Genomic DNA, 144179 nt, shown 5'->3' with positions numbered 1-144179 from the left:
CTGGAGGCCATTATCCTATGTGAACTCACTCAGGAACAGAAAATCAAATACCACATGTTCTAATTTATAAATGTATAAACTTGTATAAGCAGTTTGTACACATGGACATGATCATGGAATAATAGACACTGGGGACTCCAAAAGGGGAAAGGGTGGAAAGAGGGCAAGAGTTGAAAAATTATCTGTTGGATACAATATTTCCCATTTGGATAATTGATACACTAAAAGCCGAATCCCCACCATTAAACAATATACCCATGTAACAAACATACACATGTACCACCTGAATCTAAAAATAAAATAAAAATTTTAAAAATGACTTTCAAAAGCCACACCACTGAACTGGATCATCAAAAGAACTGCTACATATAAGTTAATTAAGTACAAGCAACGTAGTCTTTTTTGGTATCCCTATGTGTAGGTCAGAGCCTGGCATTGTTATGGTTAGGGGCCCTACCAGAACTGAACCCCAGATCTGTCTCATTACTTCTGCATCTGTGATGCCACTACCCGTTGTTCAAGAGGGCTTAACTACTAACATTCTCTTTGTTCTTTGGTGATTGACTTGTTCTCTGTGAGCTTTTGATTTCTCACGTATAAAATGGAACTAATATGTACTCCATTTCCTTAAAGTTTAGGATAATATATAATGATTTTAGGATCAAGAAAGTGAATTCTTACAGAAAACCTGGGACAATGAGTGTTAATTCAATTTATTTGTTAAAAAGCTTACATCTACAAGAAACATTTATTTAGCAGTGTTCTATCTTGAAGCAAACAGTCAACTTGATGGATTTGAAAAATGGAAGAATGGTTGCCTTTTCAAATCACAGAAGCATTTATAATCATAAACCCTTGCCTTTGAGTAAGCATAGTTGAATTGAAATTAGTGTAGTTCCTCCCTACAGAAATACTGTTTGTGAATGGCAATGGACCAGGATTTAAATAGGTTAGATTTATTATATGAATTAAACACAAATGATGAGTTTAGCTCTTTTCTTTTCTTTTTTTTTTTTTTTTTGAGACAGAGTCTCTCTCTGTTGCCAGTTGCCAGGCAGGAGTGCAGTGGCGTGATCTCAGCTCACTGCAACCTCTGCCTCCTGGGTTCAAGCGATTCTCTTGCCTCAGCTTCCTGAGTAGCTGGGATTACAGGCGTGCACCACCACACCCAGCTAATTTTTGTATTTTTAGTAGAGACAGGGTTTCACCATGTTGGCCAGGCTGGTCTCAAACTCCTGACCTAAAGCCTCCCGAAGTGCTGGGATTACAGGATTAACCCACTGCACCCGGCCAGGTCTTTTCTTACATGATTATGGTATAGTGGAAAAATGTGGGTTTTGAATTGGCTTGAGTCCCTACTCCATGATTTATAAGCTACATGATCTTGCTCAATGCACTTAACCTCCCTGAGCTTCAGTTTCTTTATATATAAAAGCACTTAGGGCTGGGCACAGTGGCTCACACTTGTAATCCCAGCACTTTGGGAGGCTGAGGCGGGCGGATCACAAGGTCAGGAGATGGAGACCATTCTGGCCAACATCGTAAAACCCCATCTCTACTAAAAGTACAAAAATTAGCTGGGTGTGGTGGCGCATGCCTGTAATCCCAGCTACTCGGGAGGCTGAGGCATGAGAATCACTTGAACCCAGGAGGTAGAGGTTGCACTGAGTCAAGATGGCGCCACTGCACTTGAGCCTGGCAACAGAGCAAGACTCCGTCTCAAAAAAAAAAAAGCACATAGGTGGATCTGTAAAGCTCCTGATGCATAAAAGATACTCAACAAATGATAGGTACAATTATTGTTGTTGATTGCATCTATATTTATCAGTATTTTTAGTCTGGTATGGTGCATAGGCAGAACAAATATTAGCACATCTGAAGGAGAAAGAATACAGCTCTATAATGTAAGTTCTTCCTTTTGGAAAGCTTTGAACCTCGTATAGTCACCAACCTTCTTCCTTCCTCAGACTCTGACTTTTGGTCTGTAGATCCCTGACTGCTGCATCTTTTCTGTATAATAGTCCCTTTTTACTGTCCTCAACTTCCAACTAATAAACGTCACTGGATCCTTCCAAACAAAAGCAAGATAAAGTGCCTGTCTCCTGCTATTTCTTTATTTTTTTTTGCCATGAGAAACCATTTTATTTTTAAAAACATATTAACTTAATTGTTATTTATAATAAAGCATACATCACTCCCAACTTATTACAGATTTTTATTTTTAATTTTTTAATATATTTTATTATTTTAAGTTTTGGAGTATATGTGCAGATGTGCAGGTTTGTTACTTCGTACATTGCAGCACTATTCACATAAGCAAAGACATGGAATCAACCTAAATGTCCATCAGTGATAGACTGGATAAAGAAAATGTGGTGCATATACACCATGGAGTATTATGCAGCCATAACAAGGAACAAGATCCTGTCCTTTTTAGAAATATGTATGGAGCTGGAGGCCATTATCCTTACCAAACTAATGCAGAAACAGAAAACTAAATACCATATGTTCCCACTTATACGTGGGAGCTAAATGATGAGAACAAATGGACACATGGTGGAGAACAACAGACACTGGGGTCTGTTGGAGGACAGTGGGTGATAGGAGGAGAGGATCAGAAAGGACAGCTAACAGATGCTGAGCTTAATACTTGGGTGATGGGAAGATCTGTGCAGCAAACCACCATGGCTCACATTTACCTATATCTCCTGCTATTTTTGAGAGAGAAACTGGTGTGCTGCATAGCCCTTGATAGTAGGAATATTGCTGAGTTGACCTTCACTATTGTTATTTCAAGACCTGCACTATCAGGATTTCTCAAGGAAAGGAATGCTTAAATAGTCTATAGGTAGCATCAATTGACATGAAGTCAGATTCCATTTATTCTAAATAGGTATAGGAGAATTGGCTTCTTTCCTCTTTATTGCTTTGATAGTAAATTTAATAACTGGCTAAAAGCAGAAAAAAAAGAGTAAGACTCTTTAAATTGGCCATCGGTTAGAAACGAAACAGATCTGGGCAAGTCATTTTACTGTGTAAAATAGATTATGTTATGTCACATTCACTGATGATAGATCTAGGTACTTCACATACTAAATAATAACATCTTACAGTATATAACAATTACAAAATTAGACTTGGCTTGCTTTTGAATGGTAAAAATTCCTTTTCGGAATATAAGTATTGTGACAAAATCTGTGGGTGTAGTGAGCCCTTGGGTATCAGTGAGTCTGAACTATCAAGCAAATAAAAGACACACAGCCTATATTTTCCCATGGAGTGAATAGTGCCAAACATAAATATTGTAGCATTGAATGTAAAACACCCTATGCAAAAATATAGACTTTGTTTGTTTGATTCCTCTAATGCTTTAAAAAAGCTTACATCAAGGGTACTATAAGTACTATATTTAAGAAACTAATTCAATTTAAGGGGATCTACATTGCCTATAAATTTTTCTATTCAATTACTGCCTATTTTCAATTCAAGGCAATGCATTGTTCTATGCCAGCAAACCTTGTTAGGTACTTAATAACAGCAATAATATATAAAATGTGACTAAAGTGCTTGTTGAAAAATTGTCATTACTAGTAATTACTGGCTTCTTCCCATCATAGTTCAGACAATTAGTTCAAGGACTATTATTAATTTTTAAGCTAATTTTATGGAATACCTACTATGTGTATGGTGTTTAGGAGCTTTCCATGTATACTTCCTTCATTCATTTTGCCAGTCCTGCCAGGTCGGTTTTTTAGGAAGTAACACTTATCCTCTGTCTTTCCATTTCCATAGAAGGGGATTTTCACGTTCTCTCCCAGTTTTGGGAATTTTGAATGGAACATTTCTGACTTTATTCTCTCTACCTTATATTTGCTCCTCCATAAGGGAGGAAGGAGGGATAATGTGACTGGTGAGCCTTGTAGCCAGTAGGTCACCTCCCACACATCCCATGCACTGTTGCCTCTTGGCAGTGGGAGAGAAGGCCCTCTTGACTCTCCTGAGCTGCTTGTGTCTTAGATAAGTTGAGTATATTGCAGCACTATTCACAATAGCAAAGACTTGGAACCAACCCAAATGTCCAACAATGATAGACTGGATTAAGAAAATGTGGCACATATACACCATGGAATACCTTGCAGCCATAAAAAATGATGAGTTCATGCCCTTTGTAGGGACATGGATGAAGCTGGAAACCATCATTCTCAGCAAACTATCGCAAGGACAAAAAACCAAACACCGCATGTTCTCACTCATAGGTGGGAATTGAACAATGAGAACACTTGGACACAGGAAGGGGAACATCACACACCAGGGCCTGTTGTGGGGTGAGGGGAAGGGGGAGGGATAGCATTAGGAGATACACCTAATGTAAATGACGAGTTAATGGGTGCAGCACACCAACATGGCACATGTATACGAGGCTCCCACCAGTCACATTACCCTTCCTTCCTCCCTTGTGGAGGAGCAAATATAAAGTAGAGTACCCTAGAACTTAAAGTGTAATAATAATAAAAAAAAGATAAGTGAGAGAAATGGAGCACTTGTTCAGTACCCTCTGCCCTTGCAGTAACAGATCCAGGATAAATTCAACCACCCACTGTACACTTTTGAGTTCTCTGGTGTCTTCTCCTTTGGGCAGTGGTTGGTGAGCATCGCTGCCAGTCACTGTGAGACAGACAGATTCTCTAAGCAGCAGACACAGAGTAAGTACTCTGAGGTGGTTTTACAGCCCCTGCTCATCCCCACAGCTAGCTGATGAGGTCTAGACTGGGGAGAGGGATGAGGCAGGAGGCAGCCATGTTGACTGCATTTATCAGCTACATCCTCCATTCCATCTTTACCAGGGAACGTTAGACTTTGAGAGTAACAGACATCCCTAAATAGGATGACGCTGACTTTCACTTATCCCCCTGTTCTACTCCTGGGTGTTGAAGGAGACAAGTAATATGTAATTGGGACCCCAAAGTATAACAGGAATGTCTATCTTTATTTTTACTAAAAGGTGAGATGCAGAGAGGTGAATTAGTTGCCCCAACTGATCATATAAATCAGGTATGAGAACCGTGGTCATCAAAAGGTGTTGTGCAAATTATCCATGCGTCTACAAAGAAAATATTAGAAGGTATATTTATATGTATGCTTATATTAAAAATAATGAAGATAATAGACCTTACAAATATTTAATATGGGACTAAAAGTGACACCTGTATTAGGTTTGCATATCAGGCAGTCATTTACCACATACAATATACAGAGTTTCTCCCTAAGGCTGAGTGGTTTAAAGCTTCACCCTCACTCTCTCATTAGCTTTCAAGGTACTATAATGTTTTGAATTGAGTGGATTGAACTGCATTATCTGGCTATCAGCAAATTAATATTTTCAAAAAACAGATAAGTGGCTTATAAAGATTCCTATACAGAAATTAAAAATTGAAGATAACGTAGATAACATAAACACAAGTGTACAACAACAACAGCAAAATGACAGAGCTGAAACTTCAAAGTTGTTGTCAGCCAAATTCAAAGGGAAAATAATGATAATCTGATCAGATCCCAAAAGAAGTTTACCCCAAATTTAGAAAATATTATTTAGTATTTGATATACAAATTTCCATTCACTATATTTAATTAATGAAGCTCATTCCATCTTGAGATATTAATTAATGATAGCATAAAGTAATAATTACCAAGACACTTAAAATCTAGACACCCAAACCATAAAGCAAGCCTCTTTTTTTTCCTTCATATTTAAAGTTATTTGAAATGTATCCCAGCGTTAATAGAAAATTCCATTAAAGGTGACAACATTTAGATGCTTTCTTGAGAATTGATTAATGTAACACTATAATAATCTATGTAATTTATGCACACATATAATTCTTCTAATTACTTTTTTTATTATCATGAGGTGAATTTAAAAATGTTTAGAGACCCCTGGACTAGGTGGTGATTAGTGCAAGCCTAAAGGGAGATTTCAGGTAGCATAATGGGAAATGAAGAGCTGGATAGCATATTTTGGGAATGTAAAAGCAACCTAAATCTGAAAGGATATCTATTTCAGATACTAGGCTAAACCAGATGATTGAAGCAACAGACTCAAAATAACTATAGCACATTTTAAAAAGATAAATTTCCAGTACTACTCTTAGATAATAAAAATCTCGACTCTCCAACTCTAGGATGGGTAGGTAGCAGTGTTAAGAAAAGAAGCAGTTCAGAGGTTTATCAAGGCAGAGTGTGATGGATCTGCCATTAAAAAGCAATGTCATCTCTGGCAGTATGAACAAAAGTACTTCTTTATCTAGAATATGGACGAATCCACTCACACCTAGGCCATGGTTTGAGGTCCGAGTATCTTTTTAAAATAGACTGCAAATAAATAGAAGAACAACCAAAGAACAGGAAGACAAGGGGATTCAGTCTAAGAAATTGAGGATGTTAACTTTACAAATCTTCAGAGATATCATCAACCTACTAATATTTACAGAATGACTGTGAAAGGAGAATTCAAATCCTGCATGCCTCTAAGGCAGTGTCGTGTGGCTTCTTGGATTCACTCAACTACTCAACTTCATGTCCCCTTGAAGATGCCATTCAGCTGCACAGCACAAGCCAAGCTACATGAGCTGGCTGGAGTCTGGGTTGAAGCCTGGGGCCTGAATGGCCCTTATACCCCACAGGTTGGGCCTACACATGAGAATTCACCCCCTCCACTTTAGGATTCAAATAGGCAACTTGGAATTTGGCTCCCTGAGTGACCATTGAGAGACAGCTACTGCAACCTGAAGATAGAGAGGGGTTAGTGGTTGCCTGGGTGACCAATAGCAAAAGAAGGTATGAGGAAGCATGACAGATAAATTCCCCTTCCTTTGTACCTTGTATGAACAGTCACATTTTTGGGGGAGACGCTGTGGAGCATTCTTCTGTGTTTCCTGGTTCATTGGGAAGTGGCAGTCAGCACATTGTATTTATGCCCACTCCATTTCCCCTTTCACCACCTCCATCCTGGGCTTGTAATCACCTATATGGAGTATCTCCACTTTCACTCTTTCCCCAGGCTTTGCTTTCTAGAGGACCTAGGTAAAAACAACTAGTTCCCAGATGTTACTAAATTATGCAATAATGTAACAATAAAGAAATATTCAGTAGTCAAGTATTTTTGGAAAACTTTGTATTAAATATCATTTAATAGATTTACTTATGCAATTTTTAAATGAAGTAAATACTCTGCAGTGCTTTTTATATTTCTTAGAAATCTTTTCCCAGGGAGCATGTGTAATGTTAGAATAGTACAGAATGAATTTTTGCAATGCTGTTCTAATAGACAGAATGAGGAGCTATTTTCAGCTCATCTTGAAGAACGATTGTCCTATTGTCAGAATCGTTCAAAGATAAGATAAAGGAGCTCCAAGATGTTTTTCACTCCCTGTTCCCGAGTTTACATATATCCTGGGAATACCCACATGGCATGGACTTGATAAAGAGGATTCAAGTCATCAGACGAGTTCTAAGTGTAGTATTTAAAGTCTCCTGTTTTGCTTTACTATTTAATATTTTTGCTTTAAAGACTGAACTGTCTTTGCCATTGTTTATAGCAGATACATGGACACTCCATTTGAAATATTCTGCTTAGGTATTTCTTTGAGAATTGTTCCCATTCTCCACCCTGCACTTGTCCACTTCAGCATATGACACAGCAATTGTGCAAAAAAAAGGTAAAACAGTTTGTGATACATAATTGCTGACAAATGGTAGTTTTTGTTATCATAATTTTTAAAAATAAGAAACTTTTACAAGATTTGATAAATTGTCTAAAATAGTCAATTTAGAGAACATCAGCTAAATTAACTTCAAGCATTTGACTCTTGATGACCTGTGCCTTGTACTTCATACTCAGAAATATTTAGTTATTTATAAATAATGCTGTGATCATAGCATGCTGTCTCATACTTTTCTCCTTTGTAGAAACTGTCTCTTCTATCTGTAATTGTCTCCTCCTGCCAGCATGCCTGGAAAGTAATTATTTATCTTTTAAGTATCAATGCAAAAATATACTCCTTCTCTAACTTCCCCAGATGGAGTTAACAACCTTCTCTTAAGCTCCTGCAATGTTTTATATCAGGAAGGAGCTTGGAGAAAACACTCCATATGGTTCAAATAAAGAAACTACTTACAAAAGCACAAACCAAGGTTGTTGATACTTCCAGAGACTAAAAATGTTAATAAGCCATCACAAACCCTAGGGATGAAGGAGCAAGAGGAGAAAGGAGTGTTTCTAGGGCCAGTGAGAGCCGGAGCTGTGGAGGAAGAGAATTTCTGTCCTGGTGGAACTCAGCCACTGCCAGAGGCAAACACCTGAGTGAGGTAAGAGATCAGCAACTCCCTGCTCCTTTTCTAGAAAGTTCTAAATAAATTTTCTTCCTTCTAAATAAAGGAATTACATTATCTAAATTTCAATAATCTAGATACATTAATTTGAAGTGTCAACTGTGCTTCAAGCTATTTATTTTTTCTTGTGGGAGTAAAATGCACTTTTCTAGCTTTCTGAAAAATTGAAGTGCTGATTGGATGTACATAAAATGACACTAATTCTGGAAAGCCCTTTAATTTGCATATAATTAAATGTGGATATAAATACAGCTAGCCAACAGCCCATATGCTGCTACTTTGGACACACTTAGCCCTGCTCCACAAGGAGCTGTACCTCTGCAGCTGCTGTACACTGCTGCCTCAATAAAGTTGCTTTCTTTCACCACTATCTCACCCTTGAATTCTTTTCTGGGTGCAGTCAAGAACCCTCCTGGGCTAAGCCCCATTTTCAGGGTTTACCTGTCCTTCATCATGAGCAGCCTCTCTTTGGCAGAAACTATCGGAAGTTCAGGTGGCAAGGGAGTCTGAGAGATAGTGTCCTCAGCAGTGCCTGCCTGTGTGGTAAAAAGACAGAAAGGAGTCTAGGAAGAAGGGGAGATGAATGGAGAATAATGCTCACATTGGCATTTTTATTGAACCTATCACATGAAATTTACTTTGTTTACATGCCTATCTTCCCTCTCCTTGAACAAAGAGATATGTGTCTTTATCTCCATGTCCTTAGCACATAATAGCATGGCAAAACATATAAGTTGGAGGGAAGAGAGGGGAAAAAAAGAAAGGAAGGAGGGAGTGATTTGAGTTATATATTAAGCATGTCTGATATAAAGTATGAGTGGGATGCCAGTGAGATATTCTAAGAGGCAGTAGGAATGGATGGTCTAGAGCTGAAGTGAGAGGCTCTAAGGAGTGACTTAGGAATAAAGCATTGCATCATTTGCAGGATGTACTCCCGATGAACGGCGTCCTTTTGGCTTTGGATTGTGCTGAATTTGAGTTTTGTATATTAGATCTAAACTTCATTTTATAATAATTTTTCCACAACATAGTTATGCCATTATTTTGGAGGGGTCATAACTCTACCATACCTCCAATAAGTTAGCAGTATTTTTACAATTTTTTTAAAACTGGGGTCACCTGATACTTTATATACTAATCTTGATATCTCCATATTCTGATTTAGACATTTTAAGCCATTCACTCTCTGTTTATTATTAAATTATCTCACTCCTCTGGCAGCCAGATACTATTTTAAAAGATTTCACATTGTTTACCAGAAACCTAATATGAAGAAAAAGTTTCTTATAAAATCTGCATGGTAGTGCTAAACTGTTGAGTGTTTCTGAAAGAATTTCAGTGTTCAGAGCAAATGCTGAAAGTTTATATTAGTGTTTTTTAAAAAACAGCTTCACAGCACTTAGAAAATATCCTTAAGATATATGAGAAGGAGATGGTGCAGGGAGGATAGTCTAAAACATTTACTTCTTTTGTACTTTGCTTCAAGTATTTTTTACAATATTGATATTATGATTATGAGAAATTTTTAAGGTAATCAAATTTGTGCTTTTTTGGTAGGTAAAACACTCTACATTGTTTCAAGGTCATTCTTATTCAAGAATCTTCAGTTGTTAGCTATTTCTTGTTGTTTAAGTCATCTGCTCTTACACTAACTTTCCTCATCCTTCTTATTCAGATCCTGCCCTACTAATCCAGCTTTACTTTCCACTACTCCTTAATTAGCTATCCTTAGTTCCTATCATTATTATTTTCTTATCCCAATCCCTGAATGTCTTTTATATGTTATTCAGTTTAACAAATAGTTATCACCTGTATAGTAAGGGCAGATGAGAGGTATCAATATAAATATGAACAAAAGGGCCCTGTCATGTACAAGTACGTAGACTTATTGGAAGAAAGAGACATGACAAATAAGTACCACACAGCTCTGTGAGTGCTAAAGGTGTGCTATTTACAAAATGCTATGAAAGTAACAGAAAGAGATAGGATTGACATCTGTCTGAAAGAGTTGTGAGAAAATAATTTAAAAAAACCTTCATTTAATCTGAGTCATGAATAATTAAGTAAGTGCTTGCCAAAAGGATTACTGGGGAATTGAACAAAAGTGTAAAATGTTAAAACAATTAATAATCATAAAGAGTTTTATTAAGCCTAAGTTTCCACATATATTGAAACTCACTCTACAGTTCTTTCTCAGGGAAACTTCCAATAACATAAAAGCACTTTAGTACCAAGCCATTTATTCCCAATACCAGACACCCAGTGACTTAACTTCTTTTAAACCTTCACATCCTAGCTACAGAATCAGATTCCACAAGCCCTTCCTCAAGTAAGTAGTGGCTTTCCAGAGGGAGGTAGTGTGGTTTTATGTAGATCCAACAAGCACTTCCATTTTTCAGAAAGCTAGAAAAGTGCATTTTACCTCCACAAGAAAAAATAAATATCTTGAGGCACAAATCAAGCAACTGACACCTAAAATTAATGTACCTAGATTATTATAATTTAGATAATTTAATTTCTTTTCCTGGAAAGAAGAAAATTTTATTTAAATATTATTATTGTTTAGATAATGAATGTGTTCAGATTAGTCAGATTTATGCTTCTGACCATGATGGGGTAATAACAAAAATCAGATTAGCCATACTGACTCAAACTACCAAAAAAAACCAAAATATATGAAGCAATGGTTTTAAGACATTTGCTATCAGGCAACAAAGAATAGCATTTCCTAGGTTATGCAAAACAGTGAACTGAACCCTAGACTGCATCAGCTTATTGCCTTGAGAGAACTTCTAGGCCTCAGCACAAGGAAAGGAAACCCAGATGAAGACCCACAGGCTCCCTGAGTTGAGGAGACAGAACTGAGATTCCAGGGAGACCAAGGCCGCTAGGATTTTCAGGACAGAGTGCCAAAGAAAAGATGGCTTCACAGAGAGAAATCCAGAGATTTTCAAAGAGATCCCCCCTCCTAGTATTCAGCTGAGTTATGACTGCTTCATCTGTGGAAGGAAACTACCCATAACTGGCAATAGAACCACTTGAGAGTATTATTGAGAACAGTGCAGAGAAATCACACAGGATAGGAAATAGTGCTTATTCCTAGCAGCCAGAGTAGAAAAAACTAATAACTTGCAGGTCATTTAGTTGATGGTTTTGTGTTAGCAGACTAGACTAAAAGTTATGATAGTCCCACTTAACGAATCTTAAAAGCAAGTCCCAAAATAATCATACTATTTCTGAGTAGCTTCACATGTCCCAGAATAAAACTTAAGAATATTTATGCAATTACAAAATTATCTAGCACAGTATTCAATCAAAAATTACTAGGCACGCAAAGAAGCAGGAAAAATCAATCAAAATTGACCCACACTTGACAGATCATTAGAGTTAGCAGAAAAAGACATTAAAACTTACACCAGTACTCTGTGTTTTCAAAAAGCTAGAGATAAGACTGATCATGTTAAGTAGAGACATGAAAGATATAAAGGAGATTCAAAGCCTTCTTCTAGATATCAAAATGATAATGTGTGAAATTCAAAAATACACTGGATGAGATTAGCAGTAGATTAGATATTAATGAGAAAAATATTAGTGAATTTGAAGACATAGCAATAAAAACTATTCAAAACACAGCACACACACACGAAAAAAAAACCCTAAGGTACATGATCATAGCACTAGGAAACTTTGGGACAACTTCAAGTGGCCTAATAATAAATATATTGTTTATTATGAAGTTCCTAAGGGGAGCATCCAAAAAAGGAGTTCAAGAAATGATGACTAAAAATCTCCAAAATTGGTAAAAATTATAACCCACAAACCTAAGAAGCTCCACAAACCCCATACATGAAAAACAAGGAAAATTAGACCATAGCATGTCGAAGTCAAAGTGCTTAAAACCATTAATGAAGATGATCTTAAAGAAATCTTAGAAGGATTCAGAGAAAAAAGAAACAATGCAAGTAAGAAGACATTTGAGCAACATCTTTAACTTATTAGAAAACACAAAAACTAAAAAACCTGTCAACCTAGAATTCTTTACCCAGTGAAAATGTCTTGCAAAATGAAGGAGAAATAAAGAATTTCAGACATACAAATGCTGCAGGACTGCATCAGCAACAAACTCGTACCGTGAGAAATGCTCAAGGAAGTCATTCAGGCAGAAGGAAAATGATATCCAAAGAAAATAAGAATCTGCACAAAGGAATGAAGGGCACAAGAAATGTTTAATACATTGGGTTAATTTATAGAATAGTATTCTTATTATTTAAGTTTGTTTTTAAAAATTGACAAAACAAAAATAAAAACAGTGTAGTATAAGCATTACAATACATGTAGAAATAAAATATATAACGACAATAGTACAAAGGAAGGAAGAAATGGAAATATACTATTATAAAGCTCTTGGGCTATTTGTGGAGTATTAATAGCATTACTTGAAGATAGATTGATAAGGTAAAGAACTATACCTATAAGCCCTAACCCCAATGAAACCACTAAAATAATGAAGCAGAGTTATAGCTAATAATCCCCAAAATAAGATATAATGGAATCATAAAAAATACTCAATATAAAATTTAATGTAACATTAAAGACAATATTTTTATTACATCATATGAAAGCAAAAAGATTTCACCAAGGAAAATGAATATAACGTATATCATTTCCTTCTGGTGTCCTAATCTAAGAATGGCATATGGCTCAGAGAATAAAATAGAAAATATTTTCTTACACCAGGACTTCTTTGACACTTTCTGCCACAGTGCACATGAAGAATGCCTTTGATAAGTGTGATGTGTCGTCTTTGAGGAAGAAATGATTATGGGGCACATTGCTGAAATGTCCTGTGTTTCTTTGTCAGACATGAAAGAATTAAAAAATATATGTGAGAGTGACAATATTGACCTTCAATCTTTATTTACACTAAGAATCATGTATTCATAAATTTCAGTTATTTCTTACTAGGAATGAAATAAGTCATGATACATTTCACAACTTATCTAGAACCCAGGCTGTCTAGAGTTCATAAGCGCTGACTGCAACCTATTTTCCAACCTCAAACCCAACTCTAGCAAGGAAACTCTTGTCGCTTAATGGTTGTTTCTCTTCTTAACCCCATCTTCAGTAAATCATTTGCTTCACTTCTTATTCCCTAAATTGTTGTGTCTATTATTAAAAAATTTTTAAATTTTGACAGTCTATAGCATAATTCAAGTTAGGAAACATTGCTATAGATGCTGTTTTTTTTTCAAATATGAATATCTTAACTGTCTTTTTGATGGGAACTGGATGGCAGCCAACACAAGACAGGGTTTACTAATGAGACTAAAGTGCAGGCAGTTAGTGTTCTTGACTGAGAAGAGTTCTACATTTCAGGTTTTAGATACTCTGGTGCCAAAGGAAAACTGACTTTCAATGAAAGGGTGTAAATATTCAGTTACTCCATAAACGTATTGAATGACTACCTGTGCCAGGCACTGAGCTGTACACTGGAGAGACTGTGGTGAGCTAGACAAATAGCAAGCACTGGTGGAGGTCCAATCCCGGGGGCAGCGGGAGGCAGCAGTGAGTAAACATGTATGTGATAGAAGGCTAGGATGCAGGTAGCTCTGGAAGTGATTGGGGAAGGCGGATACTTACAGTCCTGTAAGTTATGTCTAGAGTTCAAGGAATGGTAGCCAAAATCTCCAAATTTGATAAAAAATTATAAACCCACAGATATGAGAAGCTCAACAAACCCTAAACATAAAGAATGAAGAAAATTAGACCATCGCTCATCAAAGTCAAATTTCTTAAAACCACTAATGAAGACAGACTTTAAGAAATCTTAAGAGGAGTCAGAAAAAAAAAAGATAAGGGTTGGATGAATTACTATTATAAGCAAAATTGTGTATTTTTAAATTGCTACTATGGTTTCTTCTTGTTTTTCTGACTGTATTCCTCTAATATTTTATAATTTCACTTTTGTTCCTAATTTCAGGTTAGAAATGAAGAATTTATCATTTTAAGTGTTGGTATTTGAAACATCTTTTCTGTGAAGGTAGATTTTTTGACCCAAAATAAAAAAAGAAAAATAAATAAGCTGTGTTTGTATGTGCTTGCATATGTGTGTGCAGGCACATGTGTGTTTGTGTGTATGTGTGTGTGTGTGTTTAGGTAAAGATGCCTCAGTCCAGAACTTCATCTTAGTCCTACAAGAGATGCAACTGTTTCTTAACGTCTGTAATCTCAGTAGATTTAAGATGCTGCTTACTCTTATGGGCGATGACGGCCCAAGTTGTGGTTCTTTAACATGATTTACTGTTTTTTGGAAAATGCTCTGTTACAATTGGATGCTCGGGGAAGACCACTGATTTTCTGCAGCTCAGTACTTCATGTTTAAGCTCAGAAAGACTGGCTGGGAGCCTAGCTGACAGGTGGTGCTCCCCATGTTACCACGGCAGCCGTACCCTGAGCCTTGCCTGTGACCTGGCAGGTGGAGCCTGCTGATGAATTTGGGATCTTTTTAGCAACAGATCTCACCTTTTCAGCTGTATGGTCAGCCTCACAGCCTTCAGGTGTGACTCTAAAGTGTTGTGTTAGAAGCCATTTCTAAAGGTACCCATGGAAAGCAAACCAGTTCTAAGAAACACTACACACGATCTAATAAATGCACAGCCGTCACTTCATTTGTACTTCATAACTCTGGACTGTTATACCCCTGAACGAGATGTCACCTTTCCTGGAGTGGAGTAATGTAAAAAGAGTGTCTGTGACAGCTGACAGGTAAGGTGTGTCCTTTTGCTATGCAAGCAATCTTTCTGATCTTGGGCCAGTGGCTCTCACCTGTCAGCGATAGCTGACAGCGTGTGGCTCACTGCCAAGAGCAGGAGCCCTGTGACTTTAACATGGCAGATGGGCGTCATGTATAGTAGCTGACAAGTGAGATGGGCAACCCAGGGAACGTTTTCCTGCATTTTCCAAGGGCAGGGTTCATATAAAAGGTCTGTGGCTCTACTCAGCTAGCTCAGTGGCTAGACCATCTTCTGTAGCCACCCCCCACCCGGAAAAGAGAAGAGTAAAAATCTCAGATAATAATTAGAATTTGGGGTTTATTATGTAGCAGATATTTGTACATATTTTCTTTGTCCTCAGGCCAACTCTCCAAGTAATGGTTGCTATTTTGAGGATGAGGAACTGAGGGTCAGTTGGATGAGCATCTCAGGGCTACATGGGAACTAGAGGAGCTGGGATTAGATATAGATCTGCTCAAATCCCAAAACTGGGCTATTTTCAAAGTTCCATTGCTGCCTTCCTAGCAATTTCTTGTTTTTATAACTCAGTCAATCATTTCAACTTCACATTTGCAGTGAAAAAGAGGAACTAATTGTATTAGTCCTTTTTCACACTGCTATAAAGAGCTACCTGAGACTGGGCAATTTATGAAGAAAAGAGGTTCAATCGACTCACAGTACCACAGGCTGTACAGGAGGCATGGCTGGGGAGGACTCAGGAAACTTACATTCGTGGCAGAGGGTGAAGGGGAAGCAGGCACTGTCTTTGTGTGGTGGCAGGAGAGAGAGAGAGTGAAGGGGGAGGTGCTACACACTTAAACAATCAGATCTCATGAGTACTCACTATCGTGAGAACAGCAAGGGGGAAATCCACCCCTATGATCCAATCACCTTCCACCAGATCCCTCCCACAATTGGGAATTAAATTTGACATGAGATTTGGGTGGGAACACAGAGCCACCATATCACTAATAGTGATGGGAAGAAAATATAAATTTAAAAATATAATAATAAGTTGGAAATAATACTATATGTTCCTTTCTGTTGTGTACAGTAATTGCCTTATTATAAATTTAAATAGTACATTTTTTCTAAGCTTGACATATCCTCAACAACTTGTAGAACTTTTTCAAGAACCAGATCTAAACATGAACAGGTATAAGTTTAGGAACCCACTTAGAAGCATGATATACAATTCATATGTAATATGAATGTAACTAGACAAAAGAAAACTGGAATACACCATTTTTTAAACACTGCAGTGTTTGTCACACTTTAGGGGCTGACAGATTTTATCTTAAGAATAAGACCACTCTTCTGTTGAGGAAAATATTTTACTGGAAATTTTGAACATACCAGGATAGGGACAAGAATTCTGTGTGGAATGGGGAAGTTAAGGAAAAGTATAGCTAAACTCTGATAATTTTTTAAGTAGCCTTCTCCAGAGTGGAGAAGGGACAGGTGGAGGGACCTGGGAACAGGAGAAAAAGGTCTAAGGAATGGAGACTGGACCAGAGAGTAGTCAACAGGAAACCATGTCTGTTACCGTAGCTCAGGAAAGAGGAATGATCTTCACATGGCTTGGTTGAGTTTCTGTACTTTGGAAGCCACAATACTGACTACTGATTTTTAACCTTATCTTCTCTGTAACATAATTTTGAGAAAATGCAAAATTGCAGTAGCAAAAATAGGGAGTTTTCTGTATATATTGCTTCCTCTTAACCCAGTCCTATGATGGGTACCTGTTTCAGTCAATACTCTTTACACAACATCTCTGTGTTAACAGTGCCTTAGGCTCAGAAAATGAAGAAAGGGATGGGTGCACATGCCTAGAGAAGGCCAGCAAAAGGAGGGGCAGCACAGCCCATACACTGAGACTAGCATGGTGCTGGCAGCATTGTGCAAAAAAACAGTTGTTTCTATGGCCCAAGATTCCTAGAAAGAAATAAACAGTAACAACAAAAAGAATAGGGATCTTTTTGTGAATTTCAGGAAGAAACTTGTGGCCAAAGTCACAGAACTCCAGTGTGAAGCTGAGAATGTTGGGCATGAGCCCCAGTTCCATAGGGAAATGAGATATTCTGCCACTGCATCTTCTCTCCTATGTGCAAATTATTCCCTTGAAAATCTCATCCTGTATCATGGCTTTAAATACTATGTGCTGATGATATTGAAAAAGCTAATTCCCAGCTCCACCTTCTCTCCCAACTACCTAGCATCTCCACTTGGATATCTAATAGACATCTCAAACTTAATGGTTCTTTACTAGCTTTTTTTTTTTTTTTAACTAATTTACTAATCCTTCCCTAACTTGTCTCTTCCTTAAAGTTCCCCATCTGTCAATGGCATTACCATTCATCCTCAAACAGCCCCAAAATTCCCATTACCATCTTTGACTGCTTTCTAATATGGATCCTACTTCTAAAATATATTTCAAATCTGACTACTGCTCTAACACTTCACTGATCACACTTTAGCCTAAGCCACTGTCCTAACTCTGAACTATCACAATAGCCTCCTGATAGGAATCTCTGCTCTCATTCTTGCCCTCTTCCCTGGCCTACCTCCCCTGTGCCTCCCAGTGTGTTTCTACACAGCAGCTAGTGAGCCTTTTACAACATAAGGCAGAGCAGACCTTTTTGCTCATTACCCTTCAATAACCTTCTGAGGAGGTGTGCTTGTATCTCATCTCAAGCATCTTTGTATCTCAGTAGAGAGCACAGTGCTTGGCACAGAGTGAGTGTTTAATAATATCTGTTTGTTCACCAACTAGATGCGTATAATATTTTTCTATTTGTATAAGAAGGCGGTAGGAATTGGGGAGGTGTGTACTACTGAAGAAGGTGCTATGTACTCTTCAGCAGCTTTCTTTTCAAGGCTAATTTCACAGCAAACATGGGATTATGTTTTAACAGTTTCTGAGAAATGATAGCAAATGGCAGAAAATCTGTACATTAGCAACATAGACAACTTCATGGCTCAGAAAATGAGAAAATGCAAAATTGTGATAGCATAAATAGGGGGTTTTCTGTATATATAGCTTCCTCTTAGCCCAATCTTTTGTTTTGAATATTCATTGGGGTATGTTAGAATAGTGAACAATATTTTATGCGTTTGGCAAAGAGATAAAGAGCTGAATAGCTTATGTTTTTGCTACCAAGAAAGCCCAAAAAATGGTCCCAAAGTGGGTTTTCAGCATAACACCAGTCAAAGGTGATTAAAAGTAAATTTGTTTTACTGCCTCTATTGGTTCAGGCTCCTTCTCTATTTGCTGAATCCTCCTATTTTGTACTCTTCAATGGCTATCAGCCTCATTTTTACAAAGGTTTGTCCCTTTATATATGTCCCTTAATATCTTCTAACAACCACATTTCTCTCTTTGATATCCTTAATTTTAGAACTATTTTCTCCAGGAAAGGTCTGTACTGAGAGTCCTAATTATTTCAGAATATTGTGGAAAAGGCTCACATTGCTTTATTATTTTACAGATTCATAATCAGTGTATCTGTGATCTGTTTTCACACCTCCTTCTGAATTAAGACTTGAAGAATTTTCTTGATATTGTTACTCTAGTGGAATTTATCTTCCATACTAGAAAAAAAATCATAGCAATAATTATGTGTATCCATCAGCTATTTTTTTTTCTAGAAAGAAATTCTCACTATGTTGTCCAGGCTGCTCTCAAACTCCTGAGCATAAGTGATCCTCCCACCTCGGCCTCCCAAAGAGCAGAGATTACAGGCATGGGCCACCATACTGGGACAGTGTTGAAGCATTTTAAAAAGTACTTTGCTGATGGTAACAGCCTTCGTGAAAACAATGAAACAGTATCTGGCACATAGTAAGCACTTAACAAACTTCCTTTGAATGAACAAATCAGTGACTGTGGGAGTGAATGAGTGATCGAGTGTGTGACTTAGTAGCATTTAGACTTGACATGCTAATTCACAGACAGATGTGAAATTTGAATGCAATTTGAATATGATGTTCTAAGTAGCCAATAATTTTAGTGTTATAATATATTTCAGGATGGTTTATGATGCAGGCCATAATCCTGTCACAAAGCATATGAACATCACCTAATATAGTGTTTGAAACCTTGCCAGGAAAAATTATCAATAAGAACTAATTTTTATCCTAATTAAAAGCTAACTTTGTTTCATAACCATCTTGTCTTAATTGCCTTTAAAGAATTGTTTAACAGATTTAATCATTTATCTAAAAATATTATCCTATATATCTGAGACAAATAAAATTCAGGAGAGTACTGTTTTAAATTTGCCAAAAAAATAAAAAATAAATTAAGAAAGCCTCACAGTTAATTGGATAGCTAAAAGTCATGGTTAACTTATGGATAACTTGGTTTGCCTAGAATTTTTCTGTTTTCTCTTTTTCCTCTCAGTCCTCTCTTCTGGCTTTTTAAACTTCTACTCTCCTTGCAAAAGACTTCCACATTTGTTTATTCACCTTTTTCTATATTTCATTTGTCACTCATTTCCTCTAATAGTTGGTTGTTTCCTCCCTCAGTCAGCAGCTCAGTCTTGCTATTCTGCCATTTTTGCACTTTTTTACTCTAATCATGATGGAATAAGGCTGTGCCCTAAAAGGCATATTTCAGGATGTGTCTCCCAGTGCTAGATTTTATTATGGTTCCTGATTTGGGTTTACCACTCATTTCTGTATCTATCCCCAGGACTATCTATGTTATTGGCAAGACCTAGTACAAACTGAAAATGCAAAGCCCCTTGTTAAATTTTTTTTTTACAAATTTGAAGATGACGACAGCAGAGCATTAAACCAAGCATGGAACCCCTTTAAGCCTAAGATCCTGTGTGACTGTACAAGTCACACACCGATGAAGCTGGCCCTGAACACAACCTTCATCAGGTGACTTTGCAGTTCTTTCCTTTGAGTGTGAAGTATACATCCCCATCCTACTGCTGTTGGACTTGACCATGTGATTTGCATTGGCCACTGGTATGTGGACAGAAGTGACAAGTGCCAGGTCTGTCTAAGCCCCAAAAGACATCGGGTATCTGCTTGTCCCTTTGTTTTTTTGTTATGGCAACATGGAGGCCATATCTCAATTAACCCATGGGGCCATGGGAGAGTCAACCTGTAACATAAAGTTAAGGCCAGCATCAGGTAGCCCCAGCCAACCTTCAGACATGAGAAAAAATGAATGATTGGTGTTTTGAGCTAAAATATTTTGGAGTATTTGTCCTACAACAAAAGCCAAGTGATACACGAAAGGAAAACAGAGTTCACCTAGAAACCCTATCATACAAAATAAGAAAATTGTTCTCATTTGTTGATCCTCAGTTCTTCCTTTCTAACACCTGTCCTCTCTGACTCAGCTTAGGTTGTGGCCTGGTTAATTGTCATATGAAAACCCTAATTGTGACTTTTCTCCACCGACCCAAGAGCTTCAACCACACACTCTAAACTTCACACAATGCCTGCTTCTCCAGCTCCACCCCTTGTTCTGACACAGCTTAGCTCCCCCTCCTACTAGAGATGCCATATCCCCCCACCCCCCAAAAAAGCACCATAGCTCAAGACACCAGTTCACATCAGTCCCTGCTTATGTCCCCTTTGGCACCATTTGATAACTGAAATAAAATTTAAAGTCTTTATACTGCCTACATCTTTGTCCTCACCTCCCTCCATTTCTCTGTCGTTCCCTGTGCTCCACCCACACAAGCCTTCCTGCAAAAATGCCATGTTTATTCCCATCTCAGAACCTTCGATCGTTCTGATAACAGACTCTCTAGCCCATTTTCACGTTCTCTCTGAATGCTGCCTCCACCAGTCTACTCCCATGATTGTCCCGCTGTATTCTGAGAGATGTCATGTCTAAAGGATGTTGAAAATCAAAGGGACGGAAAACACAATGCATAACAACAAAAAATAGCAGTAGCGAAGAAAAGGGACCAGCGACCGCATCTGGGGCTGTTACATGCTCTGGTTTTTGAATAGAGGAAGTAGATAGGGCAAGAATTCCTTCCTACACTCCCACAGATAAGAAAACCTTAAGATGCCTTGCCATTGATTTCCACCTTTTTCATGAGGTCAAGTATGAGATGACTATTATGAGGTAGTCTGAAATCCTGCTGCCTCATATTTATATTTGATGAAATATTCTTTTTAAAAAAATATTGAGGTATGATTGCTAAACAAAAAGCTGTACATATTTAATGTATACAACATGAAGAGTTTGGAGGTAAGGATACATCTGTGAAATCATCAACAACCTCTGCCGTAAACCTATCTATCACCTCCAAAAATTTCCTCTCACCCTTTTTATTTATTATTATTATTCTTGTGTACTAAGAATACAACATAAGCTCTACTCTCTTAGCAAATGTTTATGTATACAATGCAATATTGTTAATTATAGGCACTTTACCATACAGTAGATTTCTAAGACTTTTTTACCTTGTATCACCAAGCTTTTTACCTTCTGACTAGTACCTCCCTGTTTTCCCCTCCCCGCAACTCCTGGCAACCACCATTCCACTCTCTGCTTCTATGAGTTTGACTATCTTAGATTTATTACACAGGTAGTATTGGTCTCAGACCAAACTGAGGGTCGGGCTGCTATTTCTTGTGGCCCAGTAACAAGATGCAGATGAACTGGAGATGAAGAGAGTTTTTATTTCTGCAACTGGTTACAGGGAGAAGGCCTCGAAATTATTGCCAGACCAACTCAAAATTACAAAGTTTTCCAGAGCTTATATGCCTTCTAAGCTATATGTCTGCATGTAAGTGTACATTCATCTAAAGACATAAGTGATTAACTTTTTAAAAATCTATAACTAATTTCTGAGTCCTGAAGACCTTCCTCTGGAGCTTCAGTAAATTTACTTAATCTAAATGGGCCCAGGTGCTGGGGTGGTTACCCTTATCTTGTCTCCTGCTAAATCATGGAGGTTTGAGGAGTTTCTTCAGACCCCCAGTAAAACTTGTTTAATCCTAAATGGGTCCTGTTAAGAATTCCTTTGTTAATTTGTCATGCTTTAAGGCCCTGGAAAGGCCTAGGCAAAACTCTCAGTGGGCTTTTGTTACATTCCAACCTTTGTATGGGGGCACTAGCTTTTTTAGCTTTTGATATTTAACTTAACCACTCAGTCAGTACTGAAACAGTTGTTACGGAGGCCTGCATTAGTGAGACCTGTCCTTCTGTGTTTGGCTTATTTTGTTTATCATGATGTCCTCCAGGCTCATCCATGCTTCCCTGAATGGCATGATTTCCTTTTACTTTTAAGGCTGAATAAAATTCTATTGTATGTATATAACACATTGCCTTTACTCATTAATATGCTGATGGCCATTTAGGTTGCTTCCTGTCTTAGCTATTGTAAATAATGTTGCAATAAACATTGGAGAACAGTTATCTCTGAGATACTGATTTCAATTATTTTGGATATATACCCAGAAAAGTGGGATTTCTGGATCATAGGGTACTATTTTTAATTTTTCAAGAACCCTCCATATTGTTTTCCGTTATGGCCATACCAATTTGCATTCCAACCAACAGTGTTAGAAGAGTTCTCTTTTCTCCACCTTCTCACCAAAATTAATTTTTTGATTTTTTGATAAAGCCATCCTAGCAGGGGTAAAATGACATCTCATCGTAGTTTTGATCTGCATTTCTCTAATGATTAGTGATGTTGAACATCTTTTCATATAACTTGTGGCCATTTGTATGTCTTCTTTGGAGAAATGTCTATTCAAATTTCTTTGACCAGGTTTTAATCAGGTTATTTGGTGTTTGCTAATGAGTTGTGGGAAAATATTTTCTTGATTCTGGCCAAAGCCTTTCCACATGTCTTAATTTGGGATAATAGTGCTAATTATTTAAAAAATTATATCTTTATAGTATTTTGAAGAGAATTTGAGAGAGAATATATTATAAGTTATTAAGTCAGCACCTTTTAAAACTGAAATTTGAACACGTTCTTTGGTTTTCCATTGATTTATCTTTTTGTATTTGATCTCATGTTTCCATTTTTTAATTCACAAGTCATCCTTCATAAAGGTGCATTTATTATAAAAATTTGTATTAAAATTTTTCTATTCTGAACCAAGGAAAATGATGATAAATTTTAATTGTTTTAAAAAGAACAGCCAATATTATCATTCCTTGTTGTAATTATAAAAAAGAAGTAGGGATCTGTGAAGGATAAATAAATGTTATACTAAACAGTTATCACAAGAGACTTAGAGAAGACTTATTTATGTACAAACTTATGAGTCACAACTTAGGTCAACAGAAATAATAATTAGGACTATGAATTTGAAACTATGATAAGAAATTCACAAAAGCTTTGTCAATCATAGGAAAGGATCATAAAAGACAAAGAAGGTGGGCAGAGTGAAAGAGGAATGGGTCCTATCAATTGATGTCCAGGGATGCAAAGAAAAATTCCAAGACTGTGCAATATAGCTAATAGGGTAGAACTGAGCAATCTATTCATAATGCGATGTATGGGAGAAGAATGATGCTTTCCAATGGAAGTGAGAGTTGAAGCATGCAGAAGTTAGGCAGCTTCATGTCTGGAGAGGACTAGAGCCATGGGAATACTCTTACTAGAAAATGGAGAACAAACCAGAAAACAAAGGAGTAGAAAAGAACATCATGACTAGAAAGTATCTCATTTCCTACTTTAGTCTGAGGTATAGCTGAGAAGGAATGCTACTTTTAAGCATAAATCTGCAATATGTTCTTTGCTGTGATTTGCATTGTATTCACTCAAATAGTACATTACATGAAACCTCCTAATAAAATATATTAACATTTAGTACAAAAATTATGGGATAAGTTGATCATATATTCATTTATAATTCTTATACATATTTTGTTTAAATCGGTAAAGTACATCACATGTAGAAAATTTGGAAAGAAAAAAGAAAGGGGAGAATAGAAATAAGATGCCACTTGCGATTCCATCAACCTAAGTTCTTATGTACAGTTCTTGTTTATGTAACCTGGAATTTTGATCTTATCATTGGTGAATGTTATTATAAATTATATCTCTTCTGTAGCAAGAGTTTTTGTTCATGAATTTGCCTTATGTTTCATAGTCATATTTATTCAAAAATTATTTAGATATAATAGTATATTTCAAAAGTTTTAATCTTCTTTAAAAATTAAATCATCCTCATTTTTGAATTCTGTATTTTAATATATCCCTTGGTTGGGTGAGTAACATATTTGAGTAATTTTTTTCAGTAAAGCTTTTTGATTAGTAAACTTTGTGAACTATTTATTTCTTTGAGATTGTATCCCATGACAACTTGGCTAGGTATAAAATTTTTTAGTTACATCTTTTGCCTTTAAGTACTCTAAAGAAGTTGTTCAATTATCTCCTGAGGTTAACCTCAGGAGAATGTCTTGGAGAAGTTTGAGATCCACATGATTTTTCCTCTTCTACTTGTGAGCTGTTGTTTCCTTCCTGAATGCTTTCGGGATTCTTTATTCTTAAAATTTATTTCTTAGCAAGCTATAGCTTAATATTACATTAATTAGTATAAGATTAGATGCTATAATATATAATTGAATATAATATGAGATTAATCTTATATTAACATGGATACATCAACATTGTATACACATGTCAACCTAGTTATTCTTGGTTTTATTTTAAATCTTTCCTTTATAAGGCTCAGTTACCATTAATATAACACTATGGATAATTTTTCTTTCTCAGGAAAATTAGTTTGATATATAATTTCCTCTGTCATCAGAAAATAAGAGACTCAAATTAATTATGTTTTCTGATATTTAAGCTTTTGATTCAGTAGAACTTTGTTTAACACCAATGGGGTAGCAGCTACCATGCTAGATGAAGAAAATAGAGGGAGAATAAAATATGTCCTTGACCTAATTAAATTTATAAATATTCTTGTGAGTTTTAATAATAACGACAGAAGCTGGTCCAAGAATGTGAAAAAGAACATAGATTTATCCTTGAAGAAATCAAGTCGAGTTTGCTTTCGTGTGCTGCTTATGTGAAAAGCCCATGAACAGTCCTGTTGTGTGATTAACAATAACAAAATATAGACGTAAATTTATGTATAGAAGTGTATAAATATATCCATATAATTAGATGCTTTACAAGAATAGATTCCATGTTTATTGTGTGATACATGCTGTACTAAACTCTTTTTTCGATCATCTGGCTTAATCCTCACAGTAACCCCACAGTTTATGTTCAAGTCTCTTTTACAGGTGAGGAAATGGAACTGAGTTGAATCCCAAGGTCAAACAGTGCTCAACACAAAATAGACACTCAATCAAAATTTACCGAATGAGAGAATTAACTGGGACTTAAAGCTAGTGCAGTGTAAATAGAGTCTTTGTCTTAACCACTATACTAAAAAAAAACTTATCAAAGTTAAATCAGCAAAAACAACACAAATAAAAACAAAGCAATTCTGTTTAACACTCAAAGATAAGGAGACTTGAATTAAACAAGTCATGAATTATGATTTTATTATCAAGATAAGTTTTCTGCTTTTTTTCCTTTTAAGTGAAACTTTAGGCATTTTAGCACATAAAATGTTGATAAAACGACTCAGATATGAGACCCCCAAATATGAATTCCTTTATGATTTTGATATCCAATGACTAATAAATAGAATTCATAAAGGCTAAATGACAGTTTCAAATCACAATTAGGTGAGAAAATTTGCATTTAAATAGAAAAGCAATTTGTGCTTTAAAAAAATTATATTGTGGAAGATTATCTGGTGTTTAGACTGATAAATTTCTCTTTACTTATACATGGGAGATAATGACAGCAGAAAAAACTAATCATCTAAGTAGTCTTTACATACAATAAGCCAGACACTATGGTAGGTGACAGCTTTCAATACAAAAAAAAGTTTCTCAAAAAGTTAATTTATATGAAGTTATTTAATATTTCTTTCAGTTATACAATGTTAAATATGTGCATTTGTCTTTAAATATTTTTTCTGCTAATAACTATAATGCAATTATTGTGTAAAGTTAAAAATACAGAATATAGAAGAAGAATATTAATGGCACCCATTATCCCATTAAGTCTAGATAACAACTGTTGACATTTTTATGATACCTGCATTTGTTAAACACCTAGCACACAGTGGAGAAAGCTGGCATGAAGTCATTAGTAATGTAGTTGGACAATTTGATTACTTCACTGACCACTTTCAACAAAGAAAAAAAAGTATTTGAAGTTTAATTTATATTATTTGTTTTAATCAGTTGTTTTTTGAATATTCTCTGTAACTTGAAATATAAGAAGTAGTATTACAGAATATAACTTAAAATGATTCTACAACGTATAGAGAGTAAAAAAAAAATTTTAAAAACATAAGGAAAAGCTAAGCCAATAAAACAATTGTAACATAAAGAATTGGTATTATTTTTAACTGTTGAATAACAGTGAATAAAAAGAATATGCTACACATTTAGGCCAATACAGAGATTCCCACACTTCTAAATTCAGACAAATGACATGAGCCCCTAAGGAGTTTCAGGGTAAACAACAAAGATCTAATTGTTGGCTTTAAAAACTGGTTACACAGTTTACCTAGCTTAATATTCTTGAACAACAAAAGAGGGATTTTTAGGCAGTGATGGGGGTTATGGCTTGGTTGATGATCCATGGCTTGAAGCATGGGAAAGACACCAAGTTAGGAAAGCATTGCATTTATGGCAGGAATAGATTACTAAGTAGATAATTAATGGTGGCAAAGAGGAGATTTTCTCTTTCTCCTTGGGCTTATTCTCACATTGAGGATGTAGCTTATAGCCTGGAGGAAGGCTTTCTGCTTTAAAGACCATTCTTTCTGAAACTTTTTGTCTTTCCCTGGTTCATTGAGCTAGTCTCTAAAGTTCAAGGGGGATCAAAACAGAAGTCTTCTCCAAGGCATTAAACCGACATTAAAGGGACAACGCCAATCTAAAGAGTTTCCACAGGGTCTTCTTCAAAGATTTAATCTACAAAGAAATTTTATTTTCTTCCCACATAAGACATTTAGTTAATGACTTCAAGATTCTTCATTTATATCTTTTTTCCCTTTTAGTAAGTGCTGAAAACCAATCAAATTTGAACCCATAAATTAATATTAACAGTGTAAATAACACTGAAGACTAAAAAGAAAGTTTAAGCATAGGAGATGGTTTGTGATACATTTCTGTCTTCATTCCCTCACATAGTTTATAAACAGAATATTCAATTGGAATTTTTTAGATTCATTAATAAATACTATATAAACATATATAATAAGAGCCTATATAATGCTTTTCAACTTAAGGAACAAATGCATTACAGACACAAACAAACATGTAAATTTTATTCTTAGATTATTAATAATAACATTACATTATTTTAGTAAGTCCTTTTGGTGCACAGGCATTTAAAAACTAACAGATATATGATTTATCAAAACATTTTCTCCACTCATGTCTTGTAATAAATATATAAAGCCAGATAAAGAATAGGTATATTTCAATAACAATAAAGTGTTTATTGATTAATATTATCAATTTAAACAATAAAGTGTTTATTGATTAATATTATCAATTTAGTCAATAAAGTACTCTTGTAATAGTATATTAATGATTATCTTGCTGTGTTCTTATGGCTACACCTATTATATGAATAAAAACAACCTTCATGTTATTTGAGCAATAATGTCTTGTATTTGGAATCATTATATAAATAATTACAGAAGAATAACTTTTTAAATTTCCCATTTTTACTGCATGTGTGTGTATGTTCACTCACATGCACATAGATCATGTGTCTTCATTTAAAAGCCATGGCTTCTATAAAATTTAATTACATCTCCCTGCAGCTTTAAATTGTGAGTGGCTTTAAATCAAGTCTGTCTTCAAAACAGGGGCAGCTTCTATTAAATTTAATTATGTTTCCCTGCATATTGCACAGTGGAGGTGTAGCTGCTAAATGAGGGCATCTTCTATTAAAATGGCATAGGAAAGATGTACAGCAAAGGGAATGGCCCTCATGACTCTTTGAAATGGATAAAAATGCTGTTGCCTTGCCATAGTCAAAATGCTCTGGGACCAGCTTTAGTAATGTAAGACAAAGCCAAGAAGATTGAATTTTTCCTGCTATTTTCACATATGATATGTACATTTTTGGAAATATTCCATTTATGTTAATTTTTCAATACATTAAATATGAATTCAAATGATTGAAATGTAGGAAGTCTTTTGCATTATATTTGAATTTCAGTACCATATGCGTCACTAATTTCCAGCCATACAAAAGGGATTAAAGAGGCAAAGCAGCTTGAAATTATGCCTTCTTTTGTTAAAAAACAAACAAACAAAAAAATAATCCTAGGCATGGTTTTTTGTAATCCCCAAGGATGAAAATTTTTTTTCTTTTTAAAATAAAAAATGTATTATGATTTTCTATCTCTTAATAGTTACTTGACTACCAAAGGCTAATTGATATGATGACATGAATTTGATTATATTTGCGTTAAATATTAAAAGTTGCTTTAAAAAAAAAAAACTATGGTAAGGGGAACTAATGAGCGGATCACCTGTCCAATAAGATTAATGTAGAGTATCTGTATTGTTAAGCACGTTTTGATGATTGATAAATCCTGGTAGTATACATTGCCTAAACATATATTCTCTATAGATGCAGACTAGGTAAAATGGATAATTTGTTCTATATTTGTTTTAGAATATTTAATAACATATTATGATATAATTTATTATTACTTTTACTATTATTGCTTTTGCAACAGTGTCAAGAGATTGATTATCTCAATATTCGTCTCCCTGAAGCACATGGAATTTTAAAACATGTTATCATTTGGGGGGTATAATACTTAGAGAAATAGGCCTAATTAAAATAAACGTTACAGAAGTTTATGTGCCCCAAACTTCACTCAGTGGAATGGTCTCTTCTTTCTTTGCTTTTTCTTTTATAAGCTGGAGTCCTTTCCTAGAATGAAAGCAAAAATAACCTTTCACTCTTGAGCAAGGTAAGATCCTGGCCCAATATTTTCTAACTTGTCTAAAATTAAAATTAACTCACACAACTGGCATTTCTTTTGACATGCAGACCTCTGTAGTATGATGTTCTAGTCTTGAGAATTACCATGCATTATAGCAGACATGTTTACATATGAAATAAGTGAACTTGTGATCATAGAGGGGATACTCTTGCAACTTGCCTGTTTTATGAGCTGTATACAAATGTCTTAGGGACAAACACTAAAGGATCTTCTGTAGGATCTTATTATTTGCTAATAGTTGCTTGATTACATAAGACTAATTTTTATGAAGGCATATATTGGATCATGTTTGTATTAAATACTCAAAATTGTCATTTCAAAAAAAGTAGTGGTCAAGAGAACTAAATGAATGATCACCTGTAAAATGAAATTGATAGAGTACCTATGTTGCTAAGCATTTATTGATGATCGATACTATAAACACTACAGGTTTGTCACCAATACATTTTAACCTCAAATTAAAAGCACTTTGCCTTTTTACCTTAAAGTTGTACATGTAGTCCTTTAGTTTTGCTTAAAATAATGATTTCATAAATCTTGCCAGGTGTTGAAGGTATGCCAACACAACCATATAGAGGGGAAAATTGAATGGATCATTTTCGAATTCAGTGGAAACTTCTAAAAGTAGCAAAAGTCGGTCTTCTAGGGTCAAAGTTTTATTATAGCCCATCTCCATTGGCTGAAAGTAAGAATGAAATTTTCAACTTTAGAGATTTTATTATCTACTTTAGCTTGTTACAAATTCTCAAAAAATTTACATTTAATCTGTTGATTTTGTATTAATCAGAATGCATGTGTATCAGGGCCCTTCACATGCCATTATATTTTCTGTTACATTTATGAACACATCACAACTTAATAGGCATAGCTTGCAAAAATGATTCGTAGATTATTTGTTTAAATTATGGTCATTGGGCTGATTGGCTGGCTGTTCTAGAATAAATGTGCCCAGATTAATTACAAACAGAGATGTTCATTAGTAAATTGGGGGCATGAGGGTAGAAGAAGTAAAACCAGCTGAGTGCACGGAGCTTAGCTGAGTACTAATGTACTCAGGTACCAACATCTGTTACCTACTCATCAATCTTGAACGAGTATCTTTTTCCACTAAGCAGCAGTAGAGAAGTCTCCATTTTTATGGCATGTAAGAATGTGCTATATACGTAGTGCTATATGTATATATGCATTAAATTGCAAAGCTTTCTGCGTTCCATTTCCACTATTTCTAAATACTGTGTAAAATAAAATGATTAAAATGTCACTGGATCCACATGCATTCCATTTCTGCAATAAGCATTTCTTTCTACAAAAGAGAAATGCTGTTTAATTTCAATGTGATTGTGAATTTTGTAAAATGAGGATGTAATGGCATTTTACTTAAACTTATAGCATCTTCTGCTCATATTGTGTTTCAGAATAGTTCCTTCATAATTAAAGTGTCAAAAAACACATTTGTAACAAGAATGATGAAATTCATTCTGAATAATCCGTCAGCAAATAATAACCTGCAGTTTCTGCTCTCAAGCAGAATCATTTAATACCTTGCAATCATTTGGTTCCTCCCTCTGTTTTCTTTTATTTTGTTGTTGTTACTCTTAGAAAATAACTTCCTATAATAGCTTAAAACTATTTTTTGGGTTTAATGGAAGTTTTTCTTTAGCTGGAATGTTATATGGTTAGCAAATGTTTCAGTAAATATGTAAACTGCTCTTCCCAGAATCCCCACTGGATGCTTCCCAATCTAGAGCATTTCCAAAACAATAAACAAGGCAAGCAAAGAATGCTTCAAAATAATCAAACTTCTCATTTCTACCCACCCCCCCCCAAACATTGTCCATTCACTTTTCTACTTTATTGATGAAAACATAAATCATATTGGGTGAAGTATTCCCTATTATGTTGAAATAAAGTCAGGTTGGCATTTAAGTGCTATATAGCATATTATGTTCTGAAATATTGAAGGAGCAGATCGGATTATTCCATTGGAATTTTTTCCTCCTAATATTATGTTTTTATTGTTGCCTTTTGAAAATGACATTGATTTTATGTTTACTCTTTAAAAATTTTAAGTTAGAAAATGTATATTTACATATATATATATATATATATATATATATGCATGCCTGCCAGGGATTGTAATAAAATGCAACTATGAGTAAGCAAGAAATGTCCATCTAAATAACTTAGCCTGTATCAAGAGAATTGGTATTCTGTTGACTTAATATGTCCATACTGCATGTGCTTGAAACTTGGCTTTTGGAGAATTTTTGGATCAGGCATTCTTTGTCAAGATGATAAACATATTTATATAGCACATCCATAGTGTGTTTTTGAATATATTTTCTTTGCATTTAGGTTAGTACAGTATTCAGATGGTAAAAAGCAAGGAACCATAAATTGTTTTATAATCTATCTTAAGATTTTACCCCAATACAGGTCAAGCATAATTGTAAGAGGGAAAAAGAAAATCTTTTTAAATAATTTATTCTTTTCAAAATGCTTGTACCATCTACTGCAGCTGCAAAACCATAATGCTTTCATTAAGGATCACATCTGGGCTGAATTAAAACAGGAGCCTTTCCCAACCCTGGAGTGTTTGTCAGGTTGAAAGTTTTTCTCATAGCTCCTGAAGCTTTTCCAAAAATCGAGGGCTAAGACAGAGAACAGACCTTGTCACGAGCTGGTACCGGGTTTTAAGCACATTCCTGCTATGTTATTCACCGTCTGGCTCTAATTTGGAGGTACATCTCCCTTGTGTTCACTTTATTAAGCTACATATGACTAGCTCTTTTGTTTAATATGGAAATAAAGAAAACAGGGTTTGTCAGAGAATACTGCTGTAGACTGAGGCTCTTATTTTTCCACACATTTCCTTTTTTTCTCCCGATATGTTTGTTCTTTAAAGCAATTTTCATAATAATTTTTTTAAAAAATAAATAATATAGGCAATTCATAATGGACCTTGTTTTCTCCTCCGTTTTTTGGAACGGATGGGGGAAACTACACAGATACTAATTCATCACATTTTTTCATGTCTATTATCAATTTTGTCTTAGAACTACAAAGAAAAAAATGTCCATTAGTGTTGTTCATGGATACATGATATGAAAATAAAAGTATATGAATTTTGGAGAAATTACTTCAACGATGTATTGTAAAGTTGAATAGAATGTCAGTGAAATTTTGAAATATTATGTCATTAAATAAAGAATAGAGATATTTTTACAAAGCTTTCAAAAAATTCTAAGATCTGTTAGGACAAAATAACCCACCAATCAAAGAGAAAGGGAGCTTTAAAAAATGTATTCAGAATATTTTCTGATGACTTGCAAATGTTAAAAGTCCAGATTATTAAGGTATAAAATCATTCATCAACTTGTGCAATGCACACAGCTTTATTAAAATCCCACTCTGTTCCAATCTTGGGGCAAAAGGAAAACACAAATTCCATGAAGCTAAAAATATCATAGGGGATACAGAGAGGTGAACAAATAATTATAATGCTTTGTGATATGTAGAAGCAGAGGTAAGTGCACAATGATAGCAATGATTAACTCTGCCTGAGGAGGTCACCTTTGAGCTGGTCTTTGAAGGATGAATAGAAGTTCACCACACCTAAAATGTATACAGATTTTTAGCAAAAATCTTTAACTGGAATTACCAATGGATATCCTTTTGAGATTAAGAATGCATCTCACCATTGCATTAGTTTAATTTCCACTCCTATTATTGATCCCCAAACTAAGATTATTCTAACAGATCATTTTCCTAAGTGCCTTAATAGTATTAGAAATTAATTATAAGGTTGTTTTGTTTTTCCTCCCTGTATGAAAGTAGAGCTTACTTTCATCAGATACAACAGGAAAAAAACAAATTAGAGTAAAATTTACCCAGATGATACGTGAGAATGACAATTTAATTAATCTGTCTAAACCTTAACTTTCTTATTTAAAATGATGGGAATAATATCTATCTCATGGAGTGATGAAGGTAAAATGAAGTGATTTATTTCGTGTAGTTTTTTCCTTATAATAGGATGAATAAGCATTGGTTGAAACTAGTTCTCGTTTCTAGTTTACTAATGCAGTATTTCAGACTATAATGTAATGTATATATGATAAACATTAATGTTCACAATTGAACAAATGAGTACAAATTGATAATTAGCATGACATAAAATAGATTAATGGAAGAACACAATAAATGATAAAGCCTTCTCTAATTTAACTGCAGACATGTTTAGAGTTAATTTCTTGATGGACAACAAGATATGTTCATTTCCATGATTTATTCTTCTCAGTGGAAAACTGTATAAGCTTCCTGAAGTGCAAGAGTTGCATCTTCTATTGTTTTCATAGACACCTAGTAAATACTCCATCGAAGCCTAGTAGCTAGTAAAATACTCCATCAAAGCCTTTGTGTTCAATAGGTGTTTGTTAAGTTACTGCCTCTTGTTCTCAAACTCAGACTTAGGATTTCCCAGAGAGCTTTAGCACACATTTTTCTTGTAGGAAAGATGGAAACCAGAACTTCTAAGTTGAGTCAAGTCACCTGTGTCTATACGTAAAAGCATCATGGTTTGTAAAATGTTAAACAAACAAAAGTTTCAAATGTAAAGCAAAAAAATGCTCTAGCACCACTGAGTAATACCTAGGAAATGATATGATCAACCTCCTAGTTACATGAAATATATACATTTAAGAGAATATAGGTTGGAAGCCAGGTTTTATTCTTTCTCATTCACTGTTCTTTCATTGTACTTCTTTATTAGACTGTGAAGGTAAAAGGACCTGTTTTACTTAACAAAGCCAACTAGCTGTTTTTATGGAAATTCTTTTTCAGTTTATAACTCGTGTAAATGTCAATGTCAAAGTAACAACTGCGCCACTGGGATAAAAGACTCCTGGTCAGATGAAGTTCTCTTTCCATTAAGATTTACCCTTCATGTTTTCCATTAAGTATTGTCAACTCAGCTTCTTTCTTCATTGAAAGTAGCCAGCTGATGGATGCTTATGTACAGTACAGTGCAGGAGAGGAAAATATTTCTATTTCCATGTGCTTTTGAAATCATTTTATGAAAAATTAAATTTGACAGTATTTCTAGGCAACATTGTTTTATACATGAATTGTGAAATATCTCATTTATTAATCATATTTTTATGGTACATATATGTGTGCATATATACTCACAAAAACAATTTAATCTTTTCAATGATTCCATTTGTTTGTAGAGGCAAATATTATACTCTATTCAGCTTTACCTTGTGTAAAATGCTTGATTTATAAGACTGGATAAATTTCATAGCCTTGCAAACCCAGGCTTAAAAAACACACTTTAAAGGTGGGATTGGAAACTAAAAAAATAAATCCATAATTTAGAACAATTTATTCGCATGTATGCTTCAAATTTTGTTCCAGCCTATGAATAAAATACTTAGAATAAAATACTGAAAAAGAATGATTAAAAGTTACTTTCTGGAGAGTTAATTTGCCTTTGGTGTAATAGCAATGGGCCTGCAGTTCTATCAACTTCAGTCCTAATAATGAAGTTGAGAACATGACACTTAGAAATGGAATTTATCTGTAATTGAAATTACAAGAAAGGTTTATTTCATTTCTTAGTCAAGAATTACATTTTTCCTTTTAACAAGGAAAATCTTAAATACAATCTCTGATTATGCTTGATCAGCTTTTGGACTCAAAATGTATCTAATGATGTTTAAAATGATTTTCCATTGGGAGATTGGAAATATCATCAGGAACTATACATTTGAAAATTAAGTAAAATTATATCACATATGATTTTTTGGAAATATGTTTAATCCTATGGTATATTCATGAGTATTAAATACATCTGTAAAATCATTTAAATACATTTAAATAACAAAAGTAAAGGGGCATATTTTTTGTAACTGCAGGAGTTTAGAAAAATAGTTACCAAGAAAATGTTTTCTTCCTTCTTCAAATTTTCCTAGGATAAGTTAGTTACATACTTAGGATAGAATAAAGTATATTTTACTCTAAAAAGAGAATAATTAAAGAAATTAACCTACCAAATCAAGGAAAGCAGGAAAGCCAAGAAAGGGATTGTTGTAGAAATCTTGCCAAGAGAAGGTGGTAGCTGGATAAACAAGGAGGGACTTAAGAGGTATCTTAAAGTAAATAAACTTTGTGATGTGTTAGATTTGAGGACTTAAAGAGTCGATACAACAACAAAGCTGTCAGCATTGGACACCTGGGAAACCCTGATGATTATGGAAGAAGACCCTCCCTGGGTGCATGGTAGGTGCCCCTGACTGTGAGTTCTCCCTTTCCCTACCCTCCATCCTTGGTCAGTTGCCAAAGAGAGCTGATTTAAACACCTATATATTTCCCAAATCTGTCCCTGTTTACCTTTACAATCGCCACCTGAAATGGCCTTTGAACTAGTCTTCCCTATTCTACAGATTCAAGTTTAAGAACCACAGCACTGCGGGAGATATTCCAATTTAGAAAATCTAGACATGTCACGTCATTTCAGTTGCTCCCCAGGGTCATCAGGACAAAATCAATTTCTTTTCCCTGACCAAAACAAACAAACAAACAAAGAACCCTTCAGAGTCTCTACCTACTTTCTTGGTTCTTTAATTTCTTGCACTTCCCCAGATACCTAAGGTGATTTCGTAGCTTCTTCCCTGTCCATGTGCTACTTAGCTCTTAACACCCCTTCCTCAGCCTTCTCCTGGTTAAGCGCTATTTATCTTTACAGCGTGATTAGAATATTCAAGCATCATCATTCCCCCCACGCCACGCAGACCCTGAGCCTTTCTCCCAGCTGGTCTAGGCACCCTCCTCTGTGCTTCTTTATCTTTAGTCACTGATACTGCATTCAACATAGATCAGGATTCTTTGTGTTTTCAAGATAATGAACTCCTCAAAAGCAGGGACTGTATATTTTGCATTCTGTAAACGCATGCTGATGTCAAACTCAAGACTTGACCAACAGTGAGTGTTCAAAATATTTATTATTAAAAGTATTTAATGAGCTAACTAAGGAATGAGTGACTTGCTGATTAATTACAATGCATTTAAGTCAGGGACAATGTGTTTATACGTATTTTCTTATTAGGGTTCATAGGCAGTGCTGAGCACATAAATGTTCAGTACTATGAAGAGAAGGTGTTTTGGAGACACAAGTTAGATCTACATGGCATTTTCAGCTTGAAAGTTTTATTCTGTGTAAGGAAAATAAAATGATGTCAACTTCTGCTGTGACCAGCCCTTTGATTCATTATGTTGTTCTGAGAAGGCCACGTCATTGTTCAACGCTTTATATTTCCATCTTGAGAAAGTATACTAATAATTCCAGGTTTATTATTTCCTTAAAATAGTGTAATTAACAAATTATGTAGTCTAGTTTTCTGAAAAGTCAAGTATCTTTATATATTTTTATATAAAATACATATTTATATAGAACAATATAGCTAAGTAATAGTATTAATTTCCTGTCATGCTCTTATTATTGCAGAATTTCCATCACTCTTGTTTGTCTTCCAGTGTTTCCTATCCCAGTAAAGGGCATCACCATGCACCAAGTTGCCCCCAACAAACATGATGTTTATTCCCCCTTCTTCATCATGTATTATATTCATTCACGGAGTCTCATCTACCCTATACCCTAAACCGTGCCCACTGCCAACTCCCTAGCCCAGGCCATCATGTGTTCTTAACTGAACCATTGCGATAGACTTCTGATTCCGAAGCATCCGGTCACACTCTTTTCAAAAATACTGTTTCCACTGTAGTCAGAATGACTTTCCAGTAGTCACAGTTTGTATTACTTTATTTAAACCCATTCAATGGGGTCAATGGCTTCTAATTTCTAAATGGATAAATACCTAACTTTTAAAATCTAACCCTCATCTCTGACATCTCCTCACTTTGTACTCTATACTCTTACTAGATAAAACTTTTTTTTCCTTGAAATTTCCACCCTCTCTGGAGGGTAGATTTGGGCAGATGCTGTTTCTTTATTCTGACACACTCTTCCTCTGTCTTTTCACTGGACTGACATGCACTCATCCTGTGGTTAGGAATTAAAACTTTTTTTCTTCTGGGAGGCTTTCTGGTTGCTGCACCTTTAGCCACTCAATCTCAGAGAACCTTGTATGTCTCATTAACACTTAGTATACTTCATTGTAAGTACACTTCATTGTAATTGCTTCTTTTATATCTCTCTTTCTGGATAGATTATAAGGTCCATGAGGACAATACTCTTTTCCCAATGCCTAGCAAAATGCCTGACACATGAAATGTACTCAATAAACATTAGTTTATTGAATAAACAAATGCTTAATCAATATGGTGAACTGATTCCACATACACACAATGTTCTTTCTCTGCATTTAGAAAGACAATATAAGTTAGTTTTTTTAGATAATATTATTCACTTAAGCCGGGCATGGTGGCTCACATCTGTAATCACAGTACTTTGGGACGCCAAGGTGGGAGGATCGCTTGAGGCCAGGAGTTCAAGACCAGCGTGGGCGACATAGTAAGATGCTGTCTCTGCAAAAATTAAAAAATCAGCTGAAGCAGTGGCACACAGCTATAGTCCCACCTCGGGAGGCTGAGGTGGAAGGATCACTTGAGCTCAGGAGTCTGAGGCTGCAGTGAGCTTGATCAAAGCCACCACACTGTGGCGTGGAAGACAGAATGAGCTAGATGCCATCTCTGAAAAAAGAAAGAATATATATTTTCTTGAATTAGAAAGATAAAGATACTTTTATTAAATATCCAGTAAAATCTTTGGTTTCTTGCTGGGAATAAAATACAAAATAATGAAGTAATCAACAATCCTTGAATCCCTGTTGCTTAAGATTATAAGTAATAAAAATGACATTTAAAAATTAAAAATAAAGTTAAAAATATGATTTTACTTAAAAGTGACCCAGCCTTTATACAGCGTAGACCCATTATGTATAAAAGCAATTAACCCCGTAGCTTTGAGTAGCCTACACCTTTTTTTAAAAAAACTAGCTTTTAAATCTAAATGTGGTGACCTTGTTTTCTTTTTTCAGATTGAATTTTGCTTAACGTGAACTCAAATGCCAAATTATGTTGTGGTGCTCAAACATTCTCCAGTAGTTTCCTTAAAATCCATTCTCACTAGTTTCTATCTTGTTGCAACCTCTTTGACTGGAGTGACTGCAAATTACAGTTTGAGAATGACTGGCCTCCTTCTCTCTGCTAATATTGTTAGAATGAAGCAACAATGGCACCTATCAGGATAACCAAATTAGAACAGTTCACGTAAGGCAGACCAGCATACAAATGTACTTATGTAACAAATGTATCCCTCAACAGGAAAATGACAGCCATTCAGATAAAATGCTTTTATTATTTGCCTTCAACAAGTATCTATGACTATGGCATGACTGTTGTTGAATCATTTCAATAATCTTGTTATAGGGCTGGTAATAAAAGAAAAAGCACTTCAGTTGAGAGAAATGACCTGCCTCACGACATCTTCAGAGGAACCGGATGACAGTGATATGTAGATTTCTTTTCTGTTCAAACAAACAAGAGCATTGCCAGACCTTTTCTAACCTAGTTTATTTCCTTAAAGCACTGACAAGGAAGACAGGAGGCTACTCCTGCAATTTCACCACTGCCAGTAGGTGTAGCAGTTGGTGTAGCTTGACATGGGAAGTAGAAGACGGAAGCATCTCTGGAAAAAGCTTTATAGTTACCAAAAAATGTAATGACTTCGGCAAAGTCTTCTGTGTCTATCTTCTCCATATAAACGAGCACTGATGAATAACGACGCTTGAAAACATAAAAGGATTTTGACCTTATTAAATTCAGCAAGGACAGATATCTCACTGTTTATGTTTATACTTTGCCGTTTGAAGCCTAGTGTATAAGTATTTTACCCTATAGTCATAGCTGAACGATGGGTGTTTCTTTAACATTCATATCTATACATATACAACTAAGAAGTTTCAAGAAAATTAGCCAGTCCTAACAGGTACAAATTGTATCATTTCCCTCTACTCTCCACTAAGGCCATTATTTCTCAGATAATTTTGATATCCAAAAAATGAGAGAAACATCTTATGTCATTTTTGTCTAACCTTCCTCCATCCCCAGTAATATCACACTGTTCTAATCAATACATAAAATATTGTCATGTTGAAAAATTTGAAGTTGAGGACCAGTAGACATGAAACCAGCCTATCAGATAAAAATCCAGAGCAACAAACAAAAAAGGAGGAATCAGTGATTTTAAGGTTGCATAACTAGGTGTTTGTTTCTTCATTCTTTAAAACATAATGGCAACCAACTCAAAATACACCTCAGATTGAACATTTCCCATTGAATTTGTTCTTGAATATTTATGCTTTATAGCACGATCTAGTCTCCTCATTGTACACAAGAAGTAAGTTAATAGTTGGCAAGTTGTGATTGCATTCTCCCAAGGCTCTTCTCTGAATCTGTGTCTGGCTGGAAGGTTAATTAACTGAATGAAATGTCCTTTCCCAAGGCCGAGTTTATAGGTGGGTGAGCATAGCTTGTCTATAATGGGAAAACACTTAAGCCATATTGCTGTAGGAAGGCAGAATAAGTCCAACTAAGAAGTCAGGGGTCAGCCCTAAGGTTCTGTATCATATCTCAAATATTTCTCACTTTCTATATTATCATAATGCATTGTTATTTTATAATGCATATTTTATTTTTGCCTAGTAGAGCTATGACTCATAAGACAATGATTTCTCCCAGTATGAGATTTTGAGGCATCTGATCAAGATAAGCCTCACTTAAGAGACTAGATTCTAATAGTGACACACTCGAATTCAGAAAACTGGGGTTTGATTTCAAATTTTGCTGTTCACTGCCTGTATAATCCTAGGGAGGTCACCACAGGCTCTCTGGGCTTCAATATTTTTTCAATGGTAAGATGAAGACAACAGAAATTTTTATGAGGATTAAATGCTATCATTAAGTACACTGTATAGTGTTACACAAATGGTAATTGCTATTATTATTATTACCAAAGTTATTGTGAGAGTGTTAATTCTAATTACATTGACACTGCTTACTGTAAACCAATTCCCCTTGATGGGATTTGTGATTTAAGAAACAAAGGAAGAAAATTAAGGTTTACTGGGCACAACCTTGTTCTACAGGCTGTGGCAGTTGCTTTAGTTCTCATGCATTTTTCACAACACACTCCTCCAACCCCAGGTAAATTTTTTTGGGGGGTCCTTTATTTACAGGGAAAGAAACCCAGACCTGGAGTATTCAATTTCTTTCCTAGTCACAGATATGCTAATTGTAGAGCCAGGCATGGGCCTCAAAATTTAAGCTATTTTAATTATCTCCTCCTAAATAATAGCCATTCAAATAGTTGGTGAAAAGTAACATGAATTAAAGTGAGATTAAATAGAATAGGCACGTAAACAGTCTTTATTGGAATATTTATATTTCCACCAAAAATGCATTGGAGTCTTGACAAATGAATAGTGGAGAACTGATGGTAGACTCATATTATAAGATGGTGTTCTAAAATATACTATGAGGCATTATTGGTTAGCTTATATTTCAGCTACTTTTTAGCATTAAGTAGAATGTTTTCTCTCAACTATGAACATATATATATGTGTCTGTGTGAGTATATATGTATATCTAGAGTTATACATACATACATATGTTTGTGTATATATGTATATAATACATATATGTGTGTGTATATATACATATCTATGTGTATACATATACACACATATTTACAGGGAAAGAAACCCAAACCTGGATTATTTGTATAGATAACTCTCTCTCTTTACACATATATTGTATACATAATGTGTATATAATACATATATATGCACACTATATATGTATATGTATAAAACACTGCATTTATATATCAATAAAATATCCAATGCATCGACACAATGGAAAGTTATTATTTATACATTCTATTTGTTAGGTGTTAATTACTGACAGGTGTTTATTAAAATGGAATTATATTGAAATAAAGGTAAGAGATATTTAACATTTATTTTAGTTATTTCCTAAAACTTGAAGTGACTTCGTGATGAAGCTACATGTATAAGGAGCAAATCATCTTATTTTATTTGAAACATGCTGGGTGGATGATTTGTGCAGGAACTGGAGCTTTGTGAATATTGCAAGATTCATGGCAAGTTTCTTAAAAGGTGCTGTGGTCTTTCAGTTGAACAGGAAGAAGATCCATCAAATTTATATCCTGACCTCATCTGTCTTTCTCTAAGGTCATGACTTTTTTATTTATTTATTTTTTTAGACAGAGTCTTGCTCTGTCGCCCAGGCTGGAGTGCAGTGGTGCCATCTCAGGTTACTGTAAGCTCCGCCTCCCAGGATCACGCCATTCTCCTGCCTCAGCCTCCGGAGTAGCTGGGACTACAGGCGCCCGCCACCACGCCCGGCTAGTTTTTGTATTTTTAGTAGAGACGGAATTTCACCGTGTTAGCCAGGATGGTCTCGATCTCCCGACCTCGTGATACGCCAGCCTCGGCCTCCCAAAGTGCTGGGATTACAGGCGGGAGCCACCCACTGCGCCAGGCCAGGACGTGACTTCTTGTAGGAACTCTTAACAGAAAGAGCTCTTATCCCCACAGAGTAAACGTAATTACAGCCTTAGGAATAACAATTACCTAGGCATGTCCCATGAGCTGGGGATCAAAATGCAAAAGAGATTCCTGAAGTGGCCATCATTTTATGACTTGGGATGCTGGTGGTGGCTGAGAATCCTCCTGTCTTGGGATGTGATTTTATCAGTGACATTGCCAGTTGGAGGCTGTCTTCTCCATCCTGTGCCTGTGCCTTCAGTGTGTTTCCTGACTCACTTGCCTTCCTATGACTCATGAGTAACTTGGCTTTTGGGCCGCAGTTGGCTGTGTTACTTGAATTTTCCAACCCTGGCTTTAGAGACCAGCTTCTGGAATGTAATAATGGCTTCTCAACCCTTGTCCCCTACACTCATTGCCAGTTTGCACTTGACTTCATTTCTGGACTGTCCTCTTTTGAATTAGGCATCCCAGCCTTTTAGTACAAGGAGGATAAGAGGTAGCCCTGCCTCAACCTATGTTACTGCTCAATAATTTTGCACCTGGACCCACCAGTAAAAAGCAACATATTGAAATGAAAATTATCAATGCAGTATATACTGTATATCTTTCTTCACACAAATCCAGTTAAAAATAGTAATTATTATAATTTTTAAAATTACTATCATTTATTGTGCATTTACTTAATAGATTTTAGTCATTGTGTTGAGTGCTTTACCTAAATTAACATTTAATCTCTACAATAATCCTATATATGGATATTATTATTGGAGTAAACCGTATGAAACTGCTGATATTTTACTACTTTTGACTTTAAGATTGGTGAATTTCATATGGATAATGCAAATATTAGCCCTATTTGACAGATGAGAAATCTGAGGCATGAATAAATTAACTTTCTTAGGTTACAGTTAGTAACTGGCAGAACCACAAAATGAAATGTATAACAGCTATAACCCCTTCTTGCCCCATCTGATCCGTGGTTTTGTAGCACACCAGCTTAACCATATGAATACCTCTCCCCAGTTTGAAATTACTTCTTTGATCAACTACTTGGAGCCAACAATCAGCTGTCAAACATATAATTCCTTCAATGTAAGCAACTTTTACACTGATTGGAATAATTTATGTGGGAAAAAACCATGTAGAGTGGGGCAATTTAATCAACTCAGCAATAAACAAGCCATAGTACCACATACATTGGTTCAAACTATTTCAAATATTCAGCATGTGGGCCGTAAATATAGCACTTATTCTAAAAATTAAGAAAAATAGCTATATACTTTAAACAGAGTGTAGATTAGCCAAGTTAGACTATCCCTAATGAGTGAAACGAAATAACTTTCAGCTATCTCCACATGTTTATAGCAGACTATAAAGTAATTTCCCCTTTGTTGAGAACTTTGAGCATACATTTTCTTGTCAGACTTCCTGACTGTACAGGTTGGAAGAGGAGTCTGACTGAGAATTCTGCAGGCGATGCAATTAGTGTGGGGGCACTGCAGTATCTTTACAGAACTGCCAATTAGCACTTAAAAAAATAATTTGCTCGTGGTACAAAGACAAAGTGATAGACAATACGTTTGAAAAAGCTCTCACTGTGTTTGAGACTCTTACGCTTTGGGAACAAATGGGATATTTTCAGGCTCTCAATGCTGGTCCTGCTAAGTCATATGAATTCAATCAAGTCGATAGTGTATCTTTGGATGGAACTCATCTGATACAAGGTATGGTTTTGTTTATAGATTATCATCAAAATTCTTTACATGGGCTAACTATGATTTTCCCCATTTGCATGCTATGATGGAGAGCTTATAATTACTTAAAATAATCACAGCTACCTTTTCTGGTATGCAAATGAACCATGCTTGTCCTTTTTATTACACTTTCTTCTCTGGCCACATAGTATTTTATCTCTTCTCAAGAAAGTACTGCAAAGTTGAGTCATTCATATGCCCCAAAACCTGATACTCATGATACATCTCTATATAAAAATGAGGTTATCAGTATCCTTCACTAACCTGAATCAAACAGTGACTGAAGTGAAGATCCAAAGCCAGATTATAGTGACTGGATCATTATTTGTTCTTATTTTGTTCTTTAGAAAACATTTTTGAGGTCTTCAAATAAGAGTCAGATCAGATAATCCCTCCCAGAGGCAGGAGTTCATTGTAGCTTTACCCATTGGCTAGAAAACGGTGCTAATGAGGTTAGAGTCATGGATTTGATCTCGCATGAGTGGGTGTAGCTATGTTTTGTTCTAACTCTATGCTTCTGATAGCTTTAGTAACCAAATTTGTAGACGTGTGTTGCTGGCTATAGGAGTAGCATGAGAGAGAATTCATGTTTATCAGAAAACATTGTCAGTACTAAAACAAAAGTCATTCAAAGAACACGTCTTACTGGTGGTAAACATCATCTTTGCTTCTGAAACATTCACAGCTCATAAACTTCCAGAGTGTTTTTTTTAAGTTAGGTGATAATTTAAATTTTATGAAAATCTATGAGAATGCAGTGCATTAAGACAAATGAAGAATTTTATAAAGTCTTTATTTTTGAGTCAACCATTAAATCATTCTGTTTGAAGGTATGTATTCATACTTGAGTTCGTAATCTATTCACACTAATGAATAGAAAAAGTATCTATTCATTAATTTTTACTCCATTATACATACATGTTTCATTATTGTCTGTTACTTCCTTTTTTGAAAAATAAGAAAAAAATACTAAACTCTTCCTTCTTCAATCCCAAAGAGCCTATACTTCAGATCAACTCTGTAATTTTCAATTAAAATACATTCAAGGGCACAAAATGTTTATATTTAATATTCTTTAAGTTACAAAATAATGCCATTGGAATATGAGTACTGTGTACTTGTAAGGAGCTCTGCCTGAAAGACTGATGCACGTCAAGAAGCTGATTCCAAATCTTATACCCCAAAAGTTTGACAAGGAAGGCAAATCAATATTACATCAAATGTAGCCTAATATATGTTGATTGTCAGAATACAGGTCAGCTCTGGAATATTTATTTATATTTGTAATAAATAACATCCCTTTCTTTGGATGAAATCCAAGTGCTTCTCAAATCTATTGGAGTTAATTGCATAGACAGGAAACCTAGAGATGTCAGAGATCAGATTTCTAATCAAGTGACCATTTCACCAAGCCTCCTTTAATTTTTTATAGTTTTAATTAAATTCAATGTTTACTTCAAAAATAGAGCATAAGACTTAAGGCTGTGCTCACTGTAATTTATACTAGCCAATAAAAATGCCTGTTATGGTTTTGTGCAATTTCCTTCAAACCCTACCATGAGACAGGAAATCATTTTTCTTGTTAGATATTGAACCAGGCTTTTGACTTGCATATATCCTCTCTTGGACTGATTCTGCGGGATAGATATTATTGCTCACATTACAAAGATAAGGAAGTGGGCTAGAGATCAGGCAGCCCACCAGTGCCAAACCCGAATTTGAATGTAGTTTACTGGAAGCCCCACACTCATTTCTCCTCCATGGCATTTTTCTCTGTCTTTGATAGGTCTGGCATTTCATCCACAACTAGACAGAATCTTGACACTGTCCAGTTCCTATCAACATGCTGCCCACTGGGCCTGCAGTCTGCTGTGTATTATTAATAGTACAGTCCTGACTGGGGTAGTGCAGCGGAGTGAGAATATGTAGCACCATAGTGAAAAACCTACAGTAGGAGTCAGATCTACTTGAATTTGAATCCTAGTTTTGCACTTATTATAAAGTGTGGAAAGAGATCAATGAAACCTACATGATAGGTCTATGGTACTTCAAAGCCTGGCAAACAGTGGGTTCTCAATGAATGTTTTCTCCTGTTAGTATTTCTAATTAACTAATGATAACTAATACTGATGCTCATTTGACTTCATGTTTTTTCTTCCATCTGAATTACTGCTGCAGTTCCCTACCCACTATTTTGGTCAACCTAAAAAAACTCAGTGCTTGCCTGGATCAAACTTCGTTTGCTGTATTTCCTATGCATGGAACAACCTCTGAGGCCAGGATGCTCTCCCCGAGCCTCTGCATTACTGCTCTCTGCGAGTCTGCTTTTCTGGCGGAGCTGTCCTCACCCTACCCACAGGTCTGGGCTTCTAGGCTCCTGCATACCCAGGCCTTGCCTGCCTGATTCATGAGGTTAACCAGCATATTAATGTCCTATGGCTACTGTAACAAATTCCCACAGTCTGGGTGGCTTAAAAGAACAGGAATATATTCCTTCACAGTTCTGGGAGCCAGAAGTCTGAAATCAAAGTGTCAGCAGAGCTGCCCTCTCCCCAGAGGCTCTGGAGGAGAACTGGTTCTTTTCCTCTTCCAGTTTCTGATGGCCACCTGGCATCGCTGGCCTTCCTAGGTTTGTGGCTGCATCTCTCCAATCTCTGCCTCTGTGGTCACATTACCTCCTTCTCTCTGTGTTTGTCTCAAAATTCCTTCTGCCTCTGTTTTAGAGTATATAGTGCATTGAGGGCCTACAGGCTAATGCAGAATAAATTTCTCTGATCAAGAACTTTAACTTAATCCCATATTTTATTATGATAAGGTAATAATCACAGGTTCTGGGGGTTAGGATGTTGACAAATCTTTTGGGGGACCACCATTCGGCCCACTACATCTAGCTTCAAAAAATGTTGAAAAAGAAATGCAAAAAGCTTATTATTTAGTTCATCCATCAGTTATGAAACACCTACTAACTATAATCTTACATAGCATAAGCTACAAATTCCCTCACATGCCCAAATAAGAGAATTCAAACCACACACGACAGACACGTGTGCATGGTGCATCCACAGACACATTTGTATTTCATTTCTCACAACCACATGTTGAACCTGTCAGAGATGAAGAGAAGGAAAGAGAGAGAGACAGAACAAACCTTTTGTGTGTCCCTTAGGCTGACAGTCATTTATTATAAGCCCTGGACATGTATTATCTTGGTTATCAGAATGATGCACATTGAAGAACTGTTTTGGTTTTAAAAACAGTCACAATATTAACCCATGTGGACAGCATATGTGCATGTGAAGCCCATGGATTTGTGCATAGAATACCCTTAACACATTAAATACTGTAGCCCTGATCATTCATTAAACATGTTTTCACAATCGATTGTAAATCAAAGCAAGGGCTATAAATCATAAATGTGGAAGTTGATGTTGTATCAGAAGATTCTGGCAAGTGAAAGAAACAAAAAACCAAAAACAAGGCTTATTCATTCTGCCATAAGAAGTATGTAAAGAAAAACAAAGCTTTTTTTTTTTTTTCTTCCTTTCCCAGAAGAGAGAAAAGAGAGAACTGGCAAAGAAACAACAGTGTAATAAAGAAAATTTCTGGGCCACCCAGCTGCCTAATTACTGGCAGCATCTCTGGATTTTTACAGCAGGCCTCTTGTGACATCACCCTTTGAAAAGAAATAATCTTGCATTACAACAAAAACAAACAAAAAAATACATATGCCATCACAGAAAAGCAACCCTAAACCTTCTAAGTAGAATAATTCAGCAAAGGATTTCATGTCATGAAAGACAAAGCAAAGAATAAATAATTACTTTGCAATTTCCCCCCTCTACTCTAGTGTTTTGAGAAGCCTATCCCATGTGTTAAGTTGAAACACCACTTTTTAAATTTTAAACTTATTGCAATTTAATCCAGCAAGATGAAAGCTTTGAATATCCCATTTATTTCAACATTTTATTTAGAAGGACAACAGTGGTGATATTCACATTGTTTTATGCAAAACAGAATACAAAACACAATGAAAAAAAAAAAAACAGTGGTCTTATGCAGCCTAGCACTTACGATGTTCAAGCAGAACTACTGTGGAATTATTTAGCAATTCCCCTAGGTGTTCTCGGCAATTTCTTATAACGAATTCTTTAACAATATTATTAAAACTTGAGAGGAGGTAAATGGGCCATAGCTGTGTCCCTGTGGAAGTATCTCTGAAAAGACAAAGCAACAGTATATGCTTCACAGCGACAGCTAGCGTGTATTCACATGGCTTCGTGTAAGTTGTAGAGCTTGTTTACTGGCCAGATACCCTCCCCAACAGTGCTTACACACATCTGCAATAAATGAAACAGATGTATTTGATTAAAAAAGCATCTTTTGAAAAGATTTTATTTTATTTTTAGAATTGTTGGATATTGTCTTATCTTGTCATTGGGGGGTGTAACAATCTTGGGGCTACTGACTGTAGGAAGCATTGGTGCATGCATTCATTCAATCATGCATTAGACATTCGAGTGGCCTCCCTGGGTAGATCCTGTGAAGATTCTAGAGTCGTGAAGGTAAGTATGATGTGCTTTCTATCCCTGAGGAGCTTGCAGCCCAGAGAAAAAGATAAACATAAAAGCAAATTGTTGCTACCCAATGTTAATCTTGCCATACTGGCAGTAGGTACAAGGTAATTAAGCAGCACTGAGGAGGAATGACCGCTTATTAGGAGGACGAGGAGAAAGTTTGGACCTGAGTTTGGGAAAAATCACCAAGTAAATTGTTCTAGACAGAGAAGAAAGTATATTTTCTTTGGTAACATACCATGTTTAGTAACAAACACACAGAGAAGGAAGTCTTTCATAGCGTTTTTTTTTTTTTTTTGAGACAGAGTCTCACTCTGTCGCCCAGGCTGGAGTGCAGTGGCACTAGCTCGGCTCACTGCAACCTCCACCTCCTGGGTTCAAGAAATTCTCCTACCTCAGCTTCCCGAGTAGCTGGGATTACAGGCATCTATCACCACGCCCTGTTAATTTTTGTGTTTTTGGTAGAGACGGGATTTCACCATGTTGGCCAGGCTGGTCTTGAACTCTTAACCTCAAGTGATCTGCCTGCTTCGGCCTCCCAAAGTGCTGGGATTACAGGCGTGAGCCACTGCGCCCGGCCTCTTTCATAGTCCTTTAAAGCATCAAACCTGTATTATGTGTAGATCTTTTAAAAGGTCAAGTTCCTCAATATCTAATTTTAAATGCCACATATAGCCTGATCCTGAATATACACTACTTGAGAAAGAGAGAGAAAAAAGGTGATATATGGTATATGTCTCCTAAGGATAAGAGGCAGGGCGACATAGAGTTTAAAGAAAGCAACCCTGAAAGAAGACTGCCTTGGTTTGAATTCCTACTTTGGTACTTACCAGCTGTGTGCTCTTGGGTAAATTACTTAACTTCTCTGTGCCTCAGTTTCTTTATCTATAAAATAGGGTGATAATTTTATTTTCTACCTCATTAGAGTTGTTATGAATAATGCTCTCATGGTGCATAATAGGCTTTTAATTAAGGTTGACTCTTACAATTTAAATTATTCCTAGATTTTCTATCTTGCTAATCATTCTCTGGAAATATTATGGATGATAGAAGATTCTACTGTCTCTTTCGAGATACCAGTAATATATTAGATCTAGTTGGCTTAAACAAACTAAAACAATTTTTTTTCTGAAGTAGTAACTTTAAGAAGTATTTATATTTATCAATCTGGTACAATAGTATATATTTTCTAAGGCAAAAGGGATTAAAAAGTAGGCTGATAAATATAAAAGCTCCACATACTTATCTCATTAGGGATAAAACTTTAATGAGCACTTTCGACCTATGGGGCTCAGTAAAGTTACCACCATCTTCTTTCACTAGTAAAATGAAATCTTGATGCTCTCACTCCCAGAAAGTCCTTTCATTTACTAAAATGCATGTTGTCACTCCATGTAGTTTATTGTTGGCCTTGGAAATGAAAAGCTTCACTGCATCATATATCGTAGTACAGGCTCTCGGTCAAGTCACGATGTAGGTGATAATTTCCTCAGTTCTCAGGGATCTTCACCACGCTTTCTCCTTCCCTTCCTGCTATCATAAGCTACTTCTGAATCCTTTATTTATACTAAAGCATAAAATAATTGATGCCTATTTAAACTAATACACTGTCCATGGGTCATTTGACTCTTTGATAAGTTGCCATCCCTTAGGCCAGGTGTCCACAAACTCTAGCCCTTGGATCAGATCAGGGATCCAGCCTGTTTTTGTAATTAAAGTTTGTTTGAAGCACAGACACACCATTTGTTTATATATTGTCTGTAGCTGCCTTTATGCTACAAGGGCAGAGTTGAGGAGTTGAGACAGAGACCTTATGGCCCACAAAGACTAAACTATTTCGTATCTGGTCTTTTGCTAAATCCTTTTCTGATTCCTGCCATAAATTCTAGAGTTAATCCTCAGAGGGGAACTTTCAGCAAGTTAGACATAGACTTGCCTATCTACCCTTTAACATTCTCACTCTCTTTCTCCCTCTGTGTATGTGTGTGTTTGTGTGTGTGACATACACACAACTCCAAGTACATTTATCCTACCTAGTCGGAAACTATATGTCTGGAGCTAAATTAAGAGTTGTCATGAGCCAATTGAATGTTCTTAAGAAATGGCTTATTTATTAATATATGGCATGACTACAAATATATCGCCACCATTTTAACCTTTTATTTTAGTACAAAATTGAATCTTCTTTTTTTATATTTTATACTAATGCTAAGTCCCTTGGTCTGTGGCCTCCTCTAGGGTAGGTAGTGGTCATACTGTCTTCATTTTTGATTCTAGAGCACCCAAAAGGTAACAATACAATAGATGTGTTTAGAAAATGAATGGAAAAAGGGGCTGGGCGTGGTGGCTCTCGCCTGTAATCCCAGCACTTTGGGAGGCTGAGGTGGGCAGGTCAGTAGACATCAAGAGTTTGAGACCAGCTTAGTCAATATGGTGAAACCTCATCTCTACTAAAAATACAAAAATTAGCCTGTCATGTTGGTGGGCACCTGTAATCCCAGCTACCCAGGAGGCTGAGGCAGGGGTGTCACTTGAACCCAGGAGGCGGAGGTTGCAATGAGCTGAGATCACGCCACTGCACTCCAGCCTGGCAACAGAGTGGGGGAAGGTGGGGGAAGACAAAGGAATAAATATAAATGTTTAATTTCTGTTTTTTTTTCAATCTAAAAATGGAAAAACACTAGGTATGGGTATAGGTGAAAAACAAAAGTAATTCTTATTTGCTGATGGACTATAAGCACCTTTTGATATTATCTAGTAAATCTAAAGATATGGGTTACACGTGACTCAGGAATGATACTCCTAAGTATGTACTCTAAAGGAATGTGTGTCCATGTATACCAGGAAACACATACAGAAAAGTTCATTGCATCATATTTTATAATTGCCAAAACATGGAAGGAATCCAAATGCCCATAAACAATAGAAAGGGTATGTAAATTGTGGTACCTATAAGCAGTTATAAAATGATAGGTTTCATTTTTATAATTTCTTTACTTTTATTTACTAGATAGATCTATAAAATTTTATCAGTAGTGTGATGACTATCAATCTCTGAGTGTCATATGCTTATGACCTTCAATCTATGTGGTAATTGTAGAAATCCTCTTCTAATTGTATGTATAGACTCGGTTTTCAGAGTATCTTGCAAGATCTTACTCCCGTTGAAAATTTGAGGAGTAGAATTTTACAGTTCAGTATTTTTACATTCATAGTAAATATCAAAGCCAGGATAATCTCAGTTCTGAGTGATATTGATCTCTCTAGTTAAGACAACATTTAAATGTTGCATACTTGGGTTGAACAGGCAGAAATTCTAATCATCATAGCCATGACAGTTTCTATGATATCACTATTCTTTAGTTATTTCAATTGCATCATCTCTCTAGAATCACATATGTCTTTCTGCAACAGTCCTTTCTCATGCTGCTATAAGGACATACCTGAGACTGGATAATTTATAAAGGAAAGAGGTTTAATTAACTCACAGTTCAGCATGGCTGAAGAGGCCTCAGGAAACTTACAATCATGGCAGAAGGGGAAGCAAACCTCCCTTCTTCACATGGCAGGAGCAAGGAGAAGTACAGAGCAAAAGGGGGGAAAGCCCTTCATAAAACCATCAGACCTCATGAGAACTCACTCACTGTCATGAGAACAGTATGAGGGTAACCAACCCCAAGATTAAATTACCTCCCACTGGGTCCCTCTCACAACACATGGGAATTATGGGAACTACTGTTCAAGATGAGATTTGGGTGGGGACACAGCCAAACCATATCACTTTAATACTTTAAAAATTTGATATATTAGACTTTTAAAATATATACGTAGATGGCCACTTTTAGACAAGATGGAGTAAGGAACTGGGATTACCATTCTCACTGAAACAATTAATCAGACAAAGTATTAAAAAAATAGTTTCCAAGATATTTGGATCTTAGGTTCTCAAGTGAACTCTAAGAGACAGGAAACAAACAGAGCAATGCTGTGATTGTTCAGCTGATTCTCTCAGAGAGTTTCCCAGCATTGGCTCAGCAAGGGAGAGCCCGGGGCTAGGGGGACTCTTTCAGATTCCCTGAGTCGAGGAGGTGAAACTGAGAGGTTGGCAGTAAAAGTGGCCATACTTCTTAGGGCAAAATGTAACTGAAGAGTGAGCTGCATGGAGAGAAAATTCTTGAGATCTGAATCAGGTGTCTCTTGAATATTCAACAGAGTGCTGATCAGCACATTTACATGAAGAAACTAAGACTGGGAAAAGAATCAAGTGAAATGGTTGGAGGGAAAGTACAGGAAATGCAAACAGGGCTGAAAATAGCCTGCCTCTCACAGCAAAACTGGAAAAACTAATAACTCATAGGACATTGTGTAGTCAGGAGGGTCATGCCTCAGCAGTGGGGAATACTTAGCCCTAGACTAAACACTGCTTTGATCCCACCTACCAAATCTTAAAAGCAGTGATCAAAATGTTTCCAAGTAACTTAACTACATATCAGAAACAAAACTGAAGATATTTATAGAAATACAAAAATACTCAGCACCTAACAAGGTAAAATTTACAATGTCTGGCATCCAGTAAAAAATTACAGGCATGCAAAGAAGCAGGAAAATGCAACCCATAGTGAGAAAAATCAATCAATTGAAACCAACCCAGAACTGAGCAAGAAAGAACCTTGGAACGGTTTTTATAATTGCATTCCAAATATTCAGGAAGCTAAGGAGAAGATTTAGCAGGTTAAGTAAAAACATGAATCATATATTTAGATAGATATAGACAGATAGAAACTATATTTCACTGATTGAGATTAATAACAGATTAAGCATTGTTAAAGAAAATAACAATAAAAACTACATAAATTAAACACATGGAGAGAAAACTGAAGAAAGTTCTGAAACAATTTCACACATTCTAAAATACATATAGTTCAAGTTACTGAAGGAACGTTTAGGGGAAAATACATGTGAAGAAATGATGGCAAAAACAATTCCAAATTTGATGAAAATTATAAACATATGGTTTCAAGAAGCTCAATGAGCCCCAAGCCCAAGAAATGCAAACTACAAAAGAGCACATCATAATCAAGTTGCTCAAAACCAGTAATGAAGAAAAATATCTTAAAAGCAGCCAGAGAAAAAACAGCACATTAGGTAACAGAGAGAAAAAGGTAAGAATCACAACAGATTTTTTGGGGGGGTGTCAGAAACAATGTAAGCAACAAACAGTAGAGCAACATCTTTCAAATACTGAGAAGAAATAGAACACTAGAATTCTATGCCTACTGAGAATATATTTCAAAAATGAAAGTGATGTAAAGACCTATAAAATTTGATATAGTTCATCACCAACAGATCTACACTATAAGAAATGTTAAAGATAATCTCTCAGGCAGAAGGAAAACGATACTAGATAAAAATAAGAATCCATGCAAAGTAAAGTCTTAGAAATGTTTACTATGTGGGTATACATATAAGTTACTTTATTATTTTAAAAAACTCATTAAAAGATAATTGACTATTTAAGCAAAAATAGTAACCATGTACTGCAGAGCTTACATCATATGTAGAAATAAAATGTATGACATGATAACATATGGCCAAGAGAGAAGAAATGGAAGTATACTACTGTAAAGTTCTTATGCTATGTGGGAAATGGCATAATATCACTTGAAGGCAGACTGCGTACACTATAAACCCTAAAGCAACCATTAAAATAATAAAACAGAGTTATAGCTAATCTAACAAAATAGATAATATAGAATAATGAAAGATACTCAATTGGAAAATAAGTAAAAACTTCAAAAATAGAAAAAGGAAAACAAAAAGCAAGTAGAAAACAAAATTATAGGTTTAAACCTGTCTAAATTAATTATCACGTTAATGGTTACAGTAGGCAAATTCCCAAAAAGATCCACAAGATATCTCCCCAATAATCTGTAGGACTGTGAATATGATGAGATAATAAAATCAGGAATTATATTAAATTATATGGCAAAGGGAGATTATCTGGGAGGGCTTAATCTAATGACTGAAGTCTTTAAAAGCAGGAGATTTTCTGCTGGGAATCAGAGATTTAAAGCGCGGAAAAATTGGATATGCCATGGCTGGCTTGAAGACTGAGGGGACCATGAGGTAAGGAACCTGGGCAGCCTCTAGAATTTGAAAGAAGGTCTCGGTTAACAGCCAACAAGGAAATAGGGACCTCGGTCCTACAATCATAAGTGACAGAATTCTGCCAACAACTGATGACCTGGAAGCAAACTCCTTCACAGATACTCCCAGTTAGAGCCCAGCACAACCAACATGTTGATTTTGACTTAATGGCACTAAGCAGAGAAGCCATCTGAGTGTGCATGGACTTCTCAGGTACAGATATGGGATACAGTGAATGGATATTGTTTTAAACAATGACATTTTTAGTAAATTGTTATGCAGTAATAGAAAACAAATACAAGTGTAAGGGTATCAACACCCCCCAAAAACAGAGATTGTTAAGTCAGATGAAAATGCCAGAACTACCTATATGAGGCCTACAAAACGTGCAATTTAAACCTAAAACATTTTACCTTGCAAACACTAATCAAAAGAAAACTATTGTGCCTACATTAATTTCAAACAAAGCAGATTTTAGAGTAAAGAATAGTGCCAGGAATTTTTTAAAAATTATCTCATAATAGAAAGAAATAAATTCATACAGAAAATATTATAAAGTGAAACATGCTCCTAAAATCAGAACTCCAAAATACAAAGAAGAAACCAAAAGGGAAATTTTAAAATGTTCTGAACTGAATGAAAATGAAAATACAGGATATAAAAATTCTGGGATTCCACTATAGCAGGATTTGGAGGATAATTTATATTATTAAACAAAAAAATTAATTCAATTATAGGACTAAATGTAAAAGCCAAAGCTATAAAAGTTCTAGAAGAAACATAGCAGAAAGTTTTTAGCTCTAGAGTTAAGCAAAGATTTTTTAGACATATTACCAAAGGTATAATCCATAAAAAGAAAGTGCTAGTTTGAATTTCATAAAAATTAAAACTTTCTGCTCTTTGAACAAAGCCATTAAAAGAATGAAAGGGAAAGCAATAGACTGGCACACAGTGTTTACAAATCATATACCCGACAAAGGATTTGTATCTCTAACATGTAAAGAACTCTCAAAATTCAATAATGAGCTAATAACCCAGTTTAAAAAATGGGCAAAACATTTAAACAGATAATTTGTCAAAGAAGATATATGTGTAACAAATAAGGACATAAAAATATGGCCAATGTCATTAGTCGCTCAGGAAGTGCAAATTAAAACAGAAAGGATATATCAGTTAATATCTATTGGAATGGCTAAAATGAGAAATATTGATCATATTAAGTGTTGACAAGGATGGCAATTGAAACTTTCATACCTTACTAGTGGGAACATAAAATGGAACAAATATTTTGACAACAAAATTGGCAATTTCTTAGAAAATTAAAATATGCCTTCTATACTATCCAGACACTTCATTCCTAGGTAATGAAAACATATGTCCATGTAAAGGCTTGCACATGAACGTTCATAACCACTTTCTTTTTAATAGCTCCAAATTGGAAACAACACAAATATCCATCGATAGTTGAATGTATAAAGAAACCATGATCGTACATACAATATGTTCAACTTATCAAATTTTACCTTTTAAGTATATGCAGTTTATTATATGTTAATTATATCTCAATTAAGCTGTTAAATAAACATGAAAAGGTGAAAAGGCTTACTTGAAGTAAATTTGAACTTCAATTTCAATAAACTATGAAATCAATAGACAGAACACACAGATATACTTGCTCTAGCACATTTTCTGTCAAAATGGAATCTTGCTGGTGTCATTGGGAGTAGAGTGGATTTAGGAAAGAAATTTACCTTGAGATGCGGATACATTTTCTTAAGAAACTTATCTGCATCTCAGAAATAGCTTTAGGATCAGATGATATGGTAGTTGCTATGGAAACTGCGTATTGGAGGCAGAATCACAGTGTGTAAAAGTTGTAAGTTAAAAACACCTTATAGTGTAAATCCCTGCAGTTTCTCTCACTCATCCTCCTGCTTTGGGAAGTAAAAATCACTTCTTAATGAACTTAAGAATCTTTTTAAAGTATTTTTTCAAAACATTCTTATTTGCTGACTCTATCCGTTACTAGAACTTAACATCCCTGGGTGCATAAGTTAAAGGTAACATTTTAACTGATGGGAAGTGGAGATTTTGCAATTATGAACCATTTACAAGGAACTAGTATGGAAAATTGCAGGCAACCTCTTTCAGACATGACCAACAGGTAAAAGACGATTTGATGGTAGTTCAATTTATCCTAATGAATGGGAAGGAAATGGGAAAGCAGTTAGGGCTTCCATGAGCTTTCCTGTTAGCTCCACTCAGATTTCATTATTTTCACCACATATGTTAAGAATTAGTTTTCCTCTGGATACTTCACATAAACATAGGAATGTACTTAAGATTCATATATTTAAGAAGCCAGCAAAGAACCTGCATTCTTAAACCTTATAAAATAAAGTCGTGACTTTCTGAACCACAAAAATTTCTCATTGTATTTCTGCTGTATCACACTCCAGTCCATATATTTATTGCAGACTCTAGAGTCACAGAATCTGTAGTCTTTCTGGCTAGACATCAAATGTAGCCTCAATCAGAGATATTTTTACCACTTGGTTCACTTGCTTTAATTATACCAGGTGTTTGGGATATTTTATTTTATTGAATCTACTAGATTTTCTGAAACCCACATAAAAAAAGACTATAAAATTGAACTTAAACATGAGCTCATTTCTAATTTTAACAGTTTCAAATTGTCTCTGTTTTGCTAGTTAGGTTTGTTTCATTTTTAGGGCGTAATCAAATTAGAATTGTGTTTAGAGTATTCTGTCTTCAAGTTATTGCTTGTGATTATGGCAATATGAATTAATATCTTTATCTTTCCTCTAGGGAAAATTCAGCCTTACACTTTCAGCATTTGATTCATACTGTGAAGGCAAATTTCATACTGGGAAAAGTGTGCTTCCTTTCTCAGACCACATTCCCTCTAAAGGATCATACTAAAATGTAAACAGAACTGCTTCGAACCCTCTACTAGCTTAACTATCCATTACAGGATGAAGACCAACCAACCACATCCTCCATGATCTATGCAGCTCTTACCTATTTAATTTTCATCAATAGGCAGCCCCTCACTGCATATTACCCTAAATAATCTAAAAACATATGGAATGACGTTATTTCCTCAAATCTATCCTGCTCTTTGCCCTAAGACTTTGCACAAGCCCTCTCTGAGAACATTTGACTCCTTTTTCTAAATCTAGAGAATTCCTGAGTGTTTCCTCCTTTGAAGTTTTTTCTGACTTCCTCAAGGAGAGCTCGTCACTCCCACTTACCTCTCTATCTATGCGCATACCTTTATTAAAACATTTACTATAGTGTATTGCACATATGCATCCCTTTTACCAGACTGTCAACTCTCTGAGGGCAGGGCTTTCTTACCCACCTTTGTACTCTGTCTAGCTAGGAGGGGACCCAGCCCAGGTCATCTACCATCCCTAGTCTGGCTCCCCAGGTAGACATTGTATTAGAAATATGATTGTTAGTTTTCTACTTTATGTGGTGTTTCAGTCAAGGCCACGAGAATGCTAGAATCTTCCCCTATCAGTTTCCCAAGTCATTCTATATTATGCTGAAACAGGCAGGACATAAATCAGAGAACTTTAATTGTTATACAAGCACCTGACACCTAAAAGAATTCTGGTCCAAGACTCTGTTGGAAAGCATGGCTTTTACTTAAGGTCTAAGTGAGATCTCCTACTTCCCTCTGACTCTTCAGTGAGAACGCAGTTTAAGAGAACAGAGGCTGAAAATTCAGCCTATGTTTCCCCGTCTAGTTTTATGTAATGGTTAAGAACCTTATTAGTGTAACTGGCGTCCAGTCAATCTGGTCTTTCCTTAAAGGAAATAGGAGGATCTAGGCAGGGAAGACAGAGAAACAGGCTGGAAAATTGACTCCACCTTACTCTATGCATTATGAGGTAGCTGCTGTAATTCACAATACAGTCCAGTTAGATTTTTCTGTCATCTCAGGCCACACAACTCTAAGGCCCAGCACTAGATTTCAGTTATTTTTAGTGAATTTGTTGCTGCATCAGGGTAGCAAAAACACAATACAAATAATTTTCAACTGAAAATAATAGCTAATCTTTAGCAATTCTCATGTGTCTGGCACTTGTGCACACTTTGTAAAGATTAACTCATTTAATTCTCACAATAATTGCATGAAATGAAAACAATTATAACCACAATTTGGGGACCAAGAAGTTAAGCAGCTTATCTAAAGTGACACAGGTAGTAAATGACAAAACCCAGGTAGCTTGCTCTGCAGACCTGGCCCTTGACCGCTATATACTTACTATAAGGCACATAGCTGAGCAGCTTCTCAGAACCAGCTACTGCTCCAGTTCCTGGAGATGCATGGGGAACAACTGAGACCTGGCATTTATCCTCAGAAGGCTCACAGTCTAATAAGGTGTATAGGTGGTATAATACAGTGTGATGGTAGCACCTCGGAGGTTCCCAAACACATACTTTGAGGAGCAAGTTAAGGTTTGGGGAAGAATTCAAGTTTGATAGGCAGACTAGGTAGGACAGTGTAAGTCAGGAAAGGATTATGGTCCTGTCATTAACAAAGGCCCTGGGGCAACAGAAAGCATGGCATATTCAAGGCATTAAAGTTAGAAGCAGGAATCCTTCAGCCCCCTAAGCCATTTTAACAGGTTTGGATATTATTTTGACATGTTTAGTTTGAGATGCCTGGGGGACATCCAAGTAGAGATTTGTGTCTATAATTCAGAAAAATATTTGGGCTGCAAATATTTATTTGGGAGTTATTAGTATGTAAGTGGAAATGTAAACCATAGGGTGGATGAGAATGTGTGAAAAGAAAGCATACATTAGCCTAAATAGCACCCCAAATTAAGGAATGTCAGTAGATGAGAAACTCAGAGGTTGGGAACACAAAGGAGTAATTGAGAAAAAGGAAGAGAAGATGAAGAACACGATACCCGTGAGGCCCTAGGGTCCCAGAGCATTGCAAGGAAGAGCAAATGGTCACCAGTAGCCAATGCTACAAAGGTAAGGACCAGGAAGTTTTACTGGATTTAGCAATAAGGTAGTTTAACTAGGTGAGAACCGCTAGAAAGAAATGATGGATGTGGAAGCCACTCTACAGTGGGTTGGAAGTGAATGGGGAAATGGGAAGTGAAGACTGAAAGTAGCAACAACTTTCTCAAGAGGCTTGTCTACCCATGTGGATCGAGTAGAAGGGAATAAAATGGTGTAGTCCTGTGGTCCATCATCTGAACTAAATTATAATCTTATTGAAAGGAAAGATTATGCCTTCTCTTTCTTTCACACACAATACTCAGATAGTAACGTGCATTCGTTAGATGCTAAATAAACTTGAAGATGGATTTTGTTTTGTTTCGTTTTGTTTTTGTTTTTTAAGACAGGGTCTCACTCTCTCGCCCAGGGTGGAGTGCAGTGGTGTGATTCTGCTTTCGGGGTTCAAAGGATTCTTGTGCTTCAGCCTCCTGAGTAGTTGGAATTACAGGCGCGCATGCCACCATGCCTGGCTAATTTTTTGTGTGTTTTTCAGTGGAGACTGGGTTTCGCTATGTTGCCCAGGCTTACCTCGAACTCCTGGCCTCAAGTGATCCACTCACCTTGGCCTCCCAAAGTGTTGGGATTACAGACATGAGCCACAGCACCCAGCAAAGATGGACTATTGATGGCAATAATTTGTTTTACTAAAAAGCAATATCTAACATATATGATAGCATTTTTACACTATAAACCTATTGGTTTTTTACTGTAATTTTCTATACATTCTATGTGTACATAGCCATATTGTAATTAGTATTGATGATATCCCCAAGTTAAGAAAATAAACAGAGACTTCACAAATAATAAAATATATTATAAGCAGTGTTGGTGTTAAGAATTATAATGCATTCTTTTTTTTCAATTATTAATTTATAGGTAAAGTGTAGTTCAGTTAACTGGCATATTTAGTAAAATAATATTTAATTTCCTAACCATTTCTAAGGAAGGGAATTGAACTTATATCAAGATTTTGTATTTTGAGGATTTGGCAGTGAGAAATTTTAGTCAATATAACATAGTGTATGTGTGACTTGAGAAATTACAATGGTAAGAATCCAACTCATAACATATGTCTAAACTGAATCTTAAAATTCAGAGGTTTGAATATTTATTTATAAGGTATTATTTTTATGAGAAAAGTTTGACAGATCTTTATAAATATAATGAAAATCACTTTTATCTACAATGATAGGTAGTTTTAATAGAGTTTTTATGACTTCAGATTAAGTTTTTGGTCAACTTACCCATATATTATTTTCTCCATTGATATTTCATTCCGTTGCTTTTAAAATTAAAGAGAACTAAAAAGCAAAGATATTTGTGAGTATTTTATGCAATCACTTACTAAATTAGGAAATTGCATTTCAGGCAACCCTCTGCTTATTGAAAATTATCCAATACAAACAATAGCCCTGGTTGGAAAGGCCACATATTGTGTTTTTTAGTATGATGATATGTTTATAATTACATTGAGTCAATTGCTTATGATATTTTGACTTACAGACTAATGTGAAAAGTTACAAGCTAATTACAGTTGACCCTTGAACAACACAGGTTTGAACTGCTTGGGTCCACTTACACATAGCTTTTCTTCTACCTCTGCCGTCCCTGAGACAGCAAGCCCAACCCATTCTTTTCCTCCTCCTCCTCAGTCTATTCAACATGAAGACGATGAAGATGAAGATTTTTGTATTAATCCACTTTCACTTAGAGAATAGAGAGAAAATAGTTAATGTATTTTCTCTTCTTTATGATTTTCTTAACAACATTTTCTTTTATCAAGCTTACTTTATATGGGAACACGGTATATAATAAATATAACATACAAAACGTGTTGTTTATGTTATGGGTAAGGATTTTGTTCAACAATAAGACTATTAGTAGTTAAGTTTTGGGGGAGTCAAAACTTATACTCAACTTTTCTGTTGTGTAGGCATCAGTGCCCTGACTCCCACATTGTTGAAGGGTCTACTGTATTTGTATTTCCTAACAAAATGTTTTCATTATATAGAGAGAGTGTTGATTTTCAAAGAATAAAAGTAGCATAAGCAAAAAAAAAAAAAAAAAAAAAAATTACTGGACTAGTACAGGGGTTCTAAGGGGAAATAATAAAACTATTCTAAGTACTCCCTTGCTTAAATTATTTCTCTGTTAGCCAATTTTTGTTATGTTCTATTGCGATAATAAATAGCTCAAAATCTCAGTAGCTTACAACATCAAAGACTTACTTTTTGCTTCTGTTATATGCTGTTACATGTTTTTTTTTTTTTTTTTGAGATGGGAGTCTTGCTCTGTTGCCCAGGCTGGAGGGCAGTGGTGCGATCTAGGCTCACTGCAAGCTCCGCCTCCCAGCTTCACACCATTCTCCTGCCTCAGCCTCCCGAGTAGCTGGGACTACAGGCGCCTGACACCATGCCCAGCTAATTTTTTGTATTTTTAGTAGAGACGTGGTTTCACCGTGTTAGCCAGGATGGTCTCGATCTCCTGGCTCGGCTGCCTCGGCCTCCCAAAGTGCTGGGATTATAGGCATGAGCCACCGTGCCAGGCCACTGTTACATGTATCACATGTTCTATTACATATTAAGCTCTGCTTCATATAAGTTTTTTTTTCTTTTCTTTTCTTTTTGATCACCCTACTAAAGTGGTAGCCCCTATTTTAGTTTCAAAGCAATAAAATAAGAGAAATATCTTGTATTATTTCGTTTTCGTGCTGCTAATAGAGACATACCCAAGACTGGGTAATTCATAAAGGAAAGAGGTTTAATTGACAATTGACTGACAGTTCAGCATGGCTGGGGAAGCCTCAGTAAACTTAACAATCATGGTATATAAGTGGAAGCAAACATGTCGTTTCTAACATTGTGGCAGCAAGGAGAAGTGAAGAGCAAAAGGAGGAAAAGCCCCTTATAAAACCATCAGATCACATGATAACTCACTCACTATCATGAGAACAGGATGGAGGAAGAGTCCTTCTGCTGAAAATGACTGTCTGCTATTGAAAGTTCCCCAGGCCAGGCTGAGTGACGTGGCTCACTCCTGTAATTCCAGCAGTTTGGGAGGCCAAGGCCAGAGAATCACTTGAGCTCAGAAGTTCAAGACCACCCTGGGCAACGTGCTGAGCCTCTGTCTCTACAAAATATTTAAAAAATTAGCTGGGCATTGTGGTGCACTCCTGTGGTCCCAGCTACTCAAGGAGACTGAAGTAGAAGAATCGCTTGAGTCTGGCAGGTTGAGGCTGTGGTGAGCTATGATTGTATCACTGCTCTCCAGGTTAGGTAACAGAACAAGACCCTGTCTCTAAATAAATAAACAGAGAAATAAGAAAGAAAAAAGTAAAGAAAGTGCATCAAAGATCTGGCTAGAAAACAAAGAATTATCAGAGGCCAAAGTAAAAGGTAAATTAAAGTGGGAACCTAGTATGGTGAGCAGAGTTCATGTTCTGAGGGTGCTGCTAAACCAAACCAACTTTCCCAGATTTTTAGGGTGTCATGGGGGGACAGGCAGAGGAAAGAGCCTAGTCCCACCTGGTAGAGCTCAGCATAGGGAGCACCACAAAGAGTCCGCTTTCAAGTAAGGATGACACAGCCCCCTGAAGACTGAGAAAAGAAAGTTGCCTATTTTGACATTTCCCAGTGGAGGGGAAACATTTCTGAAGAACTGGTAATCACTTCTTCATCAGGTTTGTAGGAATAGCTCACATCGATTGGGTTAACTAACAAACCTCTTATTCCTCATGCTTCAACATGGTCTGTCTGTTCTCTGGTTCTAGGGTTTGTCTTCATTACTGTACTCTCCATCTTCTGTGTCTTAAATCTCATAGTGTGTCCTCATTCTTGCTTTACTCCCTCATTTTGCTGAAGTGTATCTTTCAGTAATTTTCTAAGAACCAATCATTGAAAGTATATTTGCCAGTCTGTTTGGCAAAGACGACTGCTATTTGTTTACCGAAGTCCACTTCCTCTTCTTTCTAGGTATATGGTTATAATTCTCATCTCCCATGAAGCTAAATTATGACCAACGGAATGTACAAAGTGATATGCCACTTCCAGGTCTGGCTTGTAAAAACCTCTCACGTGTGGCCCCTCAAGTTCGTTCCCCCTCTGTGTCCTCTGTGTACTTGTTGGAGGTGGCAGGGCCTTTTTGGTCTGAGTTCCCTGAGTGACCACATGAAGAGCGACGTCTAGTAGCATGGATTGATACCATGGTCCATTAGAAGAGCAAGAAATAATCTTCAAATACACACACACACACACACACACACACACATTTGTTTACATATATATACATCATAATAGTATTCCTTTATTTTAGCATATGCTGTTATCCTACTAATGTTATATACTTTGCATGCTTGCAAATATCTTCATCTTTACATTTCAGTAATATATTATACAAAATTTTAGGTGAAAAATGTTTTTTTCTTTAGAATGTTGAAGACCTGACTACATTGTCTTCTAGGATCCAGCATTGCTGTTGAGGGATCTGATGTTATTTGATTTCTGTTCCTCCTTTGGAGACTAACTTCTTTCTTCTGGGAGCTTTTCTTGTAGAACATCTAATTCTGAAATTTCAAGGTGGTATCATTTGGGTTCATCTTTTTATTTTATTTGCTTTTTTGGGTACTTAGTGAGCTAGTCAAATTTAGGGGCTTATGTCTTTTACCTTTAAAATTGTTTATTGGGTTTTATATGTGATAATTCTCTCCCCTTTATTTTCTCTGTTCTCTCTCTAGAAATATTACTCTAAAGATATTGGAAATGTTTATTACTTTTTCTTTTATATTTTCCATATTTTTGACTTTTTGTTTTATGTTCTGTGAGGTTTCTTTGAATTTTTATTCTAAATATAATTTTCTATATCAAGATTCATATTTGGTAATTTTCTAAAGTCATTATTTTTTTCCTATTCTATTTTCCAAGCATCCTTCTCCTTCTATTATTGCCCTGGTAGATTAATACAATTTGAAACACATTTACTATTCTTTTAGCGGGGGTTTGGTAGAAGAAATAAATCCATAATCCATCTGATATATTTGGTAAGGAGATCTTTATGAACAAAGTATAAGGTAAAATACAACTAGAAACTGGGTATCACTGAAGCCTAGTGATGTTATCTTTACAACGAGGTAACCTCAGTATTTATACTGCTTAGTGCCACTCACCCAGACAGCTCCAGGGCTATGGGAAGAGCCGCAGTAAAGCTGTGGACAGTTTCTCTTTGTGTTATCTAAGACATCCGGTGTCAGGCCCTTCATGGGTGACATTAGTTATGCATAATAACCTGTATTAAGTTCAGAGAACCAAGCAGCAGTATGCCTGGCTTTTAAAACTACAGGCTGTAAAGTCATGAAGAACTTAGTTCAAATCCTGCTCTGGTATTTCCTAACAGACTTTGGTTACGTTTCTTAATTTCTCTGAGCTTCTGAATTCTTATCTGCAACATGGAGATTAATTATTGTCCCTACTTCCTAGGCCTGTTGTGAGGATTAGTTGAGATAATGTATGTGATATAGTTAGCACAGTGTCAGGTATAGGAGGTTCTGAATGAATGACAGCTATTATTATTTTAATGGTACATAATTACACATGAACACAAGCTGTAACATTCCACAAATTGGGATCACCTGGAATGAATTAAGATATGAATGTGCTCTCGAAATGAAGAAATATAATAACTATATAAAATATTACTTGCTTACAATAAGTATTTAAATTGTAGTGAAAGAATTCACCAGAAAAAAGAGGCTGGAAAGATTTACTCAAATTTATAGGTGTGCCAAGGGTCCTGGAGAGAAGCTGAAAGACCCTTTACTGATATATATAATTTATATAATGTGAAGGCTTAAACCTATTGTAAGTAAATAATAAGTTTTGATAAATCATTTTTCTTTGATTTCTTCTTATTTTAATTTCTATTAAACCTGGTTTCATTTTTTTATTCACAGAAGTAAGCAAACATTTTCCTCTAATTCAGATTCTTTAAACAAAAGTTGCAAATGAATGTAGCCTTCATCTATTGTAAAATTAAAGGTAGGTAATTCATTATATTAACACTCTTCTCCTAGTATAACAAAAATAGAAGGATGTATTGTATCATAATTACACTTTAATAACCTTTTTCTCCACTTTAATCTCACATTAAAATAAATGAAACATTTTAAAACACTTATTTAAGCACAAAAGGAGAGAAGATGTAGAATTCCGTTTATTACCCTGAATAAACTGTGTTCCCACAATTGGAGCCATGCCAGGGGTGAATATTTTTAAATGTTTTTTCTGGAAGAGGATATTTTGAAGCCTTGAGGGTTGTGTAGGCATCTAGAAGCAACAGAACTCAACTACAACAAATGAAGCCTTTATTATGTGTGTGTGTGTGTGCGTGTGTGTGTTTTTGTGTAGGAGTGTAAAGCTTGTACTTTCAATTCCTGAATAGTATTTAATTGTATGAATATAAAACATTTTGTTTATTCTTTTGTTGGTTGATAGACATTTGAATTGTTTTCACTCTTTGGGTATTATGAATAATGTGATTAATGTTGCTGTGAACGTCCATGTGTAATTCTTTGTGAGGAAATGCATTTTTATTCGCCTTGGGTAAATATATTGAAGTATAACTACTAAAATATATTGAAGTATAACTACTCGTAGAGTAGGTACAGATACAACTTACTAAAAACCTCTCAAATGTTTCCTAAAGTTCTTAAATTTTCACCCTACCAGTGATGTCTGAGAATTGCAGATCTGCCGCATCCTCCTCAATATTTGGTGTTGTCAACAATTTTCATTGTAGCCATTCTAGTGATGGGAAAGGGAATCTCTTTCTGGTTTTGGTTTGCATTTCCATCATTACTAATTGTGCTGAGAACTTTTCATGTATTAACCATTGATATATCTTCTTTTGGATGCTAATTCTTTTGTCCATTTGTAATTGATCATTTGTGGTTCGGTTAATTATGTGCAAGAGTTCTTTACTTATATGTAAAGATTATAGACATATCATTTGGGAATACTTTCTCCCAGTCTATGTTTTGCCATTTATATTTTTATGGAGTGTTTTTAAGCTAATTTTGATGAGGTAATGTTTTCCAGTTGAATTTTAATTTTGATGAGGTCCATGTATCTATTTTTATGTTAATATGTTTTTATGTTAATTTTATGTTACTACATGTCTTTTTAAAGAAATCTTTGCCAAACATAAGGTTACTAAAGTGTTTTACAATGTTTTCTTCTAGAAGTTTTATAATTTTTGCTCTCATATTTAGGACTATGATGCATTTCAAATTAATATGTGTATATGGTGTCAAATAAGGATTGAAATTCATGTTATCCAGTTATTCCAATAACATTTGTTGAAACAATTTTCCTTTCCCCATTGCATTTAACTTACATCTTTGTCAAAAATTAACTGCCTGTGTATATTTGGGTCTGTTTAATTTATTTTGTGTCTGTCTTATGTCAATATCATATTGTCTGGATACTGTAACTATAAAAGTAACTTGGAAATCAGGCATTGTGAATCATTCAAGTTTGTTCTTTTTAAATATAGTTATAGCTATTCTAGGTCTTTTGCTTTTTTATAACAATTTTAAAATTAATTTATCAATTTCTTTAAAAACATGCCTGTTGGGATTGTACTGCATCTACGGATTAATTCAGGAAGAATCGATGTGTTAACATTATTGAATCTTCTACTCTTTGAACATGGCATTATTGCATTTATATAGGCCTCCTTTAATTTCTCTCTGTTTTTTATTTTAGAGGTCTTTCATATCTTTTGTTAATTTTATTTTTAAATATTTTGTGGTTTTGATGTTATAAGTAACATTGCTTTGGAAATTTTATTATCCAATTATGCTTTTCTAATAATGTGTAGAAATAAAAGTGATTTTTAAATATTGATTTTTAATTTTGTCACATTGTGAAGTTCATAGATTAGTTCTCCTTAGTAGTTGTGTTGAGGATTCCTTAGGATACTCTCTATTGTCTGTGAATAGAAGCAATTTACTTCTTCCTTTTCATTCTTTATGCATATTAATTCTTCTTCTTGCCTTATTGCACCCTCTAGGACATCACTGGTGAAAGCAAGCCATGCCAATCCAATCCTCAAAACCCTTGAATGAACCTTTATAAAACTTAGAAAATAATCCAAAGTCCTTGCCTTAGCCCAGCAGATCTGGTCCTAGCTCCCCTTTTCTGTCTGATACCACCAGTGGTACCGTCTAGTGAGTCTGGCCTTTCAGATTCAGAAGGAGCCACACTTCCTGCTGCTGCAGGGCCTTTTCTTAGGTTTTTGTCTGTGCCACCAACTCTTGGGCTGCTTGGCACTCCCTCCTTTCTTCTGAGATGCCCAGAGCTATTTCCCTGACCACCCTATCTAAAGCAGAGAGGCTATAGTTTCTGCAGAACATGTGTCTCGATTTGTAAGTATACATTTACTTTCTTGTATAACTGGTACAATGAACCTGCAGAAAGCATCTTGTTTCCACTGTCCCTTTGATTTGCTAATTTTTTCTTGCTTCTGGACAAAAAATTTGACAGAATCCATATCTCTTAAATGATAAAAAGGACCTGTGATGATCATGTTGAGGCACAAAACACAGACTCAACTTGGTACCGTCAGCTCTCCTTACACACAGCCCTCATGCCTCTCCTTCCCCTACCTGCTGTGGCTCCTGACCCCAACAGAAATAAGGCTGATGATTGTGCTGGGAAGGGAGGAAGGATGAAAGACAAGGCAGCAGTGTAGGCTTCATTGGCTGGTACTGGGATAAGAGAACTTCATGGCTTCTGGGCCTGCAAGAGGCTTAAAGCGGACTCTTTCTTGGGCTCTTTATTTTTTTATTTTTTTATTTTTCAGGGTCTTCCTCTAGGAACATTCCCCGAAAAGTCAGGATTAGGGTGAGGAAAGTGAGGCAGGGATATGTAAGTCCAGGGTTGAGAACTGTCTTAAAGAAATAATATTTTGTTCATCGTAAATTCTTTGGCATTAATTCTGACTTTTTTTTAAATAGTGCATAAAATTTTACTATCTTGGTTACTGGATTTTTGCTTTTTGGTGCTGCTTAAATTTTGTGCCTGAGGTGAGTATTTTATTCACATCACCAATCACAAACTTGTACTTCCTGTGACATAGGAGATTCATTTTTCTTTTGCTAGTCACACATACTTTAGCTCCTCCTACTTTTTCTACAGCACAGAAAATATACCTTTGGGTTCCTGTCAGCCTCCTAGATTGTCCTTTAAGGTAGAATTTAAAACAGCTCCAGGCCAGCTCTCCCACCTTCCGTGTTCATCTGGTGCACTGCAGTCTCAGTTTCCTTTGCTGGACAAATTCTGGAAGAACAGACCAATCCAAATACAGAATCAACTCTTCTTTATTTTGTTATAGAAACAGCTGGCTGGCCTGTTTCTGCAATTTGGTTTTCTAGGTTGTAGTTAGACATCAGCTCATTGTGTCTGAAGAACTAAGATAAGGGGCAGCCACACTCAAATGCTCACTTTTTTTTTTTTTTTTTTTTGGTCTGGGGGACTCATTGCATAACATTATTTAAAGGAACCCTTCCAACAACACTTTTTCCAATATCCAACACCATAGTTTTCACTGTGGATGAATGGTTTTAAGGGCGAGGAAACCGGCTGAATTGCTTATGTTTTTATTAAGAGATGCTTTATTCATTAGTCATCAGGAAAATGAAAATCAAAACAACAATTACATGCATTTTAAACTCATAAGATTGGCAGAATTTAAGTCTTGCAATATGAAGTGTGGGCACAAATTAATATAACTTCTGTGTTGTTGGTGGAAGTATAAGTTGGTACAAGCATTTTGGAGAATGATTTGGCAATATGTAGTAAATTAGAAGATGTTCATGCTGTCATGCCAAGCAATTCCATTCTTGTGGATGTGTCTTAGAAAACTCCTTGTGTATGTGCACTTGTATATTTGCACAGAGAAACAAGTATAACAATGGTATAAGAATATTATTTGTAACATCATTTGTTATAGGAAGAAATTAGAAAAAATATTGTCCATTAACAGAATGGCTAAATTAATCATAGCCTAGACATCATGTAATTCTGAGGCTGGCGTGTGGTATGAGCTCAATAAATTTTAGTCTTATACTCTCCACTTAGCATCAAAATATGGCTAAATCATTTATTAATTCCGCTTGTGATCTAATACAGCCTGTGAAATGCAGCATTTAATATACTTTGGTACTGTAGTTAAAATTCCAGTGTGATACCCAGTTTTTCTGCCTCTCCATTGAACCATAAACTTCATGAAGGCAGAGATCATTTCTGTTTTGATCACTCTTCTATCTCCTGCACCCAGCACATTGCCTGGAAAATTTCAGAGGCTTCATAAAATTTTGTTGATGGAACAATTGAGTAAATGTATGAACTCTTTTTCCGTAACTATTGTAAAGCATATCCAAAAATAACAAGCTATTTAATATATTTTATTATTTTGTAACAACACACATTCTTACTTTGTAATACTAATGAAGAGTTAGGAATACAGAGTGGATCATAAAAGACATTGGGAAAAAGTAAGATGCATGTGATTCAGCAAACATCAGTAAGAAACATTCAATGAAGTGAAGTCTTGCTTATATTCTCCAAGTCAGAACATGAAACGCTTTAGAAAATAGCATGGAAGTGGCTAGTGGCAGGTTTTCACTATATTCTGTAATAGCCTCTGCACCTGTCTATCCTCAAACGATAAACCTTATTCTCTGTGGATTTACCTGGATGAAAACCAATCAGGCAACTGTACAAATACTACAAACACCTGCACATCAGAAGAATTTAACAGTGCCAGCACCAAATAGTTCTTTTAGTTTATCTCAAAGAATGTTCCCAGCTAATCCTCTCTTGGGGACATAGATAAACACTCTGAAGCTAATACAGTCTTAACATAAATTAAAAATAATGCAGAAAAGACATTTTAGAGAATACAGTATTTTGTTACCTTTGGATTTCTATTCCCATTTTGTGAGTCCCATTGTTGAAAAGAAAACATTTTCATATTATTGTTCTGAAGAGGCCAGTAACCTCAGCACTACACACTGTAGTAGATTTTTTCCATTTTCCTCCCTTGGTAACAACTTAGAAAACCCAGATGCTAAGCTATGGAAGAGATTCCCACAAAGCACCTGGCTTCTTGGCAGATACCTCAGGTAGCTGGGCTGGTAGCTGCTTTTCCATCTGAATTTTTAAAAGTTGGTTTTAGATCCAAGATTTACTTCTAAATTTAAAATATCTAGATTCTTGTCATATTGTCATTTTAAAAAATTGAAATTGTAGTGAAATGTTATCCGAGTAAAAGTTATATGTAAAAGTATATATTATATGATTGTATAATACATCATATAAACTATGATATATAGTACAAATAATATATTATTTGCCTTTTAATATATTTTTCCTGGGTTTACTTGCATTATAACTATAAAAATAATTCCAGGGTTATATTTTCAATAAATATTTTTCTTCTTATAATAATCTAAAATAGCCATTTTCTCTAACATCGCTTCTAAAAATACTAATTTAATCAATCAAGCATCTAAGTAAGAGACAGCTCATTTCAGAATATATCCTAATTAATTACTGATTACTTATATCCTGCCTAATCTAGAAATGATTTGAAATAATATGATACAATTTACAAGTTCTCTTTTTGTGTATCTCTCCCAATGTAAGAACAGATTTTTACTTATCTTTTCTATGATTTCCAGTTTTTTTCTGTTCATTTCTAAAATTCTGCACAATGTTATTTGAAAGGCTTTTTGTTAGTAACTCCATTTATCTCCAAAATGTCTTGACATTTTTAGTGACTCTTTTTACTATAACTCTGACAATGTTTTCTTTTTATCTCTATATCTAAATTTTTTTCTATTATTTTTTCATTTGTTATTTTGTTTGAAATTTGTTTTTCTTTTTCTTTGTCCTTACTACAGTTTAGTAATACTACCTTCTAAAGCCACGCTTAACTTTCTAATGAGTGTTTAGGTTTATGTTTTACATAAATAAAGCCATGTAATGTAAATTTCATAGATTTTTTTCCCAGAGCCTAAATGGTGTATTTCTAGCACATTTCCATTGTCCTGTATTTCAGATAGTCTCACTCCAGAGCATCTCAATAACATAAACATATTTGGTTAGATGCAATAAAGATTTGCTGTCTAACTGCATCCAATTGGAATCTTATACTCTGTAAAGTAAGAAGAAATTAATTTGAATGGTTATGTAACTTCACTACTGAGTTTGTCTCTTCCATTTATTGTATGTTAGCAATTGAATGTTTGCCACTGCTTCTTACCATTAAACATCAACACATAACTGTTATTATTTTTTAAATGAGGCAATATGGTGATTTAAAAAATCCCTCTTATCTTCTGGGCAATAAAGAAGTAAGATAAGAATATTCCCCAAAGTGATCAAGTTGCATCTGGAAATAGACCATCCCAAGAGTAGAAAAAGTAGGAAGAAGCACTAACAGGGCAAACAGTGCAAATACCAAAAGATTGGGCTCACTTTGTGTCTAAGAACTTTCCAGAATAAACAACCTAGCTTGTGTAACCACTACCCACACCAACCTTAGCCCTTCTTCGTGGTGTAGAGCACTCAAAATGCCTCAAACAAGCACAAAATGTTATTGGATTGATTTAGAGCACTCAAAATGCCTCAAACAAGCACAAAATGTTATTGGATTGATTTGTCGCTGTTATCCAATGCTCATAAAATGTATTTTAAATATCTAATCTTTAACTTGACATTATTTTGTTTTTTAAAAACACATTCTGAAGCTCGGAACACTGAAGGATGACTACAGTTGTGAAGTTTCACCTTGGGCAATATAAACGACGTCATTTGGTATCTTTGACTATGATTGAACTATGTGGCCTTTCTTGTCTGCTTTCCTCAAACACACTTTAGCTTTTTTCCAGTCACATAATAACTTTGCGTAGCTTGTAAGCTAAGAAGTCAATCCAAGGTTAAGCTGTTGCTTGACAGAGAAGAAATAAGTAATTCAATATGAATGTTGTGTGTGACAAGGGCATGTGATTTCAGCAAAAGTGATTGGGATATGTGATATAGATCGATTCTTATTCCAGAATCTTTGAGAGTCCTAAGACTAACTGAAGCAGATCCTGAGAGGGAGCTGTCTGTAAGACTGCTTTTTGGTTTTGGAGATCAATGTCTATGCTGGTGGTATGGCTTGCTATAATCAGGCATGTGAGCACCCATATTGACTCTTTTTATTGTTGCTGTTTGTTTGTTTTTTGAGATGGGGTCTTGCTCTGTCACCCAGGCTGCAGTGCAGTAGCACGATCCAGGCTCACTACAACCTCCACCTCCTGGGTTCAAGCGACTCTTCTGCCTCAGTCTCCCATGTTGAAGTGACTCTCCTGCCTCAGCCTCCCAGGTAGCTGGGATTACAGGCATCTGCCACCACTCCCGGCTAATTTTTTTTTTTTTTTTTTGGTATTTTTAGAGACGGCATTTCACCATGTTGGCCAGGATGGTCTGGAACTCCCAACCTCAAGTGATCCACCCCACCTCGGCTTCCCAAAGTGCTGGGACTACAGGCATGAGCCACCACACCTGGCCCCTTATTGACTCTTCAAGCATTTAAGTTGTCTTAGAGAATCACAAAGACAGGAGAACTTTGAAGAAAAGTTAAATGATGAAGTATAGATAAACAAATCTACACTTTGAGAAGATCTATAAATTTGCTACCCTTTCTAAGATCTTCCTGAGCTAATTGTGTTCTGTAGGTCTATAGATGCATAATTTGATCAAGTCCCACTTATTTAGAGAGGGCAATGGTGCTATGGAAATTAAGTACGTTTTTTATATTTGTGTCACAAATATTTTGTGAATATAGGCACGCATGGCTCTGTCAGTAAAAATGTTTAAAAGAAAATGAGAAGCTATGCTGCAATAATTCAACTTGAAAGGGAACCATGTCTTATCTGTCCCTAATCAGCAGCTAACATTCACAGAAACCCGAATCCTGAAGTAGAACTCATCATTTTCCTGAGACCTCTTTCCACATTTATTTGATCTTTTCTCTTCTTTTCGAATCCCTTCATTTCCTTCCCTAGAATTTATTTCTGTCTCTTCATTATATTTCTATGATCTTCCACTTTCCTTTTTTTCCTCATTGTTTGCCTTCCTTAAACTCAATAGGGAACTCTCATGTGTTCCTATGTGTTTTATTTTTGTTACAGTAGTGATGAAAATGATTCTTAGTTCACTTAAATCTAAGTAATATTATAATTCCTTTTGAATTATTTATATAATTTTAGTAAGAATTCCAATTAATTTTAAACAATTTAATGATTAAGATATATTTCCTTTGCATCCAATATTCTTCATAATGCTTGCCATTTCTCTAACCATTGCTGCCAGATTTTTAACTATACATTTTTTACAACTTAATCAACATAATTTCACATACCCTAAAATTCCCCTGTTCAAAATGTACAGCTCAGTGACTTTTAGTATATTCACAGGGTTGCACAAACACCACCACAATCTAGTTTAGAACATCTCAAACTCCCCCAAAGAAACACACGTGCATTAGCAGTCATCCTCCATCCCTACATCATCCTAGCCTCAGGGAACTCCCAGTCCTTTTATCTCTGTAGTTTAGCCAGAGATTTGGATATTTCTTAGGAATAGAATCATACAACACATGGTATTTTGTGGCTGGTTTACTTAACATAATGTTTTCACGGTTTATCTTCATTGTAGTGTGTATTAATACTTCATGCCTTTTTATAATATAATAATAATTTTACATTAATAATATACAAATAACTTTATAATGTTGTTATACATCAATTCTGTCTCAGTCACATAATAAGGTTCAAAATGATTTAAGGAATATCTTCACTTTTAGTGATGAAACAAAGTATATGAATGTGTATCTCCTAATTCTAATGAATAATTATCTTATTATCTCAACGAGTAATTAAAGAAGGAGAATAGATGTGTTCCCTTCTGCCGAAACCAGCTTTCTACTTTTTGTCCACTGAGTTTCCTCACCTAATATTCTTCTCAAACTTATTGTTTTAGTAAAACATCCCAGATCAGACATACATTTGTGAGTAGAATAGCTGATATCCTTTTTTAAAAACTTCTTCTGTTTATAACACAAATTTCTCTGTGTTGGGAAGAAATGGAAACATATATCTGGTCTATTTCTGTCAGGATGAATTAGACAGCAGAGCTATTTCAACTATTAATTTGTTGTAGCACATAATTCAAATATCAGTTGATTAAATCCAGCATTCAGTTACTCAATGAGCATTTATCAATCCTGATGCTCTCATGGAATCAGTTTTGTATGAAATTAACTTTGTGTTGGATGATAAAATTCAAGCTTAAAAATAAACCATAACAAAGACTCGTTATAAAATACCAGATGCTCTTTTCAATTTTTGGTTCTGAAATGGATACGTGTCAGCCAAGGCCAAGAGAAATTTTCTCCAGCTATATCAAATTTGTCCAGCTGCAACCCAGTAGATGCTTTTTTTTCATAAGGTTTTTCTATTTGGATACAATAGTTTTTTTTTTTTTGGTTTGTCCCTACAGTCTGAAGTTAGGAAGAAGAATCAGACTTGCCATCTTTCTCAGGTTTAATGAGTTTGCAAGTGTACAGGAACAATTAGCATGTTGATGGCAACACCAGATCAGGAACCAAGAACAGCATCTAAAAATAGAGAAAACTAAAAATGTTTTCAATATGGTGGAAGATTGATTACATTAATGGCCAAATCTCCCATGTTGCCTGTAGCTACACCCATTACTGTATAACTGGAATGTCTCCTCACTTCTGGCTCAGAGTTTGATCATATGACTTACTTTGGACAAGGGGATGATAGAAGATGTGATCTAAGCAGAGTACTTCTGCTGGCACTCTTCCCTCTGACATCACCATGAGAACGTGGCCACATGACCAGGTGGTCTGCTGGAGAATGAGACATGAGAAAAAGCTACAATCTACCTAGCTATGATGGAACATGACACTCACTATTAGAAACGTGGGCAAGCTCATCCAGTAGCAGAGGTTCCCAGCCAAGTCCAGCCTAAATTTCTGACCCACAGACTCATGAACTTAATACACATTCATTAGTTTGCTAATAAGTTCTTGTGGTCCTTCATAATGTAGCATTATCATAGTAATCGATAATTGATACATATATGGATTCTCAAAAAATCATCACACTTATTGTTAATGCTATCAGAATACCTTCTAGTCTATGTAGTAAGGCAGGTAGAATTTAGAAATATTTCATATGCAATAATGTCAAATTTGTCTGTTATCATGGTAAATAACATGTTGAATTTTGGATGAGGATTTCTTCAGATGATTGAAACTTAGCACGTAAACACATTAATTAGCTTAAATGTTTAAAAACGAACCTTTGTGTAAGAGTTGGGATACTAATCTAAATTTTGTTAAAGAAAGTACTTAAAAATAAGTGTTTATGGTTCTGTTTATTATAAAAATAAAATATTATCATTATGGAAAATTTGAAACACAGACAGAAAAATAAAAGGAAGACAATCATCTATCATTCCAACATTCAAAGATGATTGACGGCTGCTAATATTTTACATATTTTAATGCATTTCTTTCTAGTCTATTTCTTTGCATGTAACTTATTTTACATAGCTATGAATATATTGTTTGCACAGTTTTGTATAAGTATTTTTAAGTTATTATAAGTTATTAATAAATATTATCATAATGGCTGTTTATCACAGCTTGTAGGTAGACTTACCATAATTTCTACAAGTATTCAATTTTCATTGGATATTTAGTTTCATGCTTCATTTTATTTTATTGCTAGTATGAGTAATATATTGGTAAACATTAAGGTACACTGGTCCTTTTTTTTTTGTATAAGAATTACTTATTTTAATATAGAGTCCAAAAAGTGAAATTATAGAGTCAAAAGGTATAATATTTTAAGGCTCCAGGTATATTCCAGAATTATTTTTCTAAAGGTTTATACAAGGTTACAACACAGTGAATACAAAATAGTGAATACAATTCACTAGCAATGTATACTTTGGAAGCCAAGTTATTTGAGCATGAATTAACCTTTACTTGATGACTCATGGCCATTGTTATGAATATTCATTATTGCATAGTATCCAGGGATGATTTCAGGAGCTATTGAGGACTATAAGGCTGTTTTCTCTAATATGTCTCTACCATCATAGTTTTAGTTGGTTTTAGTTTCTTCTTTATTGTTTTCTGTCTTTTTTTTTTAATTTCTATGCCTGAAATCCAAATGATAATATCCAGTTTGGGGAAGGTAGTTCTTAGGACAATGGTAATTCACATATAGTGTTGATAGGAATATAAACTGATATATTTTAAGAAGTATTATTTGAACCAGTAATCCACTTTCTGAAGTATTTTATACTAAGGATTTATAATAATGCATTACACTAAGAAAATAATATGGGTACTGAGGGAAAATTCATCAACAATGATGTTGATTAAATAATTTTAATACTAAAAGTTCTAAAAAGCTAGGTCAAATGAACAATGATATATGTTTATGGTAGAATATTACAGATATTAAAAACCATGTAAAAGAAAATGTAATAACATGGGGAAAATTAAGATGCATTAATGACAAAGAGATTTTATAAAAGGTGATCTGTACTACATATATGTACGTATACAACATAGTACCAATGTTATTTTTAAAAATACTATAAACAGTATTCCAAAATTATGCTACAGAGCTATAGTAACAAAAACAGCATTGTACTGGTATAAAAACAGACACATAGACCAATGGAACAGAATAGTGGAACTCAGAAACAAATCCACACATCTATGGTGAACTCATTTTCAACAAAGATGCCAATTGTATGTTCTTGGCATCTTTGTTGAAAATGAATTTGCTGAGGTGAAATACCATATATGTATATATTATTGCTTATTTGGACTAGCTTTGAGAGAAAAGGTCTCTTCAATAAATGGTGCTAGGAAAACTGAATATCCATATGCAGAAGAATGAAACTAGACCCCTATATGTTGCCATATACAAAAATCAAATCAAAATGGATTAAAGACTTAAATCTAAGTCTTCAAACTATGAAAATGATGCAAAAAAAACATTGGGGAAGCTCTCCAGGACATTGATCTGGGCAAAGATTTCTTGAATAATATCCCACAAGCACAGGCAACCAATGCAGAAACGGACAAATGGGATCATATCAAGTTAAAAAGCTTCTGCACAGCAAAGGAAACAATCAACCAAGTTGAAGAGACAACCCACAGAATGGGAGAAAGTATATGCAAACTAACCATATGACAAGAGATTAATAACTAGAATATATAAGGAGCTCAAACAACTCCAAAGGAAAAATCTAATAAACCGATTAAAATGGACAAAAGACCTGACTAGACATTTCTCAAAAGAAGACATACAAATGGCAAGCAGGCATATGAAGAGATGCTTAACATCACTGATCATCAGAAAAATGTAAATCAAAATTACAATGACGTATTATCTAAGCCCAGTTAAAATGGCTTTTATCCAAAAGACAGGCAATAACACATTTTGGTGAGGATGTGGAGAAAGGGAACCCTTGTACATTGTTGGTGGAAATGAAAATTAGTACAACCACTGTGAAGAACAGTTTGGAGCAGTTTCCTCCATAAACCAAAAATAGAGCTACTACACAACCCAGCAATCCCACTACTAGGTATGTACCCAAAAGAAAGGAAATCAGAATATCAAAGAGATCTCTGCACTCCCATGTTTGTTGCCACACTGTTCACAATACCAAGATTTGGAAGCAACCTGAGTGTCCATCAATAGACGAATGGATAAAGAAAATGTGGTACTTATACACAATGGGGTACTATTCAGCCATAAAAAAGAATGAGATTCTGTCATTTGCAACAATATGATGAAACTGGAGATCATTATGTTAAGTGAAATAAGGCAGGCACAGAGAGACAAACTTCACATGTTCTCACTTGTTTGTGGGACCTAAGAATCAAGTCAATTGCACTCATAGAGGTAGAGAGTAGAAGGACGGTTATGAGGCTGGGAAGGGTACTGGGAGTTTAGGGTAGCATATGGATGGTTAATGGGTACCAAAAAAAATAGCAAGAATGAATAAGACCTAGAATTTGATAGCACAATAGGGTGACTATAGTTGATAAAAATTTAATTGTACATTGAAAAAATAACTAAAGAGTATAATTGGATTGTTTGTAGCAAATGGGTAAATGCTTGAGGGGATGGATACCCCATTTTCCATGATGTGTCTATTATGCATTGCATGTCTGTATCAAAATATCTCATGTACCCCATAAATATATACATATATACACCTATTATACACCCATAAAAATAAAAATTAATATAAAACAAAGAAAACAGTATTCTGTGTGACAGGATTGGGGATTATTTGTGAAATCTTTGTTGTTCTTTCTAAGCTTTCTACTTGCATAATCTAAAGAATAAATGGGTGTTGAATGAGGGTTTAAGGTACTCACCCTTGAGTAAAGTGCATGAGTTCTAGTGTGTGAATTTTATGCCATATTTTTAGGCTGCTCAGATGTTTCTTTATTTCCCTTCCCAATCCTAACCACGTATTCGGGTTGACAAATGAATTACCATGAAATAGCTCTCCTATCACTCCTGGGTGATCGTACATTGAGTAGCTCTCTTGATGGTTTCAATTGCTCCCCTATATTTCAATAGATGTGCCAATTATAACATATACCCCATTACTACTCATCATTCAATCAGTTGAATATTTGAGATATACAATTTATTAAGTGTTCCAGACCTAATGCCCTTTGGGACCAAGGAGGTTATATAAAATAAAAGTAAAGCAGATTAGCCACTGGCTGAGTAGAAAGAAAACAGTTACCACTTACTATTGGCTGATTATTGGCAGAAGCAACATGGGCCTTGTGATGCCAGCTCTGATGATTTTTCAAGTGAAGCTAGAAATCCAATGTTTAAAGCTATCATTCTATTTTTATATCTTAGCTATTAATTCAAAGTGTACAGGCCACAGAAACATAAATGCAAGTTGCATGAGTCCTGTGAGCATCCAGTTTGTGATTTCTGATGTTTAGACATGTCAACACGTCAAATCTGAGGCACATACAGGCAAAGAATTCTAATATAAAGACAAATAGTTTTGCAGCAAACAATCAATTCACTTATTAAACAGACATCTAAGCATAATGTGACTGCAAGACTGTCAAGGTGGCTGAGATGACAAACCAGTATGCCAAAATTTTTCAGTTTTATACCCAGGATCTTTAAGTGAATAGTTTTAGTTTTCTTATATATGTCCTTTGCATAGAAATAATGTCAAAAATTATAAACCTCAATGTGTACAATTCTCTATTATCAAAATAAAAGGGTATTCCAAAGGACCTAGAGAAAGGAAATATGGTAACCTGAGCAAAGGGTGGCCTGATTTAGGGTTACTAGATGTGGGGCTATATCTAGTGTGAGTCTGTGTTCTGGGGCAGGGATATTTTTTCCTAGTGATCTCTAAGGTTGAGATCAATTGTGACAGGGACACACAAACTGCTTAGAAAGCAAGCAGTTCAGACTTGGGCACTCATTATTTAATTTTTTTTCTTTTTTTTGTTTATGCTTTAAGTTTTTGGGTACATGTGCACAATGTGCAGGTTAGTTACATATGTATACATGTGCCATGTTGGTGTGCTGCACCCATTAACTCGTCATTTAACATTAGGTATATCTCCTGGAAACCATCATTCTCAGCAAACTATCGCAAGGACAAAAAGCCAAACACCGCATATTCTCACTCATAGGTGGGGAATGAACAATGAGAACACATGGACACAGGAAGGGGAACATCACACACGGGGGCCTGTTGTGGGGTGGGGGGAGGGGGGAAGGATAGCATTAGGGCACTCATTATTTAATAGGAGTTGTCTAATAATGAAGGGTGACCAGTACCTGGGGACTTTGAGACTTTGGAGAAATTACTTATACCTCCTTTTCTTGGGAGAGAGAAACCGTTGATTCTGTGGACAGCTGAATCTGGGTGTAGACCCTACCATGGGGAGAATAGTGGGGACTAATCCCATTTAGAGTCCTCCTAAAAGAGGGGAGCTTGATCCCATGATTCAGGAAGCTCAGCCTGAGCTTTCAGGGTCACTTGGGAACAATTCTCACTGCACCACAATCAAAGACCTTCTGGCAGATGGAGTGGGGCTAGAATCTGTTGCAATTTAGGGAAAATGAAATTCAGTTAAGGAAAACTATCACTGAGGGTGGGTAGCATGTCAAGCAATTTTAGCTGGCCCTCATATTTGTTGCTGGAAAGGGTCCACAGACTATAGTTTGAGAAACATTGCTGTGTGTGTGTGTGTGTGTGTATAATATACATAAACATTCAATAGAGTCATATATTCAATACATTCAAACATCTATATCTAGCTATCCATATTTGGAAATATCTATCTGTGACTCACTGTATTTTCCAAAGAGGTCCAAAATAATGCCGTGTGCTATTCTTGAACCTTGACACTTTCTTAGGAAAAGGTACAGTTTAATTCCTTTCTTTAATCTGAGGGGGACGGTGACTTTATCGTAATCAATGGAATGTGGTGGAAGTAATGCTATATGACTTCTGATGCTTGATAATTGTGATGGTTAATACTGAGTGTCAACTTGACTGGATGGAAAGATAAAAAGTATTGATCCTGGGTGTGTCTGTGAGGGTGTTACTAAAGGAGAGTAACATTTGAGTCAGTGGGGTGGGAAAGACAGACCCACCCATAATCTGGGTGGGCTGTATATATATATATATATGGCATTAGTTCTGTCTCTCTAGAGAACCCTGACTAATACAGACTTTGATACCAGGAGTGGTGCTAGAGGAACAGAATATGAAGGATGGAGTTCTTTCATTGGTTTTGGGTTTCTGGAGTTGGCTGCTTAATATGATTAGACCCCAAAATGCTAAGGACCCTACTTCTAATAGTATGGAGAACACTGATGGTCCTTGGTGTGAACTGTTTCGAGAGTTATGCAAAATAAATGCATTTGACATTCCTGATTCATTGCTTATGAGAGGCAAAGAGTTTAGTGACTCTATACATAATACCATTGACCATATGTGGAGAACCAAGGAACATAATGAAGCTGGTTGCTTGCTCCTAAGTTCAGTGGACACAATGATGAAAGAAAATGATGAACTCAGGGATTCTGTCTTCCAGCTTCAGAAGCTTCAAATCTGCTAAGATTGGCCTCAGTGATAGCCTTATCTCCTGTAGAGAAAGAGCTGAAATTGTGGAAAAACAGACACAAGCTCTTATCGTGTGAGTGGCTGACCTGCAACAAAAGGTGCATGCACAGCCTCTCCAGGTGTCTACTGTTAAAGTTAGGTCATTGATTGGAAAAGAATGATACTCTGCAACTTGGAATAGGGACATGTGGGAGGACCCTGATGAAGCTAGGGACACTAAGTTTGTAAACTCTGATGAAACCTTTTTGCCAGAAAAAACAGCTTCACCATCCTCAGTAGTGGCAACATCCTCTCCCTGACCCATGCTGCCATCAGCTTTTCCACCTTTGTCTGAGGAGATAAACCCTGCATTGCCTGAGGCAACAGTGATGGCTTCCTCTGAGGCAATTGTCCCACAAAATAATGTTGATGCTCCTCAGGAGCCACCCCCGACACCCTTGTTTGCTTCTAGACCTATAACTAGACTACAATTCCAGCAGGCCCCTAGGAGGTGAGGTTGAGAGTGTGACCCATGAGGAGGTGTGCTACCCCCCCCAAAAAAAAAAACTGCTTGAGTTTTCTAATTTACATAAACAGAAATCTGGAGAACAGGCATGGGAATGTATATTAAGGGTGTGGGATAATAGTGTAAAAAATATGGAGTTGGATCAGGCTGAATTTATTGACTTGGGCCCACTAAGTAGGGACTCTCCATTTAATATTGCAGCTCAGGGAGTTCAAAAAGGTTTAATAGTTTATTTGCTAATAGTTTATTTGCTTTGTTAGCTGAAATATGGATTAGAAGATAGTCCACTGTAAGTAAGCTGGAAATGGCTGATCTACCTTGGTTTAATGTAGAGGAAGGGATCCAAAGGCTTAGGGAGATTGGGATGGTGGAGTGGATTAGTCACTTTAGATCTACTTATCCCAGCTGGGAGGGTCCAGAAGATATACCCTTGATCAATGCCTTGCAAAATAGATTTGTGAGAGCAGCACCTACATCTTCAAAGAGCCCCATAATTGCTCTTCTCTGTATTTCAGATCTAACAGTGGGAACCGCAGTCACCCAACTACAAAATTTAAATACGGTGGGAATAATTGGATCCTGAGGTGACAGGGGCCAAGTGGCGGCACTCAACCGTCAAAAGCAAGGTGGACGTAGCTACTATAAAGGACAGCAGAGGCAAAGCAACAATCAGAATAGTCTGACTCATGTAGAGCTCTGGCATTAGCTAATTAATCATGGTGTTCCTAGAACTGAAATTGTTAGGAAACCTACTGATTCCCACTTAATTTATAAAAGCAGAAAACTTCTAGGTCGAATGGACAAAAGACTAATTTGAGCTTTAAAAACAGAGAATCACGGCCCCTCAATCAATGTCCAGAGTTGAGCCAGTTTGCAGACCCAGAACCCCTTGAGTGAAGGGAGGCCGGGTCCCCTTGAGGAAGGACCCCACTACACTACCAACAATTTATGCAGTGAATCCTTCTCCCATCCTTACCCAAGAAGACCTCTGGCCTTTTACCAGGGTAATCGTGCATTGGGGAAAGGGAAATGATTAGACATTTTGGGGACTACTGGACACTGGCTCTGAGCAGATATTGATTCCAAGGGAGCCAAAATGTCATTTTGTTCCTCCAGTTAAAGTAGGGGCTTATGGAGGTCAGGTAATTAATGGAGTGTTTAGCTCAGGTCCAACTTACAGTGGGTCCAGTGGGTCCCTGGACTCATCCTATGGTCATTTCCCCAGTATCAGAATGCATAATTGGCATAGACATACTTAGCAGCTGGCAGAACCCCCACACTGGCTCCCTGACTGGTAGGGTGAGGACTATTATGGTGGGAAGGCCAAATGGAAGCCATTAGAGCTTCCTCTACCTAGAAAAATAGTAAATGAAAAACAGTATCACACCCCTGGAGGGACTTTAGAGATTAGTGCCACCATCAAAAACTTGAAAGACACAGGGGTAGTGATTCCAACCATATCCAGTTCAACCCTCCCATTTGGCCTGTGCAGAAGACAGATGGATCTTGGAGAATGACAGTGGATTATTGTAAGCTTAACCAAGTGGTGACTCCAATTGCAGCTGCTGTACCAGGTGTGGTTTCATTGCTTGAGCACATTAACACATCTCCTGGTACCTGGTGTATAGCCATGGACATGGTAAATGTCTTTTTCTTCATTCCTGTTCATAAGGCCCACCAGAAGCAATTTGCCTTCAGCTGAAAAGGCCACCAATATACCTTTACTGTCCTACCTCAGGGACATATAAACTCTCCAGCTTTATGTAATAATCTTATTTGGAAATACCTTGATAGCTTTTCACTTCCTCAAAATATCACACTGGTCCATTATATTGATGACATTATACTGATCGGTTCCAATGATCAAGAAGTAGCAAACACAGTGGACTTAATGGTGAGACATTTACATGCCAGAGGATGGGAAATAGATCAGACTAAAATTCAGGGACTTCTACCTCAGTAAAATTTCTAGGGGTCCAGTGGTGTGGGGCCTGTCAAACTATTCCTTCTAAGGTGAGAGATGTGTTGCTGCATTTGGCCCCTCATACAAGCAAGAAAGAGGCACAACGCCTAGTGGGCCTATTTAGATTTTAGTGGTAACACATTCCTCATTTGGGTGTGTTACTCCAGCCCATTTATCAAGTGACCTGAAAGGCTGCCTGTTTTGAGTGGGGTCCAGAACAGGAAAAGGCTCTGCAACAGCTCCAGGCTGCTGTGCAAGCTGCTCTGCCACTTACTTGGGCCATATGACCCAACATATCCAATGGTCCTTGAGGTGTCATTGGCAAACAGGATGCTGTTTGGAGCCTTTGGCAGGTCCCCAAGGGTGAATCACAGCAGAGGCCTCCAGGATTTTGGAGCAAGGCCCTGCTGTCTTCTGCAGATAACTACTCTCCTTTTGAGACAGCTCTTGGCCTGTTACTGGGCTTTAGTGGAAACTGAATGTTTGACTATGGGCCATCAAGTCACCATGCAACCTGAACTGCCTATCGTGAACTGGGTGCTTTCTGACCCATCTAGCCATAAAGTGGGTCATGCACAGCAGCATTCTATCATCAGATGGAAGTGGTATATATGTGATACATCTCCACTCCTGCCACCCTGCCTTCTCTCCTGCAGCCAGCATGGATGGCCTCATGGGGAGTTCCCTATGATCAGTTGACAGAGGAAGAGAAGACTAGGGCCTGGTTCACAGATATGCAGGCACCACCTGAAAGTGGACAGCTGCAGCACTACAGTCCCTTTCTACGACATCCCTGAAGGACAGCAGTGAAGGGAAATCTTCCCAGTGGGCAGAACTTCTAGCAGTGCACCTGGTTGTGCACTTTGCATGGAAGGAGAAATGGCCAGATGTGCAATTATAAACTGATTTATGGGCTGTAGCCAATGGTTTGGCTGGATAGTCAGGGACTTGGAAGAAACACGATTGGAAAATTGGTGACAAAGAAGGTTACGGAAGAGTTATGTGGATGGACCTCTCCAAGTGCTAAAAAACTGAAGATGTTTGTATCCTATGTGAGTGCTCACCAACGGGTGCGGATTTTAATAATAAAGTGGATAGGATGACCCATTCTGTGGACACCATTCAGCCTCTTTCCCCAGCCACCCCTGGTGTTGTCCAATGGGCCCATGAACAAAGTGGCCATGGGGGCAGGGTTGGAGTTTATGCATGGGCTCAGCAACATGGACTTTCACTCACCAATACTGACCTGGCTACGGCCACTGCTGAGTGCCCAATTTGCCAGCAGCAGAGACCAACACTGAGACTTCTATATGGCACCATTCCTCAGGGTGATCAGCCAGCTACCTGGTGGCAGGTGGATTATATTGGACCTCTTCCATCATGGAAAGGACAGAGGTTTGTCCTCACTGGAATAGACACTTACTCTGGATATGAGTTTGCCTATCTTGCACTCAATGCTTCTGTCAAGACTACTATCTGTGGACTCATGGAACGTCTTATCCACCATTGTGGTATTCCACACAGCATTGCCTCTGACGAAGGCACTCACTTTATGGCTTAAAAAGTGCAGCAGTGGGCTTATGCTCATGGAATTGACTGGTCTTACCATGTTATCCGTCATCCCGAAGCAGGTGAATTGATAAAATGATGGAATGGACTTTTGAAGTCACAATTACAATGCCAACTAGGTAACAATACTTTGCAGAGCTGGGGCAAAGTTCTCCAGAAGACTGTGTATGCTCTGAATCAGCGTCCCATATATGGCACTGTTTCTCCCATAGCCAGGACTCACGGCTCCAGGAATCAAGGGGTGGAAGTGGAAGTGACACCACTCACCATCATCCCCAGTGATCTACTAGTAAAATTTTTGCTTCCTGTTTCCATGACATTACATTCTGCTGGCCTAGAGTTCTTAGTTCCAGAGGGAGAATGCTGCCACCAGGAGACACAACAATGATTCCGTTAAGCTGGAAGTTAAGATTGCCACCTGGAAACTTTGAGCTCCTCTTACCTTTAAAGCAACAGGCTAAGAAAGGAGTTACAGTGTTATCTGGGGTAATTGACCAGGACTGTGAAGATGAAATCAGTCTACTACTCCACAATGGAGGCAAGGAAGAGTATGCATGGAATACAGGAGATCCATTAGGGCATCTCTTAGTATTACCATGCCTTGTGATAAAGGTCAATGGGAAACTACAACAGTCCAATCCAGGCAGGACTACAAATGACCCAGACCTTTCAGGAATGAAGGTTTGGGTCACTCCACCAGGAAAAAAGCCATGACCTGCTGAGGTGTTTGCTGAAGGCAAAGGGAATACAGAATGGGTAGTAGAAGAAGGTAGTCATCAATACTAGCTATGACCATGTGACCAGCTGCAGAAACAAGGACTATAATTATCATGAGTATGTCCTCTTTCTTTCGATAAAAACATGTTTTCTTCTACAGTTTTTATGGTTTTAGGTCTTATGTTTAAGTCTTTAATCCTTCTTGAGTTAATTTTTGTATAAGGTGTAAGGAAGGGCTCCAGTTTCAGTTTTCTGCATATGGCTAGCCAGTTTTCAACACCATTTTTTAAATAGGGAGTCCTTTCCCCATTGCTTGTTTTTGTCAGGCTTGTCAAAGATCAGATGGTTGTAGATGTGTGGTGTTATTTCTGAGGGCTCTGTTCAGTTCCATTGGTCTATATGTCTGTTTTGGTACCAGTACCATGCTGCTTTGGTTACTGTAGCCTTGTAGTATAGTTTGAAGTCAGGTAGTGGATTGCCTCCAGCTTTGTTCTTTTTGCTTAGGGTTGTCTGACTATGCAGGCTCTTTTTTAGTTCCATATGAAATTTAAAGTAGTTTTTTTTTTTTCTCAATTCTGTGAAGAAAGTCAATGGTAGCTTGATGGGGATAGCATTGAATCTATAAGTTACTTTGGGCAGTATGGCCATTTTCACAACATTGATTCTTCCTATCCATGAGAATGGAATGGTTTTCCATTTACTTGTGTCCTCTCTTATTTCCTTGAGCAGTAGTTTGTAGTTCCCCTTGAAGAGGTCCTTCACATCCCTTGTAAGTTGCATTCCTAGGTATTTTATTCTCTTTGTAGAAATTGTGAATACAAGTTCACTCACGATTTGGCTCTCTGTTTGTCTATTATTAGTGTATAGGAATGCTTGTGATTTTTGCACATTGATTTTGTATCCTGAGACTTTGCTGAAGTTGCTTATTAGCTTAAAAAGATTTTGGACTGAGATGAGGGGTTTTCTAAATATACAATCATGTCATCTGCAAACAGAGACAATATGACTTCCTCTTTTTCCATTTGAATACCCTTTATTTCTTTCTCTTGCCTGGGTGCCCTGGCCAGAACTTCCAATACTGTGGTGAATAGGAGTGGTGAGAGAGAGCACCCTTGTCTTGTGCCAGTTTTCAAAGGACATGCTTCCAGCTTTTGCCCATTCAGTAGGACATGGCTGTGGTTTGTCATAAATAGCTCTTGTTATTTTGAGATATAGACCATCAATACTTAGTTTATTGAGAGTTTTTAGCATGAAGGGGTGTTGAATTTTATTGAAGGCCTTTTCTGCATCTATTGAGATAATCATGTGGTTTTTGTTATTGGTACCGTTTATATGATGGATTATCTTTATTGATTTGCATATGTTGAGCCAGCCTTGCATCCCAGGGGTGAAGTCTACTTGATCGTGGTGAATAAGCTTTTCAATGTGCTGCTGGATTCAGTTTGCCAGTATTTTACTGAGGATTTTTGTATCAATGTTCATCACAGATATTGGTCTGAAATTTTCTTTTTTTGTGGTGTCTCTGACAGATTTTGGTATCGGGATGATGCTGGCCTCATAAAATGAGTTAGAGAGGAATCCCACTTTTTCTATTGTTTGAAATAGTTTCAGAAGGAATGGTGCCAGTTCCTCTTTGTACCTATAGTAGAATTCGGCTGTGAATCCGTCTTGTCCTGGGCTTTTTTTTGTTGGTAGGCTATTAATTACTGCCTCAATTTCAGAACTTGTTATTGGTCTGTTCAGGGATTTGAATTCTTCCTGGTGTAAACTTGGGAGGGTGTATGCGTCCAGCAATTTATCCAGTTCTTCTAGATTTTCAGTTTATTTGTGTAGAGGTGTTTATAGTATTCTCTGATGTTAGTTTTTATTTCTGTGTGATCAGTGGCGAGAAAACCTAGGCAATACCATACAGGACATAGGCATGGGCAAAGACTTCATGACTAAAACATCAAAAGCAATGGCAGTAAAAGCCAAAATTGACAAATGAGATCTAATTATACTAAAGAGCTTCTGCACAGTAAAAGGAATTATCATGAGAGTGAGCAGGCAACCTATGGAATGAGAGAAAATTTTTGCAACCTATCAATCTGACAAAGGGCTAATATCCAGAATCTACAAGGAAGTTAAACAAGTTTACAGGAAAAAAACAACCACATCAAAAAGTGGACAAAGGATATAAACAGACACTTCTCAGCAGAAGACATTTATGCAGCCTACAAACATACCAAAAAAAGCTCATCATCGCTGGTCATTAGAGAAATGAAAATCAAAACCACAATCAGAAACCATCTCATGCCAGTTAGAATGGTGATCATTAAAAAGTCAGGAAACAACAGATGCTGGAGAGGATGTGGAGAAATAGGAACGCTTTTATACTGTTGGTGGGAGTTTAAATTAGTTCAACCATTGTGGAAGACAGTGTGGTGATTCCTCAAGGATCTAGAACCAGAAATACCATTTGATCCAGCAATCCCATTACTGGGTATATACCCAAAGGATTATAAATCATTCTACTATAAAGACACATGCACACGTATGTTTACTGCAGCACTGTTCACAATAGCAAAGACTTGGAACCAACCCATACGCCCATTGATGATAGACTGGATAAAGAAAACATGGCACATATACACCATGGAAACTATGCAGCCATAAAAAAGGATGAGTTCATGTCCTTTACAAGGACATGGATGAAGCTGGAAACTATCATTCTCAGCAAACTAACACAGGAAGAGAAAACCAAACACTGCATGTTCTCACTCATAAGTTGGAGATGAAAAATGAGAACACATGGACACAGGGAGGGGAACATCACACACCAGGGCCTGTCAGGGGGTCGGGGGCTATGGGAGGGATAGCATTAGGATAAATATCTAATATAGATGACAGGTTGATGGGTGAAGCAAACCACCATGGCATGTGTATACTTATGTAACAAACCTGAACTTTCTGCACATGTATCCCAGAACTTAAAGTATAATAAAAAAATTAAATGTTAGTTGATCTTTCAAAATCTACATTTAATTTCATATTTCAGTGATATTGACTTATAATAAAAGAGCAGAACAAAAAATTGAAAAAAAAAAAAAAAAGACATGTTTGTGCAGGCCAGGCATGGTGGCTTATGCCTGTAATCCTAGCACTTTGGGAGGCCGAGGTGGGTGGATCATCTGAAGTCAGGGGTTCAAGACCAGCCTGGCCAACATGGTGAAACCCCATCTCTACTAAAAATACAAAAAATTAGCTGGGCATGGTGGCAGGCTCCTGTAATCCCAGCTACTCGGGAGGCTGAGGCAGGAGAATCATTTGAACCTGGGAGGCGGAGGTTGTGGTGAGCCGTGATCGCACCATTGCATACCAGCCTGGGCAACAAGAGTGAAACTCTGTCTCAAAAATAATAATAATAATAAAATAACATGTTTGTGCATGTGTACACTTGTATTAAGAAAATATCTTTATTTTATTTCCTTTCCCTTTATCATGTGGCATAAGATTTATTGACTTCACGTCAACATTTAAGTATTGTTAATTTTATGTAACAGTATTTCGGTCGAGGATTGGTGCATTTCCAGTTGTATGAAGGATAGTTGTATTATGTCAGGCAAATTATGACCTTATTATTGTCTTTACTTGAAGACTATGTATAATCTCAGGAGATGTGTATGTGTTCAAGTTGACAAGGGGTGGACTTGTGATAGTTAATACTGAGTTAATCCTGGGTGTGTCTGTGAGGGTGTTACCAAAGGAGAGTAACATTTGAGTCAGTGGGCTGGGAAAGGCAGACCCACCCTTAATCTGGATGGGCACCATCTAATCAGCTTCCAGTGCAGCTAGAATATAAGCAGGCAGAAAAATGTGAAAAGAGAGACTGGCCTAGCCTCCCAGCCTACATCTTTCTCCCAAGCTGGATGCATCTTGCCCTCGAACATCAACTCCAAGTTCTTCAGTTTTGGAACTCGGACTGGCTCTCCTTGCACCTCAACCTGCATATGACCTATTGTGGGACCTTGTGATCTTGTGAGTTGATACTTAATAAACTCTCTCCTATATATATATAGATATAAATGTGATATATATATAATATATATGATATATATATAAAACATATATATATTCCATCAGTTCCATCCCTCTAGAGAGCTCTGACTGATACAATAATAATAGGCAATAGCTCTTCAGCTGGGAGCTGGAACACTTGTGTCTTGTTACACAAGTCTTCATGGAAGCAGTGCCACTACCCTGAGGCTGACATGCTGTGAGAGTCCAAACCAGTCCATGTGGAGAGACCACATGGAGAATCCCTGTGGCTAAATGAAGAGAGAAGCCCTGCCAGTCTCCAGATGCTGCATTCCAATCACCATCTGACTGCAACTGTGTGAGACCTTGAGCCGGTAGCAGCCATCCAACCAAGTTCTCAAATTTATGATTCAAGAATAAATTACTGCTGTTGGTTTAAGCCACTGAGTTTTAAGATGATTAGTTATGCAATGATATAACAGAAATCACCTTTCTTCAAAGAGAATCTTTAAAAGAGGAGAAATCCTCATGTAGAGATGACCTCACGACCATCTACTTGGCCTCTTTCTTTTACCCAAGGCACTTCAATAAGCCCTAAGGAGTGTGTGGAGCAAGGTTGTAATCAAATGGCATTTTTGAAAAATAAGAAAGGTATTGAATCTCTACTGTTCGTAAACAAGTCACAAAGAGAGAAGAAGCAAGAGTAAGAAAAGTAGGCTCAATTGGGAGCTCATTTAGGTGGATGAAAAGCAATGGATTTTCTTGCTTGAATAGTATAAGGAGTCGCTGCATCTTTCAGAAATACTGATAGGGAAAGCAAAACAAATACCAAGTAATTCATCATGGTTCAGATTAAAAAACTAGGGGTAAGCTCTCACCTGTAAGCTGGCCAAGACTTTCCTAGACCCAGATAACTATCTTGGTACCTGGAGAAGCTGAACCCCACTATGTAAATTCAAAGCATGTGTATTTTAGAAAATTAATCAGCACTGGTAGCGCTACTACCACGTATCACAGTAATTTATTTACATTATCTCATGCAATGCTTTAAAATTCTTAAAATAGAATTATATTATCTCTAGAGTCCAAATGTGAAAATTGAGACTCCTAGAGATTGAATATTACAGTGTCACCCAGATAACAAGGAACAGAAGTTTGAACTCAGATTTGCCTCCTGCCAAAGCCTGTGCATTGTCTCCACATTATTGCTCTTCATAATAAGATGCTGTGGGCCTGAAAGAAATTTGGCAGAAAAAACAAAAAACAAAAGAGATTTCTCTAGCTCTGTCATTCATTGCATTGCATAACATGTGATCAGCAAGTTACAGTTCTCACCAGCCTGTGGGGCATCAGGGCATATTTCCTTCAGCACCTCAAATCTCCATTCCTTTGCCACATCTCTCCCTTTTCACTTCCTGGGTCTGAGAAACAAGTTCATCAGATACAGCACCACTCCCTTAATGTCACATTAAGGCTAGGATGAGTATCTTCTCAATGAGTCCACTTGTCTTTTTTGTTGCCAGACCTTCCAAATCCATCATAGTTTCATATCAATAGAGAGTGGATCCCAGTCTCCTTCCTCCCAGGAGTTTTCAACATGGACATAATTATTAAGAGAAAACACCAAAGTCTCTCTCCGTGGATTCAAATACCTGCTCTGTTACTTCCTGGTCAACTGATCTTGGTTTTGTTTAATGATCCCCTGATAATATGGTTAATCAAAGTGTGTCAGTTCAAGTACTCTGAGAAGAAGATGCAAGACATATATAGATATGCAAGACATTGGGAGAAGCATCTATGTAGTATAAAATGGAGAGAGAGCAAGCATAGCATGGAGAACCTTCAGATTACAAAAGTAAGTCTAACACCCATGAAAGGAGAGTGGGAAGAAAGAATTGTGAAGGAAGACCCTCATACTGTAAGGCACTTCTGAGAAAATCCTGGCCAGGCTAATGAGGAGTCCCTGAGCAAATATTGCCCACTAGAGGAGTCCTATGTTTGACACAGTTCTTTGGCTCTGATACCTTCAGCTGTGCTCAGTTATTGGCTGGGAACAGCCCAGGGACAGTGTGGCTTGAGAGTTAGCATAGCAGTGGGTTTAGAATGTCTTATGAAAGGAGACCTAAGCAGTGCACACCCTTGCTGTGGCACATACTTATTGTATAATAGGGCTATTGCTATGATGAAATGGTTTTATCCATGAGATGCATTTAGAGCAATGCTCCATGCATAGAGGAATTCAAAATAATACAGCAGTTATTATCACCTATAAGGGAACACAAGGATGCACTTAAATGCCTGAGTTAAGTATGTTATCCAGCTTCATCAGGCAGCCTCAAGTCTTCAATTGCAAACAGATACCTTGAAGATCGGATGGGTCCTGAACCTGAGTCAAAATCCTGCAAAATGTCTGTTAACGAATGCTGGTAACTGGATTAGAAACTGCTCAATCTCAGTAGCTATTCATGCATGGTCTTCTCTTGGCATTACTTCAAACCACAACTTCCTAAAATGACAACTTCTTTAATTCTTTTGTTGGTGTCTTCTTTATTCTTTCTCTCTGTCTCTCACTCTCAGTGTCACCGTTGCGATGACTGGCTTGGCACAAATGTCCTATATGCTTAAATTCATCGTCCTATTTCAATTTGGTTTAGTGATCATTCAACACCTGACCTGGAGGAATTCAGAATTCAGCAGGGGTACATTCTCAGCTGGTGAGTCATACTTCTTCTGTCAGATTCTCATTCCTTTTTTTTTTTTTTTTTTCTGTTAACATCCGCCTCTACTTTGCCTTCACCTAGCACTAGTCCTGTAACTTTGTCTCTTGGTGACATCAAGAGGAAATTATTTCTTTCTTTCCTCCACCATTTTATTTGCCATCAGCTAGAGATAAGGGTTATAAAAAGAGGCTATTCAAACTACTGTTGAATGCAATCTGTCTGAGGGCAGAAATGAAGAAATGAAAAGTAATGAGACAGCCCAATTAAAAGTCTTTCAGGCCTCCAGGAGACATCTCAGACATGAATTGCAGAATTGTGTAGAAGTACAGACAGTCCTCCACTTATGATGGTTTGACTTACAATTTTTCAACTTTACAATATGCATTCAGTAGAAACCGAACTTTGAATTGTGAATTTTTGATCTTTCCCTGGGCTAGCAATATGTGGTATGATACTCTTGCAATACTGGGAAGCGAGTTTCAACTCCCAGTCAGCCATGTAATCATGAGAGTAAACAACCTACGTTCTACAGTGCACTGTGTTGCCAGATGATTTTGTCTAACTGAAATCTAATGTAAGATTTCTGAGCACATTTGAGGTAGGTGGGGCTAATCCATGGTGTTTGGTAGGTTAAGGGTATTCGATGCTTTTCACCTTTCACTATTTTCAACTTATGATGATGGTTTTGTTGGGACCTAACCCCGTCATAAGTCCAGGGGTATCTCTGCCACTATCCCAAGTCCAGTGCCCTGCTCACACTGACATGCGATGAACATGTATTGAATGAGTGAGAAAAGGCACTTATTTAAATCATGTTTATTTAAGCAATAGTATCACACATGCTTTTTGTTGTGGAGTCATTCTCATCTCTAGCCGAGGAGTTTTTAAGTAATACTGATGCCTGGGACCACTCCAGACCAACTGAACCATAATCTTTGTAGGTAAAGCCTATACATAGGTATTTTTTTTTTAACAAAACATCCCTGATAATACTAATATATGGGCAGATTTGAGCACCACCAGTTTGGGTGAATCAGGGGTCCCTTCTGGTATCCATGGTCTGCTTTCCTCACTGAGCTACCCCCACATGGCATAGTGAAAGGCCGGAGCTCCTCCCATGACAGGGTAGCCATGCGTGCATGCAGTTACTTGAGTTCTTTTATTTTTTTAATTAAAAGTTATATTCTTATGGATTTCTACTCCATAATACATCCTGTTTGTTTTAATGTAACATATTTTTCACATACAAAAACTCTTCAAATAAAAAAGTCTTGCACGATGCACCATGATAATTCTCTGGCTTCTTGTCCTCCAAGCCTACCACGTCTTCCCCAGGAGGCACAGCTCTAGCATTGGATTCAGGAGCTCAAGTGTGAATATCAGATATGCCCAGGTTGAGATTTCATCTCTGCCACTTACGTTTGTGGGTCCTAAGAAGGCTCTTCGCCTCCACAAGCCTTAGTTTTCTCAGCTGTCTAATGGGGATGTTGTAAGGATTAAATATAGCAAAGTGTTTAGATAATGGGTCTGTGAAATAAGTCTCCAGTTATGCTCATGTTGTAATGTTTTAATTGATGAGCATGTGCTTTTATTCTGTGTTGCCATTGGAACTGGGCAGAGCTGGTGCCATCACATATCTAGCTGTATGAAGAGTCTGAAAGAGGCGAGAAGAGGAGGCACTAGAAGGTCAATGAAGGCAAAGATAGTGGAACCAAGACTGCAGGTCAGAGCAGAGCAGAATCTCTTTTCCCCACAGCCATCACCCACTTCTTGTGTGTGGAGGCTGGGTGGACTTTGCCAAAGGAGGTAGGGCTGGAGTGAGAAGGCAGGATAGTGCTTCTAAACTTAATTAAGCCTTCAGTTCTGCCATTTCAGGAAGCTGCCCCAGGTTGATACTTAGTTTCCTCCCAGGAATTTCAGACAAATTTTCCATTGAGGTTTAAACTCTGAACAGCTTTCAAGTTGCAAGACTTACCTGAATGCAAATGAAGACTGTGGTCACTGAGAACCCAAATGTGCTGATTTAGGTTTACGAAGCTCGAGTCAGTTGACCTAGCAGCTCTGGTGTGAGATGAGGTGGAACTTAAATGTGCAAAGTGGTGATTTTCTAGGCATCTGCCATTTGGAGTTAGACTTTCCTGATGATGAGAGTCTTGTCTGTCCCTTTTCTGTTGACAAAAGTGTTTGGGCCATGGCTGGCAATAAGGGATGATAATAATGCTTATAAAAAGTCACCTTACATTTGTGTTGCATGCCACATTGAACAACGCAGTGTCATATCCATTATTGTATTTGATCCTTGAATAATTCAGTGAACTAGAAAACTTACTGCAGCCTGAGATTAGGCATATTCTTAAAGGACACATGGTCACTAACATCCATTTAGCATGTATGCCTGTGCTTCTCTACACTGTGACCCCATTTCTGCTCTCAATGTATATGTTCTATTTAAAATTGTATTTTTTATAATCCATTTTTTCAAAAAATCTTGCTGTCTTCTGATCTTTTCCATCTTGCTATGATATCTCTTTAGCATTAACAAAACTAATTATTGAAAATAAATGCACATTTGAGACTGGACTTTTGGCTGAATTTCTCTTTGAAATGTTCCCTATAGCAGGTGTTAACATATTAAGTCCCTTCCCTCCCCTCCCCACCTCCCCTCCCCTCCCCTTCCCTTCCTTTCCTTTTTTTTATTCTCTCCTTCTCCTTCCCTCCCTCCCTCCCTCCCTCCCTTCCTCCCTTCCTTCCTTCCTTCCTTCCTCCCTGACTTCCCTTCTTGCCTCCTTTCTTTTGTTGTCACTAGGAAAAACTGTGTGCCCTGGAGGACATTGGGGTAAAGGTGAGGAATAGAATGGTTTTGAACAAATCAAAGGGAAGAAAATCGTTTTAAAAGTCTGAAAAGAGATAATTTGGGAGTTAAGTTAGAAGATACATAAGTGTGAATTCAAGGTAACTAATTTTAGGGGATGCATTTCTTTTGGTGAAGCAGTGCTGTTAGGCTCTGATTGTGTTGCTTAAACTATATCACTGTATACAGTGATAGCTGATATCATTTATAACTTTTTTTTTTAGTAATTTTATGTTTAGAAAATGTATTCTTTCCCTAGTTTTAGTTGTTAATGTTTATCAGGTGAATTAACATTCTCAAACGTGTGTGTGATAAATATTGCACTACAGTTATCATTATCCTTTCCCTAAATGATTGAGCTTTGTATTTCAGGATCTTTATTTTGCCAGATGGTGTCGAGATCACTAATACAGCAGTCAAGAGTTCCCATATATGCAGAAATGTAACCTTCAGAAATGGGTGTTAACAGAGTGAAAATTATATTTTTTATACTTGAGAATTTTAGGGTCCTTAGTGAGACACATATGTTTTATGAACGATAGAATGTGAATGTATTTTAAGTAAGTACAAGTAAGGTTAAACACATACCTGCCCCAAATCCTTAACTTAATAATAATCATAAAGCAATTATAATAGTTTGACAAACAGGAAACTTTTCAAATAAAACCTAACATATGGTAGATTCATACACCTATTAGTCTGACACTTTTTCCATTTAATTTAGGCTGAATTTACCAAATATTTTGATAGAGGAGAGACTATTTAATGTTGTGATTAAAAACTTAGGCTCTAGGGTCAGATAGAGCGGGAATTGACTCCTGCTTTTCATGCTTACTGGCTAAACTTCCAGACCTGGTTCTCTCATCCATACAATGGGAGTCATATTACTAATTAAGAGGGTTGCTAAAGTTATAAAATAAAGAATGTGAAATGCTTAGCAAACTGTTTAGTATGTAGTTGATATTCAGTAAATAGTACTGTTAATATTACTTGTTTTCAGTAACACAAATTCACTATATTAATCAATATTTGGTATATCTCATATATTCTGAAATATATTGTTTCTCTTAGACTACCTAAAAGCAGCATTTTCTCTGTGTTCATTCATTCATTGATTTATTACATATTTATTGAGTAACCACTGTGTGCTGGATATGTTGCTAGAAGCTAGATTGAGAAAGTTTAGCCAAGCAGATTCCTTTTTTTTCATGGAAATTGTAGTCAGTGAGAAATGGAAAATAAACCAGCAAACTAACAAATTGTATATATTTGTCTGTTTAGCAGTGGAGAGCTGATTAGAGTTTCCTGTCCACTAGAAATCAGGCTCAGAGCGATAGGAAACCGAGTGAAGAATGACCAGTGGGCATGAAGCTAGAAACTTCACCATTTCACCTGAGAGCTGTGGGCTCTGAGGCCATTGGCCATTGTACACACTTAGGTTATGCCTCTCCGGCCATTCCACAAGGCAGAGTTGGTGTGTGTGTGTGTGTGCGCGCACGCATGTATGTCTGTGCTTGTGTGTGTTTCCTTCAATTCACCTCATCAGCACCCACCAAATAATATGGAAAGAATAAGTAGGTGAAGGGTCATTTTCCATAAAGGGCCATAGTTCAAAAACGCTCAGCATCTCTGAGACATGCTGAGTGTAGACAGTGATAAAACAAATCCATTCTTCCATCTTCATTAAATTCCTGGGAGAACAAGATGACCTCCCCCTCAGCACTCCCTACATCTATTTGAATCTTAGTATTCAAAGTCTTAATGGAAATAAGAAAGAATTCTTAAAAGATAACACTCTGGAGCACTGGTGCATGCAGAGAGGAGGACTTTGGTTTCTGTTGATTAGTAAATATGTGAGGGGATTCATACCAGGTATGATGTTCACTGAAGCTTCCTAGAGTTCTTAGCCTCTGAGCTACAGTCAAGTTTCTTCTAATTCCGTGGGTGCTCACTTCAAAAGACCCTAAGAAAAGCACTCAGAAGGAAGGAAAAAGTTTTCCTCCTGGCTCTCTATAGTGAATTACAAACTGGCATTCTCTCCTCCCATTCTTAAAACTAGAAGGGTGGTACAGGCAGCGATGCTGACAGTGTGCATTCGCAGATGCCACCATATGGGTCTCGAAAAACTAGTTGCACTGATGATTCCCTGCACATGTAGGAGACAGTTTGCATTGTTGGCATCGTCCCTGCACAGAAACAAGCACAGCTTAGCAAGGCTGAGCAGATGGCACTAGATCTGGTGCCAGGGAAGCAGTGAATTAAAGGTTATACCCACCAGGTTTGATGCGGTGCCAGTTTGAATTGGTACAGAAGCTTCGGCCCACCTGCTTATTGGCCTCATGACATCTGGCATCTTTTTATTTTATTTTATTTTTTTTAATTTGGACTGAATTGAAGGCAGCAAGGAAAAATGTCATTTTAAAAGCCAGTTACAAGTCAGTGGATTTAAACTCTTAACAACAAAAAAAAGGCCTACAGACCCTCCACATTAATGTTTTATATTAATGAATTTTATAAAACCTTGGGGGAAATTGCACGTTGATGTGCAGAATTGTGTTGCAATTTATAGCATCATACAATGGAGAGGGTGGACTGCTAAAAACTGGCTCAAAGTTACTAAATAGTGACAACAGAAAAAGGCTATTATCTGTAGCCTGTATATTGTAATTAGGAATCAGGGAGAAAAATAAATTTGCTTCAATTTATTCTAATGATTTTCACATTGTAATAATTAGAAAATATCGTGTTGTTTCACATGGAAACTCACTCTAAAAGGTGGTTTGCACCTTTAGTTTCCTCCTGTAAAGTTTTTTTCTGCAGTAGTGTATTAAGTTTTGCTGTGTTTCAGCTGCAATCCCCACTTGCTCTGCACACATTCATATACTATGTACACAAATAGGCAACATACCCAGCCCCAGGGTAGCAGTGTGTGCATACTGAAACCTGCTTGTATATCTCCTCCATTTGGGATATTCATGCCTGCTCCCTGGGTGTGAAATGAAAGCATGCAGCAGAGTTGCATTTGGGAGGTGATTAGCTTGGTATGTAAGCTTCTAATTCAAATGTATGTATGGCCTAACATAGGGCATCCACTATTTAATTTTTAAAAATTAACTTCTAATGACATTGTATCAACCCTCCATCAGCAGGAGAGATACAAGAAATCATCATTAAGCAAATGTGTTAAATGTCTAACATAGTATCAACTTTTATCCCACAAATCTGACACATACCATGCAGATATTGACTTTTTTTCCACTGGAATTGGCTTGGTTAGCTTTTTGCTTCCTTTGTTTTAGAATGACAATAGCTCTGAAGTTTTTCGTAGTCTTTTTCTTTCAGAAAAAAAATATAGAGACGAGACATTGATAGAGGTAAAAGAAGTAGGAAGTGTTTCTAGATTGTACTCAAATAATTTGGAGGAAGTAAAGAGTAGAAATCAGGGGTAAACTCTAGTTGTAAATGCAAAAAATAGGTTGGAAAGCCAATAATCTATTCTTGTTTCAAACTCAGAAATCTACGAAGACAATGAAGATCCAATAATACCTATTTGGCTGGAGCAAAAGTAAGTGCGGTTTTTGCTGTTACTTTTAATTACTGCAATTACTTTTGCACTGACCTAATAGTTCTGAGAATATAGCTGTCTAAGAAAGCTACATCCATTCTGGTAGTTCTGGAAATAATCTGGAAATCTATCTTCTGTTTTGAAGCATTTAACAGAATATTGTAATGACTTTTAATATTAAAAGTATCATTAATTATTAATGTTAAAGAATTAAACCACATTAAAATCATCTTTAAAATAGTAACATATTATTATAAATATTAAAATATTAATTAGCTTCTAATTCTGAATTACATGAATTATAAGTGCATATTTTTCCAATGTAAAATCTGGGTAAAATAACTGCTTCCCAAGGAGAAGAAATTACTGTGGAAAATATGAAGTAAAAAAATAAATCTAAGCAACAAGACTGAAAATGATGTTAGAGTTTTATAGACCGATTTGTTGTTATCAAATTCCTTAAGTTCATCTTAAACATAATGAGGGAAAAAAATCTCAAATTTATTTGACTTAATTTAAAGGTATATCAGCCAACATTTCAACACCAGATAAAGACAGGAAAAAATGAAACCACCCACATTGCAAAGCTGTCCTATCATTGAAGCTACTTAGTGCTTTCTCCTGTTCACATGACTAACTCATTTATATTTGATACTTCTTCATAACTCTATTAGACTGGAATTTCTTTCACAGGCTTCTGTGGTGTTCTTCTGTAATAATGCGCCTTCATTATTGCTACTCAAAGACATTTACTGTTGTCACAGTCAAAACTTATACATTATTCAGTGTTGTTATAAATAATTCTTGGTATAGACCAGGTACTAAATTGCTACCTCGTATTCACTGTAGTGAAATAATCTGTTTCAAAGTTCTCCAGATAAGTACGTGGCCCAAAATATTCCAAAGGAAGTAAAAGAAATATGTTGTTCTATTTCTTCAACTGAATAGTTTTAATGAGGCAATGGTTAAAAAAAAACCCAATGAGAGATGGCAATAAAAATTGTAAAGTTGTAATAACAATAAGATGAGTTTAGTATATTATAATTTCAGGCTGCTGATTTGGGAGGATATCCAAGAATAATTTTATTTACAATGTATCTAACATTGCCTTCCAGGATATCTATATTTTGTTAAGTACATCTTCTCAATATATTTACAATCTAATACTCATTGTTAACAGACACAAGAGCTGGTAAAAACTGAGCTGAAAAGTAAGTGAAGAGCTCTAAGTAAGGGTTCGTGGGGAGACAAGATCTTATGAACTCTTCCCTAAGCAAACCAGATAGTGGATTTTATATTTATTTTTTTAAAGATACCTCTATCATCTATGTATGAAATAACCAACTGAAAGTTTGAGCTAATGCCCATGTCTCAGGTTTTCAGATGTGATGTTTTATTTTCCTAATCATAATAATGGGCCATTCTGTAAACTCCTAATTATATTCTGATATCTTAATATAATTACTTTTATGTGGCCTCTATTCTTTCTTAATACCCGTAATATTTTAGGGCTTTTAATCAGATCAACAAAAATACGCATCTTTAGATTTTTCTTCCTAGCAAAAGTATATATTTTAAGTGTATTTCTTCATGGAAATGGTATCTCTTAAATTTCTAGGCACTAAAGTACCTCGCATTTATCAATTTGGAATTCTCTTTATAGAGAAAGGTAATCCATTTTGTTATTAATAGTCAGTATTGATTTTTACAATTTATGGCCAAAAGTTCACTATAGGTGCTTTAAAAAAGTAAATCCAGAAAATCAATAATTTATCCTTAAGTTAATGAAATAAAAGGTAAAGTTCCTGAAGATTTCATTTACATGGAGTCTGCATTGAGGATAATGATCTCATAGATTTAGCTGAGTCAAACCTGCTCTCCAGCTACTGTCATCAATGTATATTTTTTCATTATCTAAGACAATATTATATTTCAGAGATGGTAAAATACAAGTCCTAGCACAAAATAGAAACTCAAAAATATTTGTTTAATGGATTCATGAACCATGAAGTGAATCATTTGTTCATTTATTCTTTTTTTCAGTCAGTAAATATTGATGGAACATATATTGTAGAAGTGGCTAAGGACACAGATTCTGAACTGCCTATATTCAAATTGGCTTGCCTCTTGCTTGCTGTGTGAATCTAGACAAGTTACTAAACATCTCAGTGACGGGTTTCCTCCTCTGCAAAATAGAGAAACACTGAGTACATAAAATGCATAATGATATGTACTTTATAAAGCATTTTTAAAAGTAAATTATATTTATTTAGAATTTAGAGCAATGCTGGGCATATTTTAAGTTCCTTATAGGTATTTGATCAATACATAGATAAACAAAGATAAGTAAATGATAAATTTTCCAGCACAGAAAACAGAGCATGGTATGGTCTGTGTTCTCAACATACTCAAAATATTCAGATATTCTTCTAGCCTGCCTTAGCCTACCATGCACAAAATAAATATTTAATTTGAATGAAAGTTTAAAATTTGAGCTTGGAGAGATGGAATTTACCAAAAGATCTGGGTAATGATCAATATTCTTTCAAATCAACATAGCCTGTCTTTGTTATTGTAAGCAAAATTATGAAGTCATTGAGAGGTGCTCATCATTCTCAGTGCATTCTTTCTTTGTGACGGTGCTTCTCATTTAAAAGAGAAATGATCTAATATCAACTTTTCACCATTGTCATTAATTTTGCAGGTGTGAATGATTTCCACTATTATTCCTCAACTAGGCATTTTAAAATTTCAAGCACTTTTCAATAGCGATAAAAAGAAAGCATTTGAGCTCTTCTAAAGAGTTTTAGGTAGTGCCAGATGGGTGGAGGATTTAGGGGTGGAGCAAACGGCCCCTGAAGACTTAACATAAAAATGATGTGTTCCACAACCTATCAGTCTCGAAGATCTATTGATTTTCCATTTCTTTTCTGTACATCCTCAGTGCTACTATATTGCCTTGGTTCCACCAAAAGTGCTGAATAGTCTCCTTCCTTGCTTCCTAACTTCTTTTTTCTTCTCCTAAACCCCACCATATGCACTGTGGCCAAAATGAACATTCAAAATGACATCCATGATCATGTTACTTTCCTGCTCAAAAAGCTTATAACTGCATCTTATTGCCTCAGGAGAAGTTCCAAGCCTGGTTGCCCATCAATCTCTCCTGGTAGAACTCCTGTCTCTGAAGATGTTAGTTCACTAGGCTTATGATGGGCTCAGAGTTTAATCCCTGGGGGACTTTGATGAAGCATTTCATGGACAAATGTTTGAGAGCCAGCAGCCAAGTATAAAGGTAAGGTACCCAGACATTCTTCAGATTTGTTCCTACCTGTCTCTCTCCATTTTGCACACCCCCTTTTTCCTCCAGTTGGAGTGAACTATGTGAGCTCCCACCTCCACAGCTTGTAGATGCTTCACTATTGGTTCAACAGTCAGCTCCTCCTTATGACCCCTGGTGACCACCCTGCACCAACTGGTAGCTCCTTCTGTAGTTCTCTCAGGAATACTCTGCCAAGATACATTTCACGGTTTCTTACTTTTATAATTATAAGAACTTCTAATGCATGTGGTGCTGGAATAGTGGCACTAAATGATGCACAGTTAAAATGGGCAATTTAAAAAAAACTTATTTTTTTCCTTATCTCTATCAGAGAATATTAAAGAAAATTCTAACATATAGTGCCTCTCCTCTCAAAGTTTTCTCTCCTTCCAATTTTCTCATTGCCTCTCCCCCAGCCCCCCTCCAGCTACTGCATCTCTCTCTTCCAAACTCCCTGGAGATTCTTCCACATGCCCTGTCCCATTTTGACCTTTATCCTTTTTGTCTATTCCTTTTCCTTTTGATTTGACACTTTAAAAGTTTCAAAGACCATTAACACTTTTCTTAGGAGTCCGGGAGGGCAAATCCCTCAACTGTGTTAGTCTTTAGTGTTTAGGAATTGTTCCTAGTGGATACAGAGATTGAGATTTGGGACGATTAATACAAAAACCTGCCTCTCCTATTTCTGTTTGAGATCCTTAAAAACAACAATGATGTCTTAGTGATTATGATTTCTCTTCATAAACACAGATCATGAAACATATTAGAATATTAAGTGACCACTGTGTTTTGAATAAATATTAGACCTACTTTAAGAAAAATCTAATTTATTTGTTTTAGGGTGATATTGAATCCATAAGATAGGAAGGTATTTTATCTCCTCCCTATCATAATTTTCTCTTCTTTCTACCACCATCCTGTTTATCTGTGTTCCAATTACTACAGTTATATAACAAATTACTTGAAAATTAGTGATATAGAAGTCATTTATTATGCTTGCAGATTCTTTAGGATAGGTATTCAGAAATGGCGTGACAGGGCAGTTCTTACTAGGATTACATAGTTGATGTCAGAGGGTTGCAGCCCTCTCTGAATATGGCTGGGACTGAGGGTCCACTTTCAAGAGGGGCTATTGACTTGCAGCCTATGCACAGGGTGGCTTGGGTTCCCTCACAATATGGCAGCTGGCTTCCCCAAGAGCATGATCTGCAAGAAATCAAAGAAGAAGTTGCAATGCCTTTTATGACTTTGCCTCAGGAGTCATATATTGTAACTTCTGTCCTGTTTACACAGGGTTACAGGTTACACAGGGCCAGTGTTGGTTCATTTTGAGACGGTACTACAAAAGGTAATGAACACCAGAGGTATGGATCACTGGGGAGCATCTTGGGGCCTGGCTGCCCCCTGAATGTCCACTCTTTCTTGCGAGATGAAGTGTGGAGTAGCCTAGTTACCTCTACTGCTGTAAGTAATAGAGAGTATGAGATATTGAAAAACAGCATTTTATGGCTGGAAAAGATTGAGGAATTATAGCCTAATTCGAGTGTCCTTGAATCAGATCTAAACCTAGTTTTAGGGATTAGCTAATTCAACCATTTAGTTGATAGATAAGAAAACAGAGGCTCAGAAAGACCATTAGTGACAAATACGAGACAAGTGGTCAGAACTACTGTATCCCAGACCTGTAAGCAATTGAATGAAGCAAGCAAGCAAACAAACAAAAAAACTCCATGGAAAAATCTGAGGAAGGAAACTGCAAATATATTCTTTTGATGTGTAAAAGTAATCTGAATTTGAGTCAATGTTATAAATTGCATAATTTTTGTAGCTAACAAGATGCAATATAGTCATGATTTTGCTTGTTGGTAAAATGTGCTGCACACTAATTTGCGTGAGTTTTATTTGCCCAAAACATTATCCTCTATTCATGTTTCTAACCATAGTAATTTACTAGTTATACAATGTGGTCACTTGCTGAGAAATTAAAATTAAATGAAACATTATCCATCCATTTATCTCTTAAGAATTATAGAAATATTAAAAGAGAACATACTTAAAACTTTAAAATAAGATATAGAGTCATAGAAGAAATTTTTAAAATTGATCAATCAAATTAATCTTTAACATTAAACAAAATCTTAGAAAACACTCGATTAGAAAGCAAATTGTACAAAGTAAAATGTCCTGAATTCTGTTTTTACTTGCTTAGAAATTAAGACTAGGTAAAGTTTATTTATTAATGTAGTTTATTTTAATAATGAAGTTCTTTTACCCACTCTAATGAAAGTTACAGTCAAGTCTATTTTTAAACTTCAGCCATTCCTTCATTATTTTGACAACTTGAATTGAATATTCAAGGTACAGAGTGTAACTGTTTTATAGACTTTCTTTGCAATTGGAATACAAGAGAAATAAAAGTAGACATAAAAAGGGTCATTTGAAGTCAGGTAGTGTGATGCCTCCAGCTTTGTTCTTTTGGCTTAGGATTGACTTGGCGATGCGGGCTCTTTTTTGGTTCCATATGAACTTTAAAGTAGTTTTTTCCAATTCTGAGAAGAAAGTCATTGGTAGCTTGATGGGGATGGCATTGAATCTGTAAATTACCTTGGGAAGGATGGCCATTTTCATGATATTGATTCTTCCTACCCATGAGCATGGAATGTTCTTCCATTTGTTTGTATCCTCTTTTATTTCCTTGAGCAGTGGTTTGTAGTTCTCCTTGAAGAGGTCTTTCACATCCCTTGTAAGTTGGATTCCTAGGTATTTTATTCTCTTTGAAGCAATTGTGAATGGGAGTTCACTCATGATTTGGCTCTCTGTTTGTCTGTTATTGATGTATAAGAATGCTTGTGATTTTTGCACGTTGATTTTGTATCCTGAGACTTTGCTGAAGTTGCTTATCAGCTTAAGGAGATTTTGGGCTGAGACAATGGGGTTTTCTAGATATACTATCATGTCATCTGCAAACAGGGACAATTTGATTTCCTCTTTTCCTAATTGAATACCTTTGATTTCCTTCTCCTGCCTAATTGCCCTGGCCAGAACTTCTTTTGAAAGTTTTACTGCTGCAGTTACAGATTGGCATACATAGGGATAAAAATACTGGGCCTTACATTAGTTCTGCCATATATTTTGCTTTGGCTCTTTAAGAGAATAGGATGTGACAGGGAAGAAATATACATTTCCAATCTATTTTTTCTTTGGAAAAAATACACCTTATTTCTGACCTATAAGAACATTGTGCTCTAACAGGACAATGTATCAATGCTGAGGAGTAACTGTGCAGTGTTTGGGCTTAACCTGGGATGGAAAAGCCTGGTAGTTTATTTACATTCTATCCACATCTCCAAGTGTTTCTCCAGGAGGTTTTCTTTTTTTATTTCTTGTCAGTCTAAAGTAGTGATAACCAGATAATTATTCAACCTATTTTTCTTCATTTATCATATGTATGGATGATTTTAAACATTCTTTTCCTTGAATTGCCATCCTAATAATTAGCTATTGTTATTAGAAATTCAGCTAAATGGTAAATGCAGCAGGAACTATGCAGTCCAAATGTGAATAATCATTTAATTCTAGATTATTTATTATCCTTGTATCTTAAAAACATTACACATAAAATGTTAGAATTATATTTTACATATCTGTTATTTAATGCCTCTCGCTGCTGTGACCTACCCTCCTGTTACTATGCAAGCAAACCACCTACCGGGTTTTCTCTGTGTAATTGAAGGCCCCGAGCATGCTCTTTCTGAGGCTATCATAGCTCCGGAAAATATGAGTCTTTCAGGGCAAAGAAAATGACAATAAGGAGAACGAACAGTTTTAACTGAAACTCATTTTAGTTGGGGACTGTGCATAAGATAATTTTAGAACTGGTGTTTTGTAAAGCTCATAATTAATGAAGGAAAATATATATATCATTAATAGAATAATGATTAATTTTTAGGTGAAATTTCTAATGAAAAAAGTGTCCAACAGAAAATCTAAAATTATATGATATGTATGTCTTTTATGTTCTTGTAATTTTAACATAAACTTTATTACTTGCCTCTCGTTTTAGTGCTGTTTATTTCCACTTCATTACTTCATTATTGTGACTTGATTGACATCAGCTTAATATCAGTTTAAAAAATTATAAAACTTTTTTTTATTTTAATGTATGTAATACTGGTACTCAATTTTGTAAAATCCCCAAATGCACCCTTCATCCCTCTTGTTTGTGCTTTATTTCTTTCCCTCCTTCCATGTTTGCTTTGGCTTGCAAACTTGTTCCTGCCAAACGAGTCAGTTAAAATGGGAACATTAATTTTTATGCGTGGAAGCATGTCAGCTACATAGGGAGAGGAGGGGGGGATTGTGAGGAGGGAGGATTCAAAACAACTGGGCTTGTATATTGCGCCAGGCTGGGCTGTCACAGGAAAAGGCTCTGACAATCATAACATAATGCAAGCTTTTACCAGAGATTCTGTGGATGAAGTATTTCAGCACTTTTTGCAAAAATCCTTTCTTGGCTTGGCAACTCTTCTCAACACTGGCCCATTTAAGATGCTCACCTATCCTACAGTCTACCTGACCCTTGTGTTGAAACCCTAATATCAACTTCTGCTAAAGGGACATTTCACAATAAATCAACAACAACAACAAAATGTAAGAAGATAGACAAAATTGCAAGAGTACTGAGTACCACTTTTGTGGTATCCACATATAGGGCCTAGGAATACACCTACTAGAGTATAAGCTCCTCTATGGTAGGGCCTGTGTTTTACTTATTCTTGGTGCTACTCATCTAGTTCATTGCCATCCTTTTCATAGATGATTAATAATGTTTGCTAATAAATGACTAACTGAACATGATAGACAATCATAGATGAGTTTGATTTGCATTCTATGGTTTCAAGAAGTAAAACTAGCCTAATAATCGAATGCTACAAATAGATGGATATAGGACAAATATAAAAAAGATAAAAATTAAACCTTAGAGAAATCCCCAAATGGAACAGGATACCTTTGAAACAACGCCTTTGCTGTCACTGAATTTTTTTTTTTAACCAGAGGTTATTGTATCCGTCAGAAAATACTAGGAGATGCTTCAATAGCAGACAAACCCCAAATTCAGGAGTGGCAAACAATATTGTTCATGTTCTATATCCACCATGGGTTGGTGGGAATACTTTGACCATTTGAGTCACCCCAGGCAGAGGTTCGGGGAATAGCCATTATCTTGAATGCTGCTAGTTATTATGACTGAAGAAGGAATATGCTGCAGAGGTTTCTGAATGGACTATTAAATGCTGCAGCATATGAGTGACACATTATTTCCACTCCACAACTCACTGGACAGAGCTAGACATTTAACCCCAAGCATTATGAAACCAGGCAGTACAATCCTGCACAGTATCAGAAGATAACCATTTTGGTGACCACCATACCCAATTATTTAATAAGGATGTTGTAAAAAGGATTAAATAAGGGTACAAGGAAGGCTGATCTACTAGCATGTCAGTCCATGACCTGATGATTCTGCAAATACACTTAATTTCCAACCCCTATGCAACATGTGCAAGCTTCATTTTCATGCGGAAAATCTCACATACCTACATTGATTTTTACAATGATTTGTACAATAGGAGGCCAGTAAGTTCTAAATATTACTATGTCTAACTGCTTCTTAAAATTGTTAACTTAATTTCAGTTGAATTGTATTTGTATCTGTCACTCTTTTCTAGGTCGCTTGCTGTTTGGGGGCTTTGTCAAATACTAATTATATTCTACCATGATTCCACAGCTTTCACTATAGAAGGGCTCACCAGCTCTTCCAAACATATTTTCCTTTTTAAATAAGCACACTTCAAGGCAACTTCTCACTGTAATGTTACTTCTCACTGGCCATAATGAAAAATATTTCCTGGACAACTAGGTTTTACATTTAAGAAGGGTTGACATGGGCGGGCGCAGTGGCTCACGCCTGTAATTCCAGCACTTTGGGAGGCCGAGACGGGCAGATCACGAGGTCAGGAGATCGAGACCATCCTGGCTAACACGGTGAAACCCCATCTCTACTAAAAATACAAAAAATTAGCCTTGCGTGGAGGCGGGCGCCTGTAGTCCCAGCTACTCGAGAGGCAGAGGCAGGAGAATGGAGTGAATCCGGCAGGTGGAGCTTGCAGTGAGCCGAGATCCACTGCACTCCAGCCTAGGCGACAGAGCGAGACTCCGTCTGAAAACAAAACAAAACAAACAAACAAAAAAACCCAGAAGGGTTGACATTACATGGATACTGATTACGATGGAACACTGAAATTCCAGATCGCATAATGGGAAAGTGCAGGCTTCTTCTAAGATGACAACCTAGGGAGCCATTCTCATAACAGATTGCTATTTGTGGTGTCATATTCTAACTTTCTTATATTCCTTGCACCAGCATGAGTCTGCTTGTACATGATGAGCAGAAACAGATCTTTGTGGCTTGATTAGTTGTTTCATGAAGGCTGCAAGGTAGAAGTGAAGCTATGTACTGCCTCGTGTAGAATGGACATTCATGGTCAGTGTATACAAACTGGTGTTCTGGTGAATGTGCAGTCTGTGTTGTTTTGTTTGATGTTGAGGGGGTGTTTGTGTGTTGGGGAGTGATTATGAAAAACACATAACTAAAATCAGATTGGGGGAGTGATTATGAAAAACACATAACTAAAATCAGATTGAGTGTCAGAACTCTTCTTGCTTGTCTATGGCTAAATGTTATGGTGTTTTAAGGAAAAGCAAGGAGTATAGTGGGATGCAGCAATAAAGTGCATTTTATTACAATCCTCACAAATAATGGATTTGGTTATAGTGGTAGTTAAATCAGTGCTCCTAAGTATATCTCAATGTATGGTGGCTCTTGCTGTGTTATTTGTCTGTAGTGTTGTGGTTTTCCTTGCTGGTGGCACTAGAGTAATTATAGGGTTCTACCTTCCAATTTTTGCTTGCTAGTCTTTAGTGAGAAAACTTAGCCATTTGTCTAGGCTACCCTGAATGAGAAGCAGTTTTTCTCCTTTGCCTTACTGAATGGTCATGAGGTAATTTGGAAGTACATGTGGACCTGTTCTTGTTGAAAGTTTGATGTGTTTGACAATGACTGTCATGAGACTATAGAGAAAGTAAGGTAAGAAAGTATCTATTGGGTGACTAAAAATACACAAATACAAGGAATTCACAGTAGAATTTGGATGGTTCTCTTCAGTTACTGTCATGTGAGACAGAAATGTGAAAGAAGTACCATGCCATCCTGAGCAAAGTACGTCACAGCTGATAGGAAAGGACATCATTGTCTAAGGGCTCTGGTGTAAGCAGAGCAGTATTCGGGAATTTTCAGATTGATAAAGAAAGACCAAATCTACATCTGCTTGGTGTACCTGAAAGTGACAGGGAGAATGGAACCAAGTTGGAAAACACTCTGCAGGATATTATCCAGGAGAACTTCCCCAATCTAGCAAGGCAGGCCAACATTCAGATTCGGGAAATAGAGAGAACGCCACAAAGATACTCCTCGAGAAGAGCAACTCCAAGACCATCTCACACCAGTTAGAATGGCAATAATTAAAAAGTCAGGAAACACCACGTGCTGGAGAGGATGTGGAGAAATAGGAACACTTTTACACTGTTGATGGGACTGGAAACTAGTTCAACCATTGTGGAAGTCAGTGTGGCGATTCCTCAAGGATCTAGAACTAGAAATACCATTTGACCCAGCCATCCCATTACTGGGTATATACCCAAAGGACTATGAATCATGCTGTTATAAAGACACATGCACACGTATGTTTATTGCGGAACTATTCACAATAGCAAAGACTTGGAACCAACGCAAATGTCCAACAATGATAGACTGGATTAAGAAAAAGTGGCACATATACACCATGGAATACTATGCAGCCATAAAAAATGATGAGTTCATGTCCTTTGTAGGGACATGGATGAAATTGGAAATCATCATTCTCAGTAAACTATCGCAAGAACAAAAAACAAAACACTGCATACTCTCACTCATAGGCGGGAATTGAACAATGAGAACAACACATGGATGCAGGAAGGGAAACATCACACTCTGGGGACTGTTGTGGGGTGGGGGGAGGGGGGAGGGATAGCATTCGGAGATATACCTAATGCTAAATGACGAGTTAATGGGTGCAGTGCACCAACATGGCACATGTATACATATGTAACTAACCTGCACATTGTGCACATGTACCCTAAAACTTAAAGTATAATAATAATAATCAAACAAAAATAAATAAATAAAAAAAAGAAAAAAAAAAAGAATGGCTTAGTTCAAAGCCAGTCTATCTTGGTGTGTTTGTCTCAATCAGGCAGAGAAAATCAATTTCTTATTTGATATTTTTCTCTAATGTGAATGAGACTCAGAAGAAACAAATGTGAAGTCCTTATTGGCCCAACTGATTCATTCTTATTCATGATATGTGACTTCATTTTGCCAAATCATGGTGTTGAGTAACTATAATATAGTTGATAAATGTCAGGCCACTTGTGACTGAGGAGAAGCCAGAATATGGCAGTAAAACAGGTCACAAGTATTAAATTCAGAATGTGGTGTGCCAGATAAAAGGACCTAGCTGAGGAGCTTCTTATGCTTAGAGTGGTACACAAGTAATTTTGAAGGCTGAGCTTTTGCTCCATTTTATTTTTAAATGTCCCATACATCTGTTAAAGCTTTTACTATTAATAAAAAGATTGTATAAGTTGTATAGTGTATGCATATCCATGTGCACTTAGCTCATGTCATAGTAGGGATTTTTTTTAATTAAAAAGCACCATGCTTCGTTTTTTCACATTTTATTTATTGGTTTTGCCCGTACCTTGTTTGTTGGTTCCACACAGAACCCCCAAAGGTCCTAAAACATAATTGGAATCATCTGGGCTTTATGTTTCTAGTGAATATTTTGACATTATGTACTTAGGACGTATTTCAATAGGCTTAAGTATGTTTTAGTACCTTTCAGAAAGTGGACTTTGAATCTGAAAGGTGATACTGCTGCTAAAGGTCCCTCTCAGAATGCAAATCCTTGTTAGCACAAGAGTTACTGGCCCACAAGATGTGTAATGTTTCCTTGGTTTATTATATCGAGTCCACTGCTGCACATGAGTGCTTTGGAGAGTTCAGTAAAGATCACTGGTGTAAACCCACTCCAAAGCTAAACGCAATCATTAGGTCACAATCCTTGGTTCTCTAACTCCCTAGCACCCTTCGGAGCATCCTGTTGTAATTATCCACATTTCACTTACACATAATTGAATTCAGGTCAAAATTCCAGTCAACTGCTCTGGAATATCAACTTGCAAGTGTCACTCAACAAGAGAATATGTCTTTATTCTGCACAGAGGATACAGAGAGGCTGAGGTTTAGCTTGTGTAACATACTATGCTGCCAAATACTAATGGTGTCTGCTATTAAAAGAACTTCTCCAAAGGAAAGAAGCACAACCTTTTCAGAGACAAGAAACCTTAAAATAAAACCAGTGGCTCATACCTTCCAATATGTTGGTGGGCAGTTAATTCTAGTTAGTGGCCTGCATTTAAAACATAAGATTTCCTTGTGGTTCAGCACCATAATCACATGTCCAGCTTTGCCTATAAATCACAGGCATTTGTTGTTTCTGCTAATTGGTGAATTAAGCTATTATCAAGTCTCTTAAATGTTACATAATTCAGGTATTTGAGCAGAGATATCGCTATATTAGGAACTCTTGAAATTTGTATTACCTGCATACAAAGAGTAGAGAAAAATATCTGCTGAAGATTGCTGTACTGTGTTACATTTCAAACCAAAAGAAGGCATTTGCTTTAGTCATCACCAACTCTCATTCCTAAGTATAAAAGGCTTGCATTGTGCAGGCTACAGGGTGTCATACTAGAGTTTTGTTAGCATTGAACAAAGGTCTTACGCACAATAATTCAAAGCAACTGATACAGTAGTAAGTAGACATTTAAACAACAGAAGACAAGTTGAGCTGAACCTTTTGAGGTGCATAGTCTGAAAAAAAAGGTTAACCTTTTTGAACTTTGAATACAAAGCCTTTAAATGAATTTTATATGAATCTGAGAGACAAAGAAAAGCACCACTCAAGGAAAAGACTCATTAATTGAATTGCTTTTTATTATGCATGCCAACACGATGAAAATATGTTTATCAATACACTTTTTAGTCACACAAAATGGACACAATCTAATCCAAAGTAGAGAATCGGGGATGCACAAAGGGACTGTTGGATGTCTTCTGACGATGGTTTCTTGAGTGAAACGTAAAGCCTGGATTTACAAATATTACACAAGTGAACACTGTTACTGCACTCAGGCTGAAAAATCCTGTTCAAATCCAATAAGTGGTTTAAGATGTGCAAATAGAGGCTTCTGCAGGGAGTCAGGCATTAGAAGCCACCTGGAGCATGTGGTGGAGATTGTATCCATCAATACAGCAGCTGGGCTGAAATTATAAAAAGAGCTGCTTTTCATCACGCTTGTTTTAATGCATACATTTCTCCTGTCACTGGCACCCCAGGAAAACTACTAAGCACAAAAATGAATGGTGCCCATTACCTGATATTCATACTTGTGACAACAGAGGAAAGAATCACAACACAACAGTAAGCAAAAAAATTGATATCCAAATTATTTTTAAGTTGCTGCAGTAGGAGAAAATCTTGAGTACCAATTGGCAATATTTTAATATGACAGGTGGGGAGAGAAGCATAGTCATTTCATATCTGATCTTTCATTTCCTTTTCCTGATATGATGTGGACAGTCTCTCCACTATTATTTTCTAAGTAGGGTCATATTTTTTTCTCAGGGTCACCTTTTAAAATACATTTCATACTAAAAGAGAGAAAAGATGTCCTCTCTAATGTGAGACTTCATGTAAAATCCTGGTTAGGGAAAAGATCAGGAGCCTATGTTTGGATCAAACCCATTTTGATATTAAGGACAGAGATCACATTCCCTGCAGGCGGTTCTGTAACTGTCTGGCTGATAGACTGGTGTTCAGACCTTTCTAGCATTTTATGTGGCTCATAACTGAATAGCAAATGCCATCTATTGCCTAATTGTGCTTTCATGATGATAGTACAATCTATATAACATAGTATTAAACTGATGCCTTTGGGACAACATGGCAGCTGCCTCAATAATAGCTAATTATTAAAAAGGCAAAACAAATCTATGGTAACAAAAAGGATATCTATGGTGCCTTAGGTCTGGGGTGGGATGAGGTTGACTGGAAAGGGGCATGAGGAAAATTTTAGGGGAATGCAAATGTTCTCTGTCTATATTGTGGCAAAGTTACACAGGTGTCTACTTTTACCAAAGCTCATTTGACTATGCCATTCAAATAGGGGCATTTCATTGAATGTAAATGATACCTCAGTAAAGTCAATTTTTAAAAAAGCTTGGTATCAGAAATATTTCACTGTGTTGCAGTTCGATTATATAAGTGATATTTTATATAACCAACCTCAATTTTCTCTTCCCTTTCTCAATTTGTAGAAAGTTGTAAATACACATTTCACTGTATAAGAGGGTTTGATAATTTGGTGAGGAGAATTTTTTAGGCTTTACTCAATGGTGAATTTACTTTTCCGAAGGAAACTTTCTGAATACTGAATGGGTTTAGGTGAATTAAATAAGAATACAGGTCCTGACATGACATTTAAAACTCTAGGTTAAATTGATGTGATTATTTTTCCCTAGCACAAAGCAGTACGTACTTATAGAGGCAGATGGTGCAGTAGTTCAGGGAGTAGCATATCTTTAGGTGTAAAAGAAAAAATGTTGAACTGGGAATATTAAGGGTCCTAAAATCTTTCTACAGTACTTCCATTAAGATCAGTGTACAATGGAAGGCCGAGGTGGGTGGATCACCGGAGGCCAGGAGTTTGAGACCAGCCTGGACAACATGGTGAAACCCTATCTCTACTAAAAATACAAAAAATTAGCCGGGCATGGTGGTGTATGCCTGTAATTCCAGCTACTCAGGAGGCTGAGGCATTAGAATCACTTGAACCCAAGAGGTGGAGGTTGCAGTGAGCCGAGATCACACCACTGCACTCCAGCTTGGGTGACTAAGTGAGACTCTGTCTCAAAAACAAACAAACAAAAAGCAATGTACAACCCTGGGTCAATTTGCTTTTCCAAGCCTCAATTTCTTCTTCTATATCTTAAACGGGTTTTTGCTCAAGCTTGTCTTTAGTGGTAGAATTCTTATTTTAAAAAATCTATTTTATAGAAGCACGGTAAATAAAATACATAAGAATAAAGTTATTCTGATTGAATTGCACATTACTCACTATATACAAACAAACAGGTACACTTTCAGACTCCTGAACTTCCTCAGAAAAGTGTGAAAACCACTGTTTTATTACGTCTATTCCAACTGTAATATTTTAAACTCTACCTAAAAAAAACTTTGAATATTAACAGTTTAATAATATAAACAGTTTACTATTTCATATAAATTTTTAAATCTATGTTTGACAGTGAAAGAATGTAAATTTGTTCCAAAGAAAAAAACATGGGAGATTTGATAAGTGAAAAAAAAGTCTTCCTTTTTTATTGTTTTAATCAGTATTTTTCTATACACATTTTTAGACAGTAATGGTGATCGTGAATGCAAAATATTCCTTTTCCCATAATACCATTTTATTGGTACTTTCCTATAAATTATAAAAACTCCATGATATTCTGTTGAATTAATTAATTATCTTTCTGTTGCTGGACAATTGTTTATATATTTTACTTTCAGTTTAAAGTAGCACTACATTGAAAACTTTATTCATAAAAATGTTTATGTATTTCAGATGGATGAAATACGTAGTTTACCCAACTGCTTTCCAAAAGTCTGTACTCATGCATTCCTACCACCAATAAACAAGAAATTCTAAACAACATTCTTCAGGTCACTAAGGATGAACAGCTATGCCACATATTTTTCTCACTCTGAGTCTTGAATAATCTTTAAATCTTACATTTTTGAGATTTAATATCATTTCAGAAACCTCTGAGATGGTTTATACTCCCCACATATGGATCAAATAATTAAAAGGCCAAAAGAACTTGGGACACACCTTCAAGCAAAACCAAGTACTTGGAGTTTTTCTCATTCATTCATTCATTCACCTTTTATGCATTTGTTAAGTATCAAATATGTGCCAAGAATTTGCACTAGGTCATTGAGGTACAAAGTTAAGTTCAACATGGTCCATTGCCATTGAAAAGTCATAGCTTGGCAATGGGATTAGAAAGGTACATGCTGTTAAGAACAAGTTGTCTTGGTAGCTCAGAGGGGGATCCAGGAAACACTTCTGCCCAGGGCAGTTGGAGTAGCCTTCATGTAGAAAATAACAGCTGGTTTGTGCTTTTCCTACTGAACCAGATGGATCCTGGGGTTGGGTATGGTGGGTTGGCTTTGGTGGGTGCAGTATTTAGTGAGAGAGATTAGCATCCATAAAGGTGAGAAGCCATAGAAGTCCATTGTGTGGTTGAAGATGAGTGCCAACATCATGTGGCTGGGGTGTACGGCTGACCTGTCCTTGAAATGAATTGGGAGAAAGGAGGCAAGCCTCACATTGTCTGAAAGGTTTACTGAGGGTTATTGAAAACACAACCTTACTTTTTCTTTATAGTACATTTTCTAGGATTTTCCTTTATAAAACTGAAATGAAGTACTTACTTTCCACTTCTCAATTTCTTTCACATCAAAAAGATAAAAAAGTAACTTACCAATGTATTTTTTTTACTCTTCCCAACCTGTATTTTAAAGGTCTTTAAAATACTTTTATGAAATAGATAACAGTGCTCCATTTAATCTAGCCTACAGATAATTTTAATAATATCTCTAATAAATTTTTTCTGAAGATCCAAAGTGTTAATACTAGTTAAATATTTTTAAAGTGTTCAATATTTAGTTAGAGATAGCCTGATAGAAAAGCCTTCATTTGGTTCTTATGGTTCTAATTTGACTTTAAATAATATGATAATATATTTAACTTCTGTGAATCAAAGATCCTGAAGTGTTTGTAGACTCGTCCTGTCAATACTGAGTTAGAAATAGGTACAAGCAGAGCTCAAGAGTAGAGAGATGAGACTTGGCTTTGGATCACATAAATTTGTAGAATCTGTCTTCTTGAAATTTAACTATTCCATAGTGTAAATCTATCACAGTATGATTAGTCTTTAAGGTTTGTTTTAGCCTTCTATACCAGTAATAAAAAAAAAAAAATCCACTTGCTCATAATACATAAATCAAGGAATCTAAAATCATAGATTTTCTAACGCCTTAGTATTTCTTCAAGGTTAGCTATGAATTAATCTTACAGTGCACGAAGTATAGCATGTGCATTTCAGCTACCATATAAGCAGGCATTAAACATAAGACCCTAGCTGCTCATCTCCTTGATTTAACAACTGAAGTATCTGAGCACAGGTTTAGTAAAGTGAACAGCTATTCCTCCTTAAGTCATTTCCCATTGTTATATGAAATAGAGTAATTCCAATTATTGCTTTGGGGGGAAGCACTAGAAAAGCTAGGAAGACTTGTTTACTAAAAATAAAATCATCAGACTTAATGGAGAAAACATATTGTGCCTATCACGTATGGTGACTATTAGTTTCAAATTCTATTACCCCAAAAGAGAGAAATTGAAGAGAATTACCATCTTTTGTGTTTCTGTTTCGCCTTGACTGGTTCCATGTGATTTTCTTATTCTGTATTATTTTTAGCTGACAGTTAATAATGCAGGTTCCCTAGCTAGGAGAATTCAAATTTAATCTAAGAAGGACAGGCTTTAAAATAAACAAGTTATCTAAACATCTGCTTGGTAAAGAAAAGGTTTCTCTATGGGACAGTTTCTGGATCCTTTGGTTTGGAATTTAATTTATTTTTAAACAAACACATTGAATTTCTGTAGTGGAAATTTGCCATTAAGTTTCTTAAATCAGTTACAGTTTAACCATTGATTCATGAATCATTCAAAGTAGGAAGCCAGAGTTACCAATGTATGACAGCAAGTGCTGGATTCTCAGAGGAAATTGAACTGTGGCTTGTTTATCTTGGAGAGTATTCTTGTCATAATTTTTACTATGCACATATATTTTGTGGGCAATTTTGTCTGTTTTTCCTATTCTCAGGTAGAATAAACCAAAGAAGAAAAAAAGATATTGCTCCCTAGTCCTGGTAAAGTTATTAAAGGATTAAAATTTCCTCCATTTAGAGGTGCAGACACCCTTTCCTATGGTATAGGGTACTGAGGGAGTATATGATGTGCTCTGTGTGCAGGAAGGGAAGAAAAGCATTCACCATAATTTTATACCAGCACCCATTCAGTCCTCCAAACCAGCAAGCTCTTTTCCAGTTAGCTAAGAAAGTGACTGGCCTCACTCACTGAAATAAAATGCTGCTGAGTGTAACAATGCCAGAGCTGAGCAACTGGACCTGGCACTGGTACAGAGGTCCTGCTCCAAAATGGAAGCCTTTGGAGTAGAGCCAGGATGCACAGAGCAAATGATGCCTCAACCCTCCACTCCAGTGAAAGAGATTAAAGAAAACCCACAAGCTCTGAAACTGATAACAGATAGCTATCTCTGGACGATATCATACGAAATCTGAAAGTCTGGTGTTCATTATAGTTAAAACCAGAAGGACCACTCATAGAATAATTTGGAAAGGGTGAGAGGAGACTTTGGAAAGTTATTTCAATCACTTTGTGTTCATGAAACTCTGGGTTTCTTCCCACACTTGAGTGGGAGAATGCCTAAATGAAGGCGAAAATGACTGTTTTCTCATTTGAAAAAATAAGAGTGTGAAACAGATTCCAGTATGAGAAAGGATTGAAGGGATGTATAAAAACTATTAGGTAACAAAACACACTGGCTTAATTGTCTCAGGAGCAAGGTTCAAATGCCATTTGGGCATTAGGTTGGATATTGAATCTTTCAGAGTCTGTGAAATAGAGATACTCTTAATGTCTTCATAAGAACATTAGAGGTCTAAGCGACATAATGTGGGTGACTATAATTTATGAAGTGATATTTGAAATGTCATTACCAAGTGCAACCCTCAAGTCATAACATATGTGTGCAAATTGCTCATATAGACACTGGCCTCAAATCTGCCATTTAATGTTTAGGGAAATTCATCAAATAACACAAATTTCTTGAGTTCTCCTTCACCTTTCTTATATGTATTTTGTGTGTGCCAAATTAGACACTAGCTGTCTATTCCTTTAAACCTTTGGGAAGACTTTCCAAAAACTTTAATATTCAACAAATGTCTATTAAGTGCAAGACTCTATGCTAGGTGCTTGAAATTTTTATAAATTACTTTAAAATTGCTCATATTCTCTTGAAAATTAATTTTTTGTGTCTCTTGGGGGGATGCATTTTTAAAGGTTGCTATGAGTTCACTTAATTTTTTCTTCCTTTTTTTGAAATAATCCATTGAAGAATAACCTAAAAAAGAAAAACAAGAGACAAGATTCCATTACAATCATACCACTTTACTGGAAATTAAAAAAAAATGATTTTCAAGATTAATGCTGCAAGTGTTTTGTACTTTGGGGACCTAATTTATAAATGTATTATCTACTTTGCTTCTGTATTTACTTACATAGATAGATCAATACAAAATTTACTTACCGAAAGCTGTGTTTGGTTCCAACAAGACTTAAGTCATATGTGGATTTTTCTTCATCACTAGATGCATTTTTATTTTCAAAAAGGTTTTCCACACAAAACACAGACGCTTCACAATACTTACAAGGGGACAATGCTGCTTTTCAATTTTCAAGAAACCATTTCCACTTTTCTCTTACTCCAAGTTTTCTGATCACCAAGAATTTTCCCAATCAGTTGAAATAAGGAGTAGTTGTCATAGGAATTTAAGAACAACTGAAAATCTCTACAAGTGTTCATAATCTGGGGACTAATGACAAACATTTCACCTTAACTCCACTTAATATATTTGAGTTCTTTGACAGATCCCCTTAAGGAAACATGTTGACACCATTGTGTGTCTGTTACTATTACATCTCCAAGAAAGATTAGATTTTTCTTTTGTTGGTCCACTTAGAAAACAGTGTGACTTTGTAATAATTAGAGCAAGTAATTCCGGAAACAGCAAAGCAGTGAGTATCAGTGTGGCTCTGTGGTCAGAGATGTGAGTGTGAGTACTGGCTCCAACATGCTAGTTGTGGAATTTGAAAAGTTTATGAGCCACCTGTGTCTTGGTTTTCTCATTTGTAAAATGCAAACAGTTATACTACCCTCCTCATAGGTATTTTTAAGGACTAAGGGAACACATGTAAACTCATAGAAGGGTTATGGCTAGTAAGCACTCAATAAATATTAGACATTATTATTATCGTTAATTGAGACCAAGCTTCTCAGATAATCCAATTCCACTATTGATCCTCTCTCACACTGGTAATTGATTACACTATATTATTAAAACAGGTTTTGAAACCTGTGTGTCTTAATCTATCAAGAATGTAATATGTTGCTGCTTTTCTTTCCCAAAGTGATTAGAAAATCCCTGCATTACGTCATGGCCAACAGCAATATGTATGCCTATTACAAAGAAGTAAATATCAACGAGGAGATGTATCCTACAAATATATCCTTTAGCTGTGATTTTTTTCTAAAGGTGTAGAAAAGAAGAGCAAGATGAAGAAAGCAGCCTGCTTACTTGACTGACTCAGATAAAGCTTGTGGACCTGGAGTGAAAGCCTTTGCAAATCATTGAGCTGGGCTTCATCTCCTAGACATTATCCACAACACAGTGGTTTCTGCTCCTGAGGATTTGTACTAAGTAGGCTTACTCACACCTACTGCTACTGAGATCATTCTTCGAGAGCATGGTTTCTCAACTTTGCCACTCCTGTGTGGTCTGGATTATTCTTTGTTGCAGCTGCGGTCCTGCGCATTGTAGGATGTTCAGCAGCATCTCTACCCACTAGATGCCAGCAGTACCTCCCTCAGGTTGTGAAAAACAAAAATGTTTCCATGCATGTGCAAATGTTTCTTGGGTGGCAAAACACCCTGAGTTGAGAACAACTGCCCTAGAACACCTTGATTGGGACATAAGCACATTCCACCCATCAATTTTTCTGCTTAATGCTCTGATTCACATTATATTTCAGTAGAACAAGCCAATGTTAAATCAATAAGCCTTTTCATTCCCCAATCTCCTATCTGGCCCTCCTTTAATTCAGGCACTCATTCATTACTGTTTATGCATGCACACACACTTACATACACACACACACACACTCATATCTATGTATTATTGAGTGCCTCCAATATATTAGTTCAGGCCCTTGTCAATCTTGCTTGCACTTACTATAGCATTTCCTACCTGGTTTCTCTGTCTTTACCAGCCCCCTAACCAACCCCTGGAATGATGTCTACATTCACATTGTTCAAAGGATATCTCTAAAGCCCAAACCCGATCTTATCTCTACTTTCTAAAGAATGTTTCAATAGTTTCTTACTGCCCTCTGGATGAAGTCCAAACACTTAAACCTAGCACACAAACATTCATGCTCCTTATTAATAATAAATATGTGTCTCTAAATGTACATAATTGCCTAAACTTCTATGCTTTTGCATGTCTACCAGCAATGCTCTTTAACTTTGTAACCATTGGAATTAATTTTTATTGTTTCTTCAGCAGTCCACTCTGTTATCCTTTGCTTGCAAAAGTCTTCTTCACACCCTTGGGTAACATCAGAATATTTCCCTATCCTATTGATCATAGAAAGTTTATTATAGTACTTGCCAGTCTGTTGTGATTGTTTAGGTCTTTCTCTTTCTGATGGAATGTGAGTTCTGCTAAGGTATAAGTGAAACTTACCCACCTTTGTAGTCCCATTATCAAACAAGGACTGGCTCAGAGTTAGTGTGTAAAATAAAATACAAATTAATTGAACTGAATTTTAAAAAGAAACAGGGATATTCGCTTGACTCTTTCTTCCTATCTTGTTACCCTGTTTGTTTATTTCATATCACTTACCCTTAGGATGAGTCACATCTTTGTTTTTATTTATCTGTTTATTCACTCATTTATTGTCTGCTTCCATCCTTTCCTACTATGAAGATGTAAGTTATATGAGAGCAAGAAACATTTTCTGTTTTTTAAATGCTGTTTACCAGCACCTATGAGGGTGCTGTAAAGATACTAAGAACTCAGAAACAAGTTGCTGAATGGATAAACGCAAGAGGTAGGCTGAAAAGCAGAAGCTAGTTAATGAAACCAAGGATGAGTGGTCACAGATGTAGGGAAAGAAGTGAGAGAATATATTTAAATATAAGAAATAAAATATTTTATCAATTTGTTATGTTTTACTTGAAAAATAAATGCACATAGTTTGAGGAAGTATACAAGAACAATAAAGCCAAACCTAGAAGGAAAAAAAAGAGAGGGCTTCCAGTTTTTTCCTGCCACCTATGGGAAACAGACTGGCAGCTGCTGTTACAAGTAAAAAGAAAAATTGTCATGCACAAGGTTCATGTTCTCATGATTGATGGACATTTCCTTTTGAAAATATGCCTATTTATAATCACAAATAAAATTCCTGTTTGTCTCATGAACAACAGACCATGAGTCTTATGGATTTGCCTCCTAAGAGTTAAATAACCTACTAATGCCACTTGACAGTCAGGATAAAGCTACTGTTCTACTGTGATAGATAATCCTCCACATGGGGTGGTGGGACTGGAGGAGCAACAAGAGAGACAGGGGAGAGGAGACATCCATCTTGCTAAGCAATTTATGAACTGAACCCTAAATCCTTAATGTACTAGATGGTGAGTCAGTGTGCTAATGCAGAGTTGATTGGATTTAGTTTAAAATGCTCAGTTAAAATGTGCAGGTGTCTTGAGCAGGTGCACAGTATTCTGCTAATAAACAGAAGACATTAAACCTGAGGCAAGGCTTATTTTGCTGCATTATAGAAATTTCACAGACCTATAGAAAGTACATGAAATATTGCGTGAGAGAGGGCTATTCATTCAGTATCTCTTCAAACCCAGTAAATCAAGAAAACAATGTGCTAGTTCAAATTTGTGCCACGAGGTTTTTCTTTTTTAAACATTTAAAATGAAATATAATGATAATTCCCCCTCTATTAGAGTATCATTGTATTTACATAAGTGGGTCTGAAAAATGCTGTGCTTTCCTGCAACCTCAAAAAATATATAGATGTACGGAAATCATATCATGCTCTATTTTTTCTGAAACACTTATGCTCACAGTTGGAGTCCCAGTGTCATAATGAAAAATTGCTGTTAATTTTCAGCTTATGGATGTGAAGAGCTGGGAGCTCCGGCTGCACTGGGAATTAGCTGGTGCAAGCTACAGAGATCCATTATTTAGGGTGCGGCAAAATTTAAAATAGCCTTGACATTCCAGAAAGAGGATTGACTGGCAAAGGAGTGTAGTACTTTGGGAGTGGTGATTTTCTCTGGGAAATAATTCCATATGAGAGAGGTATTTGAATAACTCTGGCATATTTTTCATCTAGCTCCAAATAGGTTTGAATAAGATGTAATTTAAGAACTTTTTCATGTAAAATATTTTAGTTTGCATGTCTACCCCTTAAGTTGTTTATTAAAATATCACTATAGGAGTAACAGCAAGTTTCATTATGTACCGTTCATTGTGGAGCTATTTCATTCCCATGTACTGGGCACTATACCTTAAATAAATATACTGTATATTGTTATAGACTAACTTCTTTGGTTTCTATGGTGCATATTATAATCTATTGTGGATGCCTTGTGTTGGATGTTAATATGTGTTACATTTATCTACTACATTTTTGGGAAGATGGAATGTATGAAGATGAATTCACAATATAGAAGTGAGATTCCTGTTTGCTGATAAAGATCTCCTCTGAACTCTTATGTTTGTCTATGAACTACAGCTTCGAAAACAGTTTCGGCTGCAGTCTAATTAAGGTTTATAAGCAAGGTTTATAATGTCTTCTACTTTCTGCTTTCAAGGTTGAAACAATACTTAATCTTTTCTTATCCTCCTGACCTAGCCTGTAAATAAAAGACAACCTGATGTCTGCTCACTAAATCAAGCAAGTTGCCCCCCATTTCCCAATGAAACACAAAACACATGCCAGATTCTAAACTTTAGTAAATATTATTAAACACCTCACATTTTTTCACACCTTAAAATAATCCCATCTAATCAGTGCCATAGTAAAATTGCTGATAGGAACAGAGTGAAAATGACTTTCTTCCATTTGTCATTGTTGATACTGAACCCAGAGATGGTCTTGTCCTCAATTTGCACAGCAGTACCTCTGTCTTTCCACCATGGCCCATTTTATTTATTTATTTATTGTATTTCCAAGGTATTCGGTAATATGTCAACTGGCAGCCTATTTTTACATTAGAGCCTTGCCTGCCTATTTATTTGACTGGGAAATCTAATCAATCACACAGGTGATTGATGTATAAGTGGATATTTGGAGGTTTCAAATAAAGATACTTTTTAATTGTGATCAGAATCACATTGTCTTAATCCATAAACCTCAAGATGTTTTGGTAAGGAGGAGAATTAGCCTTAAAAGCCAAACTCACTCTTTTAGGATTATTACTAATCATAAATGATCTTTGAAAATTGTATTTTGGTTAATCCATTATGCCAAAGTAGGATTCTTATAATTTTCTCTCTAAATTTCTGAATAGTTTTTTCACCACACTGAATAAATCTAGACTTAAGAGGTACTAGCTGACTGCCAAATTCCTGCCTTATTTATAAGGCTTGATAATTATTTGGGCAAATAATTGGGACTTTAAGTAACCATCTTAGATCTGGGACTGGGAGAGTGGGAGGGAAGCTATTTGTTTCATCTAACCTGACTTCTTATGCTAAGTCTTAGAACTATTGTGCCTTGATTCACTGAGGGTGAATGAGGAAAAAGGGAGCGTTCTGTATTAAAGATCTTGATTGTGACGGACTTGGAATCTGTTAAATATATCAGAAGGGGTTGAGTTCATAATTTCATATTTTTTTTGTATGTGTCCTTTGAGTTCCTTTGATGCTTTCATTCATGCAGCACATCTTAGTGATTTAATGCAGGATTAGCCCACAGTGATTTTACACTGAAAGAATTACTGTCTTGTGGAAAACCTGCTGTTCTTAACTCTATTTATTGTTTCTTCAATAGAAAAAGGTCTAGTAAACTAGTAGCTTTTCTGCTTTACTGTTCACTCTGTACTTTTAGGAACTAAACTTGCTCTAAAGAGCATAATTCAAAGGTCTTTGTTCAATAGTTTTTTATCTTTTTGCTGATAGTCCTGCAACAGGTCATCCAGGTTCAGAATCACTAAGGATGCTTAAATGCAATATTTGATCAGCGATCATTTGAGAGAGTGCATACTGCGTTTCAGTATCCAAAACCAGAATTTGTGGTCTTTATTGAGCAATCAGTAGTCATTTACATAAGTTTGTAGCTAAATCTTCAGTGTTTACATCCCACGTATAACCTTACTTTGGAACATAATCATTTTTTTAACATGCACGTAAGTTGAGATCAACCTTACCTAGCTTGGTGTTATTCTAATACAGTGGTTCTTAAACTTAACGGGCATCAGAATCGCCTGGAGGACTTATAAAACCCAGATTGCAGGGCCTCCTTCTAGAGTTCTGTCTCAGTAGATCTAAAGTGGTAAGTTGGTATTTCTAACAAGTTCACAGGCGATGGAGATGATGCTTCTATCCCAGGACTGCCCTCTGGGGACTTCTGTTCAGCATTACCCTAGTGGAAAACATTAAAATGATGTGAGGAGTTAATGCAGCAATCTAAAGTGTTTCCTCTGTAGGCAATTTGTTGATAATTCCAAGAGAAGATTCAGTCTCCTTTCCCAGTAGGTTTAGAGCCAGCAGTTACACTTGGCTTTGCAAGTTTTTCTTTGCTTGTCTATTTCCTTTATTTGACTTCAATCCTTAATGTCCAGAACTGTGTTTGATTCACTATAGTAACCTCAAGATCCATTGAATTTCAACAGAGCATAATGTATGTATCATGGACTTACAGGTATATTAGAGGATTATAAATGAGGGCAAATTTTTCTCTTATACTTTGCTTAGACAACATTCACCATTTGTTATTGTCATTTGAATGCTAAAATGATCCTCAAAACTATGATATGGAGCCAGAAAAGGAAAAGGAAAATGCTAAAACCAATCAGATGTCACTTAATATCTTAAAAGACTCAAGGAAATTTTTAAAAGTTAAACTGCAATATGAAGGAAGTTAGCTAAAATTTTAAAATGATTTACCAACTTCCTTAAGTGAAATGAAGAATTTGGTGAACTGTAACTTTACTGTGGACACAAAAGCAGAGACCATTTCATTTGTTGCTCTGTCTGCCTCTCCCAGTTTTGTGGACAATGTCCCCAGATGTCTGCAGTTCTGGCTTTACACGGGCCATAATCTCTGGTTGATGCGCAACTCCAGCTGACTGAGAAGGCAATTCTAAGAATTTGTCTAGAAAGGAAAACTCAAATTATTTGAAATTGTGTAATTAGTTTCCTGAGAGGATTTTTTTAACCCTAAAAAAAATAGAGTTAAATGGAGAAATGATGAACCAAATCAAACTTATTTCATTAACTTGTGTTTTTAGTGGAAAGTTGAGACTTTGATGCATCAGAGAGTACTGTAATATTTAAGATAAATTATGATTCACCATACCCACAAACTTAACATGTATTTCCTACAAATGTTATCTGATTACTCAGCAAATTTTATTTAATCAGAAAAGGTAAAATACAAAAGAAATGAAAATCTAAACTTATAAAGGCAGCTCAAAACATTTACATAAGATGAATAACTCATGTTTTAAGAGCCCTCTTAATAGTAATTGTTAAAATACAATAAAATTTTATGTAAATTGAAATCAGATCAAGAAATAACTGGGTTTATGAGTTTATATCTTTAAAAATTTAGTGTTACTTTTTAAAACAAAAGTAATTAGTGAGTAATGATTTTGTGTCTAAAAGCCACCGATTAAGAACATGAATACCTCAGCCTTCCAGAAGGACAGACATTTATGGTTGTATAGGTTTGGCTGCATGTAGTACCCTATTATGTAAATTGGCTGAGCCGGCCACAGAAAGGTTTTGAAGAACACATAAGTTTTGGCCATTGGAGAACCAACAGAATGGGAGTCAGAGTCTAATTATAATGATAAAATATTGCTTCAAAACACTGGCATCAAGTTCATGCTTTTTACTGTTCAGATATTGGACAGAATTACATCTGTTAAAAAGGCTTGGGTAACTTGTCCACACTTGCCAATAATTAACCCCTTGCTTAATTATTTTTTTAAAAATGATGTAGTCAGGGAAGGACAGGTCTATGATGAGAATGGCCCCTAGACAACAAGTACCCATTCTTTAAAAACATCTTTTGTTATATTGTGATACTCTCAAATACATTCTTATTTTCTGCCTCATCAAATCTAGAACAATGTGCCTCATTTTCAGAATCTTTGAGAATCCGTCTCAAACATGAATATACTGTCTTAATTTTCTCCATACTCCATGAAATATCACCAGGAGACTTCTGTGACCTTTCTCACTTTTCCAAGGGCACATTTATTCCCTCATCTTTGTTTTTGCTTCTGTTGTTCTCTGTTTAACTTAGAATTTCCCATCCTTAGATTTGTCTATTGTAATTTCTCTAAGTTCCTAGGTCTTGTAGGAAAACTTTCCTGATTTCCTGACTCTCACTAAATTCTTCCTTCTCTGTGACATTCTAGACCATTTATCCCTGTGCCACACAGTTTAGTATTGCTGTGCGTTGTGTAAATATTATACCACCACTACATAGATTGTGGTGGTATAATATATACCAAAGATGTTTATTAATCCCTGTAATCCTTTTGCTTACCCCCACCCCAACATATTCTCTCTCTCTGTCTCTCTCTTCCTTTCTCTCCCTCTGTCAAACCAGACCTTGGACTCTAGCACTATAGAGAGGTGAGGTGCATCCAAATGCAAAGGAAAATAAATGAAGTTTATTGTTGTCTTTTGAAGACACAAAGCCCATATTGTTATGTAAGTCATGGATTTGGGGAAAAATTCTTTTATAATCAGTTTTATCTTTCCTATTCCATAGAGAGAAGACAGAAATAAAACTAAAAGCTAATTCTCTCTGGGCTTGGAGAGGAAGGAATATCAGAGAAGCAGAGAAGAGAAAAAAGCTTAGAAAGCAGGAAGGAAGCTGAAAGGTAGTCTCTGGGGCCTCGGTGCCATAACTAAGGAGACCATGTGGGTACCAATGAGTGGAGGCTTTCAAAAGGCAGTCAAGTCACCAGAATCCAGATGGGAGGGATGGTCACACCCAAGGATCTCAATGTACCCCAAACCACAATCTCTCTGTTTCTTACTCTGTAATACTGTATAAAACAGTTGCTTAATATAAAATAATCTTAAATTGCAATACCACAAAGTATTGCAAATTAAAAAATATCATAAAGAGGATCTAACACCTAGGGAGGAAAGGTTTAGAAAAGAAGGAAGAATCCTTAAGTGACTTAAAAAAAAATAAGAAAATCTGGAGTTGACTACATTAAGATTTTGTCCAGGAAGAAAAGACACAGATTAGACTGCACTACAGGAAATACACAGATTCCATATCATTGCACACCTGAGAATGGATTGAAAAGTATGTTCTCTGTAATAGTATCTTGAGTAACTCGATTTATGATGACAAACATCCCACAAACCTTGTCACCCTATTTTTTTTATTTTCTAAGTGTCATTCAGATATTTCTGGAACTTTCTATTATGCTTCAGTCCTTGTTGCTGGGTGCAGTCCCTCTGCTTCTTCCATTCCACCTGCCTTGTCAGGTAGCCCTCTCTGTAGCTAGTGACGCTCCTGTTGCACATAGTTACACTTTGCTGGTGACAGTGGCTGTGGGGGTCAGGATATTATCCTCTCCCAGACCTGATTAGGTCTATCTCTAATTCACCCATAATACTACTGCCTTTACAAGACTTTAATGAACGTTTGAGCTTGGTGGAAGAAAATACAGAGCTCACAGTGTCTTTGGTCTTTGGTTCCATTTCTTTGTCATTCTCTTGCCTCTAATCTTCTCTATATGTTCTCCATACTCTCAAAATGGCTCTTCTCATCACAAGATATCTGCCAGCAGATTCCAGAGACATGCACTTCCTGGTTCACATCCAAGGATAAACAGATATCTTCTCCTTCTCTGCCAAACAGAAATCCTGTGCTTCTCTATAATTAGAGCAATTTGAATGAAATGCCCTCCCCTGAACCAGACCATACAACTAGAAAAATAATATGACTGATTGGTTTAGGCCTAGCTCACAAACCCATTTCTGAACCAATAATTTTGGCAAAAGAAGACCACTCTTAGAGTTTAGGCCAGTTAAGACTCTCTGTGAGAGCTAAGCAGGAATTAGATCCATTTCATCCATAAGGCTGCTACACATCAAGAGAGAATAAAATGGAAGACAAACACAATTGTCCCACACTTGCCCTGGAATCTTGTGATGGTCTCTGCCCTGCCTAGCTCCCTTGCTAGACCCAGACAAACCTCCACATGCCCAAGGGCAGTCACTTCATGATGTTGGTGTCACCACCAGAACAATAGCAGTTTATTCTTTATATAAAGTTTAAGCTAAGCTGTACTGCTGACTCCCTCTCCCAGAGAGAGCAAAGATGTTTTAAAATCTCAATATAAGGCCATTTTTTCCAAAATTCTCATTTGAATTTACATGGGTGAGACATCTATTCCCTTCAGAGGACATTTTATACTCATTCACAGGTTGATCTTGCTCTTTAGGTCTATGTATAAGATAAGCTCAGAAAATATTTCTGGTTTATTCAGTTGTAGTCAATATATTACTTGTAATAAGGTTTAAAAAGTATAGAGAAGACATACTTACCTACTTGTTTCATTTGTATCCAAATAGATTTTAGGCTTGTTTAGAGCAATGCCTTCATCTTACAGTTTTTTGGATTTTATCAGGCAATTTCATGTGGTTCATCCTAATACATTTCTTTGTATTTGCAAGCATTTGGAAGACATCATGAACTCTTTGAAGGCAGAAACTAAATGAAATCCACCTTCATATTTACAGGGACCAGCACAATCTCTAGAATAGAATCAGTGCTCAAATCAATATTTCTTTTAAAGAATAAGTGAATGAATAAATAAATGAATGCAAATGGAAGATCATTATTGATGACATATTTTTAAAACAATAAATAAATTGATGTATCTTGTATATCAAAAAGTGTACAAATTTTACTCTAGTTTGTGAGATAGTCCCATTTCTGCCACTAAGAAATTATTATTATTTTTTATTTCAACTGTTATTTTATGTTCAGGGGTACATGGGCAAGTTTGTTACATGGTTAAATTGCATGTCACTGGAGTTTGGTGTACAAATGATTCTGTTACTTAATTAGTGAGCATGGTACCCAATAGGTAGTTTTTTGAACTTCACTCTCCTCCTAGCCTCCCTCCTTAAGTAGGTCCCTGTATTTGCTGTTTCCCTTTTTGTGTCCTTGTGTATTCGATGTTTAGCTCCCATTTTTAAGTAAGAACATGCAATATTTGGTTTTCTGATCCTCAGGTGGTTGGCTTAGGATAATGACCTCCAGCTGCATCAATGTTTTTAATTTTTTTAATTTAATTTTTTAATGGCTACATTGTATTCCATGGTATATATGTATCACATTTTCTTTATCCAGTTCACAGTTGATGGACATCTAGGTTGAGTTCATGATTTTGCTATTGTGAACAGTGCTACAATGAACATATGCATGCATGTATCTTTATGGTAGAATGATTTATATTCCTTTGGGTACATGTCCAGTAATGGGATGGCTGGGTCAAATGGTAGTCCTGTTTTTTAAGTTCTTTGAAAAGCCTTCAAGCTGATTTTGACAGTGGCTGAACAAATTTACATTCCCACTGGAAGTGTATAAGCATTCTCTTTTCTTCACAACCTTGCCAACATCAGTTATGTTTTGATTTGTTTATAATAGCCATTCAAACTGGTGTAAGATGGTATCTCATAGTGGTTTTGATTTACATTTCTCTAATGAGTTAGCGGTGTTGAGCATTTTTCTTGTTTGTTGGCCATGTGTACGTCTTTTTTTGAGAAGTGTCTGTTCATGTCCTTTGTCCTTTTTAAATGGGATGGTTTTTTGCTTGTTGATTTGTCTAAGTTCCTTATAGATTCTGAACACTAGACCTTTGTCAGATGCATAGTTTGTGAATATTTTCTCCCATTCTGTGGGTTGTCTGTTTATTCTGTTGATGATAGTTTATTTTACTGTGCAGAAGCTCTTTAATTAGATGCCATTTGTCTATTTTGTTTTTGTTGCAGTTGCTTTTGGATATTTCATCATGAAATCTTTGACAAGGTCTATGTCTAGAATGGTATTTCTTAGGTTTACTTCTAGGATTTTTATAGTTTTAGGTCATACATTTAAGTCTTTAAATCATTTTGAGTTGGCTTTTGTATATGGTGAAAGGAGGAGGTCCATGTTCAATCTTCTGCATACAGCTAACCAGTAATTCCAAAACTATTTTATTAAATAGAGAGTCCTTTCTCCATTTCTTGCTATTGTCAACTTTGTCAAAGATCAGGTGGTTGTAAATATGAAGCTTTTTTCCTGGGTTCTCTAACCTAGTCCATTTGGTCTATGTGTTTGTTTTTGTACCAGTACCATGCCATTTTGGTTACTGTAGCCTTGTGGTATAATCTGAAGTCAGACAGTGTGATGACTCCAGCTTTGTTCTTTTTGCTTAGAATTGCTTTGGTGATTTGAGCCCTTTTAGTGGTTTCATATGAATTTTAGAATAGTTGTTTTCTAATTCAGTGAAAAATGTCATTAGCAATTTGATAGGAAAAGCATTGAATCTGTAAATTGCTTTGGGTAGTGTGGCCATTTTAACATATTGATTTTTTTCTGTCCATGAGCATGGAATGTTTTTCCATTTGTTTGTGCCATCTCTGATTTTTTTCAACACTACAACTGAGATATTATGAAAAAGATCATCATTTAGGGTTTAAATCTTCTATGCATAAAATTTCAGGTAGTTTTTGGGTAGGTATATACACACATTACTTGACTCTGGCTCATTTAGCACATGTTTATTTTTAAATATATATATATCCTATATACTTTTTCTATATATTAAAAAATCGTAAAGTATTTCTTCTTTGAATGGATCAAAAACATTTAGATAAATCATTTTATGAACAGGGGTTGCAATATCCTGTTTTTATCACCTGGTAGGCACAATCATTGTCTTCGTTCTTCCTATATATTAGCCACTCCCAATTATTGCTCTGTATTAGATGTACAAGTAAATCAGTGTTATTTTCTAGGAAACAATTGTCTTTACTGAAATTAGAAATTAGAACTTGCATTCTGCCAAATGAAAAGTGGATTTATTGCTGTTTTTTTTTTGTTTTTTTTTTTTTTTTAGCATACACACCCTCCTTCAAGCTAAAACACTGATCTAAAATTTCATAATGATTGCTGAATAGTTTGAAAGTTTTTTTCTTTATGGATCCCAACTTGTCATAAGAAATGAGTCATCTATTGTAATATCTAGAATATTGAACTATTAAGCATCCATGCAGATAATTACTGGTAAAATGTATTACTCAAAAATTTTAAAATAAAAATATCTTAGGTTCACATTTTTGAAATGCTTTGAAATTTACAAAAGTCATATACATATATTATTTCCTTCAAACAACATAACAAACATAAGTATATGTTATTGTCTTTAATTTATTAAAGAGGATAAAAATTAACTCATTATGTGACTTGCCATTACCCTGTTAATTCCACGAAAACTCTTACTATTATCAGGGCCGGGAACACTGGCATATGGTAAGTGGACAACTAATAAATATTTGCCAAAATAAATTATTAAATATCATACAGCCAGAATCAGAAGTCTAACTCAAACCTCCTAAATTTCATATATTTCTCTACCACATCAGACTAACTTTATTATTTTTCCCTTGTTTAACTTTAAGAGAGGCACATATCCAAATAATGTTACTTAAGATTAATTGTCACTGTAGCTCACCCGCCATGTGAGCACAGAGCTGAAATGTTGACATTGCACAAATTAAAGTCCATTCAATTCAACAGTATTGAGTGTCTATGATATAGGGACAATGTACTAAAAATTGAAAATGTAAAGATGAGTGAGACATCTGTGTTCTCAAAAAAATTGTAAACTAATAAATGGGAGAGACAATGTAAGTGCCATTTAAATGGTTAAGTACTGTGATCAAAGTGTGGTAGCTAAAAAGAGAAATATGGACATCTACGCTAAGACTGGAATGAATAACAGTAGTGTAGTAATCAAGATGTGCTAGAGTATGCTGCAATAACAAAAAGCACAAAAACCTCAAAACAAACTTTATTTCTTGCTCCTGCTACATGACCAACATATGTCAGTTCTGGGTAATTCACTGAGTCCTAGGTTCTTCCTTGATTTCACTTCAGGATCTAAGCTGATGGATCACCCCCAGTTTTGAACATTATTGATTGGCTAGAGGGTAGGGTGGGTAGAAGGATCTGGAAGTTTTCCCATTAGCCATTGAACATCATTTCTACTTATGAATCATTCATCAGAAATAGTCACATGGACACACCTAAGCAGAAGAGGGCCAGAAAGTACAACCCTATCATGTACAAGGAAGGCAGAGAACTATTTCACCAACCATGCTAATGACTACTACAAAGACTAAAATAGGAATCAGTACATTCTAAGTAGTGTTTAATGCAGTGAAGCACATGTTCTAATCTTGCATATGGCTCAAATATTTAAATTAGAGATACTTCTAAAATATGCCTCTTGCTTTAGCCCTTTAAATTATACCCTCTCATTCATGGTATATCGAAAATAGAAAAAATTCACAAGCTCTAAATGCATATAGATGCCTGCATATGGGAATTGAGGAAACTAGAGATCCCTAATCAGGCACTTCCCCTGCCAGAACCACTGTGTTTACAGTGCCAGCTTTTCTTAGCTGAAAGTCCTTCTTACCCACTACACTAAAGGACTTCAGTTGGCTTTCTGTTCCAAAGCAGCAATAAATAAACAGTGTAGCCCTGTTATTATTTAGAGCTTCCAGTTCTTACAGCCGGAAAGTTACAGCCAGTAGGCAGGCAATCTCCAGGAAAGTAAGCAAACAAAGTTTGGAGAGCAATAATACCATAGTTCCTACAGAAGTAAGAGAACCTATGCATGAGGAAGAGCTGTGATCATGGCACAGAGTGAAGGCCATGTGTCCTCCTGTGACAGACACTGTTGTAGGAAGACAATTAATACATTTTTGCTGATAATGATCAGAGGTAGAGGAGCCTGTGGAGTTTGCGTATGAGCCCGAGGCTCTCCTAACTGTGGAATCTGTATTCCAAGCCACAGTAAATGTCAGATATTTTTATTGAATGATAATGCTGTCCAACACAATATGGATCTAACTGTGGTTGATTTCTCTTTGTTTTATTTTTCAAACACTTGATAAATTGCTTCATTTTTGAAAATGCTCTGGACTACTAAAGAAATAAAAATTAAATCCAAAACCAGAAACAAAAACTCGTACATAATATATTTATTCATTATAAAGATGGTTAGATGTATGTAAGTCAGAGAAAGAATTCTACTAATTTTTTTCTTTCACCTAAAAATCTACTCTTCTAGATGGAGATGGTCAAGGGGTTACCACCAGTCTGTTTCTTGCACTGATAATTTTTCTAGACATTAAATCTCACCATTTGTTCCCAATAGAAAAAGAAAGACAGGACCACCAGACTCTACAGGGTACGTGGACTCAGCTTATTTTAATTTCCTATAATACATAAGTGCACAAGACTCTGACAGCGTTAAACTCTGCAGTCTCCAGCATGTTGATTTTGCTACTCTATATATTTAATTTTCTTTTAAAAATGTATCGTATTTCTCTGAGCATTCATTTGCTTTTCAAATTATGGCTGCCTAGCTGATGCTTGTGTACCAGGTGCCATGTAAAAGCATGTTAAAAGTAGATAAAAGCAATTTACCCTGCCCTCTAATTAGAGATGTCTCATCTTTACCACTGACAATAGCAGTATGCAGCTGTGGAAGTGGAGAGATAATGGGAGCTGGAGTGGGGAGAAATTGAAGATATGCTGGCTGAGGCAGAGTGTCACCTCTCCATTGCTCAGCTTGGGTGGGCTTCAGAATGAAGACAGATTTTTAGTATTTCTTCTTTCCTAGCTCTGTTCATTTATTTTACATTAATAATTGAGCTTTTTTATTAAAGGGAGTATGTGGGGGTGGGGAAGCAGATTGTAGGGGGAAAGACTGTGGGATTTTCTTAATGACTCATTATATGGAATTTATTGTTGCCTAATTCTATAGCTCCTCTACCAATTAACATCTGTTGGGTGCACATCACTACAGTTAATATCATAAGGTTTAAGATGTATGGAGAAAACACACTACTTGCCCATGGAGTTTGCAATTTAGAAGGGTTCTTCTTCATAGAGATAATATTTGGAATGTTATAATCATGCTCAGAGAAAAGATAAACCTAAAACGTGGTCATCTTGGATTATACATGTTCAGACTAGGATGTTTAGAATGAGTAAATGTTGAGAATAGCTTTGGTAAAACAGTCATCCTGAGTGAGGGACACAGAAGGAACCATCATTCCAGGGAATGTACCATGACTGGAGGTAGTAGGTAGCAGCATATGTAAGAACTGTTGAGGCCAGTTCTACTGAAGGGAAAGAGCCATCCACAAAGGAACTCAAGTGTTGAGAGTACACTAAAATGGCAATGTAAATTTAATACAATCATATGAGCTGATTTGATTTAACTTGCATCTGAGAAAACATACACTGGTGAATGTATGTTGATTGTATTGGAGGAGAGGTAAGTGTATATAAAGAAACATTTAATTAGCAGTTTCTGAATGCTGATTAGTATGAGAAATTGTGCTACAAATGAGAGCATATAGAAACTAAAATGTGTAATAATTTGGTGTGATCTAGAGTGGTTGCTGTAGAAATGGAGACAAAGAAAAATTCAACTTAAGTGATATGGTAGGTAGTTAAAGAACTAGCCTATAAGACTTCATGAATTTGAAAAAATAAAGGTATCAAAATAAATTTATCAGGCAAGAATAGGGGCAATAAAGAAATAAGTACAATACACAATAAACATTTGTACAAGAAAATAATGATTTCATTGCTTCACACGTTAAGTAGCATCAATAGGGAGTTGAAATATAAGATTGAAAAGATGTTAAGCAATCAAGGCTGGAGTGTAGATTTAGGAATTGCTTGACTAGTGGTAGTAGTTGGAGCATAACAAACTGATGAGTTCTTTAGGAGTAAGAATAAAAGTACAAAACATTTTATAGAATGAAATTTCAGGAAGTGGGAAAAATATGTGGAATGATGAAAAACAAGAACTTGAAATCAAGTAGGGAGTAACTACCAGTGCCAGATGCTGAAGAAACTCCAGTGGAGGAGAGTTTCAAGAAGAAAAGTGCTTCCATAAAGAAAAGAAGAAAAGATTTGCTTAGAAGTAGAACATTGGTGAATCCCTTCAGCAGAGTGGTAGCAATGGAAGCCAAGTTGAGAGGATTAAGGAAGGACAAGACGGTAAAGAGAAGTGGCAGCAGAATGCTCAATCATTAAATGCAAAGAAAAAATAGACTGATAGTAGAAGGAAGTGCTAGTATCATCAACTTAGTAATTTAAATAAAGCTTAGGGAAATCTGAACATTTACATTTTTAGCAGGAATTAACCATACAAGAGTGAAATGCTAGAGGGTTGAATAAAAGTGAAATATATATATGTGTATATTTCATGTATATGTTTGTATAACCTTGGGAAATACACATCTAGTCTGGGGAGAAAAGCCTGTTCGTTCAGATATGGCATCAGAATGATCTTAGAAAAGATAATTTTATTTTGTTTCTCAAAATAACATATGGATTTATATTGGTTCTGCTGTGATATCCCTCAGAACATTGCTAGGATGCGGTAAGAGTTTACAAAAAGAGCTGCGTTGCTCTGCATAATATATATTTTTTCATTTCTGGAGGAAGCCAAGAGGAAGAAGGGAAGGAGCCTAGAAATGGAGAGAAGCTGGACTCCAGGGATGGATCTGGGGATGCTCCAGAAAGTGCAGCTGTGGAGAATGCAGAAGAAGAGTTGGCTAGTGGGACATTCCCACTGAGGAGCATGGCAGGGGGAATGTCTAATATTCACTAAGAGAATGCTTGAAATGTAACATTTAGATGAAACCCTTCAAGTTTCCTTAAAATACAAATTCATGACTCTCTTTCTGTCTCTCTCTCTCTTTCTCTCTCTTTGGTATGTTAAAGTAATCGAAGAAAGGGATTTTGTTTTATAACTGGGTTACACAGGGGCGAGACCAGAATAGCTGAAAGCTGTGAGACATGCAGAAAATTCAAGATTTAGGAGACATGCAGAACATCAGTGTCTAGGCAAAATGGCAGACTGACCAATCCCCAGACACTGAATCCCTAGAGATATTAGGACAGGGATATTGAGAAAAATTTACCCTTAAATTGTAAAGGACAAGGCAACTCAACATATTGACTGCCTTGTTGACAACCAGGGGCTAATATTTGGGATGCATATTGGGCATAGATACACAGAAAATAATTTATCAGTGACATTAATAATATGACATCTCTTTGTTGAGAATTTACTGCTGTCTTAATATCACAACTCTAAGGGGTCAACATCCAGAGTAAACTTCTTATCTTACACATTTAAAATTATTTGCTAGGCTACATTTTTCTTAGAAAAATGCATATCTGAAACAGAATATTGATTTTTTTCCTGAGTCATACATAAAGACCATCAGAAATTAATTATTGAAAAAACACTGCTATGCTCATTAGAGATATATTTTAATTAGATTAATTTTGCATTAACAGTCCATGAGAAGTTACAACTCACTTGCAATGAGACATTAACATGCATCATTTTTGATATAAGTAAAAATGGAGATGATTAGAAGTATACAAATATAAAGTATGTTGCTAGTATATGCAAGCTCAAAAAACTTTTACCTGATAGAATTAGCAAGAGCAGCTATGTTGAGCTCCTTTCAGTTAAAAGTCATTTTCAGCTATGGCTCTCTAAGGATAGAAATATCACTGCTTTTGATCTCATTTAGAATTCTGCTCACTTTTAGGAAAGTAGGGCTGTTTGGAAATGGTCAGCCATATCCTTACTGAATTTCCTAGGGCTTGACTGCACCCATTCTAGTTAACAAGTAAGATATAATTATATATTGTATTATAACTTCTCAAAGCACTTACATTTTTATTTTCCTTCTTTTATGTTCATTATCTTCATTTGGACTACTCCATGTGACAAAAGCAGTTATTTTTCTTCTACCCCCTAAACTGGACCACTTCAATGCTCTTAGGTCCAAATCATATTCTTTAAGAAACAAGTGTTCACTGAATGATTTACTGCATTATATAATAGGTACTATACAAGACACCTGAGGCCCCCCACACCCTGAAAACAGATGTTTCTTCCTGGAGCTTGCCCAATAGGAGAGAAATTTTTAATTTACCCTTCTCAGTAAACCATTATACAAAACAGAAGTGAAATTATGGACCCATTGAACTCAATCTGGCTGACTTGCAACCCCTATGTGTTCATAAACCCACTGAAATATGTAATTTGTTGTTTATATTAAATATGCACCCAAGCATGATTAGATAAACATTGAAAGTAAATTTTAATTTTAACCATCAGTGGAAGTATATGGGGTGATTTAAGTCACTCATATTAGTTTATTTTTATCAGGTGTTCCTCCTCATCCATAGTGAAATACAATACAGAGATTATAGCCTGTGGCTTGACAGGACATCTTATAGTTGGTAACAGGACTAAATTAAAAGGAAAAAACAATAAATGAGGATGTCTAATTTTACAGATAAAGAAAGCAAGTTCACTCACTCCTCCAGGACAGCACCAGAGACAACCTTAGAACCAAGAGTTTCAAAACCTAGCCTTGTATGGTTTGCGTGATGCCATGATTAAAGAAAAGGGGGTGGGGAACTAAGAGAGGAAGCCAAAGAGAAACAATTCAGTACCAAACAGCAATATTCAGATGTTTTATTAAATAAAAGGAAGTGTTTTGACCTTGCTGGTGAATAGGGGTGATCTCGAAACATTTGCCAGATATAATTAAGGCTATAAGGCAATAGTTGCAAAAGTCGAGGAGCCCTTGCCACCTCCAAAGCATCACGTGTGGATGCAGGAACCATATTAACAACATGGGTAGTCAAGGAGAAAGCAGATAGAATAAAGCTGTACCCAGCAATATAAAGGGAAATACAAGTGGGTGTTGTGCTTAAGAGTAAACTTAGGGAAAAAGGCTTCCCATAACCTCAAGAAATATTTCTGGATCTGAGATATCCATTAGCACATTTAGAAGGTACCTATTTCCATTATTGTGAAGGAGTTATAAATGAAATAAACAACTTTAAATAATACCTCCCTTGGTCAAACTGGATTAAGTATTCCCTGATGGAATTCATTCTTCGTCATTCAAACAGAATGGTTTGCAACTCAACCTGCCTAGCGTGGGGTCTGGAATTCCCACCACAGTCACTGTGCCTTAAGCACTGTTGCAGCAGAAGGACTTGAAGTAACACATGAATATATAATGCCAATTTGCATGTCAGCATGGATTGTTGAAATTGAAGTTAGTTAATTGTCACATTGTAACAGGAAAAGAATCCAAGTTTTGGAGCCGGGTGGAACTGAGTTTTCATCTTCTTTCTCTGCTACTTAACTGTGTTATCCTGAACAAGATACTCAACCTCCATGAGACACAGTGACCATGTGAAATATATATGTAAAATGCCTGGCAAGCATCTGATTCATGTAGGTACCCAAAATTCGATCATTTTCATTTTCTTTTGCTTCCTTGGAAGTTCAGAACAAAATTCTGAGGTAAGTTTCAATTAAAGTGGGTCAGGCAGACAGATTCCAGCAAGGTCAAAGCATCCTTTTTTCTTTAATAAAATATCTGAATATCTGAACAAAAAACAACTTCTGTTTCTCAAGGTTGAAATGATGAATTATTGAACTTCTGTTGCTGTTTGTTTTCTCTCTTACCTCCTTACTACTACATATAAATGAGATATCTTGCTATCCCACTGATATCTCAAATTCAATATTTCCCAAATGAAACATAATCTTTTCCAACAAAAAAGCTCTTTCTCATGAGTTCTCCATGGCTATTAATGGACCAACAGTCTTTCAGTTCTCTACCATATCCAAACATTAGTTAAAATAGAGTCACAGTGAGTGTGTTAGTGATGGTGGATGGGGCAAGGACCAGTATTCACCATCCTCTAGGGAAAAATGGGAAATGTGTGAGACTTTTGGATTGTCACGATGGCTGGAATATGCTATTCAAACTTAGTGGATATGGACCAGAGATGCTAACATACCTGTGTTGCTAGGAACAGTCCTTCACATTGAAGAATTGGGAGCCCGAAATATCATTGGAAACCCCACTAGGAAATGAAAATAGAATCCACTCTCTTCAAAAGCCTATGCTCATTTTCTACTTTCATTACTATTTCCATTATATCAGTCCAGGCTCTGCATTACCTTGAATCATAGCATGTTATTGTTGGAGAGAACTTTAAGGTCATCCACATCATGGAACTGAGGCCAAATATTAGTGAACTGGTCCAAGTTATGTAACTACTTGGTTACAAAGTTTGACCTCAGATCTAACTGTTACCCTGGTAGACTTGCCTAAGGTTATAATATTATCAAACTGTGCTCCACATTCAAATTCATCCTCTACAGGACAGAGCTGACCACCAAATCTTAAAGAACCACTCCCACAATGTCATTTTTCTACCCAAAACAGCTCCCAGTGTTTTCCCATTGCCTAGTAAGTACACATTCCTCAGCCTGGCATCCTAGACCACCCATGAACTGGGCCAACCAGGCCTTTTACTGGTATTCCACCCTACTCTCCTTCTGCCTTTTTTGAGTGACAAACTGTCCCCCTGGCTAACTCCCAAGCACATATTGGGCATTTATATCTTCCCTCAAGCTGTTCCCTTTGCCTAAAATATTCTCCACATTCCTTCCCTGTCAAATCTCTACTGACATTCAAATGTCTCCTCTCCATGAAACTTAAAAAAAAAAAAAAAGTCCTCAACCTGATATGTTCTTTTTCTCTTTATCACCTTTAATATTTTAAAATTGTTACCGGAATTACTATGGTTTGCTAGGCACTATAGCTATTTGAATATTTTGTTCTTTTTGAGGACAGAGACCAGCTAATATGCATAACATTAGCTGTGTGATACTTTGCACATATAAGGTGCACAGTAAAAAGTTTGGAGATAGACACACAAAAGATCTAGCAGCAAATCTGGGAGAAAAAAAAATCAGAAGACAAGACAAAGCTTTCTGCTCTTAATTGTTCACCCAGGAAAAGCTTTAAAGCACTTCTCTTCACACTCCCTTCAAGACTCCTTTTAGCATTATAATGGAAATTCATTGGAAATGTGTTTCAATTTAAACAACAACAACAAAGAAACAGAAGGGAACGACATCATCTTTTTTCTTTCTGTTGCCCTTAATGAAAGTTTCGTTTATCTTTGTCGTCAAACCTATGCTGTCAGCAGTAAGGATGGAAGCTTCATTAATAAAAATCAGAGCAAGCCTTCTACCTTGTAGATGATAATTCCTATATCAAATTGCAACTAACAGCCTGGAGAACTAATATGTAATCTTAAATGGGCAAAACCAGTTGATTTAGAGTTTGGTTTAGAACCATAATTGTGGAAGGACAAATCTTTTTTTAAAGAAAAATAAAACAGGGTCTCACTCTGTCACCCAGGCTGGCATGTAGTGGCATGCTCACAGCCCACTGCAGCCTCTAACTTCTGGGCTCAAGCAGTCCTCCCACCTCAGCCTCCTGAGTTGGCCAAATCTTTATAAAATTTTTCTAACTATTCACCACTGTACAATCTCAGCTAAAAAGTACCAATAGCATAGTTCTGGGGAGCAGAATCTAGCCTTCTTGACACTGTTCACTCAGTTCCAAGTGAAATGCTTGGTACATGTAAGTATATAATTATAAGTATATATCGTATATAATTAAGTATAGAAAAAGCATATAAGTATGTAACTTTTTTGTCAGTGTGTGTGTTAAGAGTAATTCTGGACATATCTTCTATATAGCTATACATTTTCTTAATCACATGATTAATTAGGTCAAGTATAAATAAACTAAACTATATGGCCAGAATTTTAGGGTTTAAGAGGATCAAAGAAACAAAAATATGCAAAAAGCCTAAAATTCAAATTAGAAGAACAAATCTTTTTTTTTGTTTTTTTTTGAGATGAAGTCTCGCTCTGTCGCCAGGCTGGAGTACAGTGGTGCGATCTCCGCTCACTGCAACCTCCACCTCTTGGATTCAAGTGATTCTCATGCCTCAACCTCCTGAGTAGCTGGGATTACAGGCACGTGCCACCATACCCAGCTATTTTTTGTATTTTTAGTAGAAACGGGGTTTCACCATGTTGGCCAGGATGGTCTTGATCTCCTGACCTGGTGATCTGCCCACCTCGGCCTCCCAAAGTGCTGGGATTACAGGCATGAGCCACTGTGCCCGGTCTGAAGAAAGAATCTTAATCTTTAAATCATGAAGCTAAGTAGTCCATTGTTTTATACTAATCTTTTAATATTGGTATTGCACAAAAATCAAGTGTCTGTGCCACAATTGTAAGTTTTTCAAAAGTTAGAATTTTTGCACAATGGTGAAACTTTTTATAGTACTTGAACTGAAATTATCTCATTTTTACATAGTTGATTAGATTTTCATTTTTAGACTAGAGAGTAATTTTATAAAGCTGTTTTCTCTGAATTGAGAATAGAATAGAAGGATTGGTTTTTTAGAGCTGAAAGGATGTGATAAAAGGTAATCATTATACTATGCTGTAATTTAATTTTTTCCTACCAAAAATTATACATCCACTTTTACAAAGTTATGGCACAAAAACCAAGAGCTGTATTCTTTCAATATGCAATTTATAATAATTCACGCTACTAGGTTTGCTGTCCAACTGAAGATATATGAATGATAATGTTATACCCATGTCATTATATACATTATGTCTTAAGATATTAGGTTGCATTATAGCATATTCTGTTATACTTAAATAGTGTTGAACAGTAAATAGGTGATTTGAAAAATTATTCTGCAGTTCATTAATAGCTTATATTATTTCCTGAAAATTCCTTTTTTTGTAGAAAAAGGGCATGCCATTTCTCTGCTGGATGCTCCTTCAAGTCATGTTTACTGTAACCAGGAGATGAAATTTCCAAACAAACCCTGGTGTTTACAGCACTTGGAGAGGCATGTGGCCTGCCATTCCAGTCTCTGACAAGCATGTGCCCCACCTGCTTTTTTGCTTTGGCTTAACAAGTTAGTTGGGCCACAACACAAGTGTGAGAACATGAGAATGTGAGATGCCACAGGCCAGGTGACATGCCAGTGCTGAAAAGCTGGTACATGGCAGGGTATCATTGTGTACATAGAAAGGCCACATGCCACACCAAAATGTAGCAGCCACTTCTCCCAAATTAGATGAATAATTTTCCTTCCATTATGTTCTCACAAACATGTTGTAAAACAATGAGCCTTGAGCTACACTAAGTCCAAAAGTTCAGGGTTTCAAATGAGTGACAAGTGAATATTCATGTTTATTTCTGAGTTGATTGACAGGTAGAGTTTTTTTTCAACTGTGCTTATTCATGATTTGAAAAATACTATTTCAAAGCAGCAAAAATCCATCTTATAGGTATGAGTCTTCTGAGATGGCCAAAAGCTACAGAGCAGCAAATAACATTTTCTTATTTGTCTAATATAGAAGGAGAGAAGCTACTAGAAGAAATGTCCTAGAATCTCACACAGTGCTTCCTAGTTTTCTCTGAATTTCATACTTCTGTGTGCTATCACCAGGCCCACACTACTAATGCAACTGCAGTTGAATTCATTTCAAGTGTTGGCAGGAAAGGATAAGCAAAAAAAATTACATTTTAAAAATTCTGTTGGGTCTAGTATGGGATAGAGAATTCATGAATGCGCAGTGTCAGGTAACCCAAGGTATCTTCTAAGTTTTGACTCTGCTGCTGAACAAGTAGATGAACATAAAAGTTG

The 144179-nt window shown here is 36.3% G+C and overlaps 2 long non-coding RNA genes across 2 annotated transcripts; one reads left to right on the top strand and one right to left on the bottom strand.

Moving 5' to 3' along the window:
- Nucleotides 1-37507: 37507 nt before the first annotated feature.
- Nucleotides 37508-85971, bottom strand: LOC129047474 (uncharacterized). The gene is made up of 3 exons (XR_008509184.2): nucleotides 85697-85971; nucleotides 68533-68659; nucleotides 37508-37922 (listed from the first exon to the last, which is right to left on the bottom strand). It is a non-coding gene; the product is annotated as an uncharacterized LOC129047474 (long non-coding RNA).
- Nucleotides 65272-140187, top strand: LOC129047475 (uncharacterized). The gene is made up of 3 exons (XR_008509185.2): nucleotides 65272-65356; nucleotides 134635-134754; nucleotides 137030-140187. It is a non-coding gene; the product is annotated as an uncharacterized LOC129047475 (long non-coding RNA).
- The last annotated feature ends 3992 nt before the right edge of the window (nucleotides 140188-144179 follow it).

The sequence above is a fragment of the Pongo abelii genome, chromosome 7 (assembly GCF_028885655.2).
Source record: "Pongo abelii isolate AG06213 chromosome 7, NHGRI_mPonAbe1-v2.0_pri, whole genome shotgun sequence".
Lineage (NCBI taxonomy): Eukaryota > Metazoa > Chordata > Mammalia > Primates > Hominidae > Pongo > Pongo abelii.
The sequence above is the reverse complement of the archived record's forward strand: the minus strand, read 5'-3'. Positions and strand labels throughout refer to the sequence as shown.